Here is a 144179-nt window from a genome sequence, read left to right as displayed (position 1 = left end):
TTAATGTGTTTTCCATCTTTTGCGCAATTTTGACGGTTATTAGCGCGCTCATCACTGTATACATATTTATATTACACCGTAAATATACACATATTTTAACTTTCGTAATAAACCTGATCCTGAATTTTCTACTGTTTGACTCGTTTCAGGGTGATTTCAACTATAGATCCCGAATTTTAAATAATTAACTGGGTTTAGGTCGTTTCAGCCCTAGAGGGGCGCTTTATTAAGTTTTTCGTAAAAATAAAGTGCGACACATGCTTTTATGGTAAAACTAAATATAGATTCCAAATTTTCTATGATTGGCTGGCTTCGGGTGGTTTCAACATTATAGGGGTAATTCGTAAAATGTTCTTAAAAAATATATATGGGTTGTTAGTAAATTAGAATGACAAACTTTAAGGAGTAATTCTACATAAAAAATAATGGCATTTTGTTCTATAAACGTATGTCCGCCAATGCTTCGTTTTCGAAATACGGAGAGTTGAAATTACTCTTACAAACTGATGATTTAGTTAATAAATAATTAATTATTTATTGCTCTAAATCTGGTTGAGGTATACAAATAAAACTTGGTGGATTTTAAGACATAGTTATTGCGCATTTTTTACAGTGAGATTTAAATACCTCAGTGGAGTACCTACTATTTTTTTTAATTTCAGATATAAAATTCTTTATTTTATTTTAACATACGCGCAATAATTACGTCTAAATACCACCAAATTTCATTTGCATACCTCAACCAATTGTTTTTTTTTATTTTTTATATATTTTTTTATATTTGCTAAGTGCTACAATCTGGTCTTTGACCAATGAGTAACTTTTTATCTATCCTATCTTACTAACTACTTAATATCTAAGAGTCACCCTTTGATGTCTTCTTAGTTGTTTTTATTATTACTGAAGCGCTTTTTGCTTGCGCACTATAACACAAAGCGCTGCTTTTCACTTTATTACGCACTGACAACCAGTTTTAAAGCAATAAATAAATCATCAGTTTGTAAGAAAAATTTCAACGTATATGTTTATAGAGCAAACTTTCATTATTTTTCATGTAGAATTACCCCTTAAAGAGTGTCCTACTTATTTATTAACACCCCGTATATATCTACACATGTTTTTATATTAAAACTAAGTATAGATTCTGAATTTTATATTATTGGTTGGGGGTTGATTTATTCAGTTTTTTCAAAAAATAAAGTATGATAAATATTCTTATGGTGAAACTAAGTGTAGACTCCTAATTTTCTATACCCCTGGAAGCTATATTTAGATTTACAATAAAACATGTGTTGAACGTTATTTTTGGAAAAACTGAACAAATCAACCTGTGTAGGGTTAAAACCACCATTAAGCCAGTGAGGAATTAAAAATTCGCAATCTATATTTAGTTTTAGTATAAAAGAATGTGTCGCACAATATTTTTTGAAAAAACTGACCAAATCAACCCGAAAGGGTTGAAACCACCCGATCCGAACCAATGATGTAAAATTCAGAATCTATATTTGGTTTTACCATAAAATACTTATGGCACTGTATTTTTTGGAAAAACTAAATAAATCTACCCCTATAGGGTTGAAATGACCCCAAACCCAGCAAATACCGCCAATCCACCCTACTAATTAAAAATTCGGAATCTACATGATTTATTTTTAGTACAAAAACATGTTTCGCACTAGATTAAAAAAAACATAACAAATTAACCCCAAAGGGTTGAAACCACCCAGAACCGAATCGATGATATAAAATTCGTAATCTATACTTAGTTTTACCATAAAAATACGTATCGCACTTTATTTTTTGAAAAACTAAATAAATCTACCCCTGTAGGGTTGAAATCACGCCTCAATCATTGGTACCCCAAACCCAGGAAATACCGCCGAACCACCCCACTAATTTAAAATTCGGAATCTACATGATTTAGTTTTAGTATAAAAACATATTTCGCACTAGATTAAAAAAAAACAGAACAAATCAACCCCAAAGGGTTAAAAACCACCCCGAGCCCAAAAAATAATATAAAATTCTGAATCTATACTTACTTTTATTATAATAACATATGTGTCGTATGTACCATAATTTTTTAAAAAATTTACAAATCACTCCTATAGTGTTGAAACCACCCCGAAGCCAGCCAATGATAGAAAATTTAGAATATATATTTAGCTTTAGCATAAAAGCATGTGTTGCACTTTATTTTTAAGAAAAACTTAATAAATCGGCCCTCTAGGGTTGAAACGACCTAAACCTAGTCATTATTTAAAATTCGGGATCTATGTTGAAATCACCCTGAAACCAGTCTTCTTCTTCTTTCTCATAATCCTTAGTGCCCTTCTGGGCATCGGATGTCGGGTTCCGCTTTTATCCATTTCTTCCAAGTGCTCCTATTGGTGGCTATATAATAGAACTCCATAAGTTATGGGGTAGTTACCCTGAGGAGAGGGTTGATTTGGTAAAACACTATTTATTCATACTATATTTACTGATCACTTCTAATTATCTGTAACGAGTTGGTGGGCTTGAGGTATAACTATCTAATCATGTATCTGAATCACGAATGATAATTGATAAAAGAATAATAAAAGAATGATCCGCGATGTCTTGCTGTAACTATACATAAACTAGAAAAGTGTTGATGTTTTTAATGCTGACACGAGCTGGCCGTGAATTAAGAATAATTAAGACACAGCATTATTGAAAACTAGGTACACTTGTGTTGAGTAATCGGTTTCACCTAATTATTTACCAACAAACGTGATGTTTGTTTTGTAAGACATTTAAAAATTAAATGAATATGTTTTGCTCTTATTTTGGATGCTGATAATCCTGTACATCCTCACCCTTACGGGAAAAATTTTCTGACTATCGACAAAGAAGAACATTTTTCTAGACAACGCCACCAACTGATTACTTTTAAAGATTTATACAAATTTATACAAATACAAAATACCATATAACAATACACAATATAAATACAAAATATACAAATATAAAATATACAAATATACAACTTATCACCCTAAAAAAATAGTCATCAAATATCGTATATTCTTACTTATTCCTTTTCTTAATCTCGCGAAAATCTATACTCAGAAATTGTAATCTATTTTACCTTTTCCAGATTTTAAAAAAATTTATAACTTTAATTCTTACATTTGAACTTAATTTTTAATTATATTTCTTTCACTTTTAAAACAATTATTTGATTTTCTGTCCTCATTCATATTCTTCTATTAAAAATTTCTCCTTTTTCTTCCTCTTCTTCTTGTCCGGTACTTTACTAATGCATATTTTCATTTTCTTTATACTTAGTACTTTCTTCATAGTGTACTATGGTCACAGAATAACTAACCATACAGAAGCGAAACTGACTGTCGTTTCCATTGATTGTGTGGGAACCGAAATATTTGACCTTGAGCCCTAGTTACAGAATGGAACTTGATGTTCTAAGGAATAGACCAATTCAAATGATGTGATATTTTGACAAGTAGTTATTAATTAATTTTGAAATATAAAATTTAACTATAAAATATAAATAAACTATAAAATAAAACATATATAAATATAAAATTTAACTAAAAACAACTCACTATCAGTCTAAAAGTGAGGTTATACCAGTTACATTGACACATGAGCATGAAAATTATGTTACCATTTTGGACCTGAGTTTCGCTTCTGTATGGTTAGTTATTCTGTGCTATGGTGTACATATTTTTCTTCTTTTTCATATTTCTTCATTATCATTTACTTCATATATCATAATATAATATCTTCCTTCATATATTCATGTAATTTTTCATAATTCTTCATTTATATATCATTTGCTTGATAAATTCTTCATTTTCTAACCCTAACCTACTCGGTGGGTAGTTTTTCGCAACTTTATATCCTTGAATTTGCTTCCGGTCCTTTTGCACGCCCTTAGTCGTGAGAAGGTTTGTTCCAAAAAGACAAAATGGATAGTTGTGCGTCTCTAAAATCTTCTTCTACTTCTCGCATCCCTAAATTCCTGTCTGATCCGAACTGCTTAATCTCGATGAGAGTCGGTTAGTTTTAAAACACGAAATGAGCCCAACAACTGCCCGGAGCAGTTGAGCTATAAAAATCATAACAATGGAGATATTCAACCTGACAATGGAGCAGAGGAACAAAAAACAAAAGGGAGAAAAGCGAGTGAAAGATCCCCAGGAAAAGAAATACAGCATATACCAAAAGCAATAAGAACAGCAGAAGGAGGAGCATATAATTCAAAAAACTGATAACACAGGCACCAAAAACTACAAAGCTACTTGTAAAAAAGACAACGCAAATGGAAAAGGACAACGAAAATAATGGAAAGGAAACAATATTAATAGGTACTTGGAATATTACAAGTCTGTATGGTAAAGAATTCGAATTGACAGAGGAAATAAAAACATATGGCATTGACATTCTAGGCCTGAGTGAAACGAAGAAAAAGGGAAGAGGAAATATGAGATGTGGTGATGGTTTGCAAGATCTTCTACTCAGGTGTACAAGAAATGGAAAGAGTAAAAGAGGGAGTCGCTTTTATAATCAAAGATGATTTGAGTAAAAGAGTTGTAAAATACCAAGCAATAAACTCTAGAATATTTACTGTAAGTATAAAACTAGACGAGTTAGTTAGCATAATACAAAAATATGCACCAGTCGAGGGCACAGAAGAACAAAAAATGTCTCAATTATATAGCGAACTCTAAGCAGCATTAGACGAAGTGAGAGAAGAGAGTGAGAACATACTTATTATGGGGGACTGGGATGCAAGAGTTGGAAATGACAATTTTGTGTAAATAATTACTTAAAAATTGGAAATACATTCTGGTATCAGAATATGGAGGATATATACACTTTTGAAGCACAGGAAAGAAATGCTAAAAGTCTAATAGATTACATCGTGATTCCTACAAAAATGGATATTATCAAAAATATAAAACCAGAAAAATTTGCAGAACTAAGCACTCAACACAAGCTACTCGTAGCCGAAATGACTACAAATAAAAAGAAATATATAGTCGATAAGTCATACACTAAGATAAATATTAAGAAGCCGAAAAAAAGAGAAAGAGAAAAATGACTATAAACAAAAAATATATGAGGAATTGCAAAGAATAGAGCTGGAAAGGGCTGAGGATATTGTTTTAATCACAGAAACAGTAGAGAAAATGCAGAAACTGATAGATATTTGGCAAAAAGAGATACAGAATTTAAAAATGGAAATAAATCTCAACAAAACAAAACTTATGATAATAAATGAAGATGAGAAAAAAGTAAGGAATACTAATATAATAGTAAGCGGACAAGTAATAGAACACGTATCTACTTTTGAATATTTGGGAAATATAATAACATATGATGGGAAAACGGACTTGGCAAGTAATAAACTGAAGAAGGCAACTAACGTGTATTACTCTTTAAATAATACAATTTTTGGAAGGTCAGAAATAAACAACAAAACTAAACTCAGAGTATATAACAGCATAGTAAATCCGATAATGACATATGGGGCGGAAACATGGATTGTGCAAAAGAAACAAGAATTAATGATAAACACGACCGAGATGAAATACATGAGAAGAATAGCTGGAGTTACGAAGTTTGATAGATTCAGAAATGAAGATATAAGAAGAGAGCTGAAACAAGAACCGATAATGAGGAAGATCAAAAACAAACAATTAAGCTGGTTTGGACACATACAACGAATGGAACAAAAGAGACTTACAAACAAGGTACATGAAGCCAAAATGGGAAACAAAATAAAATGTGAAGGCCGAGGAAGACATGGATGAACCAGATCCAGGATATAGGTGAAAGGAGACACATGAGTATGAGGGATATCAAGAACCTGGCTGTACAGGATTATCAGCGTCCAAAATAAGAGCAAAACATATTTATTTAATTTTTAAATGTCCTACAAAACAAACATCACGTTTGTTGTTAAATAATTAGGTGACACCGATTACTTAACACAAGTGAACCTAGTTTTCAATAACGCTGTGTCAGCTATTCAATATTATTCTTAATTCACGGCCAGCCCGTGTCAGCATTAAAAACATCAAAACTTTTCTAGTTTATTTATAGCTACAGCAAAGCATCGCGGATCATTCTTTTATTATTCTTTTATCAGTCATCATTCGTGATTCAGATACATGATTAGATAGTTATACCTCAAGCTCACCAACTCGTTACAGATATTAAGAAGTGATCAATAACTATAGTATGAATAAATAGTGTTTTACCAAATCAACCCTCTCCTCAGGGTAACTACCCCGTAACTTATGGAGTTCTATTATATGGCGACCTGAAAGACGAACTGGACTTCTGAGGCAGGGAACAGGAAAGATGGCGAGGTTCTATAATTGGAAGAGAAGAAAGAAAATTGGTAGATGAAGTATGAGATGGATTTGGAAAGACCTAGCCACAGGGTAGAATGGTAGACGTCGGCAGGAACGTTTGGAGTCATGGGACCACGCCCAGCTTCAAGAGGACACATGAAGGAAATGGACAATAGTGGACAAAAAGTGTAATCGTGAGTAACTTTTTAGCTATTTTTTAAATTGCATATACAGTCTCACATACACGAGTAATTTTTATTAATATAATATAAATAATATATAGTCATTTTAGAGGAACTTAATTTTTACTTAAATATGATTAAATTAGGTAAAATTTTTTCGTATATTATTAAGTTTTAGAAGTATTTCACCATATTCAATAATTTAGAAGATTGTTTTTTGGGAATTACATGTCATATATAGATAATGGTAATTGATAGTTTTATTTTAATAGAAATATAGCAATTCTTATATTATATCGTAAGAAATGTATATTAAAAGAATCATTTTTAACCATACGAGTAAGTAAATAAGTTTATTTTGATTTGATGTATTTTTGCTTGACGAAAATGATATTTTTGCATAAGGAAGTTATTTTGTATATAACAGTACTATTTTTAAACTAGGTACTCCAAGTATAATATTTATTATGATGATATTACGTGTTTGACATTGAAACGAATGAACTAAAAGGAATTCGCTAAGGCGACAAATTTTTACGAAGAAAGTCTATTACTATAAATAAAATTAGCCCGAAAAATAAAATATAAGATATTAGTATTCGCAGGGCCGCCGAGACGGATGAGCTGGCTCCGGTAAAAAGTGAAGGTTGGGCCCCCGGCAAAAAGTGAAGTGAGGGCCCCCGGCAAAATGTGAAGAGCGAGAAAAATTGTTTAATTTTTATAGAAATAAAATTATTAATAATAATAAACATTTCCGATATAAATTTTATTAAATTGTGATTATATTATTATAATAGTGAAAATATTTATAATAGGTACAGGTGCTTTTCGAATTTTCGGATTGGCAAAAAGTCTCTAATTTTCGAAAAATCGCATGATTTTGCCAAATCATTCTCAATTCACAAACTTGATAGGCATCTAACCGATCCTGTTTCATTGTAGCTATCATTACCTCACCATTTTTTATGCGAAAAAGAAAACTAAAGGATCTTTCTGCTTCTGCTACTGTCACCGGTAATGTGCAAAATATTCTTAACGCAATAACGATTCAAATTTGAGATGTTTAATTTTATTAAGCAAATCTATTGGACAAAGTTGAGATTCACCAATATTATCCTTGTATATCGCTCTCAATTTCATCTATCAATTCTTCACTGAAGTCTTCTTTATAAAACTCGCGCAATACATAATATCAATTTTTTCTTAATATTTTCGTCAACTTTATCTCGGAATATCCATAAAATATTAATTAGCGAATGAATTTTATTTTCCGCATTAAATCTTCTGGTTACGTTGCTTATTATATGACAACATTAAAAAATATTTTCCAGCGAAATTTTGAATTTTCAGTCTCATCACTACTAGGCCCAGGCAAATCATCAAAAAATCTCCCAGGCTTTTTGCGCCATTTTTCTTTATTTGATGTAAATTCTGGATTTATTCCATAATTTCTGGCAACTAATTTAGATTCTTCAGCATAGATTCTTCTGATTTTTTGTAAATATTCTAGAAGCCCTGATATATTTTTAATCTCCATATAGATACCATAGTTTTATCTGACTAATCCTAGTCTAGTAATAGTATTTGAATCCTGTGATTTATTGCTGTTAAAATGTTAAATCGATTAAAGGTCATGATATTAAATATAGCCGAGTATTGTCTAATTAAACGCATTATGGACATAAAGTGAAGAGCAAAAGAACTGGAAAAATTACGTCTTTGTCTGGTCGACGCCGGGCCCCTTACATCGCCGGGCCCCGGTAAAATGTACCGGCTGCACCGCCCTCTCGGCGGCTCTGAGTATTCGAAGAATAAAAGAAAGTATTTTAAGATGTTGGAAAGAAATTGGAAAATCCAGCATAAAGGACATATTGGAGACAGAAATGTCTCAATCAGTGGAAATTTTTGTTAAGAAATGCACGTAAATGCAAGGAAATGCAAAGATTTTTACTTATAAAAGAAAAAGAAAAAACTAAGTTTTCAATCTAATAGCACATAAAAAAACATCCAAAAATGTCATTCTACATCCTAACAGACTGAAAACAATGGGAACCTTCTCTGGTAACACCTCCGAGACTTCTACAATTTGCAAGCCATAACGGATGCTGAGACTAAGGAAGATGAGGGAATTTTACAATTTATAATTCACGTCCCATCTGCTCAGCGCGGTAAAGTTCCAACGAGAATGGTTCCCTTCATACTCCAATGGGACTAAACATAAATCAAAAATGAATAACCATTTTCAATTTCGTTGTAACACGAAACTACAGCCGCATCATTATTCCAGTTCAATCAGAGAGTGCAGCAAGCGCCTCTACCGGTTTCGAAACTTATTAGTCTCTCATCAGGAGGCACATATGCTGCTCTCTCTGACCCAACTAGGACAAACCCTGGCGTGCAGTTACGGATTGCAACGAACGAAATGGCAGGGATGCCCTAGCGGCAACTTCTATCAAAAGACTAAGTTTTCAATCTAATAGCACATAAAACAACATCCAAAAATGTCATTCTACATCCTACCAGACTGAAAACAATGGGAACCTTTTCTGGTAACACCTCCGAGGCTTCTACAATTTGCAAGCCATAACGGATGCTGAGACTAAGGAAGATGAGGAAATTTTACAATTTATAATTCACGTCCCATCTGGTCAGCGCGGTAAAGTTCCAACGAGAATGGTTCCCTTCATACTCCAATGGGAGTAAACATAAATCAAAAATGAATAACCATTTTCAATTTCGTTGCAACACGAAACTACAGCCGCATATCATTATTCCAGTTCAATCAGAGAGTGCAGCAAGCACCTCTACCAGTTTCGAAACTTATTAATCTCTCATCAGGAGGCACATATGCTGCTCTCTCTGACCCAACTAGGACAAACCCCGGCGTGCAGTTACGGATTGCAACGAACGAAATGGCAGGGATGCCTTAGCGGCAACTGCTATCAAAAAACTAAATTTTCAATCTAATAGCACATAAAACAACATCCAAAAATGTCATTCTACATCCCACCAGAATGAAAACAATGGGAACCTTCTCTGGTAACACCTCCGAGACTTCTACAATTTGCAAGCCATAACGGATGCTGAGACTAAGGAAGATGAGGGAATTTTACAATTTATAATTCACGTCCCATCTGCTCAGCGCGGTAAAGTTCCAACGAGAATGGTTCCCTTCATACTCCAATGGGACTAAACATAAATCAAAAATGAATAACCATTTTCAATTTCGTTGTAACACGAAACTACAGCCGCATCATTATTCCAGTTCAATCAGAGAGTGCAGCAAGCGCCTCTACCGGTTTCGAAACTTATTAGTCTCTCATCAGGAGGCACATATGCTGCTCTCTCTGACCCAACTAGGACAAACCCTGGCGTGCAGTTACGGATTGCAACGAACGAAATGGCAGGGATGCCCTAGCGGCAACTTCTATCAAAAGACTAAGTTTTCAATCTAATAGCACATAAAACAACATCCAAAAATGTCATTCTACATCCTACCAGACTGAAAACAATGGGAACCTTTTCTGGTAACACCTCCGAGGCTTCTACAATTTGCAAGCCATAACGGATGCTGAGACTAAGGAAGATGAGGAAATTTTACAATTTATAATTCACGTCCCATCTGGTCAGCGCGGTAAAGTTCCAACGAGAATGGTTCCCTTCATACTCCAATGGGAGTAAACATAAATCAAAAATGAATAACCATTTTCAATTTCGTTGCAACACGAAACTACAGCCGCATATCATTATTCCAGTTCAATCAGAGAGTGCAGCAAGCACCTCTACCAGTTTCGAAACTTATTAATCTCTCATCAGGAGGCACATATGCTGCTCTCTCTGACCCAACTAGGACAAACTCCGTCGTGCAGTTACGGATTGCAACGAACGAAATGGCAGGGATGCCTTAGCGGCAACTGCTATCAAAAAACTAAATTTTCAATCTAATAGCACATAAAACAACATCCAAAAATGTCATTTTACATCCTACCAGACTGAAAACAATGGGAACCTTCTCTGGTAACACCTCCGAGGCTTCTACAATTTGCAAATCATAACGGATTCTGAGACTAAGGATGAGAGACTAATAAGTTTCGAAACCGGTAGAGGTGCTTGCTGCACTCTCTGATTGAACTGGAATAATGATGCGGCTGTAGTTTCGTGTTGCAAATTAAATTGAAAATGGTTATTCATTTTTGATTTTTACTTATGTATAATATGACAAGACAAAGAAAAGAATCCTAAAATGGAAAAATTAAAAATATGACTATGGAAAAGAAAATAAAATTATTTATATACAAGGATATACAAGAATTTTTTATACAATGATTTTGTGAAGAAAAGAAAGTAATGATGGAAGAAGAAAAATAAAGACAAAACAGGTTATAACGACGTAGTGAAGTTTTATATATAGGACAAGAAAATCCCATTTGAGGGAAAAGACAAAAAATATTGAATATTAAGACTTAAAAAATTACCCTAGAGAAAGAGAAGGTATTAAGGAAGGATAATTTGAAGAAGATTGAACGTCAAAGATATGGAAAAATAGAATGATTGAAGAGAATTTTGGTACCCTAGTACAAAAAGTTACAGTACCTACAGTAAAAAGGTACTATTTAAGAAGAATACTTTGTATTGCTTCAAGTAACATAATTATTAGTGCAATATATAAAATAACTTTAAATTTCTATAATATTTATTTAATTCGAATGAGTCATGTAAGACTTCTATTTCAGTTAGAGAAATAGAGATTATTTTGGAGACGTAAAAGTGACTATTCGCGTAAAGAAACTGAACTTCGATTTAACTAGTTAACTATTTAAACCGAATTTATTTTCTTTATTTTTTACCCACTTCTGATTACCACTGTTACAAAACTGACTTTACCATGATCTTTTAGGCACTAATGTTTAGTTTTAGTTGACTATTTATTTTTAATACACTTACTTCTAAACAAATGAAAAACACTGAATTTATATCTTTTATTTTAAAAACTACGATATCTAATTGATTTATTACACTAAATCTAATACTTTATCTACATAATTACAAATTCAAAAATATACCGCGCCCGATACATATCAAAGTACACCGACGTATTCAAATTCACAACTAAATTCAAAAGTGTCTATTTATATAGTTATGTACAATTAGTCTACTGATTTACAGAAACATCGAAAGATAAATATTATTTACAGAGCAATAAAAAAAGGTTTATCCATGGCTTTCTAGATACGCCGATTGTAAACAAGTTTCTCTCGCCCACAGAAAGGGTCTCAGGCTGTCCGCCGCCAGAAGCTTCCGGAGTTGACAGGGCCGGCCTGGGACCGTGACAATATGAACATCAATAAAGGTAGATTCCGTAGTAGACCAGGGTGCATCTGTAAAAATATTAGTACATTTGGACATTGAGAGGTGACTCATATTTTTTTGCAGAAATTGCTTGAAAATAACTCATATAGTAATATTTGAGTTATCCTCCCACTCAAAAAGGTCCGGAACATTGTTTAAATAATCAAAATGTCAAAAAATTAAGGAAAAATTCGATTTTTTTCGAAAGAAAAAGTTGCACCGACATAAAAATTGCGTAATTAAATTTCCTACAATATAGGATTGGTTAAAATTTTTAAAAATTTTCACCCTTGTTGCAAAATAGTAATAATTGCGAAAAAACCATAAAAAAACAAGTATTCGCATTTTACATTTTTCAACCATTTATGTTACACTTAGGACATTTATATTTCACCCAAAAAAACTTTATGATTTAGTAAAACAATACTGTAAATTTCATTAAGATCGGTTCCATAGATTTTTCAAAATAAGTTTTACAATCCAGCTTTCGCAAAAAAATGGATTTTTTCAACATATTGCAGGATTGAAAATAAAGCAGACAGCAAGTTGAGTTTTTTTACATATAGAAGAATACTGTACCTTTCATTTGCAATTTACAAAATTAAAATAGGTTGACTACCACGGCGTCAGGAATTTTTTTAAATAAACATTAATTTTTGGTGCTACGCGTAGGACAGCGGATACGTTTGCTCTGATTGGGCATTCCAATGACCTTTGATAACGATTCATAACTAACGATTCATTTTAATTTTTAGTAGATTTCGACATAAATAAATAAATTTGTTTATTGCAAAATAAAACACATACTCTGTCCTTTGAAATAATATTTTTTAGCAAAAAAAATTTTTAATATTTTTTTATTATGCAATTGTTTAACCTTCGGATGACCAAACGGGGGAAATTGTGACCCCAGCGTATGTTTTTCTTTAATAAATTCAAAACTATTTTCAATTTTTAACTCATTAATTTTTTAATTGACTTTAATATCATCCTAGATATCCTCATATTTTGAAATAAAAAAAAATCCCTATATTTTACGAATAAAAAATATATTCTGAAGTTGATGTTCAGTAAAATACCGTCTATTATGTGTAATTACAAGTATGTAGTTTTACGCTAATGACGTCGACTTTGCAAAGTAACAAGACACTTAGTCAACATACACACTACATATGACACTAATACTCATGTTGTGACTGGCTGAATGACATAAAGTCCATGTCATAAAAATAAAAAAAAACTTCATTTTTTTGTTAATTGTTATTTTTGACATTTTTGACCTGGGATCATTTTTCCCCGCTCTTGATCATTTGTGTAACAAAAAAAAGGTTGGTCATCGGAAGGTTAAACAATATTTCACAAACAATAATCAAATTAGTTTGATTTTTGTGGAATTAAAATATTAAAATGCAAGAAAATATAGAGTTAGCAAATAATATATTAGATAAAGATATTAGAAATTTTAGAAATTTTTGTGGAAATCAACTTGTGTGAGTCGAACATTTTACATTTTCCAAATAGAATATATAATTTTTCATTATAATGCTGGTTTGCTTGATTTTTGTGGAATTAAAATACAACAAAATATAGAGTAAGCGAATAATATATTACATAAAGGTTGGTAAAAATTTTGGTGGAAATGAACTTGTGTGAATCGAACATTTTACAGTTTCCAAATAGAATATATAATTTTTCATTAGAATGCTAAAATATTTACATGTTAGTACCTGCTGTTTTTAAAAACTATTTAAAAAGTCACTACAGGTATCAACTTACTTTTGCTCTGTTCTCAAAAAAATAAAAACTAAAACACCAACTTAACAATTATTAACAATAACACATTTGTTTGTCCACAGCCGCAGTATTCGATAATTTTTGACAGGTCATTGGAATTCCCAATCAGAGCAAACGTATCCGCTGACCTGCGCGTAGCACCAAAAATTAATGTTTATTAATTTTTAAAAATTCCTGACGCCGTGGTAGTCAACCTATTTTAATTTTGCAAATTGCAAATGAAAGATACAATATTCTTCTATATGTAAAAAAACTCAACTTGCTGTCTGCTTTGTTTTCAGTCCTGCAATATTTTGAAAAAAATGCAATTTTTTGCGAATGCTGGATTGCAAAATTTATTTTGCAAAATCTGTTAAACCGATCTTAATAAAATGTACAGTGTTGTTTTATTGTAGGTATCATAAAGTTTTTCTGAGTGAAATATGAAGGTCCTAAGTTTAGCATAAATGGTTGAAAAACGTAAAATGCGAATACTTGTTTTTTTATGGTTTTTTTCGCAAATATTGCTGTTTTGCATCAAGGGTGACAATTTTTAAAATTTTCAACCAATTCTATATTGTAGGAAAAATTACGCAACTTTTATGTCAGTGCAACTTTTTTCGGAAATGAACACTTTTAAAGTTATAATAAAAAAAAACGAAGAAAAAAATCGAATATTTCTTTAATTTTTTTTGACATTTTGATTATTTAAACAATGTTCCGGACCTTTTTGAGCGGAAGGATAATTCAATTATTATTATAGGAGCAAGTTCCAAGCAGTTTCTGCAAAAAAATATGAGTCACCTCTCAACGTCCATCTCAAAACAGATACGCCATGAACTATAGCTATATTTAAGGTAGGTACACAAATTTTTTATAACTGAATCGCTTATTTCAGAAACAACCTAAGTCACATTTTGTCAATTTTGAGTTTATTATACCAACATGTATTTCTGTGGGTTACCCACAATTTATTTCAGAATACACCTAAGTCCCGTAAGCATAGTTGATTTTATAACGATTTAAAATATTCATATGATTTCTGAAACCACCTTAGTCCCACAGAAATGCATGTTAGTGTAATAAACTCAAAATCGCCAAAATGTGACTTAGGTTGTTTCTGAAATAAGCAATTCAATTATATAATCATAAAGAGACTTACGAACCTATATCTAACCAGGAATATATAGGAACTAACCAGGAACCTATATCTAAGACAATATGCAAAAGGAAATGGAGTTGCCTCCTCGGTTCAGGAGGGGCAGCCTCAGTCGTTTCGGCGCCTACTCTGCAGAGTTCTTAAAAAACTATTTGATAGACGTCTTCCTGCTATGGCACCAGGGGTATCTCTGTCTCAGTAGCCGTCTCTGACTGCTGAGTGTCCCAGGCCCTGGTTTCGAGAAGGTGCACACCACTTTGTTAAAACTGACTTTTAGAATCAATGAGGTGAACGCGTAGCTTAGCCTCATTGTTCTTTTCCTAGAGACGGCCATGTCCGCATCTCCGATCCCAAAGACGAACAGGTATTTTTTAGGATGGCTTTTTACCTCATGGTAGAAGGTGAACCATCTCGCAACTGCCATGTCTGGATTTTGCGCCATTACCCACAGCAGCACTATGTCCAGATCGTCGGAGGTGGTAACATCCCCCAAGATCTATAGGTAGGCTTTGGTAAGCTTCCTGAGCTTATCCTGACTGACAACTGTTTGAGGTCGGCTGGGACCTTTTCCAGTTCGTCCATTCCTAGTCTCTATACTATCTAGGAGAAATTCTCAGATATTCCAGAGAGCTAAGTGGTGACAGGAATTATTCTAGCGAGGCCGCTCTAACCGCAGCATCGATATAAGGGAAAATTTCAATCTGGAGTCTCGCCCAAGTAAGAACAAATGCTCTTTGGTATATATCAAAGAAACCATAACTAAACACATCAATATGACAACAGTAAATGTAGAAGTCGTCAAGTTTACCAACGATATGAATAGAAATGAACAGACCGCCCTATAATTTAGCCCAAAACCTTAGGAAACAACTAGCTAAACAAATTCTGCCGTGAAAAACCCAAGCCGACCTGTTAAATAGAATCTAGGAGAATCGTCTAATACCAAACGGCAAAACAAAATTGAAAAGTACTAAGTGCAAATACAAGAACAAAAAGGAAAATATGATCGATTAAAATAATTAAATAGTTTTTTGTTTCTACCGATGTCGTACTCTTTATTTTAATTTTGGTTTTTCATCGGTTAGTAACTAAACAAAGATAATTAGGCCAACTAAAGGAGTAAAGTCAAGTAAAAAATGAAACATACGTACAAAAGAACATTTACAGAAAATATAATAATCCTGGAGATATAACAAAATTGTTTTTTTTTATATTTCTTCTAAAATATGGGGGCAAATGTTGTAGTAAAAACCAATGCAAAATTTCTATTGTCTTGTATTATTAAAGGTTTCCTGTACTATGTCTACATCTCTCGCTACCACCGCTCTCTGATGATCTCTTCACTTAAGCGCATCTGATATGTATACTAGAAAAAAAAATTGGGAAAACTGAGGAAAGGAAGGGGCTACAATGTCGCTGGTTCAATGTAGATCAGCAGGTTAACAGAAATGATTAAATGATGCTAAGTTTCGTTTAAATATTAAGTAAAAGTATTAGATCTACAAGGATAATTGTGCCAATTTTGTCGGTAAACATACATAAAGTAGTAGCATAAATGGTTAAACTTATAAAGTCTACAGTATTTTGTTTTTCTCTTCCCATATTTGAGTATTCTAATTCGAATTTTAATAAATGTATTTTAAAGGATCTGGTTGTAGTAATATAGTGCAGTCACCGAAGGTTTTCACCTTCCATTTTGTTGAACCTCCATCGATTTTTATGAAAATTGGTGAGTAATTACAAATAGAAGATACCTCAAGAAATAAAAAGTAACATGGGACCAACTTGCGTTTTTACCCTGTGTGTGGATCCAAATTATTTAAAAAAAAATGAATAACCATTTTCAATTTCGTTGCAAAACGAAAATACAGCCGAACCATATTCTAGTCCAATCAGAGAGTGCTGCAAGCACCTCTACCGGTTTCGAAACTTATTAGTCTCTCATCAGGAGGCACATATGCTGCTCTCCCCGATCCAACCAAAACAAGCCCCAGCGTGCAGTCCCGGATTGCAACGAACGAAATGGCATGGATGCCCTAGCGGCAACTGCTAGCAAAAAGACTAAGTTTTCATTCTAATGGCATATAAAACAACATAATGCTATTCTACATCCCACCAGAATGAAAACAATGGGAACCTTCTCTGGTTACACCTCCGAGGCTTCTACAATTTGCAAGCCATACGGATGCTGAGACTAAGGAAGATGAGGGAATTCTACAATTTGCAATTCACGTCACATCTGCTCAGCGCGGTAAAGTTCCAACGAGAATGGTTCCCTTCATACTCCACACAGAGTAAATGTAAATGAAAAATGAATAACCATTTTCAATTTCGTTGCAAAACGAAAATACAGCCGAACCATATTCTAGTCCAATCAGAGAGTGCTGCAAGCACCTCTACCGGTTTCGAAACTTATTAGTCTCTCATCAGGAGGCACATATGCTGCTCTCCCCGATCCAACCAAAACAAGCCCCAGCGTGCAGTCCCGGATTGCAACGAACGAAATGGCATGGATGCCCTAGCGGCAACTGCTAGCAAAAAGACTAAGTTTTCATTCTAATGGCATATAAAACAACATAATGCTATTCTACATCCCACCAGAATGAAAACAATGGGAACCTTCTCTGGTTACACCTCCGAGGCTTCTACAATTTGCAAGCCATACGGATGCTGAGACTAAGGAAGATGAGGGAATTCTACAATTTGCAATTCACGTCACATCTGCTCAGCGCGGTAAAGTTCCAACGAGAATGGTTCCCTTCATACTCCACACAGAGTAAATGTAAATGAAAAAGCAGCACTCTCTGATTGGACTAGAATATGGTTCGGCTGTATTTTCGTTTTGCAACGAAATTGAAAATGGTTATTCATTTTTAATTTACATTTACTCTGTGTGGAGTATGAAGGGAACCATTCTCGTTGGAACTTTACCGCGCTGAGCAGATGTGACGTGAATTGCAAATTGTAGAATTCCCTCATCTTCCTTAGTCTCAGCATCCGTATGGCTTGCAAATTGTAGAAGCCTCGGAGGTGTAACCAGAGAAGGTTCCCATTGTTTTCATTCTGGTGGGATGTAGAATAGCATTATGTTGTTTTATATGCCATTAGAATGAAAACTTAGTCTTTTTTTTCCAAATTATTTTATTTAAAATAACCCCCTATAAATCGACAGAGGGATAAATTCTACGCAAAATTTGTTGTATTCTTTTTCTCATGATCATCTTTCAGTGCGTCACAGTTTTTCGATTTCTCTCTAACGCATTAAATTGTATGTGACAGAAAAAAAGGCACGTCTGGGAATACTTCGGTAATTATTCTAGTTCGGTGATTATTCTAGTTGTCGATAGATGGCGCCATAATCAAAAAAGAATTATTTATTAAATAAAATAATAATATTATCAATATAATCTGTACAATTTATAAGACTATACAAATGAAAGAAAATACCATTTTATAAATGCAATAGACACAATTGATTTGGTTTTATTCCAAATTGAAAATAAAATTTGACAACTGTCAGATTTAACTAAAATGTCACGTTAGAATAAATGTCATAAATGTGTATTATCACGGACTTACCTTTTTTTCTATAATTTGTGACGCACTGAAAAATGTTCATGAAAAGGAGAATATCAAGTTATTAAAATAAATTAATAATTTTGAGGTAAAGGCAGTTAAGATTTAATGACGATTAAGAGATACTACCATCTGTCTATGGCCATTTCAACCTCTTGATACCTTCAGCACAGCCTGTAGTGGTGCTCTGATAATCAAATCTCTTCGCCGTGTATGCCAATTACAATAAAATAATTAACAAAAAGACGCAATAGCGACATCTAATAAAAGATAAGCGAAACCCAAAAGGCTCTATTTTCAAACAAATACATATTTAAAAATAAAATCTTTTAAATTTCTTAAGTCGGAAACAAATTGTCACTTATATTAATACCTTATCCTTCTAAAATTTGCAAGGAACAAGGTGAAAAAATGCATAGACGTGAGGAATGTACAATATGCATTTCACAACAGATCAATTTTTTTTTTGTTTTTTGGCATTGGAAAAAACCCGTTTTACCACGAAAATTTATAACGTTTGAAAATCTATACATATAACATAACAGTATAACATAACCTAACATAATATAGTATAACAAAGCATAGTAACATAGTGTAGTATAATATAGTAACATAGTATAACAATACAGTAATTGAATACAATTTGGATTGGTTGATACATACCTAAAAGTTGAGGAAATTATAAGCTTCTCCTCATACGGCCCAAGAGTAAAAAATTTTATATAAACAAAATTTTATATCTATAAAACATAATATATAGTTGGTTCGCTAAACTCAGACGCAAATGGATAATGATTTTAGTACGTAACTTTTTTGTTTTTTACCAATTTTGACAAAATTTCCAAAATTACTAAATATTTAGTAATTATTAACTATTTAGTAATGATTTTTTTGGCAATTTTATCAAATTGGCAAAATTACTAGCTTAAATCACTAGCCAGTTGAGTCTGAGTTTAGCGAACGGACTATAGTATAACAAAGCATAATAACATAGTATAGTATATAGTAACATATAACATAGTATAACATAATACAGTAATTGAATACAATTTGGATTGGTTGATACAGACCTAAAAGTTGAAGAAATTATAAGCGTCTCCTCGTACGGCCCAAGAGTAAAAAATAGCTTTTACTTCGGGATTATAAAATGCACTCTAGCATAATGGAAAAACAATTTTGGGGAAACGGAATTTTTAATTTAGTTAGTTCCGTAATGAGGTAGCATTAATATAATAATAGAGGTGGTATTAGAATTATGACTTCATTAAAAAATCCAGTGATTAAAGTTGTCAAAATTGTCACTGCAGTCACAGAGGGGGATGTGGCCAATTTCATCTTATAAAGCTTGGAGTCGATCGCTTCGTTCCCGAAATGGCACCTGCTGTATTTGGTGATAATTTTTCTATTTGGATGACTTCTTTTAGCAAATTTTGTAGAAGGAAGTGTTGAAAAGAGAGTGCAGTACTGAAATGCAATGTTAGATCTAATTATTGTCCATTTGTCTGCCAAAATATCAACTAAACTAGCCAAACACATAAAAAAGAAAATAATAGCACCAGCCTTCAGGATAAACAACAACTTTAGCAAATATATTAAGAACAACAGCCAAAAGAAAAAGCACCTACATAGTAAGCACAGTGGTGTATATGTTACGGTCAATGTGATAAGTCTGGTCTGTATTAATAATTACCAGTAAATATTAATAGTAACCGTAGCAGTTAGTCAATGTGATTAATAATGCCTTTATGATTAGATCTACCGGCTATTATTAATACTTTCCTAACAATTCTGGTTAATGTAATAAAAACGCATTTTGGGCTTTGCTATTGTTTATTCATGAAATTTTTTAATAAAGTTAAACGCTTAAACAGAATTTATCAATCAAAAAATCTAACTAGACATGTAATAAGTAAAAACAGACTCGTATTCTCGCATTGACATCTGTTCAGTTGCCATCCAACATTCCTCATGTAGAGACAAATCCACCTGTTTAGCAACCCACGTGATGGGGGAGCCATGCAGTGTCTAAAGACCTTATATTTATAATGTTTATCCATCGTTTAAAACTATATTATTGTAACAAATTTTTATACCATTTAAAGGGTCTATACTCTGGTGTAAATGATGTAAGTGCTGAAGAGGACAGGGATGTACGGAAGAGATCTAAAAATAATAGCTAACCTGTATTGGAATCAATCAGCGGTGCTCCGAATAGATAAAGAATATACAGATCTGGTCAAAATCTTGGTGAGACAGGGGTGCATAATTTCATCGCTGATATTTAATCTGTCCTCAGAGCACATTTTTGAAGAGGCTCTAAAAGATATTGATGAATGAATCTCAATAAATGGAGTCAAGCTCAGTAACCTGCGGTATGGAGATGATACAATAGTGTTTTTCAATATCATAGAAGGGCTGCAAACCTTAATGAACAAAATAACGGAAAAAGGTAGAACATATGGACTGGATATAAACACCAGCAAAACCAAGCTAATGATCTTCCGCGAGCAAAACATAACTGGAGCAAATCTGTATGTGAACCAAATGGGAATTTAAAGAGTCTCACAATACAACAACTTGAAAACTATAATCAATGAGTCGTGGGACAATACCCAAGAGATTATATGTTGCATCGGAAAGGCAAAAAGTACATTCTTGACTATGAGCTCTGTGTTTAAGAGCCATGATCTCACCCTAGAAACAAAAATAAGGCTCCTTAAATATTACGTGTACTCAGTACTTCTACACGGAGTAGAAACGTGGACATTGAAGGCGGAACTCTATATAAACTTCAGGCTTTTGAGCTATGGTTGTACAGAAGGATCCTGAAGATAGCATTGACAGACAAAGTCACCAATGAAGAAGTGCTACGGAGGACGAACACAACCGCAGATTTGGTCAACTTTGTGAAGGTCCATAAGTTGCAGTATTTGGGACATATCATGAGAAATCAAAGAAGATTCGAGCTACTCCAATGCATTTTGCAAGGTAAAATTGAAGTAAAAGGGCAAAGGACAAGAAGAATATCCTGGCTTGCTAACCTGAGAGCATGGTATAGAAAAACTTCAACACAACTATTCCGTATAGCAACCTACAAAATCATCATAGCCAGAATGATCGACAACGTTCGAACCGGACAGGCACTCTGATACTCTGGTATTTTCTGGTGTCTCAGAAAGTGATCAACCGGTTTTAACCACTGATGATGATATTTTATATATCGAAAACGTTCTGTGATTGATGTAGCCCTTAAATGGATTTTAATAAATGTTATACCTTTTATAAAGGATTTTTCAATTAATTTTATTTGTGATTGATGTTATAGGTATAGCCAGCTACACGAAAATTATTTCCTTATAGATTTTTTTAATACACCTCTCTCCACTCCACAAGCTTCTACGCACTTAACGGTATTACAATTTATTACATTTACCATTTTAATACGGGATTTATTAATAATTATCGGTCGATTTGACTAATTCTGATATATTTATTACTTTAAGGGCCGATTGTTCGAACGCTAATCAACAATGATCACTATCAAATATTTAATTACTGTCACCAAAACTGTCAATGTCAACGTTTACTGGGTTGCTGAAAACATAATTTATTAAAATTATGAGATTAGTTAATCAATTAACATAACAATTATTAACATAATTGACTAAGTAATTTCATATTATGTTTTCAGCAACCCAAACAAAGTTGACATTGACAGTTGGTGACAGTAATTAAATGTTTGATAATGATCATTGTTGATTAGCTTTCGAACAACCGGCCCTTACCTAGCTATTCGGGTTGTATTAATAGGCTATTTTTTATGTATTACAGAAAGGAACTACAACGTTAACGGAGTTTTATTGTTTAATATATTCAATGGACCTCTAAATATGAAAAAACCGCGGAGTGCTACTATTTAAAGGAGTGCGTTTTTGAGAAAGGGGTGAATTAGTCCCTGGGCACAGGTCGAATTAGGGTGAGTTCTATGCACTTTTGGTACAAACACATCTACATGAAAATTGTTCCAGGTTAAATTTGCTATTGAAATATCACATTTCAAAGTAAAATATTTTTTTTTCAAAAATAGATTCAAAAGAAAAACAAGAAAACAACACGAAAGATAGCAATTTTGTTTTTTGCCCCATAATTTTTTTCCCATGGGGATATAGGTATAGGTATTGCTTCACAGAAAAAAAAATTCCATCCTTCCTCTTTAAAATGGTGTTTGGTAGAAGTCTCTATAGTTTGTGGTTTCCAATATATGATTTTTCAAATTTCGCTACTCACAGCGATTTTGACCCATTCTCCTTGTTACTTCGCAAACATTGTTGTGTAAAAATTTTCTACGCAGCTTTAGGTATATGTGAACAATTTCCCTTCGTTGGCTCAGTGTAGATGGTCTTTAAGTTGTGATGGAAACACCAAATAATAGTAGCAGAGTTTATTGATGAGACTTACACTATGGATGTTGACCCGGGGTACTTTGAGTAGAGACTTAAATGATGAGCGTTGAAGACAATCACTCGCGTTAATGAATTAATAATAATTGAATTTCTAGACAAGAGATCTTAGTTTTATATAAGTTTAAATTGGGTCAATGTAAACACGGGCCCCGCGTGATTTTGTGTATCTAATTAAGGTAAATTGTTTATCTTATGTCAGCAACTTTTGGCTGATGTCCAAATTATATTATTGTTAATTGACCAAATGTGTATGTAATTTAATTAATTACGTGTGTGTGTTTAATAACAAATAAATGCATTCGATCTACTGGGTGATAAAATGATACTGTCCAATTTCGGATATGAATACTGAATATTTGATATTGGACATACTGCGGACTCGGGCAGAAACTGGCCCAAGTGTCAATACTCAAAGTTTACATATAAGTATTACATAAAATAGTCAAATTCAAACATGTTAATAAATAAATAGTTTAAGAATAATCAACCATCTTCCAACCGTACTCTAGCTATCAATGTCCGACTCTATCTCTAGATTAAAATTAGGGCAATTGGATGAAAATGTGGAGAGTGGGATGTCGGCCTTTGAAGTCGACGGTACATTGTTATGCCGATTACTACTTAATACAGGTACTTCCTGTTCGTTAGTCTGAGTATGTGGATTCCCTGAACGACATAGTCGTACCACAGGACGGTATTTCCATAACGTGAGTATCCCAATAATTACCATTATAGTGATGGTCCCGGTGGCTACAAAATAATGCCAATTAGATTCTGGAATCGATTGCCACTGCGTATGCGTCATTTCTTGTTCTAGACTTTCCTCCTCAAGTAACGCGTGACGTAGCTCTCCTCCTGGTATGTCCAGGTAGGTGTTTAGAGGCATGTTAAACCTGCGGGGTGTCCTCGCCACCAATTGGGCCACGGGAGTGATTGGCGCCTTCAGGTAGCTTGTTACCGCTCTCTCCATCCCACTGCTAGTGGGGAGTAATGTAATATTTGTCGTTTGGGCGATACATTTGGGTGAAAGTTTCAGGAATGTGACTCGTTCCAGTACTCTTCCGCTCCGATTTCCATCGCAAATAATGGATATGTATATCGTGACTGGCGTGATAACGAGCCAGAGGTTGGGGGTACCCATCTTACTCCATTGAGCTGTCTGTATTGTCCTGGTTACCACTGGACATGTGCTATTCTTAGATCGCTCATAAATTTCTTCAAGTATGCAGTTTGGTTGGGTATCCATGTTCCTTATAGCCGTTGGTGAGCACGCTATCTGCGTCTTTGTCAACAGTAAACATCTTTCCCTATCTTCTGCGGTCAATTCGAAGTAGTGCAGTGTGTTATAATCTACGACCAGTAGATTCCTTGGGGCGACAAATGTGCGCAACACCGACCCCTCAACGTTAAGTGGTATGGCCGTGACTTTCAGCATGCTGTACTTAATTTTCCCTGTCACTATGAAATAGCCGATGACTGTTATATATCTACTAGGAAGAATTTCCTGTAGCTGGCTGTATACCATTAATTACAAGTAAAATTTAATAAAAAATTTTGGTCTTGGTAAAAGGTATATTATTTTAAAAAGCCCTATAGGGCTACAAACATCGAACAGAACGTTTTCGCTCTAAAAAGAGCATCATCAGTGTTGCCTAAAATAAGTATAACCATATTAATTATCAAAATGTTGAACTTAAAGTGATGACCAAGGTAGAATCAAAGTTTGGTTATACTTACAAGAACATGGTGAGCCAACCAAAAAATACGAAGGTCAAAGCCTTTCAAAAATGGACTAAAAGTCACATCAAAATGCTAACATAGCAAATTCCAAAGGATGGATATAATCCCTAAGGATATGGCCCTAGGATAACATATGACTCCCACACGTTGTAAGTGGGTCAAAGGTAACAAATTAGGTCATTATGTTACAAGAGCTGACAGGCAACTAAGATGTGAGATATCAAAAGCGAATCTGTCTGATGTCAAGACAACAATTGTCAATGGAACTTGAAGTATCATGAAAAATTGGTTACACAGCTACTAAATTTATAGTTGTTTATAGTACAAGCAATGATAACAGCTAACATCAGTGTGTTGGAATTATAAAAATAAAGAGTTAGTGAGAATAGATTATCTAGATGTAAAATAGAAGGGGGGAATTTGAGTACCCACAATCATCAATGAAGTGTACGTAAATTGATGAAGAAAGGTAGGCAAAACAACATACAGATAATGTAATGTATGGTTTATGTTTTGAAATTAGATAATTTATATTTGTGAACCAACACAAATGATGGCTGAGAGACTGGCTGAAAAACTAGAGACAAAATAGGGGTCGTGATATCAAATGCTGAAAAAGTTGTAAATGCAAAATCTTATTTATAAATTAATAAAATATAGATGGGTTCATCAACACAAATTTACAAGACTGAAAAAGTTGTATTACAAGCTTAGTCCAAATTTCTTTATTATGTCCTTTTATGTTAAATAACATCTAGGGCAAAGAAAAATTAATAACTTGGATAAAAGTGTCTAAGCTACAACTAAAGTGGGGTCAGATGAAGATAAGTGTTGAGTAAGATTATTGAGTATATGAGAAAATTAAAAATTGTGTTTATTTGAGATAGATGAGTTTGTGGTATATAAAGTAAATTTGACATCACTATTGAGACTAATGAACATTATTGAGAGACTGGGGACTCCAGAGACCAGGCAACCAAACAAATCAAATGATGAATGAAAGGTTGGCTGAATGGAATAACTACTAGATGTGTGAAACTTGAAAGATATATTGTACAGTATTATTGGTTGATTTAGTTTAGAATGAAATAGTTATGATTGGACACTAAACGAAAAACGGTTTGAAAAGATGATGTGGAGAGAATGGGATATATATTGAATAGATATAGTTGTGTACAAGTTGTGACAAATGGATGTTGCGGATATAGTTGAAATTGCTTTGTTTGGGAGAAGAAAAATTTTTTTGAAGAAAGGATTAGATGATTATCGAAAATTGAGTGAACATGTGGATGTGTGTGAATAAGAAGAGAAAAGAAAGAAATAGAACAATATTGGTAGATGCGAATAATTAGGAGAAATAAAGTAATATAAGAAACAGATTTATAATGTAATTTATGAGAAAAGTTGACGATGTAACGGTTGAAAGTCACGATTGAAAGACACATGGCGATTAACACAATTTGGACTTCTCTGTTTCTCTTTGACTATTTCAAGATCCTCGTATAGGTCCAATCTCAGAAAGTTTTTATCGGGAATGTTATGTATTAGGGATACGTTATCAGGGATATTGAGAGTATGGTTGTTTTGTTTAAGATGTTGAGAGAAGGTTGATGTATTCTCTCTTTTAGTATGTTCAAGTGAACGAGAGGCAAGTGACCTACAAGTTCTCCCTATATATGTGGCACCACAATCAGAGCATTGGAATTTATAGACACCGCTACGATTCATGTAGTTAATAGGGTCTTTGGAGTTGGAAAGGCACTGTCCTAAATTACTTGATACCTTAAATGAAATTTAAATGTTATCAACTGATCTTTTAATAATATCTCTAATATCTCCAGACAAACGTTCATGATGATATGGTAAGGAAGTGTAAATGGGTTTGGTGGTCGAATCTCTGGGGAACGCAGCCTCTCTCAAGACTCTCAGTTGTCTCTTATGGATAAACTTGTCTATGATGTTAGGTTCGTAACCATTATTGAAGGCTATTTGTTTGAGAATGTTCAATTCTTTGTTGTAATTGGATTGTGATAGAGGGGTAGTTTCTAAACGGTGTATGAAACTGTGAAATGCTGAATATTTGTGTGAAATGGGGTGATTAGATGATAGGGGTATGACATGGTCCGTCTGTGTTGGTTTCCTATAGATACTGAAATCGAAATGGTCATTTAATCTGGTGATAGTGAGGTCAAGAAAGTTAATGGATTGGGATGATTCTAGTTCCATGGTGAACTTAATATTAGGATGGATTTGGTTGATTTTAGAAAGAAGTGAATCAGCTAAATTAGAATTCCCGGCTATGAATAACAAACAGTCATCCACATAACGAAACCAGTGTAGAATCAATCTCCGGATTTTTCATGATCTGTGTGGATTCTAGATGATCCATGAAAATATCAGCTAAGAGAGGGGATAGGCAACTACCCATGGCTAAGCCATCAGGTTGTCTGTAAAATTTGTTATTGAAAACAAAAAAGTCTTGAGCTAGACAAAATTGTAATAATTGGATGATGGAATCTGTAGTAGACATGGTGATTGAACTGGCTCTAAGAAGAGATTGTACCAGATTAATAGTTTCTTGTTTAGGGACAGAAGTGAAAAGATTGCTAACATCAAATGAAAGCATAGTAATGTTAGGACGAAGATTTATTTGTTGGAGTTTATTGACTAGATGACTAGTGTTTTTGACTGAAAAACGAGGGGTGAAGTTCGTCAAAGTATTAATGAGGTTCAATATAAATTTGGAAAGAATAGAAACAGGAGTGTTAATGAAGCTCACAACTGGACGAATAGGAATGCCCTCTTTATGTATCTTAGGTAATCCATACAGTCTAGGTGTCAACGGGTTACTTGGTATTTTATAATAAGGAGCAAACTGTTCTGAAAAAAATTCTGTAAAAGGCTTCAAGTTGCCTTTAAGTTTATTGATGAACTTTTTAGTGGGATCTTCAGACAGCAGTGTGAAGTTGTTGTTAGAGAGGAAGGTAATGACTTTGTCATTATAGAGTGTGTGGTCCATAATGACCAAGCAGTTTCCTTTATCTGCCTTGCTGATGATCAGATTGTTGGATTTAATTTTGTTTTTAATGGATTTGAGTGTGTTAAGATGATCAGAACGTTTCTTGTCTGAAAAATTAGGGAAAGAAATTGTAGATGATGTATTTTGAGAAGAAGATGGGAGATTAATAGAAGATATATTGTTAGATAGATTTAGTGAAAATTGGGAATTGGAAAGGTTAATTGAAGAAGATGATGAGTTGTGTTTATTTTTGAATTTATTAATGGTATTAAAACATGAATTTCTGATAGAAGTTTTTTGATTCAGAGGGACAGAATGGTTTTGTATTATGATATCTAGCTCAATGGAGAGACTCTGAAGGTCCTTTACAGAAACCTTCTTAGGGATGGAGTATTTGAGGCCTAGATTTAAGAGATCAATTTCTTTCTTGTTAAATACAACTGAAGATAGGTTTTTTAGTCTAGGGTGAAAAACAAAGTTAGAAAAAGTGGTGTTACTGTTATTATTGTGTAAAATGACTTTGTTTCTGATGAGATTATTAAGTTTTGATTTGAGTCTGTTAAATTTAATAGAAGTTACATTGTCCAATTTGTCCTGAACATCATTCAAAAAGCTACTTAAATTGTCAAAACCAATAGTATCTAATAATGAGTCATATATTACCTTGAGCTTACAGTTTATGTAGTTGATCTTACTATAATGGTTACAAATCTCCTTCTTTAGAATTTTCAGCTGAAATGTATTCTTAAGGTTAATTCGAACATTTCCTGGAGTTTTCACCTTACAAAATTTAGGAAAAACCTTGTTGTCAATGCATCGGGAGATGAACCATATATCTAATTTAAGGATGCATCTTTTGGTGGCTAATCGCATGTACTGGGGAGCCAAGTTGACCATACCGTCAATATAAAAATCCACTAGGAAGAATTTCCTGTAGCTGGCTGTATACCATTAATTACAAGTAAAATTTAATAAAAAATTTTGGTCTTGGTAAAAGGTATATTATTTTAAAAAGCCCTATAGGGCTACAAACATCGAACAGAACGTTTTCGCTCTAAAAAGAGCATCATCAGTGTTGCCTAAAATAAGTATAACCATATTAATTATCAAAATGTTGAACTTAAAGTGATGACCAAGGTAGAATCAAAGTTTGGTTATACTTACAAGAACATGGTGAGCCAACCAAAAAATACGAAGGTCAAAGCCTTTCAAAAATGGACTAAAAGTCACATCAAAATGCTAACATAGCAAATTCCAAAGGATGGATATAATCCCTAAGGATATGGCCCTAGGATAACATATGACTCCCACACGTTGTAAGTGGGTCAAAGGTAACAAATTAGGTCATTATGTTACAAGAGCTGACAGGCAACTAAGATGTGAGATATCAAAAGCGAATCTGTCTGATGTCAAGACAACAATTGTCAATGGAACTTGAAGTATCATGAAAAATTGGTTACACAGCTACTAAATTTATAGTTGTTTATAGTACAAGCAATGATAACAGCTAACATCAGTGTGTTGGAATTATAAAAATAAAGAGTTAGTGAGAATAGATTATCTAGATGTAAAATAGAAGGGGGGAATTTGAGTACCCACAATCATCAATGAAGTGTACGTAAATTGATGAAGAAAGGTAGGCAAAACAACATACAGATAATGTAATGTATGGTTTATGTTTTGAAATTAGATAATTTATATTTGTGAACCAACAAAAATGATGGCTGAGAGACTGGCTGAAAAACTAGAGACAAAATAGGGGTCGTGATATCAAATGCTGAAAAAGTTGTAAATGCAAAATCTTATTTATAAATTAATAAAATATAGATGGGTTCATCAACACAAATTTACAAGACTGAAAAGGTTGTATTACAAGCTTAGTCCAAATTTCTTTATTATGTCCTTTTATGTTAAATAACATCTAGGGCAAAGAAAAATTAATAACTTGGATAAAAGTGTCTAAGCTACAACTAAAGTGGGGTCAGATGAAGATAAGTGTTGAGTAAGATTATTGAGTATATGAGAAAATTAAAAATTGTGTTTATTTGAGATAGATGAGTTTGTGGTATATAAAGTAAATTTGACATCACTATTGAGACTAATGAACATTATTGAGAGACTGGGGACTCCAGAGACCAGGCAACCAAACAAACCAAATGATGAATGAAAGGTTGGCTGAATGGAATAACTACTAGATGTGTGAAACTTGAAAGATATATTGTACAGTATTATTGGTTGATTTAGTTTAGAATGAAATAGTTATGATTGGACACTAAACGAAAAACGGTTTGAAAAGATGATGTGGAGAGAATGGGATATATATTGAATAGATATAGTTGTGTACAAGTTGTGACAAATGGATGTTGCGGATATAGTTGAACTATAGTTCAAGTATATCCGCAACATCCATTTGTCACAACTTGTACACAACTATATCTATTCAATATATATCCCATTCTCTCCACATCATCTTTTCAAACCGTTTTTCGTTTAGTGTCCAATCATAACTATTTCATGCTAAACTAAATCAACCAATAATACTGTACAATATATCTTTCAAGTTTCACACATCTAGTAGTTATTCCATTCAGCCAACCTTTCATTCATCATTTGGTTTGTTTGGTTGCCTGGTCTCTGGAGTCCCCAGTCTCTCAATAATGTTCATTAGTCTCAATAGTGATGTCAAATTTACTTTATATACCACAAACTCATCTATCTCAAATAAACACAATTTTTAATTTTCTCATATACTCAATAATCTTACTCAACACTTATCTTCATCTGACCCCACTTTAGTTGTAGCTTAGACACTTTTATCCAAGTTATTAATTTTTCTTTGCCCTAGATGTTATTTAACATAAAAGGACATAATAAAGAAATTTGGACTAAGCTTGTAATACAACCTTTTCAGTCTTGTAAATTTGTGTTGATGAACCCATCTATATTTTATTAATTTATAAATAAGATTTTGCATTTACAACTTTTTCAGCATTTGATATCACGACCCCTATTTTGTCTCTAGTTTTTCAGCCAGTCTCTCAGCCATCATTTGTGTTGGTTCACAAATATAAATTATCTAATTTCAAAACATAAACCATACATTACATTATCTGTATGTTGTTTTGCCTACCTTTCTTCATCAATTTACGTACACTTCATTGATGATTGTGGGTACTCAAATTCCCCCCTTCTATTTTACATCTAGATAATCTATTCTCACTAACTCTTTATTTTTATAATTCCAACACACTGATGTTAGCTGTTATCATTGCTTGTACTATAAACAACTCTAAATTTAGTAGCTGTGTAACCAATTTTTCATGATACTTCAAGTTCCATTGACAATTGTTGTCTTGACATCAGACAGATTCGCTTTTGATATCTCACATCTTAGTTGCCTGTCAGCTGTTGTAACATAATGACCTAATTTGTTACCTTTGACCCACTTACAACGTGTGGGAGTCATATGTTATCCTAGGGCCATATCCTTAGGGATTATATCCATCCTTTGGAATTTGCTATGTTAGCATTTTGATGTGACTTTTAGTCAATTTTTGAAAGGCTTTGACCTTCGTATTTTTTGGTTGGCTCACCATGTTCTTGTAAGTATAACCAAACTTTGATTCTACCTTGGTCATCACTTTAAGTTCAACATTTTGATAATTAATATGGTTATACTTATTTTAGGCAACACTGATGATGCTCTTTTTAGAGCGAAAACGTTCTGTTCGATGTTTGTAGCCCTATAGGGCTTTTTAAAATAATATACCTTTTACCAAGACCAAAATTTTTTATTAAATTTTACTTGTTATATATCTGTCGTCATGACTGACTTCTGTTTCTATAATGGGCTGTCGTCGTATTTCGACCCCTTGTGGCAGTATCTGCCCTGCTTTCTCTATCAATTTGGTTATCTCACCCGGTGTCACTATATCAATGAAGTGTCCGTGGTGATAGTGAAGGTTTAATATTCCCTCGTAAAATTGAGTATATTCGTTTATGAATTCCATAACTTGCAACGCTATCGTTTGTATTCGCAACGTGCTATATTCGGTTTTTAGTCTCTGTGCTTTGTCTTCTACTTCGTTAAGTCCTTTAGATATTTCTTGTAGGCCTGTGATTAGTGCTTTGTTAAACTTGTTCATTTGCTCGTTTATCCTGTTCTCTGTGTGATTGATTGATGTTATTGTTTCTAACATTATCTTCGCTTGATGCTGTGATCCCTTTATTAGCTCCTTTTGATTATTGTCTAATGCTTCAATGTTACTGTAGGCTTCGTCATTGACTCCAAATACTGAGGTTAATATTGTTCCTAATATTCCTCTTCTTTCCCTTGCTTTTGTTTCTACTGTCAACCCCTCGCTTACTGATTCCGCCTTTCTTTGTCCTTCCTCTAACTTCCCTATTATATCCTTACAATTCACGATTTTTATATCCTGACATAGTTCTCGTACTCCTTGTATCATATTTCCTATTAGTTGGTGCTCTGTTCGAATTCTTCCCTTTTCTAGTAACACCTTTATTCGAAATGTTCCCCGGTCTATAACGACCTCTCCAAGATCTTCTGTGAAAAATCCTGGTTCCGGATTATATATTTTATATGGTTCTGCCTTTATGGGTTTTAACATCGTTAAAAACATTATAGCTATTAGTATTTTCTTCCATCTTAGTGCTGCTGCCTTCTTCGGCTTTTCCTGTTTCTCTTCTTCCAGTCGTATTAGTTTATGTATGGGTCTTTTTGTCAGTTTCCCGTTCGCCTTTCTCACTGTTACGACTCTGGTTAGTCCCTCCGCTCCAGGGTGTGTTTCTGTTACCCTCGCTAATGGCCATCTGCCTGGAGGTGTATCTTCTTCTTTTATTATAACTATTTCTTCTTCTTTTATGTTAGAGTGCGCCTTATGCCATCTATTTCTCTGTTGTAATTGGTGCAGGTATTCCTGTTTCCAAATTTTCCAGAAGTCTCTTTTTATTTTCTCCAATAATCTCCACCTCGTCGGCATCTTCAAATAAGTCGTAAGCTCTTCTTCCCGATTTGGTGATATAATTTCTCTCCCTATAAGGAAGTGAGCTGGTGTCAGGGCTATTTTCCCTTCAGGGTCTTCTGATGACCCACATAATGGTCTCGAGTTCATACATGCTTCTATTTGTGTCAGCACCGTACTCAATTCTTCATATGTTAGAACTGTTTCCCCGATGATTCTTTTCAAGTGATATTTCATTATCCGCACTGCGCTCTCCCATAGTCCTCCGAAATGTGGTGCATATGCAGGTATGACATGCCATTGGGTACCTAGTGCCAGTAATCCTTGTTTTATCTCGTCATCTAATTTTTGATTTTCTTTTTTCAACAAATTTGCTGTTCCTACGAATGTGGTTCCGTTATCGCTGTATACGTTGTTGCACTGTCCTCTGCGTGCCGTAAATCTCTTGAACGCCGCGATGAATGCATCCGTAGACATATCGCTTACTACTTCGAGGTGTACTGCCTTCGTTGACAGACACACAAATACTGAGATGTAGCCCTTATAGCTCCTCTGTCCTCTGCCTCTCGTGGTACTTATTTTTATTGGCCCGGCATAATCTATCCCTGTGTTAGTAAAGGGATGACTCGGGTTCACTCTGTCTTTCGGTAGATCTCCCATTAATTGTTGTGCTGCTTGGCTTTTATACCTCCTGCACCTTAAGCATTTTGCTAGATGATCTTTCACGGTTCTTCTGCCGTTGTTTATCCAGTATTTCCTTTTTATATACTGTAGTGTTTGTTGTAATCCGCTATGTAGATTTTTTGCGTGACTATCTGCTATAAGTAACTTTGTTAATGCACTATCCTTTGGCAAAATTATCGGATGTTTTTCTCCGTACTTTAGATTCGTGTGTCTCAGTCTTCCGGTGACTCTTAGAATTCCTTGTCTATCCAGGAATGGTACCAATGACGCTAATTTATTTTTCTTGTCTAACTGCTGTTTCTTCTCCAGCTTCTTTATTTCTTGTTTGAAGTAGGCGTGCTGTGAGTGCTTTATCACCTTTAATAGCGTTTCCTCTAATTCTTGGACTGTCAGCTGACTTTGTCCACTGTCCTTCTTTTTTCTGCATTTGTCTGCAAATCTCCTACAGTATGCAAGTACTCTTCTCATTCTTTCTAAATTTGAGAATCTCTCGCATATGTCCTCCTTTATCGTTGTCGTGTGCACCGTTATTTTCGTTTTGACTTCCTCCTCATTTGTCTCTGGTATTTCTTCTGATTCCTGCGTTAAAGTTTTGTTACTAGTCAGCCAAGTTGGTCCCTTCCACCATAGCTCTGCTTCTAATAATTCTGATGCTGTACTTCCACGTGAGAGGATGTCCGCTGGGTTTTCCTTCGTATCTACCTTATGCCAATTTTTCGGTCCTATAACGCCTCTTATTTCCTCTACTCTGTTGGCGACGAACATTTTCCACCTTTTTGATGATCCCCTTATCCAAGCCAGGGTTATCATTGAGTCTGACCATGCATATACCTCAATGTTTTCCCTATTCAATGCTTCGCTTGTAGGGTTTCAATGGTGCGACTTTCGATTTTGCTATCATTAGATTCGTTTTGATTTCTGGGCCTAACACCCTTGAGTAGATTACCGCTCCATATCCTTTCATAGATGCATCTGCAAATCCATGTAGTTCTACTCTGTTTGTCTTGCTTAAGTTGTTCCACCTGGGCAATGTTATTTTCTCCAGCTTTACTAATTGCGCCTGGTATGTATTCCACCTGCTTTGTTGGTTGCTAGTTAATTCTTTATCCCAACTGGTTTTTTGCTCCCATAATTCCTGTATGAACATTTTCGCCTGAATTATTACAGGTGCTATCCACCCTAGTGGGTCGTATAGTTTTGCTACTTCTGACAGTACGTGTCTTTTCGTTATTTTCTTTGCTGTCGTTATCCCTATTTTGAATGTGATTATATCTTCTTTAGGGGACCAGTGTATTCCTAACGTTTTCCGTACTTCTTCTTGTTTGAATGCCTTGGAGTCTACGTTCCTCATTTCCTCCGGTACGTTCTCCATTATTTTTTCTTCGTTGCTCAACCATTTTCTGAGAATGAAACCTCCTTTTCTGAACAGTTGTATTAATTCCTTTTGGGCTATTTCTGCTTGCTGCACTGTCTCCGCTCCTCCTAGTATATCGTCTACATACATGTTTTCTTTTACAATTTTCGATGTCAACGGGAACCTCGCTCCTTCGTGTTCTTGTAATTGCTGTATTGTTCTCAACGCTAAAAATGGTGCTGCTGCCGTGCCGTATGTCACCGTCGTTAAGTTATATTCTTGTATTGGGTCCTTTGTGTCCTTTCTCCACAAAATTTTTTGATATTTTTGGTCTTCTTCTGCCATTCCGATTTGTCTAAACATTTTTTCCAAATCCGCTGAGTATGCTATCTTATTGGATCTCTATCGTAATAGTATATTTGTCAAATCTTGTTGTAATTTCGGCCCTGTGTGCATAATATCATTCAGGCTTACTGCCGATGAGCTTTTACTTGATGCATCAAACACGGCTCTTATTTTCGTTGTAGTACTGTCCTCTTTTCTCACTGGATGATGAGGTAAGTAGTACCCATCTCCCTGGTTTTCTGCTATTACCATATGACCTTGGTTTTCGTAATCTTCCATGAATTGTCTGTAATTCGCTTCTAACTGTTTGTCTTTTGCAAACTTTCTTTCTAGTTGCATCAATCTGGCGAATGCCTGCTGCTTAGATTCTCCTAGCTTTGTTACGTCTTCCTTAAACGGAATTCTCACTTCGTATCTCCCGTCTTCATCTCTTTTTACTGTCTGTCGATACATTTCTTCACATTCTTGTTCTTCTACTGACAAACTTGTTTCCTGATTTACTTCTTCTAATTCCCAGAATTTCTTTATTTGTATGTCCATCTCTTGTCTGGATATCATACAGCATACTTCTGCTTTTGTAGTCTCCTTCTCTCGTGCTATCCCCGAAACTATCCATCCTAGTTTGGTGTTTTGACTCAGGAGTCCATTACTTATTCTGTGCATCCCTTCTGTCAATATGTAACTGTATTCTTTTACTCCTAGTAGTAAGTCTATTTTCCCTACCTTGTAATATCTTGGATCTGCCAGTATTGCATTTTTCTCGTTATAGTCCGGTAGAATTATATCCTGTTCCGGTAAATTCCTTGTTATCTTCGGTAATACTAGTGCTTCTATTTCCATCTCGAAGTCACTTTCGTAATGAGTTTCGATTAAAAGTTTCATACTCCAATTGGCTGTTTTTTCTCCTGACGAGCCTATCCCGGATATGGTCGCCTGTATAGGCTTCCTTGTTGTTCCTAGCGTCGTCGCAGCTTGTTCCGTTATAAATGCGCATTGTGACCCTTGGTCGATTAATGCTCTCATTATGTGTGAATCTCCTTTCGCATCTCTTATGCGTACAACAGCTGTCGCTAGTAATGCTTCACCTTCCTTATGGCTTGCACAGTTTACTGAATTCTGCCCTCTTTGGTGGTCGTTGATATTCCTATGCCCATTGGTATCTTGTGTATTTTCTCGCCTTCCGTTATTTTGTTCTCTGGCGTTGTATGGATTATTATTTCCTCCTCTGTACCTATTAGCTTGATACCCGTTTCTTCTATTATTCGAATCTCTTCCATTTCTTTCTTGTGTTTGTTCTCCTTTCGTTTCATTGGAGTTTCTTTTGTTGCCTGTGGTTCCTTTCTCATAATGCAACATATGGTGATGGTCTCCGCCACAGTGTCTGCACCTATATTGTACAAAACATTGTTTTTCTTTTTTATGTGCTAGGCAGTTTGCACACAATCCTTTTTCTTTTATCATCCTGTTTCGGTCTCTTGCATTGAGTTCCTGAAATTCTCTGCAGTTCGGTACTCCGTGATCTCCGTTGCATATCACGCAACGTGTTCTTGGTTTCCTCCCAGATCCTCCTTGCTTCTCTTGTCTTTTTTCTGACTCCAGCAGTTCCAGTGTCTGGAATCTTCGCTGTAAGAATGTTTGTGTCGATTTGTACGTCGGTATCTCTCTACTGTCTCCAACGTGGTTTTCGTACAGCCTCCTCGTTTCATTGTCCCATTTCGTTATGATAATTCGGGCTACCAATGGGCTCCACGCTTCCGTGTCTGTTCCTAACCCTCCTATGGCTTCCAGACTTTCGTGGAAGGTGTCATGTAGTGATTTCAATGCTCTAGCAGAAGATTCCTTTACTTCCTGTGCTAGTAGCATCCTGTCTATCAATTTAAACAATATCATCCTGGGATTCTCATATCTATCTTTTAGCATGTTCCAGGCCACTTCGTAGTTGGCCTCGGATATGTTTAAGTGTTGTATCATTCTGTTGGCTTCCCCTCTTAGTTGAGTTTTTAGGTACTGCATTTTTTCTGCGTTTGATAACTGGTCGTTTTCATGTATTACTTTAGTAAACAGATCGTGGAAAGTTCTCCACGTTTCATACCTGCCTTCATACACAGGGATTTTTACCTGCGGTAATGTCACACCGTCCCTCCTCTGTGTGCTTTCTGGCCGTTGCATTCCTGGCCTTATTTTCTTCAAGGTTTCCCTGACTCTCCTCTTTAGTTGATTTATTCTCTCTACTTCTCCATTATCTATAGCGTCTAGTTCCTCATTTACTGCTGCTTCAATTATTAGTGTATTCACCTTTTCCATGTATTCTCTTAACTCTGACTGCAGCTCTTCATCCTCCTGCAACTCTTGTTCATTTTCTGGCCGTAATAATTCCTCGATTCTTTGCTTCCTTATCTGTATCTCCTTTACTTTCGGTGCTTTTCCTCTTTTCAGCACCCTTCCATATTCTTCCAACATGGTTTTCCCCTCAATATATGTCTTAAATACCTGATCATGGTATTTTGTTTCAAAATATTTTTCTTTCGTTATACCTCCTTCTAGCAGCTTTTCGTGGTTATTCAGAAATTTTTCCCAATATTCTTCTAATTTTTCCTGCCTATCCCGGATGTATTGTTGAGTCCTCCGAGATTGAGAATCCTTTTTAGTATTAGAAACTAGTTTCGCTAATTCTGCTCCTATCTCCGCTTGCTTAACGTATACACTTTCCATGGTTATTTTTATAAAATTTTAAATTCAGCGGTAAATATATTAAACAATATGAACTGTATTTTATTTATTACGCAATGTACTTAAATATGCCTATAATGTCTGGCTAATTGGCTAGTCCAAGGCCATCAAATTCACACAAAAAAAATATCTGCTTATTAACAATTATATTAATTTTCTATACCTGTACTATCACGCTCTCTCGTAAGCCAGAATGTATATAAATAAAAATGTAATTGTATGCCCTTGTCAAGTTTGCAAATTTTTCAACGTTACCGTAGGTCGCTTGCCTGACTAAGTGATTTCTGTTTGTAAATAAACTGAATAGTATTACGATTTCACTAACGCTAAAATTGAAATTCTTTGGTTGGATAATGTAATAAACCTTTGTATTTATAAAAGATCTGTAAATGATATATTTAATATTAATACTGGAATCTTATTCAAATTTGGCAATTAGATATCTATGTGATTAATTTTTACAGAAGTAGGTAAAATATTTTCATTTTCTAAAATAGTGAAAATTTAACTGAAATTATTATATAGAGTGGACTTTTATCGTTCTATAAATTACGTAGTATTTTAATTTTTTCGAAATAAAGTATTTAATTGAAATTAAAGCAAGCTATATGTTTATGAACGTTTCTTTTTTTTTTTTTTTCTCAAATTATTTTTCAAATATATTTTTGTCTCTTTATAATTTATGTGGTATACATTCTAAAGTACATTATTTTACTATTGATAGAGTGTAGATTGTTGTTCTAGATTGTTGAATTATAATAAAAATACAAACTTGTTAAATTGTACGATTGTAACAGTTGGAAGATTTTGTAATTATTCAAAAACTTACGGTTTTTTTTTTGTTTTCTTAGACGTCTAGGGTCCCTCGCTTCTGGTAGGCTCTGCAATCGGCCCTCGGCTATGGTACTGCTCTTAGCTCTGCTATCGGCTCTCGGCTTTGGTACTGCTCTTAGCTCTGCAATCGGCTCTCGGCTATGGTACTGCTCTTAGCTCTGCAATCGGCTCTCGGCTATGGTACTGCTCTTAGCTCTGCTATCGGCTCTCGGCTTTGGTACTGCTCTTAGCTCTGCAATCGGCTCTCGGCTTTGGTACTGCTCTTAGCTCTGCAATCGGCTCTCGGCTATGGTACTGCTCTTAGCTCTGCAATCGGCTCTCGGCTATGGTACTGCTCTTTGCTCTGCAATCGGCTCTCGGCTTTGGTACTGCTCTTAGCTCTGCAATCGGCTCTCGGCTATGGTACTGCTCTTAGCTCTGCAATCGGCTCTCGGCTTTGGTACTGATCTTAGCTCTGCAATCGGCTTTGGTACTGCTCTTAGCTCTGCAATCGGCTCTCGGCTTTGGTACTGCTCTTAGCTCTGCAATCGGCTCTCGGCTTTGGTACTGCTCTTAGCTCTGCAATCGGCTCTCGGCTATGGTACTGCTCTTAGCTCTGCAATCGGCTCTCGTTCTCCCGGGTCTAGTGGTCTCTCTCTGCTACTGAGGGTGTTGCTGGTGTGGACTGTATAGGCTTTCTCAAACTTCCTTGAAGTATTCTTTTTCTCGATAGGACCATGAACAATATCCCCTTCGTTGGCTCAGTGTAGATGGTCTTTAAGTTGTGATGGAAACACCAAATAATAGTAGCAGAGTTTATTGATGAGACTTACACTATGGATGTTGACCCGGGGTACTTTGAGTAGAGACTTAAATGATGAGCGTTGAAGACAATCACTCGCGTTAATGAATTAATAATAATTGAATTTCTAGACAAGAGATCTTAGTTTTATATAAGTTTAAATTGGGTCAATGTAAACACGGGCCCCGCGTGATTTTGTGTATCTAATTAAGGTAAATTGTTTATCTTATGTCAGCAACTTTTGGCTGATGTCCAAATTATATTATTGTTAATTGACCAAATGTGTATGTAATTTAATTAATTACGTGTGTGTGTTTAATAACAAATAAATGCATTCGATCTACTGGGTGATAAAATGATACTGTCCAATTTCGGATATGAATACTGAATATTTGATATTGGACAATATGCACTGGTACATTTTGTACGAAGAAAAGTCAATTACCTTTAAAATGGTCTATTGTAGAAGGCTGTATGACTATATTTAAGCAAGATATGGTTTTTGAAAATTGTATACTTTTAATGATTTTTGATTTATTTTTCGATTATTTTTAAATTTCTCATTATAACATTTTGTTATTGTATATTTAGGTGTATACATTGTGCAACAAAAGAAAGCATGTTTTCTTTACTTTAAAATGGTGTATTGTAAAAAATTCTAGGACTATTTTTAAACAAGATATGCGTTCTCAAAATGTGACATATACACAAGCCACAGGTCCCACTAAGCTGGAACCATATTATGGAAACTTTTTTATTATTAACTTTATGCAAAAATTATTCTTCATAATCTAAAACCTGAGATGCAATCATCAGATATAAAATTTTATCAATAGTGTACGAGGTATGTTAAAAAATATGAATTTCGCTCAAGAGTGAAGTACCTTTATATTTCACAATATCGAAAAGTGTTATTAAAAAAAGTTATTTGGAATTAAAAATTATGTTATAATTTGCAACTATATTCCTCTAATTGAAAAAAAAAATAAAAAAGTTACGGATACCCTTGGATATCCTACGGATATCTTGTTTAAAAATAGTCCTAAAATGTTTTGCTATACACCATTTTAAAGTAAAGAAAATAATTTTTTTTTATTGCACAATGTATATACCTAAATGTACAAGAAAAAAAGTCATAATAAAAAATTTAAACAATAATCATAAAAAATATAAAAAATGATTAAAAGAATAAAATCTTGAAAAAGCATAACTTGCTTAAAAATAGTCGCACAACCTTATACAATAGACCATTTTAAAGTAATTGACTTCTATTTTTACTAAATGCACCATTACATATACCTAGAAATGCGTAGAAAAAAGTTACAGAACAATGTTTGCGAAATAATGGGGAAAATGGTTCTAAAACTGCTGTGAGCGACGAATTTTGAAAAATCCTATTTCGGAAAATATAAATCCTAGTGACTTCTACTAAACGTCATTTTAAAGAGAAAGAACTAAAGTTATTTTTCGCTGAAGCAATACTCATACCTATATCCCTAAGAAAAAAAGTTAAGGGACAAAAAACAAAATTGCTTTCTTTGGTGTTTTTTTCTTGCTCTTCTTTTGAATATATTTTTGTAAAAAAAAATATTTTTGACACTAAAATGTGATATTTCGATAGTAAATTTAAGCTGGAACAATTTTCCTGTAGACGTGTTTGTACCAAAAGTGCATAGAACTCACCCTAATTCACCCTGGGCCTAGGGACTAATTCACCCCTTTCTCAAAAACGCACCCATTTAAATGGTAGCACTCCGCGGTTTTTTTAAATATAGAGCTTCGTTGACGATATGAGATAATAAAATCTCATTAACGTTGTAGTTCCTTTTAGCTCTCTTATGTTGAACATAATCAATAGCCTATAATAGTAGCCGGTAATTATTAATAATTTCCATTAAATCATACTTACTGTAACATATATACAGTGCACTGGAATAAGTGTTAACCCCCTAACATCAATGTTTCGAACTTTACGCGATCCCTCTTCAGGTGACAGGCATAATTTTGATTTTTTTAAATAGGAAAGTACATCATGTGACACCTCGTTTAAAAGCTTTTAAAATACTGATTACAAAAATGTATAATACTTAAATCGTTTTTGAGAGCATAGGCGCAAAATTTCGGCAGATTTTTTTTTAAATGCATTTATTTTTTTCAAATCCTGAGAGAACTAATAAAGATTTTTTTAAAATTTAAACGCGGAATGAAAGATTACAGTATTATCGAGGGTTAAAAGTCCCTGCGAACTTCTATAATGTTTATTTTATTATGTCACAGGAGCGAAAAAAAAGAGAAAATTTAGTGTGATTTTTAATTTCAAATAAGTAAGTGCGCCAAATATTGCCATGCTCCTAATATTGTCACTCCCCATAAATTTATTAATTTGTCCCTTGAGTCACAGATGGCCATGTAAGCTCAAATATCGAATTAAAACAACCACTCTAAAAACGTTATAGGTGGAACCATGATACTATAAATAAAGAGATAGTATTTTCCCGTAGCGCAAATACGTCCGAGCTCGCGCATTGATGATGTAACTGGAGACCGGAAGTTGCATTTGAATTCTTGTTAAAGTTAACTGGGATTTGTATGCATTTTGTGATGAAATTATTCAATTAGCAAAATAAAATTAAACTTCAATGTATTCGAAAAAAATTTAGTGTCGAGATTCCAGTCAAAATAACTGTCAAAGATAAAATATAAAATACAACCGCGAACAATTCAAAGTAATCGGACATTACGAATGATTACGAACCATTACGAACTTGCCGGTCTCCAGTTACGTCACGACTTCCGGATGTGCAATATATTATCTTGTTATTTATAGTATCATGGGTGGAACCAGTCAGTATTGGTGTTCACGGCAAAGCAGCGTGTATTTCGTGCGATTTGTTTATAAAAACGTGGTAAAACTGTAATGATTGTTATAAGCTTGCTAATACCGATTATAGAAGGGTGAGAACGTTATCAGGTAGGTACATTCAAGTACTTTATTAATCCATATTGTGTTTAATTAATATAAAAGAGAATAAAACATAAATCGCCATTTTTGTTCCGCAGTAGTAATGATCCTAATATTGCCACATGAGATAGTTCCTAATATTGCCATGGCAATATTTGGAACCTAACATGAAAATTTACTTTTTATTAATAAAAACTTTCTTTTCAACAGAATGCCGAATAGAAAGAGAGTCATGTGGTCTGAGGCGAATCTCGTTGCAGCGTTAGAAGCAATAAGAGCTGGAAGCTGTATAAGCCAAGCCTTATTACGATATGAAATACCTCGAACAACACTTTCGGTTAAACGACTTGGAAGGAAAAGTGTTTTAAGTTTTGAACAAGAAAGTGATCTAGTTCGCAGAATTCATAAACTAGCAGAGGTGGGCATGTCAATAACCAGTAAAATAATACGAAGAAGTGTATTTTCGTATGCGATGATAATGAACGTTCCTTATCCTTTTTCTGATACATCTACATTAGCAGGAAGGAAATGGCTGAAATTATTCTTTGCAAGACATTCCGATGTGGCTAAAAGGAAGGCTCAGCAAATGAATCCAGCAAGAGCACAGAAAATGAATCCATTTATTGTAAAGGATTATTTTAAGAAATTGGAGGAAGTATTCATTAAATTGGAATTATTTGATAAACTTGGAAACGTTTACAATATGGACGAGAAAGGTTGCCGTCTAACGATCCATAAACAGCAAACCGTATTGGCCAAGAAAGGTGCTAAACGTATCCACTTGACAGCGCCTGAACACGGTGAAAATGTTAGTATTGTGGGTTGTGGAAATGCCCTGGTGCAAGCCATCCCACCGTTCATTATTTTCAAAGGGAAGAGATTGAAGCCTAAATGGAATGATCATCTACCACCAGGATCAACTGTAATGATGACACAGAAAGGGAGCATGACACATGAGGCGTTTATTTCATGGCTAGCACATTTTGCAAAGCATAAGAATACAGGACCCACACTCCTGATATTCGATGGTGCAAAATCGCATCTGGACATAAGTATTGTTGAAGCTGCAGAAAATTATGGTGTTACTTTATTTTGTCTTCCAAGTAACACCACGCATGAACTGCAGCCTATGGATAAAGCAGTCTTCAAAAGTTATGAGTCTTTTTGGGATCAGGAGGTTTTAAATTTTTTGATAACTCAACCTGTGAAAAATTTAACCAAAATGCGATTTGGTGAAATATTTAATAAAGTTTGGTTAAAAGCGATGACACCAGCTAACATCATCTCTGGGTTCAAAGGAACTGGAATATTTCCTTTTAACCCAGACATCATACCTGAATCAGCATTTGCACCCAGTCTTATAACGCATATTAAAGAAAATGTGTTAGAACCACTAGACGTCTACAATAACAACGTAACTAAGCCATCAACTTCTACACTTGATGAAAACGGTCCCTGCACAAATGTAATAAGTAATAAAAAAAATCAACAAAACATCTTCGTTTATATAGCGAGTCGTCTCATGCTGAATTAGATTTCAGTGTTCGTGATGGTACATCTGATGATATAAACAGCGAAGATGAAAATATGGTACCATTCACTCCCGAAAAAGTTCCAGAACCAGACACTTCTTTTAAAGGTATGGGCGTATGGGCTTACTAATTTCGCCCCTAATCAAGTTAACTGCTACAAAGCGAAAACCAGCAATTAATAGCAAAGCTCAAGAAGTTACGATGGATTTATTTTCCACAGCGATAGAAAAACCACCCAAAGGTAAAAGTAACAAAGAACCTTCCAAACAACAAGAAAAATCAAAAGACAAAAACAAAGAACAGGAAGAAAAGAAAATAAACAAACATCAAAAAGAACAAGACAATCTGAACAAAGAAAATAAAGAAAAGAAAATAAACAAGAATTTAAAAAGTAGTGAATCATGGTTCCGTCATGTATGTAATGAAGACCGCCAGGCTGATATGAGATTATATCTTGCATGATGCCAATACGTGCATGAAGAGTGTGTGGATCTTACTAAACATGATAAGGATAAATTCATATGCCCAATTGTTCTCAAAAATAGTCAATGTCTCACATTAGTTTTTTAAATGTTAAGGTTCAATATTATTACTTATTTTTATTAACAAAATACCTGTTCCTTTTATTGCCAGTACTGTGGCAATATTAAGGGTATAGGTTCCAAATATTGCCAGTTGGCAATCGTTTAAAACGAAGAAGAATATATATTTTTTTGATTGTTTTATTTTTATAATTGTTTAGAAATTAGACTATAAACATGTTTGTTACTTGTTTAATAAATTTACAGGTTATTTCAAATAAATTTGTATTTAATAAAAAATAATAAGTCTTAGCATGGCAATATTTAGCTCACTTACCTATATCATTTAAAATAAACTTTTTGTTTTTTCTAAGGAACCTTCAGCGCTCGATAATAATGTAAACATTCATCCTGCGTTTAAAATTTTCAAAAATACTTATTAGTTTTCTCAGGATTCGAACAAAATGAATGCATTTAAAAAGAATTCGACCGAAATTTTGCGTCCACGCTCTTAAAAAGGATTAAAATATTATACATTTTTGTAATCAGTATTTCAAAGTCTTTTAAATAAGGTGTCACATTGATACGATAATATATACTACCTATGATTATTTTAAAAATCGACCTGTCCGAGCGTTTTGCTTATGTACTAGAAATAAATAAATTAATGGGGGGTAACACTTATTCCAGCGCACTATATGCTTACATGTGGTGATTCCCCAAAAACTTACATCGGTCAAACTGGTGGAACCTTAAACATATAGCAAAACACAAATAGCTTTCAATAATATATAAACATATTCTGCGTACTTACGCACTTTACCTTATACGAGTAGATCATAATCATTCTGTTAATGACCAATTTCAAGTTATCCGTATTCAAAATAAAGGCCTTAAGCTATCCTTATTAGAATCTGTGGAAATTAATAAATTAAAAAATACAGGCATAATTCTGTATGACCAACCTTAGACAAACAGCTCACCACTTCTCAACTTATTCAGTTAAAACTGTAAAGTGTAGGAACCTAGTAAAATCACCTCACTTGAGAAAGGCACTCTGCCGAAACACCTGTAGTAACATTAATTTGTAATAAATTTTGTGGAAGTATTGAAAACAAAATTTTTCAGTGTTTTATTATTAGATAAAATAAACTTTCCTCAGGTAACGGTCGAATCCATCATCCATTCTTACATTAATTTGATGGTATGCGCAGATAGATTCAAGGCAAAGTAGATCAGCTGGAAATATCTTCAGAAACGGTTAGAGCAATTTATGGAGGAAGTGAGGAAGATGTACAAATCAAGAAATAGAAAGTTTAATAATAATATGTAAACAAAACAAGATTTATAAAGGGGCAAAAAGTAGATTGGTTAAGATGTACAGAAATTCTTGAAAATGAAATAATAGCAAAATTACGGCCAATGTCACTAGAAAAGGGAAGAAAAGAGAGACAGCGAAAAAATTACTAACTGATGCTTCTAAAATGATGATAATCATTTTAAAAATTATAAAGACAGAAATTGAAAGTAATGTTGGGGAGAACCTTAAAATAGAATATCTTGTAATTTTTTAGAAAACCTTATCATCTAAAGTGGACGCAACCGGTAGTATGAATTCTGCCGATACAATCAAAATATTATAGCAATGTAAAAATAAATGACAAGGATTTACTATTTTTATTGAGAATAAACCATAATTTTATTTTAGAATAAGTTTATTTTGACGTTTCGATTTCAGATTCGGAACGATGACACCACACTAGAAATCTTTAACAGGAACTCTCATTTTTTATTGCAGATTCTGATTCTAAAAAAAAAAAATTCTTAAAAAACTGTATTCAGTGTACCTACCATAAAAATTAGTTTGAAAACTTCTTATCTGTACCTATATATTTTTCTGTGAGATCACAGCGTCTGATCAGTTCGGATAAAACTGATTAACTTTTTCACTTACTTTTTATTTTTTGACTTACTTTTTTATTTCCTATTCTGCAAAAAAAATGGGGATTCCTATGAAATATTTTAAAGTTCCCCCATCCCACACTTACGGGGTAGGGTGGGGGTCATGTTTGATATCATTGAAGAGATTTTTGAATAATATTGAACACATGATTTTCATTTTTTTTTTATTTCGAAATGTATTTGTCGAGAGATTACACCGTTTCCATAACTTTGCTAGGGTATCAGGGCAAATCGTTTTTTCCAATTATCGCGGAAAATGTTACTAATTTTTGTATAAGGAATCCAAATCTACAATAAAAAATAAGGGTTATTATTTAAGATTTTAAAGTTGCTTCACACCTTACCTCCAGGTGTTGGACTGGGGAGTCGTGTTTGGTCGTATTGAACACGTGTGTTTCAGTTGATGACAAAAAATAAAATACCAAACAATAACTGAAATTATCGGTTTTTTAAACTGTTCTTATGAGATTTAACTGTTTGTAGTTTAATTAATACAACAAACATCTTTTTTTTTTTCAATATTTAAAAATGTGTAGGTACAGTATGCGGCAAAATAAAGAGTGGCGGAATGAATATTGAATTGTTTATGATTATTTATATATCTAGTATACATGATATACATTTGATGTTAAAGATTCCCTCTGGCCAGTGGTGGATCTACAGGGAGGGAAAATGAGAAAATTTCCCCCTCCTAACAAGGTTCAAAATTAAAGATAAAAATTGTTCAAACATAAAAATATATTAGCTGACATGAAACCGAAACCACAGAAAGACAAATTCAACCCAATAAACACGCTAGTTAGAAAAATTAAAGGAACTTAATGCCTATACGTTAATATTTATGTCTTTTATGTAATCTGAATCTGAGTTTATCTTTTTTTATGTCTTTTGGTTAGTTTTTCATTGGAAAGGCCAATTTCCCATCCCAAGGCAAATTTCTAGATCCGTCACTTCCTCTGGCACGAAAAAATCTTTAATTCTAGGCCGCAACTCGGAAATGGCAGACGATGGATCTGTCTGACTCCTTCAGCATTCCCCATATGTACGCATCTGGTGGCGTTAGTTCTGCTGAGTGGCAACTCCCAAAATGTTCGCGCAGTATTCGAAGAGACTCCCTGGCAGTGTAACAGGTTGTCCCGTCCCACTGAAACCATTGTTGATTTTAAGGTTGGACCGTTTTCGTTAACTTTCTGTATGACCGAATATAGTACTCCTCCATAAAAAAATTTTCTGCAAAACTGGGAACCATTCTGAAGCACACATTATCACGTTATAACGACGTTTGGAAACCCCTCAGTACGTTTCGGCGCTTGACACATACAAATTTGACGGAATGGGACGTTTCGGCGTCGCCGTTTCGGCGTGGCCATTTCGGCGTGGCCGTTTGGGCGTAGAGCCGTTTCGGCGTAGGCCGTTTCGGCGTAGGCCGTTTCGGCGTCGGCCATTTCGGCGTCAGAAATTTTATTTTAGTTGACTAAATACCTACATTGAGGTTTATTGGTCAGGCAATTTTTTGGAAAAAAATCTTTTAATATAGTTATTTAAATACATTGGAGTTCATTGGTCACACAATTTTAACATTAATGGTCAAGTAGAAAAATAAACTAAATATATTTCTTTTATAAACATTTTGTTATATTTTATTCTGCAAATACCTATATTGGATTTTTTATTAATGCATATTAATAATAATTGCTGTTCTCTTAATTGTCCCAGAGCTAATTAGATGATAACTGACATTTTTCAACTTTAATTAGACATACATTATATGGTATATAGACGGAGAATTTTAATATTGTTAAAATATCTTTTTTAAGCAAAAATATTTGCAGAATGTATATTTTTATAACCCTACATGGGGATGGCCCGTTTCGGCGCCGGCGATTCGGCGCCAGCGATTCGGCGTCGGCGTTTCGGCGCCTGCCGGTTCGGCGCCCGCCGATTCGGCGCCCGCCGATTCGGCGCCGGCTGATTCGGCGACAGATACTTTGGCAAAGTGAGAGAGAAAAAAAATAGTTGTTAATGTATGATAGTCTGAAATTTTCTTTAACAAAAAATGTAGAGTCAGGAGAACAATTTTCGACATTTTAATTTTAGAAGATGTAAAATAATACCCGAAAGTTAGGTTTGGACCGAAGGGTTAGGTCTTCCTCCTTTGAAAATTGTACTGTATAATATATAATATATATAATATATTAATTTTTTAATTAATTATGTGCAATTAAATAGCTTACATTTACAAAAGTTGGAAAAAATAACATTTAATATATTTTTTTAGTGTGGTATAGATATAAATCAAGAGCCTCTTAAATTTCTAAAAAAGTAACGTAGGTATAATCTAATGTCTTACTAATAGACTCCAATGTAGGTATTTAGTCAACTAAAATAAAATCTCTGACGCCGAAATGGCCGACGCCGAAACGGCCTACGCCGAAACGGCTCTACGCCTAAACGGCCACGCCGAAATGGCCACGCCGAAACGGCGACGCCGAAATGTCCTAGACCCCAAATTTGAGGCATACGAATTTCAGTACTGCTTATTTTGCCGCATACCGTACTTTTCTTATCAGACGCTTGATGTAGCTATACCCCACTAGTAGTACTTTTTCCCATTATGTCTTCTTTAAATATCAACTTAATTACTAATTAACACTTATTTTTAACTGCCGTTAAATCGATATATAATAACAATCGATTCGATCGGCTAGTGGCTAGTGTACCGTTGTAGTATATAGCTGGATTCGCCAATAAATATACCTAACTGTTGACAGTTAATTTCGCGCTAAAACACACAAGGCGTGGTGCATGGTTTGCGGATTCCAACAATAGGTAAGTTGATGAGAACTTTTCATCGGAGATAGTTTTATTGTAAATAATTATAATTATTCCTTCACAAGTTAATATTAAAATATAAACTATAGTTTGTGGATGGTAGCCATATATATAATATTTGAATAGGAAAAGGCTGATGAAGGAGTGAGACACTTGTGAAGATGCTTTTATGTGCCAATTTGCAATTTTATTACACATTATATTCAACACTATAGAGTAGATTTTTTCAATTATAAGTAGCGAGTCAGTAGCAAGTTCTGAACGACTACGACAAATTTTGAAGGTTTATTATTTGTGATTTCATCTCGATGTAGCAATCGACTGAGAGTACTTGCCAAAAACCATCCTTTGTATATTAGTGATGTTTGTAATGGTCTTAAGGCTCAACAGAAAAAAGAAAGGATGAAAAGTTTTATAAACATTATGCCACAACAATTCTTCATGAGGGTTATATGCGCTGCGCTCCACATGACCCTTCCATCTAAGTCTTCCAAATTTATTTAGCTTTACTACATTAGATTCTCTGTAAACTTGATACAACCATATAAAATATATGTCAAAGCACCTTCCTATCAAATATTTCCAGTTCCGATTCGTCCGATTTTGTCAGTATCCAGTTTTAGAAAAAAATATGTAAACACTGATCTGATCAAGCTTTTATAGACCAGACATTTAGTTTCGCTTTTAAATTTATCTAATTTCAGATGTATCAAAAATCCATTGTATGCCAGATATATTTATTTGTATTTGCCAGATATATTCTGAGCGTAATTTCCGTCTTTTTGTTATTGTCTCTATCTAGTAGACGCTAATCTATATACAGTCGAACCCGCTTATTAGAATACCTCTTTAAGGAATATCCCGGTATAAGGAATATAAATTTGACGTCCCGAAACATTTATAGTAGCAGCCAATGATCGGTTATTCGAATATCCCGGTTATAGGAATACTTTTGCATGGCACAAAGGCTATTTCAATAAGCGGGTTCGACTGTATTTTGATTGGTGCTGATAACTTGTGGGATCTGATCATGGTAGGACAATTAAAACTTGGTAAACATCTGCCTATATTGTAAAAAAATTCAATTTCGTTGGATTGTGTTAGACACCTATTATTGTGGATTGTGTTGGATTGTGTTAGACATTCACCTTAATTCATACAACCTTTTAACACTTCTATCTAATGCAATCTAAGCACTTGTGATCCGTCTATTCACTCACAAATAGCCAAATTATAGGAAATTTGGACAGAAATCAATGTTCCTAAATCCCCATCTTTAGATGACGTTTTCTGCAAAGAACTCTTTAACGCGGCAGTGGTCGCTATATGAGATTTTCTCTCACGGTTTCAGAAAATTGCGCACAACTTTTTTTCTGGGAAATTATACGCGCTGTAGTTCCTTCAAGTCTTCTAACTATCCTCCCTCGACAATCTAATAGACTCGTCCGCTCAGATAGTGGCTCAGATGACTTAGTATCACCTACAATCCGACAAGCGACAGCTGACAGGTGACTTTCTCGTATTGTGTATTTCTCGTTGTGTATTTTCGCGCAAGGTCACCCGCCAGCTCTCGCTTGTCGGATTGTACCAATCACCATATTGTTGAGTCAGAGCGCTTCATGTGAGATATTCTCTCATCGCGCGACCACCAGCGCCACCAACTGTGTATAAAAATTAATTTTATTTTTCCACTTAAAACCTGAAATAATATCCTTTTATAATGTAATAAAAAGCGCCGTGGATGTGGTCAATGAAATGAAAACCCTATATTCTGTTTCACGGGTTAGTTGTAGATGGTCACTTACCATATATTTTTCAATGTTAAATATTGGCGGCATCAACACTCACATTGTATATAAGGATAATAATAATAAAACAGAAGAACGTCGTGTCTTGGCTTTATCGTTGATGAAACCTCATCATATAAATCGTTCGACAATTCCAAACTTAGCTTTAAGCCTTCGGAATTATATTACAAGAATTGCCAAAATGACATTACTGAACTCATCACAACCCGAACCATCGGATATTCAGCTTTGTTCATTTTGACCTCGCTGCAAAAATAGAAAAGTAAAAAAAATTGTAATTCTTCTCATCAGTAACTTTGTCCAGAGCATTCTTGTTATAATTGTGTAAAGAGCGATTCCGTAAATTATGAAGATTGATTAATATTGGTTTAATTCCGATCATTATTTGTTTTGTCTCTTATCATATTATCAAGGAAATTATGTAATATTATTATGTTCTTATTATTATTAGTTAATAAAAAAAACTTTAAAATCTGTTTCAAAATTTTATTTTGTAAAAAAGGCAAAAGTTGGATATGTGAGAGAAAATCTCACGCGCGACCACTCGCGTACAAACCTTCCTAGCTACCAATGCCGGGTTAAAAATACCGCTATATAAAAAACTGATTGGGTCAATTTATCGCCCAATTAACATTTCCAAAACCTGCTTGCTCTCTTGGCGATTCAAAGGAAGCAGCGACAAAATATTTATTCAATTTAGAGAAACGATTGCAAAGAAATCCTGAACTAAATATACAGATTTCTTAAACGAATATGAAGACTTTGATCACATGACCAAAATAAATAACTGAATTATCAGACAAAACTTGCTTTTATTTACCTCAACACGATGTATATCTAGTATAGTACAGTACTGTACTAAAGTAATCGAGTTCCATCAACAAGAGTGGTTTTAAATGGATCAGCTACAACAACGAGTGGCTTATCACTTAATCACTAGCAGATCTTGTTGATTTTTGGTACAAATGGCGACTGACATAATTTAATTCTACATGTTTTAATTCAAAGTGTAGTCAGGTTATCAGTTACACACGCGTGCTCACGTGGTTATAGTTTCTTACATATTTTTCATAATTTTAATAACAATTAAGTGTTTTGTTAACAAACTCAGGCACTTTATTTTTAAATTTCGACTCAATTCAAGCTTTCTGCTTAACCCAGGTATAAACATACCAAAAGGCACCGCCAGGAAAACATTCCACTTTGAGGTTATTTTGTTAATGCCATACTCTGCATAGAGTACAAAGACTCGTTTCATATGGGCTCTCTGAACCTCAAAGTGGAATGTTTTCCTGGCGGTGCCTTTTGGTATGTTTATACCTGGGTTAAGCAGAAAGCTTGAATTGAGTCGAAATTCATTTCGCTTATTCCCCGTTAGAGGGCGTTCTATCCATACTGCGATATAAAGTATTTTAATTTATATCGACAATCTACGGTCGGAATGATAAAAATCTGTCTTCCTTAGAGCCTCCTTGACAACAGGTAGACCTAGAAATAGTACTATCGGGGGATGGAGGAAGACAGATTTTAATCAAAACGAAACCGTAGATTTTCTTACTTTATTTTTAACCATACATTAATGACCTACTTACACTTAAAATATCAACCTTTTCACAAACCACCATAAGAGCTGTGGCTGATGACACAGCAATATTTGAAACTGAAGAGGATCCAACAGCTGCAGTATTAAAACTTCAAGAACACTTAGACCAAATCGGACAGTGGTTAAAAAAATAGAAGATACAAGCTAATGCAACTAAGTCAACATATAACACTTTCACACTGAGAAAAGACCAATGACCAAATATTAGCCTTAATTAAGTCAACATATAACAACAAGGCAAAAAATAAAAATACAGAAAAAAAATGGGAATATCTAAAAACCAGCATAATCAAAGTAGCTGAGGAAACTTGCGGGAAAGCAAAAATAGCAAATACTAACATGAGGAGAACGGAATGGTGGACGGAAGAAATACGAGAGATAATAAAGAACAAAAAAGACAAATGGAAGAGATACCTAAGCACAAAACACCCGGAAGATTACGAAGCATATAAAGAAAAAATGAAAGAGGTTAAAATAGCGGTGAAAGCAGGAAAGGAAAGGTCATGGGAGAGATTTGGACAAAAAATGACAAAAAATTATAGGGAAAACCAAAAACTCTTTTACGGCGCATTAAAACAACTCAGACAAAAGAAAGAGCACACGATGCCGAATATAAAAGACAAGAATGGAAACGGACTAACAGAAGAAAAACAAATAATGGAAAGATGGAGACAACATTTCAAAGAGCTAACTCATGCAGACACGGACAACATATGGGAGAAACAAGAAAGGAATGAAGAACAACAAGTGGAATCCATAACAAGAGAGGAAAGCAATAGAAAGAGTAAAATTGGGCAAAGCACCAGGCAAGGATCATATCACCCCGGAAATGATAAAATTCATGGGGACAGAGGGAATGGAAGCATGAAAGAACTAATGAATGATATCATAAATAGAGCAGAGTTACCAAAGGACTGGAAGAAAGACATTATATTACCAATACACAAAAAGGGAGACAAAAGAAACTGTAATAATTACCGAGGTATCACCATATCAAGTATTCCTGGGAAGGCATTCGCAAGAATAATAGAGACAAGAATAAAAGCCCAAATAGAAACAACTATGGAAGACACACAGTGTGGATTCAGGAAGGACAGAAGCACGCAAGACCTAATATTCACATTAAGACAAGTAAGTGAGAAGGTAATCAAGAATAATAGAGAGATACATATGTGCTTCATTGACCTGGAAAAGGCGTTTGACAGACTCCATAGAAAGGACGTATGGAAGACACTAAAAGAAAGGGGAGTCGACAGACACATAATAGAAGTAATAAAGGATATGTACAAAAATAATACAAATACAGTAAGAACCAATAACGAGGAATCCAGAGAATTTACTACAAGTCAAGGCGTCAAACAGGGATGCGTGCTGAGTCCACTGCTATTCTCAGTGGTACTGGATGGAGCGATAAGGAAATCCAAAAGAAGAATGAGAAAACTAACATTAGGATACTGGCAAATGAAACGGACTCAACTATCGGAGCTACTATTTGCAGACGACATGGTATTGATAGCAGAAAACAGAGAAGACTCACAAAACAATCTTGAAATCCTAGAAGAAGATCTATCAAACATAAATATGAAAATTAATACAGAGAAAAAAAACAATGATAATTTCAAATACGAGGAAGACACACGCAATAGAATTAGACGGGAAACAACTAAAGCAACTGGAATATTTTAAATACCTAGGAGTAATAATCAAATCAAATGGTAAACAAGATATGGACATAAACGAGAGAATGGGACGAACAGGAAGCTTATTTAACGCTATGAAAACAACATTTTTGGGGAAAAAAGAGATACCGGAGAAAGTAAAAAACGGCAGTCGTTAAATCAGTAGTTAGACCAAAAATCATGTAAGCAGCGAGACATGGACAATGACAGGGAGACAAAAATATAGAGTCCATGCTATGAAAATGAGTTTCCTGAGGAAAATAGCAAACAGAAAGAGGACAGACAAAATACGAAACGAAACAATTAGACAAAATCTAAAACTAGTACCAATCAATGAAAAAATAGTGGAGGGAGAACTTAGATGGTTCGGGCACGTGTGTAGAATGTCGAAAGAGAGGCTTACAAAACGAGTGTTCGAAACGAGAGTTCAGGGGAAAAACAAAAGAGGAAGACCAAGAGTTATGTGGGTAGATGAAATCAGGAAAGAAGTCGAGAAAAAGGGATTGACATTGAAAAGTGCAAGAAACCTAACGTAAGATCGGAAAGCATGGAGACTACAATGCCAAACTCAACTCCACCAGCAGGACTAAGTAAGTAAGTAAGTAAGTAAGTAGGTCAACATACCACAACAGAATATTGTCAAATACCTGGGACTCTACCTTGATTCTAAATTAAACTTGAAACAACACATTTTAAAGAAGAAGAAACAAATTGAGTTGAAAGTAATAGAAATTAGTTGCCATCTAGATCGAAAATCTTGACTAGAGGAGAAGGAATATCGAATCCAGGAGTCCAGGACCAGAGATATAGTGCCGGTAGTTTTTGAACGGTGTAAACAAATTGATTTGTGAGAAAGAGTTTAAATTAAAGTGGTAACAATTGGTGGTCCATGAATGTTAACTGGGGGACTTTGCAATATCTAGGTGTGCAGTATTTGTAAGTACAAACAAATTATTATTCATCGTGAGGTTCATAGAAAAGGAGAATTTTGACAGCCAAAAAGAGATAGGAACGTTTGTAAGGACGTTTTGACCGACAGCCCGTTTGAAAGCAGAACAAGGAAAGGAGTTTCGAAATAAGTCGAAATAAATTTATAACATTTTCTTGGGTTAATTTTCTGTTATTTGTAATTAATTTAGGGCTGCGCAGTTTCATTTTTTTAAATAGGGAAAAATTGATTTCTAAGTGCTTTGTTTATAGGCGGAAACATTTTCTAAGGTATTGCAAAAGTTGGCATTTTTTTAATTACTCCCTTCTATTTATGTTGTTATCAAACACTATGAAAAACAAATAGACCAGGTAAAAATTCTGTAAAAATCTGTAAAAATATTAGTACATTTTGACGTTGAGAGGTGACTCAAATTTTTTTGCAGAAATTGCATGAAAATAACTCAAATAATAATATTTGAGTTATTCTCCCTCTCAAAAAGGTCCGGAACATTGTTTAAATAATCAAAATATCAAAAAATGAAGGAAAAATTCGATTTTTTCTTCGTTTTTTGATTATAACTTTAAAAGTATTCATTTTCGAGAAAAGTTGTACTGACATAAAAGTTGCGTAATTAAATTTCCTACAATATAGAATTGGTTAAAAATTTAAAAAAATAGTCACCCTTGTTGCAAAATAGCAATAATTGCGAAAAAAAAAACATATAAAACAAGTATTCGCATTTTACGTTTTTCAGCCATTTATGCTACACTTAGGACCTTCATGTTTCACCCAAAAAAACTTTATGATACAGTTAAACAATACTGTGAATTTCATTAAGATCGGTTTAACAGATTTTGCAAAATAAATTTTGCAGTCCAGCTTTCGCAAAAAAAAATTCATTTTTTCAAAATGTTACAGGACTGAAAATAAAGTAGATAGCTAGTTGAATTTTTTTTTTGTGTATAGAAGTGTACTGTACATTTTATTTGCAATTCGCAAAATTAAAATCGATTAACTACCACGGCGTCAGGAATTTTTTTAAATAAGTATTAATTATTGGTGCTACGCGCAGGACAGCGGATAGTTTGCTCTGATTGGGCATTCCAATGACCTTTGATAATGATTGATACATTTTAATTTTTATTACATTTCGATATAAATAAATTTGTTTATTGCAAAATAAAAACACATACTCTATCCTTTGAAATAACACTTTTTTTTAGCAAAAACTTTCTTTGTTCATATATTTTAACTTAGAGAATAAAAGTTTATTATTTTTAAACATATGCAATTGTTTAAACAATATTTCACAAACAATAATTTTTTTTAACATCCAACGTTTATTGCAATCTGTTTGATTACAAACAATAAGCAATACATATAATTATTGAAAAATAGCACAGATGGAAGCCGCCCAGTGGCGAGCACCCAGTAAGACATATAACATTATAATTTTAAAATAAGACATAACAATTACTTGGAACATAATACATAGATAAAATTTAGTATAGTGGACAGTTCAGACAATAAAAATATGATTATTAAAAGTCTAAGGAACATGAATAAAAATACGAAAGAAAGTTTAAAAAATCACTAAAACTAAAACATGATTATTTCACTGCACTATGACACTGCACTCTGTTGTTGCTCTGATGTCCAGATGTACTAGAGGTCCAAAGGGTCAGGTCTTTTTAATCGTCTTTCATGAGAAATGTTGAGCAGGTCCGTGGTGAGTGGATTTGGATGGCAGGATAGTCTGGTCTTGTATCTAGATTTTACAGCAGATATTGCTTCGCTAATTGTTGGAAGCTGTAGGTCGTGGTGCAATCTCTGGTTCGTAACATACCAAGGGGCATTGCAGATCTGGCGCAATACTTTTGATTGGAACCGTTGAAGTTTTTGAATGTTGGTATTACTTGCTGTTCCCCATATTTGTGCTGCATATAGCCACACAGGTTTTAAAATACATTTATAAATCATAATTTTGTTCTCCAGGCTAAAATTTTATTTCCTACTTATGTACAAATACATTTTCCTGTAGATTAGGCCGAGTTGAAGACGTTTCTTCCAGATGTGGGTGCCCCAATTAAGTTTACTATCTAAACGAATTCCCAGGTATTTTACGGCGGTATTGACTGGTAGTGGAGTGTTATTTATAGAAACCGGAGGCGCGACACCTTTTTTTTAAGTAAATGTTATTTGTGTGGATTTTAAACTGTTGACTTGTACTCGCCACAATTTAAGCCAGCTCTCTAGTTTAGTCAGATGATTTTGCAATACCTCGGATGCTTCTGTTGCTATAGGATTTGAAGCCATTATAACTGTGTCATCCGCATATGTAGCAATTATTGTATTAATGGTGGTTGGAAGATCAGATGTGTATATTAATTAGAGTGTTGGTCCTAATATGCTTCCTTGTGGAACTCCAGAACATATTGGAAACGGGCTAGTAATTTCCCCTCCTCTTTTGACTTGAAAAAATCTATCTGTCAGATAGGATCTTAATAGTGAGCTTACGGGATAAGGAAATATGGATTTAATCTTGGAGATAAGACCTACATGCCAAACTTTGTCGAATGCCTGTGAGACATCTAGGAATGCAGCTGTACAGTAATTTTTGTGTTCGAGCGAATTTCTGATAGTTTTTACTACCCTATGAATTTGCTCGATGGTACCATGTTGTTTCCTAAAGCCAAACTGATAATTAGGTAAAACATTCTTCTTCTTCTTTGAGTGCCTCTCCTATCGGAGATTGGATATCATTAGGGCGATTCTAATTTTATTTACTGCTGTTTTGAACAATTCGTTAGTGGTACAGCCAAACCACTCTCTCAAATTTCTCATCCAGGACATTCTTCTACGGCCTGGATTTCTTCGTCCTTGGATTTTTCCTTGCATTATGTTTTGTAGGAATGTGTACTTTTAAAAGAAAGGTAAAACATTGTTGCTGTCTAATGTAGGCTCTAGTCTTCTCAGGAAAAGCCGCTCGAACACTTTGGATATAATAGGCAACAAGCTTATTGGACGATATGAAGATACTTCCGCGTGATCCTTATTAGGTTTTGAGATTAAAACAATTTGAGCTACTTTCCATTGGAGTGGAAAGTAACCTCTTTTTAATATTGAATTAAATATATAAGTAATTAAGCTTACACCTTCGTTGGGTAGATTTTTTAGTACCAAACTAGATATTATATCATACCCAGGTGACTTCTTATTCTCCAGATTATCAATTACTTCTTCAACTTCAGATTTCTTGAAAATTTTAATAGGCGGAGCCATTTAATATGGTGCGTTTATGACTTCATGAATATCTTCTTCTTCTTCAGCTGAGACTTCCCTCTGATGCGGTTGAAATACCTCGCATAAATGATTTGCGAAAGTATAAGCTTTATCTTTGTCAGTTTTAGCCCATGTGCAATTCGGTTTACTGATTGGCATATTCATTTGTTCGTTGTCTTTAAGTTTTTTTGTTAGTTTCCACAGAGAATTATTTGTATCATCTGAAGGTGAGAGGTTCTTTAAATAATTGTTGATTCCATTGTCTTTATGTTGGATCAAGTTTCTTTTGAGTAATCTGCAAGCTCTATTAAAATTTGTTTTATCTTCTGGGTGCCTAGTGAGATGCCACCTCTTTCTTAGTTTTCTTTTTTCCAGTATAAGTGTATTTATGTGCGCAGGATACGACTCGGAGTTGTGTGTGTAGGTAATTTCTGGGATGGACGACCAAGCAGCTTGCTAAATAACTGTAGTTAAGTGAGTGACTGCATTTTCTATGTCCCTGTCACTTTTAAGAGGCAAGTTTAGGTTAATGGAGGATTTTATTTCGTCTCTATACCTATCCCAGTTTGTTCTTTTATTACACAGTGTTAGAAGTTTAGGACAATTGTGAATTTGGCTTAGTAGGTCTATGAAGAAAGGGGAATGATCCGATGATAGGTCAAAAGAAGGAGAAATTTGGATATGGGTGTGTGTTATTCCTTTTAATATAGCGAAATCAATAAGATCAGGAATTTTTTGTCTATCAGTGGGCCAATAAGTAGGCTGTCCAGTAGAGAGAGGAGTTAAATGATTCTCATTAATACTTTTTAATAATTCTCGACCTCGTGAGGTTATGATTCTGGAGCTCCATTTGTGATGTTTGGCATTGTAATCTCCAGCAGCAATGAAACGAGTATCTCAAAGTATTCAGTAAAATGATCAGCTTTAATTATTTTATTCGGTGGACAGTAAACAGCAGATAAAATAATCGAGCCTTGTGAATCTTCTACCGACACTGATGTGGCTTGAATGTTAACTCTGCTAATTTTGCTTATTTCATGATGCTTAATATTATTTCTTATAATAATTGCCGTACCTCCATGGGCCTTTCCTAATGGATGTTGAGTTACATAGGTGGAATATTTGGGAATATTAAAATAACTCTTAATAGTCATGTGTGCTTCGGAAATAAACATAACATCTAGATTATGAGAATAAATAAAAGTTTTTACTTCGTGAAAATGATTAGTTAAGCCATTGGCATTCCAACAGCACATCCTAAGTTTAGTGTTAAAGGTTAAGCTTAGATATCAGAGACATTATTAGATCAAACATCTTATCCATTCTTTCCATTAGTTTATGTACCACAAGTTCTAAATGGTTTTGTATATGTTGGGGAGTTGCTGTTTCTATTTCATGAGTAGTCTCATTTGTGTTAGTTGTATTTTTATTATCTTTTCCTGCAGCAATGTTCGCATAACTGATATTTGGTTGAGTGATTGACGAATGTGCAACACAAGGAGGTTGACTTGCGTTTTTTTCTCGAAGCGATGGAAATTTTTTCTTTTGCAGTTCTTTGTGTACAGAACATCCCTTGTAGCTTGCAGGATGATTTTCTCGACAATTTACACATTGGACATATTTTATATTCATTTCTTTTGGACATTTAGACGATAGGTGATCTCCTACGCATTTTACGCATCGCGGACTCCTGTGGCAATAATTTTGTGTGTGGCCAAAATGTTGACATCTTTGACATTGGGGTAGTTCCCTCTTCGGATGCGGTGCCTCAACTGTGACAATAGTGTTGAGTAATTTCGTGATCTCATACATATCTTTATTATTGCTGTGAATAGCCAGTTCTATATTAAATAGTGGCAGATATTTCTTTGTGCCTCTTTGCTTAATATTAGAGATGTTCAGTGCAGTATGCCCGTGCTCCAGCAATGCTTTTTTAATGTCTTCTGGATCTGTTGAAGGATGGATATGACGTATAACAACTCGAAATCCTCGGTTTTGTTTTAGTTGGTATGTATGGTACTGAGTATTTTTTCTGATAGAGATTTTACGATTATTGAGTAGGTTTTTGATGAATCAGCTTGAACTTTAATTTGATTGTTAGCAAGACATTTTAAAGTATATTTACCTGGAGTTTTCTGCTGTAGTAAATCCTGTAGTGGTTTGATACGCTCAACATTTTGTATAAATATGGGTGGTGGCTGTTCCTCTCTTCGGTCTTCCAACATTACAACTTCTTCACGAAATGCATCATCTTCAAGTAACTCGTATCTGTTAGATGTATGAATAGTTTTACTCAGCCAAAAATCATTGAGTGTAGCTTATTTGGTTTTTTTCAAATCGGGACTGTCGTCTTTGCGTTGACGTTTATTGTGGTGGACTGCTGCCCATTCACTATCACTTTTTGCTGCATCTGCATCTGGGAGATGTTCTTGCGGTTTATCTATTTGAAAATTTGATAAATGTGATTGTAGATCGTTGTTGCATGTTTTGACTATTTTCTGCTGTTCATCTAGTGGATTGGAACTGTCTTTTTGAGTTCTTACAGGTGGAGGAGTTCGTGCTAAGCTGTTTCTTCTAATTGATGGATTTATGTCCTCACTGCATGGAAAACTAGTAGATTGTTCCTGGTTATCGTGTTGGTAACTCATAGTTTTCCACTAGTTATAGCTAGGAATTTTTAAAACATTCCGACATATTTTGATAATATACTGACCTATTTTCTTTATATTTAGGTATATTTATGTTGATAAACTTAGTAATTAAATTTGTAGAAATTACTTACTGGATAATTATTTTAGCATTAAACACTAACAATTTTTTTGGCTATTGTTTTTCGGTTTCTTGATAACGATGGATTTATACTAATTACAATATGATAAGATAATAATTAGACAAATTCCTTCTTAATTACATGTGTTCAGCTCGAAAGTTCTGAACAAAATCACAAACAATAATAAAATTAGTTTAATTTTTGTGGAATTAAAATATTGAAATAAAACAAAATATAGAGTAAGGAAATAATATATTAGATAAAGATTGGAAGAAATTTTGGTGGAAATCAACTTGTGTGAATCGAACACCGCTGTCCTGCGCGTAGAACCAAAAATTAATGTTTATTTAAAAAATTTCCTGACGCCGTGGTAACTAATCGATTGTAATTTTGCAAATTGCAAATGAAAGGTATAGTACACTTCTATAAGTAAAAAAAATCAACTTGCTATCTGCTTTATTTTCAGTCCTGCAACATTAAAAAAAATGATTTTTTTTGCGAAAGCTGGATTGCAAAATTTATTTTGCAAAATGTAATGAATCAATTTTAATGAAATTTACAGTGTTGTTTTACTGTATCATAAAGTGTTTCTGTGTAAAATATGAAGGTCTTAAGTGTAGCATAAATGGTTGAAAAACGTAGAATGCGAATACTGGTTTTTGTATGTTTTTTTTTCGCAATTATTGCTATTTTGCAACAAGGGTGACTATTTTTTAAATTTTTAACCAATTCTATATGGTAGAAAATTTAATTACGCAACTTTTATGTCAGTCCAAACTTTTCTCAGAAATGAATAGTTTTAAAGTTATAATAAAAAAACCAATAAAAAAATCGAATTTTTCCTTCAAATTTTGACATTTTGATTATTTAAACAATGTTCCGTACCATTTTGAGTGGGACGATAACTCAAATGTTATTATTTGAGTTATTTTCAAGCAATTTCTGCAAAAAAATTTGAGTCACCTCTCAACGTCCATCTCAAAACAGATACGCCCTGGACTAAAAGGTATTTCTAAATTCAAATAAGAACCCTGGAATACAAAATAAACATAATATAATATGTATAGTCGAAGCAATAAAGCACTGAACCTACGAAAAAAAAAGACGACAAGACGGATCTTAATAATTGTTTTTGCATTCGATTCGTAAATGCGCCAGGAAACTTTGTGACCCCTAGCCATGAGATAATATTGACAAACTGCATACAAAAAATGCATTCTTAAAGTACATCTCAAACAGACAATACAAAAAATTCAAAACTCGTCAATTATCGGCAGAAACGAGTTCAATTTTGTTACTCGGGGGTTTTTGGGGTTGCTGAAAACGAATATGACGTCCTAAGTGATCTCCGGAATACCTGGTGCTCCGGGTACCTACTGTTTACCTCGCTTAGTTGAGTTTTCGGCAAATTCATTTAAAAATTAGTCAAAAATTATTACTTATGAGTTTTTGGGGTCGCTGAAGACGACTATGATATCGGAAGTGATATTCGGAATACCTGGTGCCTAGTGTAAGTGTACCTACTGTTCACCTCGTCTTGTGGAGTTTTCGGCAAATTCATTAAAAAATTAAACAAAAATTATTACTCGTGGTGGTTTTTGTGGTCGCTCACGACGAATCTAACATCGGAAGTGATCTCCGGAATACCTGGTACCCAGGGTATCTACTTTTTACGGCATCTTCTGAAGTTTTCAGGAAATTCGTTAAAAAATTTGTCAAAATTCATTACTCGGGGGGTTTTTGGGGTCTCGACGAATATGAAATGGGAAGTGATCCCCGGAGTACCTGGTGCCCATGGTACCTACTGTTTACCTTGTCTTCTGAAGTTTCAAAAAATTCATTAAAAAATTAGTCAAAAATCATTACTCGGGGATTTTTGGGGTCACTGGCTTTGAATATGACATCGGAAGTGATATCCGGAGTACCTGGTGTCCAGGGTACTTACTGTTTATGTCGTGACTAATAATTTTTGACTAATTCTTTAATGAATTTGCCGAAAACTCCAGAAGGTGAGATAAACAGTAGGTACCCTAGGCCCCAGGTACTCCTGAGATCACTTCCGATATCATATTCGTCTTCAGCGACCCCAAAAATTCCCAAGTAATGATTTTTGGCTAATTTTTTAATGAATTTGCCGAAAACTCAACTAGTCGAGGTAAACAGTAGGTACTTCCCCGGGGCACCAGGTACTCCGGAGATAACTTACGACGAATCTGATTTTTTTTGTATTGTCTGTTTGAGATGCACTTTAAGAATGCATTTTTTATATGCAGTTTTTCAATATTATCTCATGGCTAGGGGTCACAAAGTTTCCTGGCGCATTCACGAATCGAATGCAAAAAGAATTATTAAGATCCGTCTTGTCGTTTTTTTTTCGGAGGTAAGGCCGATTTTAGTGCTTTATTGCTTCGCCTAATAAGGTGTACAAAGCTCTCTAATTTTATTGGTCATTCAAGTCGTATAAACTCGTTAAATATACCGCTGTGCCGCTTTTTCAAATATCTTATCTTGTTTATAACTATTAAATTTATTAAATAAATTTGACAACGCAGACCTAACGCAGACAAAATAATTTTCTTTATTTAGCCTGTTTTTACTTGTGGTCAATAAATTTTCAAGTCTTGACGTCCAACTTTATTTTATAAAAAAACCCCTTTAAGGTGCGGCACATGCTACTTCTATTTATAATAAAGAATTGAAGCGTTGAAGCGCGTATCTCCAATCTTTCAGATAGTCTCTTCAGGAGGCCACTACCCACTTCGTGTAACGAAGAACTATCATTTGCCGTTGCTGCTCTTTAATTCATACCTTATTGTGTAGCAAACACTAGATTAATTGTAACACTAGCCAAAAACGTGAACGGTGATTTTTATATACTGAAAATTCCGTTATGGAATTAACTTTCTGGAGAGTAAAATACTTCTTTGTGATATATTGATGATATTGGTACGCATCCTTTTGTAATAATGTCAGTCTTTGATCATTCATAAGTGCTGTCATTATTTTTAAAGTCTGTGTCAAAAATACTGATAGATTACGTAAATAAATTCAGAACAGGGATATCTACAATGGATACAATACAAATGGAGCATACATACCATACATTCAAAATAGTATATTAAGTATGGAGAACGGTAAGGGTTTTATACCGATCGAAGACACTTGTTTGGAGGAGGAGCGGAGCGACGACTCCAATTATTGTCTGAGATCGGTTACCCTTAACGTTCGACATGCTTATAACGTTTTTTGCACGATTGATACCATTATAAATTATAAAATTAAATATTTTCGTCATATTGACTAGTTTCATTCATTTTATCAAGATAGATACTTTGGTTGTTAGGTAGTAACTAGGGTGCATAACAACAATGGAGAATTGAGTTTTTATTTAGTTGTCAATAATTTTAAGTACAATTTTGATTATTATAAATTAAAATATGAGCGAAAGTGAATTTGAAGAAATTGAACGGGCTTGGGAAGAAGGGTGTTCCGCAATTATTCCCGAAAAATCCAAAATCCGTTATCAAAATACCTACCAAAGTTTTAAAAAATGGTGCGAAGGCAAGAATTTAAGAATCGAAGACAAGACTCTATTGGCATATTTCGTTCAAAGACATATGCAGTTGAAAGCTCCTGGAAGCCTCTGGGCAGAATATTCAATGATTAAATCCACCGTTTTTCTTTATGATGGCATTGATATTTCCAAGTTTTCAACTTTGATCGCGTATTTGAAGAGAAAAACTGTTGGCTATAGGCCTAAGAAGTTTCAATATTAATAAATAATTCGTTAGTTTTCTTTATTCTTTCAAAAAATAAATTAAAATTAAGAGATTTTTTAACTCGACGGTAAGTGAATTACTTACCGTCGAGTTGGAGTACTTACCGTCGAGTTGGATTACTTACCGTCGAGTTGCTAGTAAATGTCACCTACTGACGTAAAATCTGTCACGGTAAACAGTCAAAAATGATCAATCGTGCAAAAAAATATAATAAACATCTGGAAATAATTTTTATTTGTGTAAAAAGTGATTTGATTCTGTTAATACACAAAATTATTAGAGAACTGCAGACACCAGTAATTGCAAAAATCTTATCGATATATTAGATATTAGTATGGTATTGAAGGGACGATCACCAACTAAATGGTATGACCAAATTAAGAATTCAAAAGAGAGAGAGAGATGGTATTAAAAGATTCTAAAGCCAACAAGTACGATTACCAAGTACTACGACAGAAGAATTTTGTTCAAGCAAAAAAATAAAACAATTAGATTATATCCCAAAGCGATTTAAATGAAAAACAAAGCCGAAAATAGTAAACTCATAGCAAACCAAATTTAGCAGGCTACGAAGACAATATATCAATAGTTGTTCGTTAACCAATTGTCAACCAAGAAACAAAATATATAGGCCTAAAGATAAATTAATATAAAAAATCAAAGGACAGTAGATAAAGAAAGAGAAAAACGGGACAATTACCTAAGAGTATAAAATTACAAATTTGAAACAAAAACTTTCATCTATTAATTTGCAATGACAAATGGAATACGAATGACGATTTCACAAACGTGTTAAGAACAAATAAGAAAAATAAATAGTCATATAAGAAAATCAGGCCTAAGGCCAGAACAAGACATTACTGAAAGTAAAGACGGAAAACTCCGCAAGAAAACAAAACTTAATACCAAAAATGAAAATAACCCTTTTCAATTTCGTTGCAACACGAAACTACAGAAGCATCATCATTTCAGCTCGATCAGAGAGTGCAGCAAGCACCTCTACCGGTTTCGAAATTTATTAGATTAGTCTCTCATCAGGACGCACATATGCTGCTCTCTCTGACCCAACTAGGACAAACCCCAGCGTGCAGTCACGGATTGCAACGAACGAAATGGCAGGGATGCCCTAGCGGCAACTGCTAGCAAAAAACTACGTTTTCAATCTAATAGCACATAAAACAACATCCAAAAATGTTATTCTACATACTACCAGACTGAAAACAATGGGAACCTTCTCTGGTAACACCTCCGAGGCTTCTACAATTTGCAAGCCATAACGGATGCTGAGACTAAGGAAGGTGAGGGAATATTATAATTTATAATTCACGTCCCATCTGCTCAGCGCCGTTAAGTTCCAACGAGAATGGTTCCCTTGGTACTCCAATCAGAGTAAATATATAAATCAAAAAGGAATAACCATTTTCAATTTCGTTGCAACACGAAATTACAGCCGCATCATCAATCCAGTTCAATCAGAGAGTGCAGCAAGCAACTCTACCGGTTCCGAAACTTATTAGTCTCTCATCATGAGGCACATATGCTGCTCTCTCTGACCCAACTAGGACAAACCCCGGCGTGCAATCACGGATTGCAACGAACGAAATGGTAGGGTTGCCCTAGCGGCAACTGCTAGCAAAAAACTAAGTTTTCAATCTAATAGCACATAAAACAACATCCAAAAATGTTATTCTACATCCTACCAGACTGAAAATAATGGAAACCTTCTCTGGTAACACCTCCGAGGCTTCTACAATTTGCAATCCATAACGGATGCTGAGACTAAGGAAGATTAGGGAATTTTACAATTTATAATTCACGTCCCCAGGATAAGGTTCCCATTGTTTTCAGTCTGATAGGATGTAGAATAACATTTTTGGATGTTGTTTTATGTGCTATTAGATTGAAAACTTAGGTTTTTGCTAGCAGTTGCCGCTAGGGCATCCCTGCCGTTTCGTTCGTTGTAATCCGTGCCTGCGCGCCGGGGTTTGTCCTAGTTGGGTCAGAGAGTCCTAGTTGCCTCCTGATGAGAGATTAATAAGTTTCGAAACCGGTAAAGGTGCTTGATGCACTCTCTGATTGAACTGAAATGATGATGCGGCTGTAGTTTCGTGTTGCAACGAAATTGAAAATGGTTATTAATTTTTTATTTACATGTTTACTCTGATTGGAGTACGGAGGGAACCACTCTCGTTGGAACTTTACCGCGCTGAGCAGATGGGACGTGAATTACAAATTGTAAAATTCCCTCATCTTTCTTAGTCTCAGCATCCGTTATGGCTTGCAAATTGTAGAAGCCTCGGAGGTGTAACCAGAGACGGTTCCCATTGTTTTCAGTCTAGTAGGATGTAGAGTAACATTTTTGGATGTTGTTTTATGTGCTATTAGATTGAAAATTTAGTTTTTAGTTTTTTTTAAACTTAATATCTAAATATACCCTAAAAATAAAATGCATATAAAATCTATATATACCTACCCTAATAATACAATAATATGGGACGTGGAAATAATTACAACGAACAAGAAAAAGGAAAAGGGGAAAAGACTTCTTCTTTCAGTACCCTGTCCGAATATCGAACGTTGGCGATCATATTGGCAATAATAATTTTGTTTACGGCAGCTAATAAAAAAAATAAAAATACTAATATATAATAACCATACTCGAACCGAACATAAAACTAGAGACGGTGAAAAATAGTCGCGAAAGTAAATATATAAATATTATGTTTAAAGTAATCAATGAGAATTTAATATATGAGAAAATTGACAATATAAATAATTTTGAAAAAATTATAAAAATAATAAAAATAGGACAAAAAGGCAGAACAAGATCGAGGAGATCGAGAGACGATGTAGAGGAAGGTATAACATTAAAGGGAATATCCAATTCACCTCCTAATATGGATTTCAAAAAGGAGTAACTCACCTCCTAAAATGGATAAAAATATACAGCTATAGAGCTTATTTTATAATCGTAATATTAGATATATATTAGTATTAAATATTAAAATATAATAATATTAAAATCTGAATTCCAACATGCTATAAACAACTCAAAATCTGGCAAAGCCCCTGGGCCAGATGAAGTTCATATCGAGCTGATTAAACTTATAGTTAAAGAAAATTTAAGCGCAATAACTATCCACTTTAATAAAATATACAAATCTGGTGAGATGCCTATAGATGGGCTACTAATGAATGACCTTTGTTCCGCTGTCAAAGACCAAGAACCCCAAATACTGTGGTGACTATAGATTGATTAGCTTAATGTCATATTTATTGGAAACATTTTGCAATATTCTTTTGTATTATACTTGCAAGAATATTCAGAAAGTGTGAGTGTGAAGCGGATATGAGTAATAAACAGTTTGGCTTTCGTAATGGCTTCGGGATAGTAGAAGCTCTGTATAGTTTCACAATTCTTGCCCAAAAATGTCGAGACCAACAAAAAGACCTTTTTGTCGCATTTATAGACTATGAGAAAGCTTTCGGCAAAGTTAAACATAACATTCTCATGGACTGTCTAAAGTGAAAAAACTTGACACAGATGATATTAACATAATGAGAAATCTTTACTGGAACCAACAGGCTGTTGTAACATTAGTTGAAAATAGCACGGATGCGCAACAGATAAGTAGAGAAGTGAGAAAGGGCTGTGTACTTTCACAATTACTATTTAATATATACTCCGAAGAGTTATTTACACAAGCACTTGAAAACAGCACAGAAGGGATCAAGATAAATGGTGAAAATATAAATAATATTCGTTATGCCGACGATACCGACATTATCGCTGAAAGTAAGAAAGACCTGCAGACGCTTCTATACATACCCGATACACACACTAATACTTAATGAAGTCCGAGCCAAGGCCTAATTGCCAAACCTGCTTTAGTGTTTTAAGCGTGAAACGCATTCTTATCGAGTGTCGTAAGTACTATGCTAAGCAAAGAAATCAACATAAACTTCTCCAAATATTAAAGACATTTTAAACACGTCCGATCTAGGCGAGCGGCAGAAACCCCTAAAATTACGTTATACCGACCACGAAAATCAACTTTAGGGTTAATTACCAATTTTGGTAATTTTTTGTGTTTTCGAGGTCGCTGAATCTAAATATGAAGTTTATTTTTATCTAGAGTTGGTGGATTATGTTCAAAAACCAATTTTATGCAAAAATGCAAAAATCCATTTTGATAATTTTTTAAATCTACCTCGCTGTATCTTTGGTCGCTGTAAATATTTCCTTTTTAAAATTTTACTCTGTGATCTTTGAAGTATTTAGATAACGACGAGCTTTACCCAAAATGTTTAAACAAATTAAAAGAGGAGTTGTTAATTTTTAAACAATTTGTCGTCAGATTTCGTTAGTTTCATGTTTACTTAAAAAAGTTGAGTGTCAAACTTTTTAGTTTATAATTTTAACCAACACAGCAATAAAAAAATTCATCAAGAAGTTTTCTGGAAAATTTAAAGTCAAAATATGCAGCAGGAAAAAAGTTATGTGATTTCTAGACGAGCGGCACACCCCAAAAAATTCTTATTTCTCGAGATACTGTCTGGTGTGATGGCAACGGTGTGGAGAATGGCTAATTTTTGTCATACTGTATGTTTTTGATGGTACTGAATACGAAAATTAGGTTTATTTTGAATTTTACGTAGGGGAGGAACATTGGCAAAATCGGAATTTTACCCTAAAAATAAAAAAAATGATATCACATTTTTCTGCTTTTAACTCGCTACAACTGTTCCAATATAATATTTTTTTCTGAAATTTTTATAGTATATATTTCTTACGTTTCTCAAGACAATGGTACTTGTTTTAATATTTCTGTCAAGATTCCTGAATTGCAACAGTTAAGTGACAAAATTTAAAATTTAGCTTTTTTATCAAGCTTATGTTAAAATATAGGTACAAGTACAAGTACAAAGAGAATAAAATGTTTTGTAGAAAAAAAATGCTGCAACTTTTAATTTTAAGAAAAACGTGATTTCATTTTTTTTATTTTTTAGGTAAAATTGCGATTTTAACAATGTTTCTCCATCTAAAATTCAAAATAAACCTCAATTTCGTTTTCAGCACCATCAAAAACATAAAAAAAGACCAAAGTAGCCATACACAATTAAAATACTAAAGGATAAAGGAGTTGATAGTCAAGATGTACGAATCATAGAAAAATTATACTGGCGTCAAACAGCGACAGCTTGCATAAATGGAAAATCAACAGAAATATGCAAAATACAAAGAGGCGTCAGACAGGGTTGTATACTGTCCCCACTGTTGTTCAATTTGTATTCAGATAGAATATTTAAGGAAGCGCTGCATAATTTGGAATGGGGTGTGAAGGTTAATGGAATTCTGATAAATACAATCAGATATGCAGACGATACAGTTATTTTAAGTGATGATATGAATGGATTACAACACCTTTTAAATGCCATTGACAGAGTGGGAAGAGAGTTTGGCCTAAATATAAACTGTTCAAAAACAAAGTACATGGTATTTAGCCGTTTGGCCCATCAAGATTCACGGTTATATGTTGATGGTCATATGATTCAAAGAGTACCCAGTTTTAAATATCTTGGTTGCCATATTACTGAACAACTAGATCCAGATAAAGAGATAAAATGTAGAATCGAGATAGCCCGCACGACATTTTTAAAAATGAGGTCATTCTTCTGTAATGATACCTTGCAACTTCAACTTCGAAAGCGCATGATTAAATGCTACATTTGGTCAGTCCTCTTGTATGGTGTCGAAGCATGGACATTAAAAATATCCACCATTAACCGTTTGGAGGCCTTTGAAATGTGGCTGCACAGACGTATTCTAAAAATACCATGGACGGCTATGCTGACAAATGTGGCAGTCCTTAAGAGAGCAAATGCTACCCGTGAGCTGCTTGATAACATCAAATATAGAAAGATGGCCTATTTTGGACACGTAGTAAGGGGAGACCGGTATAATATTCTTCAACTTATTATGATGGGTAAAATCGAAGGACGCAGAGGAATTGGTAGAAAGCAGGCCTCTTGGTTGAAGAATATCCGGGAGTGGACAGGAATAAAGAAAGCAGAACACCTATTTAGAATAGCTCGAGACAGAGACAGTTTCGCCATGTTAATCGCCAACGTCAAGGGGACTTGATAGGGCACGTTAAGAAGAAGAAGCCATACACCACACCGTGGTCAGTATCTCGAGAAATAAGCGTTTTTTTTGCGAGTGCCACTCGTATATAAAGTCACATAACTTTTTTCCTATTGCATATTTTAACTTGACATTTTCCATAAATCTTACTTACTTTTTCGCACTGTTTTTGACATACTTTCATATAATCAAATACCATTAACTTTCGCGTTGTCATGATGATGACATAATGAGCAATAAACTACGACAAAAGTTTTGACACTTTTCTGGTTTGAAAGAAGTTAGAATTTTTAAATGTCAAAGTTCTAAAAATTGTAGAATAGAAATAAATTCCAGTGACGAAGAGTTACAGTTTTTTTATTTGTTTATCATAGATAAAATATTGTATAGAACTGTGCGTGAAGTACTTTTTGCGAACTTACGCGATGTATAGCACTCGCTCCGTTGTCGCTCGTGCTCTAAACATCGCGTGCGTTCGCAAAAAGCATACTTCACGAACTGTTTTATAAATAACTATTTTGAAACAATTTAAAGTTTTATTTATTTAAAAAAACTTGAAGTTATTTAACAGAATGTGATATTTTGCCTTTATAATCTTTAAGTACCTGTCATTTAAAACTCAGTGATTAGTAATTGTAATAATTAGTTGTAAGTATTATATATCTAGCTAGAGTAATGAGCAATGATGTATATCTAATGTTATTATAATTTTTATGTAGTATTTAAGATTTAGAAATTAAGTGTAATAAAAATTAATTTTGTTGTAAAGTTATAAGTCTTCATTGTAATTAATTAATTTATGTTATCCAATATTGTTCGTGTCAATGGCCATTGCCTTTTCCCTAATTTAATGTCACTGCCGAAGCCAAAAGGCTAGTCATGTTTCTTTATAATTTTATCAACCAAGGCTTACATTATAATACATGGTAAAAGAAATACAATAATTTTTATTTAGTTCTATTCATTTCATTATATCATTTGGTAGAAAAAAGGGGATTACCTGGAAAGTTTTCCGGAAGTTTTGAAAGTTGGTTATTCTATGGATTTTGGTAGATATGATCTTTTTGAATTTCAACTTTGCTACCTCGTATCTCCGCCGCACGCGCCGCTATATTGAAAAAATGGCGCATAATAACAGTTTTTTGGGAATATCTCCTTTCCTAGACAATTTCCGTAAAAACATTTATGTACAAAATTAAACGAGAAAAAATTTCCTACAATTTATGTATTTGTAATTGTTTCTGTAAAATCAAGAGTATTCGCCTACTAGCGTTAGAAATTATTATTCATTTATACCAGCACGTGTTTTTCGTATATTTTTTGAAGTGAAAACTTCTTTAGGGACGTTGCGCACTTTTCGAATGGGGAAAAAAGTATTGAATGAGCGACCGTCATCGCTTATTCTATATATTAATTATGTGTATATATATATATAAATTGTGTAGAGGAATTTAAATTTAAAATAAATGTAAAACATATTTTAAGATGGGGAAAAAGGATTTATTTCGCGACCGTCATCCCTTCGGCTAAATAAATTTTGTACCTGTATACATTATGTGGATGTATATATAAATTGTATAGAAGTATCTAAATTTAAAATAAATGTAAAACCGGTTTTTGGATGGGGAAAAAGGATTTATTTGGCGACCGTCATCAAGACCGTCATCTCTTTGGCGAAATAAATTTTGTACGTATGTATATTATGTGTATGTATATAAAAATTGTGTATATAAGTATTTAAATTTATAATAAGTATTTAAATTTAAAATAAATGTAAAACCTATTTTAAGATGGGGAAAAAGAATTTATTTGACGATTGTCATCGCGACCGTCATACCTTCTGCGTAATAAATTTTGTACGTATATTTATTATGTGTATGTATTAAATTGTGTAGAAGTATTTAAATTTAAAATAAATGTAAAGTCTATTTTAGGATGCGGTGAAAGGATTCATTTCGCGACTGTCATCGCGTCCGTCATCGCTTCGACGAAATAAATTTTGTACGTATATTATTATAACGTACCTATAATAATAGTAATATTATTGAAGTAAAACTTCTTTAAGGACGTTGTGTACTTTTTAGATGGGAAAAAAGCATTGAATTTGCGACCGACATTGCGACCGTCATCGCTTCGGCGAAATAAATGAAATAAATTTTGTACGTATATATATATTATAATTTGTATGTATATATAAATAGTGTAGAAGGCACGCAACGCGTATATAATATTGTTATAACACTTATTTTTGGATGGGGATAAAGAATTGATTTCGCGACCGCCATCGTTTAATCGAAATAAATTTTGTATGTACATATATATTATCTTCTTCTTTAGCCTGTTTGCTTCCACTCCTGGACAAAGGCCTCCCCATGAGATCTCCATTATTCTCTGTTTTATGCTATTTGGTGCCAGTTTCTCCCTATTTTTGTTTGATGTCGTCTAGCCATCGTTTTCGTGGTCTTCCTCTACTACGACTGTGCTCGCGTGGTCTCCAATGTACAATGTTTCTCGTCCACGTTTCGATGTTTTGTCGTGCCACGTGTCCTACCCATTTCATTTGCATTTCAATTCTTCCAATTACATATTCCACTTTCATCCTGCTTCGCACGTCCTCATTTTGTATATGTTCCCTCAGAATTACCCCTAACAAAGCTCGTTTGATCGCCCTCTGTGTTGTTCTCAATCTATTGGCTGATACCTCTGTAAGTGTCATCGTCTCCATTCTATAGGTCATAATTGGTAGAATACGACTGTTGAATACCCTTTTCTTTAGATTTACTGTTATCTTTTTGTTTTTTAACACATCACTGAGTCTTGCTACTGCTGCCTAAGTCATTCGGATTCTTCTAGTTATTTCTGCCGTTTGATTCTGTTTGCCTAGTTTGATCGTGTGACCTAGGTATATATACTTTTCGACACTTTCAATATCACTTCCAATCTAAGTCGATTGTGATATACTGATTTGTCATCACTTTTGTTTTATTTGTTTTTGTCATCTGTCTAACTTCTCTCTTCGTTCTTATTTTGCTTGTTGTTAGACCTTCTGATGCATTTATTTGCATAGTTTCATTGTCGTATATGTTTTTGCGGAGTATTCTATATCTAAAGTCAATCCTGGCGTTATTCATTCCTTCTAATATGGCCCAGAGTTCTATGGAATCGAATGCCATATTGTAATCCACAAATGCCAAATAAAGAGGTTCATTGTAACTTTTCGATAAGTGTCGTTATTGTCTGTAGGTGTTCTATGGTACTATGTCAACAGGCTGGTAACTATCGAATTTATTTGATAGCCTGTTAGTTATTATTTTGGTAAGCATTTTGTACGGATGTGGCAACAGGCTTATTGATTTGAAATTTTCGCGTTTGTGGTACCTACAAATTAGATATATGTATATATAGTATAGGACGCACGCAATGCGTGTATAATATAGGTATAAAACTTCTTTTTGGATTGAGAAAAAGCATTGAATTCGCAACCGTCATCGCTACGGCGCGATATTAGTAATTTGTATACTATAGCTTGAACTGCGTATGTATAAGTTCGAACGAAGTTATAATGGTTGAAGAAGGGATAGAGTGTGTACCCGAAGGAGCTTGCGATGCAAGCGCATAAGGGGCCACACGGTCCCTACTCTAATTATTATAAGTGATTAGTGTTTAAAGTATTTTTGAAGTGAAAACTTCTGTAGCGATTTTGTGCACTTTCTGGATGGCAGATATTAGTAATTTATATACTATAGGTTGAATTGCGTATAAATTCGACCGAAATTATAATAGTTGGAGGAGGGATAGAGTGTGTACCGAAGGGGCTTGCCTCGTAAGAAGTTTTCACTTCTGTCGGCACTCCCACGAGTGCCCTAATTTTTTCTAAATATTCTACATACCTACTATTGCCGCCGGTATTAATCCTTTCCAGTTAGATGATCTCTAGTTTCCGATGTGGTACTCTTTTGATAGAGTACGACATCACAAACTCGTAGAACGTTTAAAAGAAAAGAATGTGGACAGCCGAGATATACTGGTTAGTGTCAATGTGGATATACTGGAATCAAAAAAGGGTAGAATCGAAAATGTCGAAACAAAGACTATGTATAGAAATCAAAAGATTATGATTTCCACATCATGCCAACAAGGAACGCCTCATTAGAATATTAAAGACAAAATTTGAAGCGGAGCATTTCATCATCTCACAAACCACGGAATATGCGGATACAATAATCATCAATACTGCAATAAATGTTTTACCAGCATTTGATACCGTAATAGTGGTCGGTGAAGATATAGATCTTCTGATTCTATTCGCAGCTCTATGTATGCGATCAAACGTGTACTTTCTCAAACCAGGAAAAGGAAAACAAATATATTCCACTAAAAGTATCATAGATAAAACAACTGCAGATCATATTTTATTTTTACATGCCTTCAGTGGCTGTGATACAACATGTGCACTCTTTAACCAAGGAAAAATGACATTCATTAATGTACTTACTTAGAAAAAATCCTGATTTAAACAAGGGTATTGAGGTATTTAAAATTACAAACGTTGATCCAGAGATTATTGCTAAAGCAAAACAGCGTTTCCTTCTTCAATTATACGGTTACAGTGATGTGAAGAGTAAGAAAAACCAGCGGCGGCCGGCCAGGTGAAGTAGGTGAAGGTGATCTTCACCAAAAAATATAATCAAATTGAGACAAAAAAAAATAAAAAAATATAAGTAGCATTATTATATCTAAATACTGAAATTAATTACAAACCTATTTTTTTAATTAATCCAAAAATTAAAAATGAATTTTAATATGTAATCCAAAAATTCAAAAAGAATTTCAATATGTAATCCAAAAATTAAAACTGTAGGTCCTTGACGGTCAGATACTGACCTGTGTCATTTGACTTCTATGACTCCAGCAGAGTTAGATGAAGGCGTAGATGAAATTTCGGTTCCCGGCTGCACAAGCGTCAACGGTTGTCATGGCAACGTGACGTCATCATATCGGCACTGGTAGTACCCAGTAGTAGCAAGTGCAGATGAATTTAAAAATAACTCCGCCGTATTCACCAAGTAAAATTTTAGTTGGATCCGTGGCTATGATGGGCAGTATTCGTTTTTTTTTTTCGGAATATGGAAGACACCGCAAATCAGTTCAGCGTCGTTTACACACAACGATAAGTCACAGCAACTAGTTGTGATGACAAGTTGAAACACTGTTTAGACGCTGCGATTCAATGCGATACCACCTTCAACCCAACTCCAACTTTGATAAGTTGTGCGATGCACCGTTTACACACAATGATAAGTTGCAACAACTCGATTGACCTTGATAAGTTGTTTGATTTATCGCTGTGTTTAAACGACCCTTAAGGCTTTTTATGAGATTTAAATGATTTTGAGTTTACATTTTTAGCAGTTTTTATCGACATTTTTATATTATAACAGATATTTTATATGACGTTCTTAAAAAAAACGTCCCTAGATATTCATTTTTGTTTAAGCTAGATAAAAAGGACTCGTCAATTAATACGTGATAAAAGAAGCGAATAATTTTTGAATTCTGTTTTTGACAAAGCAAGCACAATGACCGTTATTAATACTTTGAAAAGATCTATAGGTGTGATGATGGTATGAGCACGAATGCAAATTCTACCCAATTTTTTTTATTTAATATATATATTTTAATGGAAATGGATGTACATTTTCAGGATTGTGATGAATTAAAATTCTTTGTGAATTGTGATTGTGATGAATAAGCTTAGCAGGTACAACAAAGTTTGGGTCATACAGTTTGATCACTCCTTCCGACGCTTTTCAAAATTTATTTTGAGTTTTTGGCAAATATTTACTAAAATTCAAAGACTTAAAAAAGAGCTCTGCCTTTTTTATGCTGACGGAAATTTAAAAAATGGTAATTTGCAAGAAATGGTTATAAAATTACAACCAATTAAAGACATTGTTACAGAAGCCTATAATTTGTTTTGTTTAATTCTGACAATTCCATCGAATACCGTATCTGTAGAAAGAGAAGTTTTTCATGCTTAAAAAGGCTAAAAACTTTTAGTTTGACTGTTATCGCACTCATAGAGAACTATTATATAAACTTATGCACAAGCATCCTTTCTACGAAGATATCATTGATAGATTTGTTTCCATAAACGATCAAAGACTCGACTTGATTTATAAAAATTAATTAAGTCAGTTTTATTAATCCATCTAATACATACTGCTTTTTTGTTCAAGTATCTCTTCATCCTCGTCTCTAATATAAGTGCCATAAAAAAGTTTTCAAGTTGTTAGGGCCCTAAACTCTAAACATTTTTTAAAGAATTTTTAATGAGATTTGGGCGCGTCATAGGTAAAAGTATACCGAAATTTCTTTTGGGTCCGGCAGACTTTCCTCATCTTCACCACTTTTTTAGGCCACGAGCCGCCGCTGAGAAAAACATGTCTTTAACCGAATATAGATATGTATACTTCACAAAATCAGCATAATATAAAAGTAAATCTACCACCAACAGAAGCAGTAGCACGACAATATTCATTCCGAACTTATCACCAGTACTACGAGAATGAAAAAAAAAATTAGGGCACTCGTGGGATTGCCGACAGAAGTGAAAACTTCTTACGAAGCAAGCCACTTCGGGTACACACTCTATCCCTCCTCCAACCATTATAATTTCGGTCGAACTTGTACGAAATTCAACCTATAGTATATAAATTACTAATATCTGCCGTGCCGATAACGATCGCGAGTTCAATGCTTTTTCCCCATCTAAAGAGAAGTTATATACCTACATTATATACCCATTGGGTGCATCCTATTTAATAATATTTATAAAAAAAAAGACTAAGTTTTCACTCTAATGGCATATAAAACAACATAATGCTATTCTGCATCCCACCAGAATGAAAACAATGGGAACCTTCTCTGGTTACACCTCCGAGGCTTCTACAATTTGCAAGCCATACGGATGCTGACACTAAGGAAGATGAGGGAATTCTACAATTTACAATTCACGTCCCATCTGCTCAGCGCGGTAAAGTTCCAACGAGAATGGTTCCCTTTGTACTCCAATCAGAGTAAACATGTTAATCAAAAATGAATAACCATTTTCAATTTCGTTGCAAAACGAAAATACACCCGCATCATATTCTAGTCCAATCAGAGAGTGCAGCAAGCACCTCTACCGGTTTCGAAACTTATTAATCTCTCATCAGGAGGCACATATGCTGCTCTCCCCGATCCAACCAAAACAAACCCCAGCGTGCAGTCCCGGATTGCAACGAACGAAATGGCATAGATGCCCTAGCGGCAACTGCTACCAAAAAGACTAAGTTTTCACTCTAATGGCATATAAAACAACATAATGCTATTCTACATCCCACCAGAATGAAAACAATGGGAACCTTCTCTGGTTACACCTCCGAGGCTTCTACAATTTGCAAGCCATACGGATGCTGAGACTAAGGAAGATGAGGGAATTCTACAATTTACAATTCACGTCCCATCTGCTCAGCGCGGTAAAGTTCCAACGAGAATGGTTCCCTTCATACTCCACACAGAGTAAATGTAAATCAAAAATGAATAACCATTTTGAATTTCGTTGCAAAACGAAAATACAGCCGAACCATATTCTAGTCCAATGGGAACTTTACCGCGCTGAGCAGATGGGACGTGAATTGTAAATTGTAGAATTCCCTCATCTTCCTTAGTCTCAGCATCCGTATGGCTTGCAAATTGTAGAAGCCTCGGAGGTGTAACCAGAGAAGGTTCCCATTGTTTTCATTCTGGTGGGATGTAGAATAGCATTATGTTGTTTTATATGCCATTAGAGTGAAAACTTAGTCTTTTTGGTAGCAGCTGCCGCTAGGGCATCTGTGCCATTTCGTTCGTTGCAATCGGGGACTGCACGCTGGGGTTTGTTTTGGTTGGATCGGGGAGAGCAGCATATGTGCCTCCTGATGAGAGACTAATAAGTTTCGAAACCGGTAGAGGTGCTTGCAGCACTCTCTGATTGGACTAGAATATGGTTCGGCTGTATTTTCGTTTTGCAACGAAATTGAAAATGGTTATTCATTTTTTAATAATATTTATATATACATAAACGTACAGAATTTATTTCGGCGAAGCGATAACAGTCACGAATTCAATGTTTTTCCCCATCCAGAAAGTGCACAAAATCGCTACAGAAGTTTTCACTTCAAAAATACTTTAAACACTAATCACTTATAATGATTGGAGTAGGGACCGTGTCGCCCCTTACGCGCTTGCTTCGCAAGCTCCTTCGGGTACACACTTTATCCCTCCTCCAACCATTACAACTTTGTTCGAACTTATACATACTCAATTCAACCTATAGTATATAAATTACTAATATCTCGCCGTAGCGATGACGGTTGCGATTTCAATGCCTTTTCTCAATCCAAAAAGAAGTTCTATACCTATATTATACACGCGTTGTGTGCGTCCTATACTGTTTATGTATACATACACCTAATATGTAGGTACCACAAACGCAAAAATTTCAAACCAATAAGCCTGTTGCCACATCCGTACAGAATGCTTACCAAAATAATTACTAACAGGTTATCAAATAAATTCGATAGTCACCAGCCTGTTGACATAGAACACCTACAGACAATAACGACACTTATCGAAAAGTGCAACGATACAATGAACCTCTTCATTTGGCATTTGTGGATTACAATAAGGCATTCGATTCCATAGAACTCTGGGCCGTATTAGAAGGAATGAATAACGCAAGGATTGATTCTAGATATAAAATACTCCTCAAATACATATACGACAATGCAACTATGCAAATAAATGTATCAGAAGGTCTAACAACAAGCAAAATATGAACGAAGAAAGAAGTTAGACAGACGACAAAAACAAATAAAACAAAAGTGATGACAAATCAATATATCACAATCGACTTAGATGGAAGTGATATCGAAAGTGTCGAAAAGTATATATACCTAGGTCACACGATCAAACTAGGCAAACAGAATCAAACGGCAGAAATAACTAGAAGAATCCCAATGACTTGGGCAGCAGTAGCAAGACTCAGTAATGTGTTGAAGAACGAAAATATTCCAATAAATCTAAAGAAAAGGGTATCCAACAGTTGTATTCTACCAATTATGACCCACAGAATGGAGACGATGACACTTGCAGAGGGATCATCCAATAGATTGAGAACGACACAGAGGGCGATCAAACGAGTTATGTTAGAGGTATCTCTGAGGGATCATATACAAAATGAGGACGTGCGAAGCAGGACGAAAGTGGAATATGTAATTGGAAGAATTGAGATGCAAATGAGACGGACCTGGGTACTGGCACAAAATAGCACAAACAGAGAATAATGGAGAGCTCATGGGGAGGCCTTTGTCCAGGAGTGGATGTAAACAGGCTGAAGAAGAAGACAATATATATACATACACAATTTATTTCGACTAAACGATGACGTTCGCAAAATCAATTCTTTATCCCCATCCAAAAATAGCTGTTATACCAATATTATATACGCGTTGCGTGCCTTCTACACTATTTATATATACATACACATAATAATATACATACACGTACAAAATTTATTTCGCCGAAGCGATGACGGTCGCAAATTCAATGCTTTTTTCCCATCTGTAAAGTGCACAACGTCTTGAAAGAAGTTTTCACTTCAACAATATTACTATTATTATACGTACATTATAATAATATACCTACAAAATTTATTTCGTCGAAGCGATGACGGTCGCGATGTCAGTCGCGAAATCAATTCTTTCTCCCAATCCTAAAATAGATTTTACATTTATTTTAAATTTAAATACTTCTACACAAAATATATATACACATACACATAATATACGTACAAAATTTATTTCGCCGAAGAAATGACGGTCGCGATGATGGTCGCCAAATAAATCCTTTTTCCTCATCCAAAAATAGGTTTTACATTTATTTTAAATTTAAATACTTCTATACAATTTATATTATATACATACACATAATGTATATACCTACAAACCTTTATTTAGACGAAGAGATGACGGGCGCGATGACGGTCGCGAAATAAATCCTTTTTCCCCATCTTAAAATATATTTTACATTTATTTTAAATTTAAATACCTCTACACAATTTATATATACATACACATAATATATAGCATAAGCGATGACGGTCGCAATGACGGTCGCGATGACGGTCGCGATGACGGTCGCGAATTCAATTCTTTTCCCCTATCCAAAAACTGCACAACGTCCCTAAAGAAGTTTTCACTTCAAAAATGCAAAACAGTGGGGATGGAAAAGAAACAAAAATGGACTAATTCCTGTTACGATGCTCCAAAACTCCCCTCCCCCTTCCGGGATCGTTATTTGAAACTTATTTTTTGTAAATGTAAAAAAGGATGTCAGAAAGCCCGTGCATGCAGAAAAACCGGATTCAAATACTCTGTTATATGCACAAATTGTAGTGGTAGGTACTTGTAATAATTCGCAAATTCCATCATATAATTACGATTAAGATGAAGAAACGGAGACTATTTTTGAAAAAGCTTTCGATGAAATCGAAAGTCTTGTGATGAGTCTGATAGTCACATAGCGGAGGATGCGGACGAAATTTCGGTCTGCGGTGTCTCGATCGATGCTCAGGACGAAGTCGTAATACCTGGTCCTTTAGGAACAGCAAAACGAAGGAAATTGCGCTAAATTTATGGTAGGGGAGCAAAGTATGCTAAATGTGCAGTCACTCGAGCGCTTTGGGGACCTATTGGGTTGTGAAGAGTAGGTCCTAAAACCAAAAAAAGTTAAGTAAAGTTTTCCATTTTAGTGGGCGTTTGCCATTTTTTAATTTAATTTTCCATTTCCAACAATCGTTTTTTCCGATTATAACGCGATCTATCCATAATTCGAAAAAATGTTTCGAATCAAAGTTACTTATTTTTACGTAAGGAATCCAAACCTGCAATAAAAAATGAGGGCTCCTATTTAAGATTTTAAAGTAACCCCCCACCCCACATCCATGGGGATCGTGTTTGGTACCATTCGATAGATTTTTCAAAAATACTGAATAAGTGTATTTTACAGTTTCTCGATCTGATGTTCATTTCGCGAAATATCGCGGGATTCGTATTTAAAATATTAAATTTACCCCCCACCCCTCTCCGTGGGAAGTCGTGTTTGGTATCATTCGATAGATTTTAAAAAATATTGGGCACATATTTTTTAGTTTTTCGATCTGTCATTCATTTCGCGAAATATTCGCTTTTTTCTTGTGAAACTTTGGGACTCACCCATTTCCTTACGCCCGGCTCAAATCGTCAGATTTTTGAAATATACACTCTTTTGCATGTACATTTTAGTTTTTCGATCTAATGTTCATTTCGCGAATTAATCGCTTTTTTTTGTGAAACTTTTTAACTCGCCCATTTCAATACGCTCAAATCGTCAGATTTTTGAAATATACACTGTTTTGCATGTCCTTAACTTACCTTATCTTAATCTGACAATTTCGAGTTTTTTTAAGGATAGATTTTTTTTTCGGGCCCCCCTTAACGAACTCCCCTGTGTTAAGAGCCAATATATGGTAGAGGTACATCTGCAGGGTACCAGGTTTCTCCCATATGCTAATCTGACGCGCTCGAGTAACTGCAAAAATCCCCGCTTGGGCTCCCCTACCATAATAAATGCATCATCGTGTTGAGGATTAGGGCTACATGGAAAACCACAATAAAAAACGCGCCGCTTACTCTACCTCCACGTGGTGTGGAAAGTGGAAATGAATTTGGTGTGTTTTTCAACACGTCTATTGAAATATACTTTGCGGGACTCGTGCACCAAAAACGATTGATTTTATGAAAAAAAAATATATAAATAGGTATATAAATTGTAAGAAATTTTTTCTAGTTTAATTTTATACATAAATGTTTTTTTTCGTAAAATGCGTCGGAAAAGAGATATTCCCAAAAAAATTTCATTAGGCGCCATTTTTTCAATATGGCGGCGCGAGCGGCGGAGATACGAGGTAGCAAAATTTAAATTCCAAAAAAGCATACCGAAATCCACAAAATTGCCAATTTTTAAAGCTCCCGGAAAACTTTCCAGGTAAAACTACCAAATGATTGGACTATTAGCCGAGACAAGAAAAATTAAATAACTAAAATAGTCTATATTTCACGAATATACGACCCTCTTGGATTATCGCGACAACGAATATTTTACTGTGCAAAATATGAAAAACGAAAGTAAATTGCAAATTATATTGTTGTTTATTGGAGTAATTATTAGAGCAAAATACTTTCGTACTTCTTATGTTACACACTAAAATATTCGTTGGCTCGATAATCCAAAACAGTCGTATATTCGTGGAATACACCATACCTTGTATCTTTTATTAAAATTTTTGTAATATTTATACGAAACGAAACTATAACTAACTTTTCTTTGAGAAAAATAATAAAGTTTCATAAATCATGTAAAACATCATCATTTTCACTTATACATTTCTAACCAACTTTTCTCTGCATCGTTGAGACAATTTAACAATCACACGATCTCGCAGAAATCAGATTTTGAGAGACAAGAAACAAAATAATTAGTGTCATGTTTATGGTTGTCATGTATCATATTTTTTTAACATTGATATTTCGTCTCGCATTTCAACCAACCTGTTTCACGTAATTATAATTATTATATCCACAACAATTATGCTGTACATGTACAAAATGAAATAGAACTCAACGTTAATTTATTTGTGCATCTACTTCAGAATGATATTGAAATAAACTAAGCAGTGGTACAAGAGTACCAGAAAAATATGATCCATAGAGGATGCAATGCTTCCTTAGCTATAAAGTCCATAAATGTGAATGTGATAATGTTGGAAGAAGAATAAACAATTTTAGTCAAACAAAAACAAATCGATGAAATTGTGTGCCTGTGCGTGTGAGTGTGCGTCTGCGTAAGCGTGTGAGTGTGCGTGTGCGTGTGCATGTGCGTCTGTACATGTGTCCGTTATGCTGTGTGTGTCCGTTGCTTGTACGCAGGTCCGTGAGCCACAGATTGTTATTTGTTTTTACCTTAATCTATTATATTTGTTATATTTATACCTATTTCATTTAAATGTATATATTTGTTTCTTTCAAGTAGTTAATGAGTTTTTTAAATATTTCAATTTCATGACAACTTAATAGATACTCTATACTAATTGGAAAATCTACTTGTGTTTGTCTTAGATTATAATATAAAAGGTCTATGTACCTCTCGTTAGTTTTGCATTCAAAGAAAATATGATTCAAATTTCTAACGGAAACATTATCTATTAGTGCGGCAGATTCGTGTAAATATTATAAGAATTGTGCATTTAATGATAGAAGGATATAATTTGGACCACATATACTACACATATAAAGGTTCAAATTTAGATAGGAGGCCATCTCAGATTTTCCCTTTTACAAAAATGGGCATTCAAAATGGCGACGATACATATGTGACTAATAGCACGATAACTTTTAAACGAAAAGTCCGACTTCAACCACATTTGGTATATGGGTTTTTTTTTATGTATAAGATCGAGTTCCTGAACCGAAAGAATCGGTTAACCAGAAGTTGTGTTATTCCTGATTTTTTATGTAAAAATATGTTGTTTTTTTTTCAATTCTTTCGTTTCAAAAAGGTGATACCGGCATTGAAAAGATCGAACAAATATTTTTTAGGAAATATTTTGAACATTTTAGTTATGTTAATTACCATGTAATAAATGCATAACTTATCTTCACATGTACCTATATATGTGCGGCAGATTGGTGCAAATATTTTAATAATTATTATTGTGCATTTAATGGTAGAAGCATATAATTTGGACAACATATACTACACATACAAAGGTTCAAATTTAGATATGACTGATATGAGGCCACCTCAGATTTTGCCTTTTAGAAAAAAGGCGGCATTCAAAATGGCGACTATACATATGTGACTAATAGCACGATAACTTTTTAACGCAGAGTCCGATTTCAACCAAACTTGGTATATAGGTTATTTTTTGGATGTATAAGATCGAGCTCTTAAACCAGAAGAATCGCTTTACCAGAAGTTGTGTTTTTCCTGATTTTTTTTTGTAAAAATATGTTGTTTGTTTTTTCAATTCTTTCACCCTGTATATATTAATTTTTCAAAAAGGTAATACCGGCATTGAAAAGAGCGTAAAATTATTTTTTAGGAAATGTTTTGAACTCTTTAGTTATATTAATTATCATTTAACACGTTGACGGACAGAACGTCTATAGACGTCTAATTTCTATTAATGCAATATGACACAACGTCTATAGACGTTACATTTTTCCCTATTATATTTTGCAAAATACATATAGTGTCACAACACTTGCTTATACATTTGACGCACTGTCCGTCAACGTGTTAATAAATGCATAACATATCTTCACATGTAGGTACCTCTGTGCGGCAGATTCGTGCAAATAATAATATAAGAATTATTATGCATTTAATGGTAGAAGCATATAATTTGGACCACACATACTACACCTACAAAGATTCAAATTTAGATATGGGGCCATCTCAGATTTTGTCTTTTACAAAAATGGCGGGCATTCAAAATGAATCTGAAGCCCATAGGTACATGCGAACATACGTTATGCATTTATTAAATGCTAAATAACATAACTAAAAAGTTCGAAATATTTCCTAAAAAACATTTTTACACTCTTTTCAATGGCGGTAATACTTTTTTGAAAAATTTATATATACATGGTGAAAGTATTGAGAAAAGAACAACATATTTTTACATAAAAAAACAGTAAAAACACAACTTTTGGTAAACCAATTCTTCCGGTTCAGGACCTCGATCTTACTCATCAAATAAAGAACCTATATACCAAATTTGATTGAAATCTGACATCTCGTTCAAAAGTTATCGTGCTATTAGCCACATATCTATAGTCTCCATTTTGAATGCCCTCCATTTTTGTAAAACGAACAAAAACTAACATGGCCTCATATCTAAATTTGAACCCTTATATGTGTAGTATATGTGGTCCAAATTATATGCTTCTACCATTCATCATCATCATGGCTTATTCACTCCTGGCGGAGTGTTTGCCGCCCTTTTGGGCTCTCTGATTCATTTGTTGCGGAGAATCAGTCCGCTGTTGTCTTTTATTATTATAGCATATATTATAACTTGGCTTTGTATACAAATGTCCTCCATTCTTTCCGGTCCTTACAACGCTCCTTCCAATTGTAGATTCTCAGCTTCTTTATGTCTCCTAAGACTTGATCTCTCCATCTTGTTTTGGGTCTTCCCTTTGGTCTCTTTGTTTTTGGTCTCCAGCCAGTTATTCGCTTTAGCGTAGAGTCTGGGTTAGCTCTTTCTGTGTGTCCCAGCCACCTGAGCCTCTGCGCCTTCACGAACTTGATTACGTCTTCACCCTGGATGACTTCTTTAATTTCTTCATTTGTTAATCTCCTAAATTCGCCTACACTTATCCTCACCGGTCCCATTATTCGTCGAATTATCTTTCTCTCTAAGATTTCTAATCTCATTTCATCTTTTTGTGTTAGGCACATCGTCTCTGCACCATAGGTGATCACTGGCCTGATTGCAGTCTTGTAAATTTTTAATTTGGTTGTCTTACTAATGTGTTTTTCTTTCAAGAATTTTTGGTAGTTCCAATAGGTTTTATTACCCAGTAGGATGCGTTCATTTATTTCATCCGTTCTATCATTTCTGCCATTCACCATCACTCCCAAATATTTGAAACGGTGTACTCTTTCAAATGTATATGCTCCAAGCTTAATTTCTTTCTCGATGTTCTTATTCTCTCTTGAGCACTTGAGGTATTTCGTTTTGCTTTGGTTTATTACTAGCCCTCTCTTCTTTGCTTCTTTATCTAGTATTAATATTATATTCTGCATGGTTTTTAAATCTCTAGTAACCAATGCAATATCGTCTGCATACGCTATTAGTTGGGCTGAAGATTCGATAATTGCTCCCCTAATTTTGGCTGCTCTTACTGCACCCTCTATGGCAATGTTAAATAATGTTGTTGATAGGGAGTCTCCCTGTCTGACACCTACCTCCATTTGTACTTCGTCTGACAACCCTTCCCTTGTTAAGATTCGTGCTTTGGATTCCTTCATCGTCATTTTCGTGAGACTTACTAGTTTTTCTTGAATGCCTAGTTGCTTCATATCATTAATTAGCTCCTCCCTTATTACACTGTCTTTGTGAAGACAGAGAAATCAACTCAACCACCCACATGCGTGTGGTATAGTCATATGGTGCCTTGAGGTATACCCTTTAAATTTCACCCATCGCCAGAGTTTAATAAATAATATGCCAATGTAAGACCTTTGGTCGGCAGTTTAAGAGTTTTAACCCATATATTTTTGATGGTTTAGCATGTAGAACTTGCTTAGAACACTGATGATGCTCTCTTTAGAGCGAAAACGTTCTGTATTTTAATGTAGCCCTTTATTGGGGTTTTCAAACTAATATACCTTTTACACAGAAGATCTTTTTTTCAATTTTTGTAATTAATGGTATACAGCCAGCTACAGGAAAATTTTTCCTTATGGATATTCCTAATTTATGCAGATGTGCCCCATATTATCCGTGTCGATGTTTTAATCTGACGATATTAGAAATTTCGCCCTTTGGCAGGATATACTTAAATAATCAGGTTGCGAAAGAAGTTCTTGATGTAAAAAAAAATATAAATTTTTTGACGTGCTTGAAATATTGTTCCATTTGTTTTTCCATATTTTATTTATTCTAGTTTTGACGTCATTTATTGCATCTGTGAAAAATAATCTCGATTAGTAAATCGATGAAATCAATGAATACTGTAACAGATATTTGAATTTATTTCTGGTCTTAACATCCGCAGATCTGCTGTAAACATGCGATCAGAGACGTTGCAAGGGCTCCTTTGCATTTTTCTCCTCTTTAAAGTACCTCCTGGAACCTTATCAGGACTGGAACTGAATGCTCCTATCCGCCACTAGACATTCTTTTACAACTCGCCAGTAGCATATAAAAATAGCAAATGGCGATTTTCGTTCCGCACCGGTAACAATTCGGATTAAAACCGACTAGTACCTGGACTTCAATGTATTTAAAGATTTTCTCAATTATATCTTGGAAAATTCTCCAACTCCAATACAATTGACGGCATGGCTAACTTTTGCACGTTGGACTAAAGAACGTGCTCCTTCAATTGAGTAGGTAGCTTTATTGTAGGCGGGTGTCCCAATAAGAATGGCTCTCGGCCATATCTCAGGAACAGTTTATAGTACAGCTTTGGGGAAAAAAATTATTACAAAAGTTGCCTCGGGAAAAGCCTGGAAATTATTTTCATAATTGTAAGTCCACCGCTAGAGGGCGTAATTGAATATCAAAAATTAAAAAAGACAAAATTTTACAAAATTTGCCTAATGAAAGGGCACTGGAAATCCGATCATCGTATTCTTCGTAAAATTCTGCGCTTCTTTGATTTCACAAGTTTAAGTCTACCTTTGCAAATAAGAGGTGGGGGTGAGTGGGAACCTTGTTATGAAAAAAATGGCTGTAAGTCCGGTTCTGCTAAATCAAATTTTGCTAACTTGGTCTTGTTGAAAACAGCTCTTTTTCGTCAATGTAAGAGTTATAATTTCGAACCAGCTTTCTAAGTACAGTGGAACCCCGTTAACTCGGATTAATTGGGACCGCGGCCGATCCGGGTTATCGAAAATCCGGGTTAGCCGGAGAAAATGGTAAAAATTAATAAAATATGGTATGCTTACAGATAAACTCCGTTATAATTGTCACACAGACACTGGTAAACCACGTTCGCATTCCACACAAAACCACACATACAAAGCGTCGTCAAAAGTCTCATTCTTAGCTTTATTAGCTTTGCACCGATTAAACTGTCTTTTGTTATCATTTTGAAAAAAAAAATTCTTCGATTTTAGTTCTATTTTTCTTCCAATCCGATACTGTAGATGTACCGACACCATAATATAATGCTGCAAGATTCACCTTTATTAATTCTACTTAATGCTTCTAGTTTCTTTTCCATTGTCACTACAACATTTTTACGTTTTGTTGCCCTTATAGACAAAAGACACGCAAACACAAAATCTGAATAAATTTACGAACGATTACAAAACGGAAGCGAACAATAATACGACTTTACTACACACAATACCGTCTCTGATGTTATGTTATTTAATAAAAGTGATGACTAAGACCATTGTTAAAAAAAGAATTTTAATAGTCTTTTCTAAACAATGCTAACACAGACAGTTTCAAAAAAATAAAGGATAATACAGGTGCATGTTGTTTTCGACAATGAATGTGGTGTACCATGAGTCATTTTTACTATGTTATATGTAGTTCAATCCGGTTCCATTATCTCTCAAATATTATATTACATAGAGTTGGTACAAAACCTCGTGAACCTTGAAAATGCGTATGTATAACCGAAATAAAATGAAGCCAAAAACATACGACTATTTTATTTGCTGCGAATTGCGCGACATCAGGGTCCCATCTGCACCCTGATATTTTCAGTAATATCGGATTCATCAATCGTTTCGTTCGTATATTGACGTCACCAAATGAATGAATTAGGTTCACGAGATTTTGTAACAGCAATACATTTTTATTGTTGAAATGTTTGTCTGATAAAAATCGGTCCGGGTTAGCCGGAGTTCCGGGTTATCGGGGGCCGACTTATCGGGGTTCCACTGTAATATGCCAGCTAGGAGGCGGTATTTAATTTTTTCCAGAAATCTAGTTTTCTTTAAAAATTATTAAATAAAAGTATGCATTTTTAATGCTATATTACAAAATTAGACCAAATTAGCAACAGAATACCGAAAACCGCACGTCGATACCTTTTTTTGTATCGAGATATCTTACGAAACGTGTAAATTTAAAAACATAACTGTTACTGTCGCCGGTAAACGAAGTTAAGGAAAAGTAGTGTGCTATGGAAAAAACAAAGAAACATTTTCCAGATGTCAACGTATATAATAGGGCTTTTCAACGCTTTTCATTTGTTTCGAGCCTCTGTCATATGTTGTATATTAATATTATACAAGAATTATACGACTGACATATGACAGGCTCAAAACAAATGAGAAGCGTTGAAAAGCCCTATTAATTAAAACAACAATAAGACAACCAACACTATAAAATATAATAAAGATATAAAAACAATTCTTTAGTGACGACCTAAATATTCAAATTGTTGCCCATCATTTTCGATGCAAGCATTTACTCTTTCAAGAGTAGATTGAACAGCAGTCTCAATTTCTGCTCTCGAAATGCTTTGAATGGCGTTTTGTATTCTCTGGATCATGTTTTCGCGAGTAGTGTAAAAGTAGTGTAGTATTTAAATGCTTTTGCATCGAAAATGATGGGCAACAATTTAAACATTTAGGTCGTCACTAAACTAAGTTGATGTTTTTATTTCTTAATTATATGTATTTTATAGTGTTGTGTGTCTTATTGTTGTTTTAATTAATTATATTTATATACGTTGACATCTGGAAAATGTTTCTTTGTTTTTTCCATAGCACACTACATTTCCTTAACTTAGTTTACGGGTGACAGTAACAGTTACGTTTAAAATTTACACGTTTTTAAGATATTTTGAGATATAAAAAAGTTATCGACATGCGGTTTTCGTCATTCCATTGCTACTTTAATCTAATTTTATAATACAGGATTAAAAATGCATACTTGTTTTTAATATTTTTCAAAGAATACTAGATTTCTGAAAAAAATTAAATAACGCCTCCTAGCTGGCATATTACTTACTAGGCTGGTTCGAAATTATAACTTTGACGAAGAAGATCTGTTTTCAACAAGACCAAGTTTGCAAAATTCGATTTAGCAGAACCGGACTTACAGCCATTTTTTCAGATCAAGGATCCCACTCACCCCACCTCTTATTTGCAAAGGTAGACTTTAAACTTACGAAATCAAATACGCGCAGAATTTTATGAAGAATACGATGATCGACTTTTCATCGGCTTTCCAGTGCCCTTTTATTAGGTAAATTTTGTAAAATTTTGATTTTTTAATTTTTGATATTCAGTTATGCCCTCTAGCGGTGGACTCACAATTATGAAAATAATTTGCAGTCTTTTCCCGAGGCAACATTTTTCCCAAAGCTGTACTATAAACGGTACCTGAGATATGGCTGAGAGCCATTCTTATTGGGACACCCGGTACATAGTAAATTTTAAAATGTAATTGCACAGGATCTATGTTCACAATATACAGTATGGTGCAAATGAAAGGAATAAATTCGTTATTTCGTAAACTGGCGACGATAAGGAACAATCCCAAAACAGGTCGATTTTTATTTTTAGATTATGATATTTTGGCATATATGTTATACTAGTGACGTCATCCATCTAGGCGTGATGACGTAATCGATGATTTTTTTAAATAGGAATAGGGGTCGTGTGCTGGCTCATTTGAAAGGTTAGTTAATTCTCTATTCAGTAATATAAACATTTACATAATTATTTATAGTGGGTATCAAAAACAAAGTTATTAAATTATTTGACAAAAAAAAGAAGAAATTATGTAATTTCTTTTTGAAATTTGAACATTCAATTTAAGTGAAAAGGAATATTTATTTGTGAAACAAACATTTTTTTCTGATTTATGACAACAATAAAATGTATTTAAAATTAAATAAATTCCATACATTCTTCTTTTTTTTATTGTCAAATAATTTAATTTAAAAAAAAAATGGACACCGTGTATAAATAATTGTAAATGGTTATATTACTCGATAGAGAATTAAATAATCTTTCAAATGAGATAGCACACGACCCCTATTGTCATTTAAAAAAATCATCGATTACGTCATCACACCCCGATGGATGACGTCACTAGAATGACATATATGCCAAAATGTCATAATTTAAAAATAAAAATCGACCGGTTTCGGGATTTTTCCTTGAAGTCGATATCTTCCGAAATAACGAATTTATTCCTTTCATTTGCACCATACTGTTTATAAAATATTACCAGAGAACGGCAGTTCTCGCCAGTGGCTCACACCTACACCCCCTACAAGCGACACTATATATACACGAAATTTTCGATTTTCTAAATCTCACTGAATTGAAAATTGGGCCAACTCCCATCTTAAACTTCAGGAAAAGACTCACCCATTCATATATCCACCATCCATTTTGGTCCACGGGTGTGGATTTTACGGCCCTTCCTATTTAGGGTCTGTTTTTCGTTCTCGTCCCCAAAACTCCCAAAATCTTCCGAAATTTAACTCCGACCTTTGCGGCTTCTGATAGTACTGATCATTACCTTTCTAACGCATGTCTAATTTTGAAAATCGGTTATACCATTCAAAAGTTACCGAGCTCAGAAATATGGCTCAATTTTTATTTAAAAAAGGAAAAATGTTTGTCGATATGTATGCATGTGGAAAGGTTAAACCGATCTGAATTTTTTTTTCTGTGTTTGAAGAGGACATCAGGGCCGATTCAGAACCGGTGTAGTTTGTGACTTTTGACCACCCATAAGACAGCTATAGGACTTGGTAGGTACAAAACGGCACATTTTTTGGGGGTATATATCTTCGGTTCAAGACGGGACAGGAGAACCGCAAATACACCAAATTAATAATGTTAAGTTAAGCTTTAAAATGGTATTTAAGCCGCCAGGATCAGACATACACACGGCTCATTATAGCCGAAAAACTGAAAAACTCAACTTTGAAAATTTTGGTTTTTCGACAATTACTCAAAATTTCAACCTACGAATTGGGCCAATAACTAAGCGTTTGTAGAAGGACTCTAGGCGAATCTAACGGTGTATACCTTATATCCGGCAAAATTCGAATTTTTAAGTTATAGGCTTTATAAGTATGATCAAATCTATTTCTTATGGGAAAACGGTTTTTCTAGCTCAATAATTCCTATAATAGCTTCAGTAATCATACTTGACCTTAGATTGATCAGATACTACTTGTCAATACGTTTCAAACTCATGTTTAGTGATCAAGCCGGTTAAGCCGTTTAGAAGTTATTAAGCTACAAAAGTATAATAAAATTAACGATTATTCCGGAAATAGTTTGTGTAGTTGTAGTGGTTACGACGCTAACTTTTATCTGGCAACGGGCAATCCGAGTTCATTTACCGGCCTTCCCAATATTTTTTTTCAATCTATTTCGAATAGAAAAAAATCTAGTGTACATTCGATGGACACTAGATCATTTGGGAGATAATGCGATAAAGGCGACGATTAATAAAGCTTATCGTGTAATCGAGAAACATTGCATTTAACTTCATACATTTCATTTATAAATAACTTGAAAAACTCCTGATACAAGAATAAAAAACCGCTAAACGCCGTAAAAATGAGTGGCACATACAATATTCCAGCTACAAAAGATCTGATAAGAATATTAAGTGGCGCGAAAATGTATTTTCATTTTAATACAAAACAAAATTCTAGTTTTATTTTAAAATATTTTTCCATAATATTTGCTAAATTTGAAGTAAAACGCACCACAAAAGAGTAATTTTGATACAGTTTAAATTTTGAAACTCTTTTGTGGCGCGTTTACTTCAAATTTAGCAAACATTATGGAAAAATCGTTTAAAATAAAACTTGAATTTTGTTTTGCATCAAAATGAAAATACATTTTCGCGCCACCTAATATTCATATCAGATCTTTTGTAGCTGGAATATTGTATGCGCCACTCATTTTTACGGCGTTTAGCGGTTTTTTTTTCTTGTATATAATACATTTAAATTTTTTTTAAATATTGTTAAAAATATATTGGTTTTAAGACTACATATCCTATAAATTTAGTCTATTTAGATCTTATAGTAAAAAATTCTAGTATAAAAACTTTAACTTCATTTTTCTCAATAACTTGCAAATGTCACATAGACCTTCATGTGTCTTCAATTATCCCAGCTTCAGATGGTCGTAGAAAATTTTTATTTTATTTTATTTTAAATCTTTGTTTTGTCTCCAGCAAAAATAATCAGCAAATGAGAAACTCGTAGGATGTATAGGCTTCAGGTCTAAATGTTTATAACGAAATTTTTTCCCTTATTTTCAAACCCGAAATAAAGAGGTTAAAGATGTTACGCATCTATTTACATCAGAACATGAAAGTCTTTAGGAGAGTTGATCTATAATTAACTCTACGATTTTTTTTTCAATAAGTTATAGCATTCTCGTTATTGACCTCTCGGGATAAACAATTTATAATATCTAAAGCCACGTTTACACGATGACAATTGGCGAGAAAATTGTCATTGGACAATTGTCATCACGTGCTTGCGGATTGTCGGAGGCCAGTCCAGTTGAACGAAAAGATGTTTATACGGGGCCAACTATTGCCATGGCAGTAGACGTAACACAAATAACACAAACCACGTGTATGTTTTGACTGACACAAGAGAACTAGAGGAAACTGGCAAAAAACACGACAGCACTACTGGCCTACACCGTTCACATGGCGTCAATTGTCGCGACAATTGGGATTTCGAGTGGTGGGGGGCTCACTGGGCTCAGCTCGTTGTCCTCAGATGACGCCAATTGTCAGAAGACAACTAACTGGTATGAAATTATTGTCTTCGTCTAAACACTTCAGGCCAATTTCCTTGCCAACTGCCCTCACAATTGGCCCAAAATTCAGTTGTCTCCGACAGTAGACTGAGGACAATGAGCTGCGCCCAGTGAGCACCCCATCACTCGAAATCTCAATTGTCGCGACAATCGACGCCGTGTGAACGGTGTAGGCCAGTTAGTAGTGCTACTGCTGTCGTGTTTTTTGCCAGTTCCCTCTAGTTCTCTTGTGTCAGTCAAAACATACACGTGGTTTGTGTTATTTGTGTTACGTCTACTGCCATGGCAATAGTTGGCCCCGTATAAACATCTTCTCGTTCAACTGGACTGTTGGGAAAACTTCTTTAGGGACGTTGTGCGATTTTTGGTTAGGGAAAAAGCATTGAATTCGCGACCGTCATCGCTTATGCTATACAGGGTGTTTGGTAAAGAATGGGCCATAGGCCTTAGGTAAAGAATGGGCCTCAGGTTTCTGAGGTTAAAATAGGCCGATTTAAGCTAACTTACCTTAGTACAAAGTTTATAATAACCGAGTCAAAGTTAAACTTTTTTTTATTTATAATTGAATATTTCCTGACAGGTATGAGATAACAACATGAAATTTGGTATGTGGGGGTTTTTTGGGTCGAGAAAACTAAATTCTCTATCAAACATTATGTATTGCCCAGAGGGCGCCACATACGCCTTTCAGCACTCATTTATTACGTTCAATTTTTTTTCTCCCTCACTCTGTATAATTTTAATATTAAAATGTTTATCCTCCTATTAGTTTTACTTAAAAAATTATACAGCGAGATATTACTAATAATTTATATACTATAGGTTGAACTGCGTATAAAATCAAACGAAATCTGAGTGAAACGATAGACTGTGTACCCGAAGAATCTCGCGAAGCAAGCGCATGAGGGACCACACTATCTCTATTCCAATTATCATAACTGATTAGTGTTTAAAGTACCTTTGAAGTGAAAACTTCTTTAGCGACGTTGTGCACTTTTTGGATGACGAAAAAGCATAGAATTCGCGACTGTCATCACTACATCGACATAGTAGTTACTTATATATTATAGGTTGAAATGTATATAAGTTCGACCGAGTGTGTAATGCTTGGAGGAGGAAAAGAGTGTGTAACCGAAGAAGCTTGCGAAGAAAGCGCATGAGGGTCTGCACTATTCCTTCTCCAACCATTATAACTGATTAGTGTTTAAAGTATTTTTGAAGTGAAAACTTCTTTAGCGACATTGTGCACTTTTTCGATGGGGAAAAAGCAATAATTTCGCGACCAACATCGCTACGGCCAGATGTTAGTAATTTATATACCATTTATACTAAGTTCAAATGAAGTTATAATGGTTGGAGGAGGGATAGAGTGTGTACCTTTGGAGTTTGCGAAGCAACCGCATGAGAGGCTACACTGTCCCTACTTCAATCATTATAAGTGATTAGTATTTAAACTGTTTTTGAAGTGAAAAGTTCTTTAGCAATGTTGTGCACTTTCTGGATGGGGAAAAAGCATTGAAATCGCGACCGTCATTACCTCGCCCAATTACATTATGAACGTTTATGTATTATGTGTATATAAATAGTGTAGGACGCACCCAACGCGTGTATAATATAGATATAGCACTTCTCTTTGGATGGGGAAAAAGCATTGATTTCGCGAACGTTATTGACACGGCGAGATATTAGTAATTTATAAAATATACTATAGTTAGAATTTCGTTTAAGTTCGACCGCAGTTATAATGGTTGGAGAGTGATAGAGTGTTTATCCGAAGGCGCTTGCCTAAGTTTTCAATTTTGTCGGCACTCCCACGAATGCCTTATATTTTTTATGTCTGGAATTGAAAGATCTTCATTTTAAAGCCTTAACGAATAAAAAAATATATTTTTACAATAAATAATTCAATTGCAAAAGCGACCATTTTGGACTTTTCGCAGGCTGTTTTGCAATAACAAATTCACAAAATTAAACATGCCACAGCTCAGGTTGTAGGTTTTTTAATTCACTACAACTTTCTATTTAAACGGTTTTCTCTAAAATTAATATCCTAATAGTAGGGGAAAAAGTATGCTAAATTTGCAGTTACTCGAGCGTTATGGGGACCTATTGGGTTGTGAAGATTAGGTCCAAAAACTAAAAAAAGTTTAATAAAGTTTTACATTTAAGTGTGGACTTTCCATTTTTTAATTTAATTTTCCATTTGCAACAATCGGTTTTTCCGATTATAGCGCCATCTATCCACAACTCGAAAAAATGTCTCGAATAAAAGTTACTTATTTTTACACAAGGAATCCAAATCTACTTTAAAAAAATGGTGGCTTCTATTTAAGGTTGATCTGAACCCCCCCAAAAATAAACTACACATTCAAAAAATTTGAAAAAAATTGAGAAGGTATATGTGATCACTAGAAGTATTTTGACAAATTTTGAGCAAACTTCATGTTTTCGTTTTCGAAAAAACTCAAAAAAACTCCTTTTTTTCAAGTATAAAGCGGGAAAACTAAACATACAATTTTGTTAATTTTCTTACAGCATAAAGATATAATCCTAGGAAATATTTATGAATTTTTTTAAAATTTTTGAATTTACAGTTTTGCCACAGTAGGAAAAAATAATATGTTTCGGCTTATAATAAAGCTGCCGGTAAGAAATTGGATAAAATTTCAATAACAACATATATAAAACTGTAACAATGGAAAATATTTCCAATAAAATGTTGAATATTTTTTCTTAAACATATGAAAAATCTCGTTAAACAAGAATTATATCTTGAATTGCCGCTAAGAATTTGTGCCGCCATGACATTGCGCCATCTACACCATCGGTAATATTTTTATGTTCGATAGATAGCAGTGCCTTCCGCTTCAATCGCGTCACACAGAACTTTATCCTAACAGCGTTGCCATATCAATTACTTTGTACAACAAAATGTTTTAATGTTAGTAGGTAATATAAGCCTACTACTTAACGTCTATTTATAACGCATCAACGTGACCTTCTGAAATTAATTTAACTACTTTTGTTGAAATATTTTCAGTCCCCTTGGCCGTATTAGATTTTGATATATTTAGGGCCGGTACTTTCTGTTTCGATTAAACCCTAGTTGGCAATTGGCATTTTAATGTTTTTAAGTACCATAAAGTTGTCTTTTTTTATTTGTATTTTTTCATGTATCTCTGAAGCTTTGTATTTGACTATATTTTGAATTGGAATTGGAGCATAGTCTTCATTTGTCTATTGGCATTTTAATGTTTTTAAGTACCATAAAGTTGTCTTTTTTTATTTGTATTTTTTCATGTATCTCTGAAGCTTTGTATTTGACTATATTTTGAATTGGAATTGGAGCATAGTCTTCATTTGTCAAATAGTGTTTCTAATAACTACCATCCATGATATTTCTCTTTTGTCGCACTTTTATGTTTATTAAAGATTTTAATTGAAATTATTACTTTATCTTTAAAATTTTCATTGTCCATTACTTTTTGCATTTGTGGTGAGCTAAATTTAAGGGAAAACAATTGGACGATATGTAAATAGATATGGAGTAAGAGCAGTAAATGACCACTTCTAAAATTAATTGAGGAGAGGTTAAAAATATTTTCACCTTCATATTAAAAATAAAAAAGGATCAATATACAAGGAATAATAGGTAACAATCAATTTTAAAAATCTTACATCTATATTGATTTCTTCTCTGTACAAAAACAACAGAAATAAATAAGACAAAAGAAAAAATGTGTTGTCACTTAATAATAGGTATGTTAAATAATAGGTATTGATTAGTCTGATGGAAGTAGAACTTAAAACTGTTATATGGAGCTAATCTGGATCGGTATAAATTAAATGAGAAAGAAAAAAATCTAATAAACAGTTTCTTTAAGAGCAGGAAGAGAAAGATTATGGAATATTAGAAAATGAAAACGGCGCGGCAGAATAATCATCGATAAAGAAGTAAAAAGAGGAAACGCGATAACGATATCTGGAACAATTGTTTTATCTGATAAGAAACGAAGAACAGCCAGAAATTCCTATCAAAATAAAAAAATATAGTAAAGCAGTGTGCATTGTTTCTGTGTTTGAAAAAGGTTATGGGTTTTATAAGGATTTTATAAGGTATTTATTAAGGACAATAATATTGTGGAAGTTAGTGACTGTATTCATCCCGAGAATATACATCTCTAGAGGCAGCCGAATCCATAAAAACATGTAGCTTGTTAAGTGAATGTCCCTAAAGAAAACAATAACTTCTTCTTTAGCCTGGTTGCATCCACTCCTGGACAAAGGCCTCCCATTAGTTCTCCACTCTTCTCTGTTTTGTGCTATTTGGTACCAGTTTCTCCCCACTTTTGCTTTGAAGTCATCTAGCCATCGTTTTTGTGGTCTTCCTCTGCTACGACTATGCTCGCGTGGTCTCCAATGTAAAATGTTTCTCGTCCACCTTTCGTTGTTTTGCCGTGGCACGTGTACTGTCCTATCCAGCTCCATTTCATTTGCGCAATTCTTCCGATAACATATTCCACCTTCGTCCTGTTTCGTATGTCCCATTTCGAACATGTTCTCTTAGAGATACTCCTAAGATAGCTCGTTCGATGGCCCTCTGTGTTGTTCTTAATATATTGGCTGATAACCCTGTAAGTGTCACGGTCTCCACTCCATAAGTCTTATCTGGTAGAATACAACTGTTGAGTACCCTTTTTTCTAGATTTATTGGTATCTTTTTGTTTTTCAACACATCACTGAGTCTTGCAACTGCTGCCCAAGTAATTCAGATTCTTATAGCTATCTCGTCCGTTTGATTCTGTTTGCCTAGTTTGATCGTGTGACTCTTCGACCCTTTCGATCTCACTTCCAACTAAGTCGATTCTGATATTTTGATTTGTCATTACTTTTGTTTTATTTAAATTCATTATTAAACCGCCTTTCTCAGATTCATGTTTAATCATCTTTAGTATGTAGATTGGTTCTTCTGTATTGTTGCTTATGAGCACTATGTCATTGGCAAATCTTAGATGACTTCCTTGCGTTATTAATTCCGTTTAATACGGTCCAGAGTTCTATGGAATCGAATGCCCCATTGTACAGCAAGAACAACAATACAAATGAAATATTAACGGTAGGCGGCCAGCAGTCTGAGAGAGTAAAAAATATATTTACTGGGAACGATAATCACAGAAAATAACGATTATACTCCAGAAATAAGAGAGAGAATTGAAAAAGCACGTGCCAACTTCGTGAAAATGAAAAAGATTTTATGCAGCAAAGATCTGATATTGGCCCTCAGAATAAGGCTAATTATATGTTATGTACACAGTGTGCTTTACTAAGGAGCGGAATCATGGACATTAAATCGAAATGCAATAAATCGACGAGCAAGACAGAGAAGAACTAGTTTTGATGTTAGTGAAACAGTTTTGAGTATTTTTTTCTGTTAACAATCATTTTTAATATCTTTATTATAACCTTTTTGGACCTTATTCTGCGGTATCTCATGAAACTGATTACGCAAAAAGATCTCATGGGAATATTTTTCTCAAGAAACACGATGTTTTCGCCTTGCTTAAACATATTTTGCCGAATTTAAAATCAAAATCCTATTCTTTTCTTCTATTCTTTTTCTATCATACATTGACTTTATTCTCTCAGATATTTTTAGTTCTTAACACGTTGATGAACAGAACGTCTATAGACGACATTTTTAAAATAACTAGTTATGACAAAAAATCGGTAGATTTTTTGTCACATTACATCTACAGATGCATATGAAATATAATACGACATCCATGATGGTCGTCGTTCACATGTTTACAAAAAACATATTGTTTCCATAAAACAAATTTAGCAATTTGGCTATTACACTGGCGGACAAAAAATTTAGGTCACTAGATGAATTATTTGATGCCTTGGATTTCCTAAACCTGTTGTCTGATTTGAATGATTTTTTTAGTATGTTATAGCTTTATTATTTAAGAATCTTAATGTGTTAATATTGTTGCTAGACAGGTAAATGTCATTTTATACCGGGTGTAACAATCATACTGTGTTTTTCCTTAAAGTTCGGAACACTCTGTGGCATATTATAGTACCTATAGATAAAATATTGAGATTAGAACTCAATTGTAGCCTTAGGCTTTCTTAACATTTTCTTTTCTGATTCATTTGCTTATAATGGATAATAAAAAAGTTAGGTACTTTAATAACTAGCCATGTTCTTCATCAATACAGGGTGTTTCTAAATAAGGGTGACAAACTTTAAGGGGTAATTCTACATGAAAAACAATGACAATTTGCTTTATAAGCATATGTCCACAAATGCTTAATTTCCGTGATACAGGATGTTGAATTTTTTCTTACCAACTGACGGTTTATTTCTTGCTCTAAAACCGATTGAGATGTGCAACTGAAATTTGGTAGGTTTTAAGAGGTAGTTATTGCGCATTGTTTGACATACCATTAAGAATTTTATATTCACCATTGGCGTGCATACGGGTATAAATATTTTAGATACATCCCGTATGCACGCCAATGGCGAATATAAAATTCTTAATTGTATGCCAAACAATGCGCAATAACTACCTCTTAAAACCTACCAAATTTCAGTTGCATATCTCAATCGGTTTTAGAGCAACAAATAAACCGTCAGTTGGTAAGAAAAAATTCAAAATCCCGTATCACGGAAATTAAGCATTTGTGGACAATGTTTATAAAGAAAACGGTCATTATTTTTTCATGTAGAATTACCACTTAAAGTTTGTCGCCCTTATTTAGAAACACCCTGTATTGATGAAGAACATGGCTAGTTGTTAAAGTACCTAACTTTCTTATTATCCAACATAAGCAAATGAATAAAAAAGAAAGTGTTAAGAAAGCCTAAGGCTACAATTGAGTTCTAATTTCAATATTTGAGGCGTCCAGAGCAACAGTGGCCTAACCCACATCCCACAATTTTACCAAAATGCTTTTAATACATTAAAGTTATGCATTACTTCAGTGTTTTCAGATGCAGGGTGGCTGAAGCAACCATTGCTTGAACTAGTCTGCATCTGAAAACACTTAAATAAAGAATAACTTTAATGTAATAATATCGTTTTGGTAAAATTGTGGGATGTTTGTTAGGCCACTGCTGCTCTGAGCGCCTCATTTTATCTATGCTATAATATTCCACAGCGTGTTCCGAACTTTAAGGAAAAACACAGTATGATTGTTACACCCGGTATAAAATGACATTTACCTGTCTAGCAAACAATATTAACACATTAAGATTCTTAAATAATAAAGCTATAACATACTAAAAAAATCATTCAAATCGGACAACAGGTTTAGGAAATCCGAGGCATCAAATAATTCATCTAGTGACCTAAATTTTTTGCGCACCAGTGTATATTCTACTTTGCAAAATTCATATAGTGTCAAAACACTTGCATTTGACGCACTGTCCGTCAACGTGTTAAAAAGTTTATGTATAAACAAAATTTGTGCTAATACACTTTTACAAGATTGCAAGCGGTCATAAAATTTTATTACCATTTTTCAGTGTGAGATAAGAGATGACTAACAACTGGAATATTTAGTTACCGAGAAACATAATATGCAATTAGTCTATGATGTGAGGCCGCTCTCGTCTGAAAAAAATTCTGATTTGGTTTCTTTGCGGATTCCTATTCAAAAATGTCCCCTTTAAATAAATCAGAAGGGTGCCGGCGAAATTTTTGGGCAGAAATTGTCTAAACAATGTTTCTAAAAAAATTCACAAGATTGGTAATTGGTATTTAGTGTAACTCAATCTGAATCTTTCTGAATCTATTTCGATTATGACTGGTCGATGTTGGCTGAGGGGGGGGGGGGGGAACTATGGAGTACGGTTCGGAAGCTTAAGAGTAGTTGCAACTGTGAGTTACTCGAAACCCAGCATAGATCGAGGTTGCGCCTTTGCGCCATCTCCTATAAAAGAAAGTAGTTTTATCTTTTAGACTATGAATAAGGTGAATATTGATTTCTTCGGCCAACTCCAGGAGTTTCCCCCATTTACATATGGTGACTGCTTAAGTCCTGTAAACTGTAGGTTGGTTGTTGGTTTTCCACAGTTTTGTCGTGCGATATGATTGGCGTATGTAATTGGTACATTGTAAATAATTAAATAAATAAATAAATTGTTTAAAAAACTATGGTAATATACAAAATTTAAAGAGAAGTAGTCCCGGTTGTGTGGTAGCTCTCGCATGAAAAATGCTTCCCATTCAGTTTCTCTGGAATTCCTGCTCAAAAATGTCTCCTTTAAACATTATGAGAAGGGTGCCGGACGGCATTTTTGGGCAGAAATTGTTTAAATAACTTTTTTCTACAACCGTGTTAAAAAATGCAATCTTTAGCACTCCATACGAGCATTAAAAATGCTACTTTAAGGCACTAGTGCTTTAAAATTTTTGAGGCACTGCAGTTAAAAGTGAATTGTCAAATTGTGAAACGTCAAAATATTTATATTTCATATTTCATTTATTAACATTAATATTAATAGTACAACTTGCTCAATTTGAAAAAGGTAGTTTAAAACGTTTTGTAAAATTTAATTTGAACTGTATTATTGCATTTTTAACACGTTTGTAGAAAAAACTATTAAAATTTGTTAGAATATACTTACAACAATAAAAGTAGATGTTATTCTATAGTTGTTATGTTATGATTTACGTATTGACAATATAGACGGTTTTGATGTAATGTCAAGAAAAATATAAAAATGGGATGTCAGTCAAGTTCAAGTAAAAGTTTTTGTAGGTATTGTCATTGTCCTGTAAGTGAGAATGAATAAATTATAATTGTTGATATATAAGACGTTTGTAGAAAAAATATTGTATGATATACGTGTTAAAAAGTACATTTTTAAGGCACTGATGAATTGCAGAATTCGCTTCGCTGATTCTGCAAACTTTCACATGCCTGCCTTAAACGTGTACTTTTAAACTTTTAACACTTATATCATAAATAACTATTAAATTTTATTTTTAACGCCCATAATTAACAAGTAAAAAACAACGATTTATTTTTGAAATAAGCCCCGGTTACCCAGCAAAATCTTAAAATTAAATGTTTAAGCTTCGATTTTAGGCACTTATCAACTACAAAAATAATAATAATTATCAGTTTTCAAGCCTCTAACTCGAATATGCGTATGTTCGCATTTTTCAGATTTTAAATCGCTTATAACTAGTGATGTGAGTTGTAAAATTACATAACTTACGTTACATAAATTACACGTAACTTACGGTAATATTACATGATACCCGTAACTTAATGTAATTTATGTAATTTTTGGAATTTACGTAATTTATGAAATTTAACGTAACTTATGATAAATTTACATAAATTACCGTAATTTATGTAATTACTGGTAAAATTACATATATTATGGCAACTTATGCGCGCGCAATTGTCGTAAGTGCGGTGCGCCGGTGCCGGCGCGCGCGAACCAGTGGGTGCTATTACGCTCGTCGCTCGTTAGTCGTTCCTTAGTCTGAGTCAGGCAGGTTATGTTTACATTTCTGTTATTGTATGTGTAATGTGTATGTATAAGTTAGTTTTCGACTGTTCTTTCTCTATTCATTCACGCAGCGTTGGTTACTTTACATTTATTTATAAGGAAGCACAGAAACTATAAGGTAAGAAATATATTATTTCTACAAACAGCAAAACACGTGCCGGTGATGTCCATAGCAACCTTAGATTGGGAAACACAGGGGCGGGCCTATCGCATATCGACTGTACGTTAAATCTAACGCGCGTCATTTTATATGTGGCTACAGTACTTAATTCTGAATTCGGTTTACCAAGTTTTATTCGATTTTTTAGATTAGTTTACTGTACAATAACTATAAGAATGATAGGAGCAACGGGGTACTTGTGCATGTAGCATGTGTAATTGAATTACACTGACATAACTTACTAAATAAAAAATTTTGATAACGTTGAGGGCAAAATAATGTAGTTGTCCGATCCAGTATTCTGCTTATTCGAATTTCATTAAATTGTTACACAGATTCAATTTTAATCTTTCTTCTATTTAAGGATGCCTAACAATTTTTTATGCCCTCGTGCCCATCAAATACTTTGAAAAATAATGTTTTTTCCCTTCTTAATGTTTAAGTCTACCTGAATATTTTTTTTAGGTCATAAAACATGGTGAAACGTAAGACAGATATCTGGCTTTATTTTGAAGTGTTACCTGCGGGTTCTTCTAATCAAAAGACCATAAATGTGAGGTGTAAATTTTGCAAGAGTGTACATGCAAAAAATGCTACAAGAATGAAATCTCATCTTCAACAATGCACTTATGTGCCGCATATGATAAAACTTAAATTCAATATTTTAACTCCAAAGTCAAAGGGGAATCACTCTAAATTTCCATTTGAAACATCCATGAAAAAGATCACATCGGCAAAATTGGATAACGATAACACTGATGCTGCTTGTACATCATCAACGGTTTCCACAGCATCAACATCTGCTTCTGATAACATTCATGTGGAAACACCTGTTTGCACAAAAATCAACAGAATACAATCATTTTGTGATCGAATGACACACGAACAAAATAACGAATTGAATATTTTGCTTGCTAGAGCTATTTACACCAGTTCAGCACCACATTCAATTACCGAGAATGAAGATTGGAAATTGTTTTTTAAAAAAATTAGACCTTCATACACCTTACCATCGAGATATATGTTATCAAATCGTCTCCTGACCGAAGAGTACGAGCGAGTTGAAGTTCAAGTTAATGATAAAATTAAGCAAGCTGACAATTTATCATTGCAATGCGATGGTTGGTCCAACTTGCGAAATGAAAGTGTAATTAATTTCATTGTTACAACACCCGAACCGTTATTTGTCAAATCAGTACTAACAAAAGCAGAGAAGCATACCGCAGAATATATAACAAAATTAATGGTTGAAGTTCTGGAGGAGTATGGACCTAAAAAATTTTTCGCTATTGTGACTGATAACGCAAAGAATATGAGGAAGGCTGTGAGACAATGTGAAGAGATGTATCCCCATCTTGTATCATACGGCTGTTTAGCGCACACATTACATTTATTGTGCAGCGATATTTTGAAATTATCTTCAATAGAGACACATTTGTCACATATTATACATATCGTTAAAACTATTAACCAGTGTCAAGTACTGAGAGCTCAATTCACAGAAATAAGAAATGAGATGAAGTGTGGAGTGTCTCTTAGCCTACCTGTAAAAACAAGATGGGGTTCACATGTAAAATGTCTTCAAGATCTGACTAAATGCAAGTCCGTCCTACAACGTCTAGCAATATCTCCAGATAAAACAATTCAAGATAGAATACGCAGCGCAAAAGCAAATTTACTTGATGAAGGATTCTGGATAAATTCTAGCGCTCTTGTTGAATTGCTTAAGCCAATTACTGAAGCAATAACACGTCTTGAAGGAGATTCTTCGTCAATTCATTTGGTTTGTGAAACTTTCGCGAAAATCGGTAGTAACATATCTACTCATTTAGAATGCGTGAAACTAACGGATTGCGAAAAAACAGAAGCGATGGATAAATTTATATCAAGGAAGGAATACGCCCTTCAACCGATCCATTTTGCCGCAGACTTACTAAACCCTCGGTCTGTTGGTGCAAATTTATCATCAGCCGAAAGGATTGAAGCGATGAAATACATTACTACTATGTCAACCACGACCACGATAGAGATTGGTGATGAAGGAGTGTCAAAGATTACTGAGGATTTAGGAAACTATTTAGCTAAAACAGACTTTTTTGGCGAAACATTTTTATGGAACATACTCGATAATGTCTCTTTGGTTACATGGTGGAAAGGATTTTGTGGACATTCATGCCTCTCCAAAGTTGCAGTCAGGATATTGACAATGCCGTGCACTTCTGCGGCAACAGAGAGAAGCTTTAGCTCCCAGAGCAGCATTCATACGAAGAGAAGAAATCGCCTAACAACTCAAAGGGCAGCAAATTTAAATTATATACAATATAATTCAAAATTGCTGAAACGTTCACGACAACATCACATACAAAGTCAATATCCTATAGAAGAGACTGTACAGAACAACGTTTCGATAGAAGGTAGAAACTTACAGAAGGAGATAGAAGTAATTGAAAACCATATTTCCGAAGAGGAAGAATTAGACGAGGTAATTTTAAATTTAGGCATTTTTTAGATATGTGATATGTGCATGTGATATATGCAGTTTGCTTCTTTTCCGATTTTCCAATGCATTCCACCGTTTTCGAATAAAAAATTATAAATCTTATGTTTTCAGACAATATCATCATGGCATTCAAATACAACAGGAAATGGAAATTCCGACGATGATTTTAATTTTGCTGACTTTGCAATGACCGATGATGAAATTGATCAAAGAATGGAAACTAGGGAACAGAGACCAGCACGCATTTTGAGACAAAGCAAAGTGAACATTTTAGAAAACGTCTTAATGAAATCGGTAAATTAGTGTAAACACATACATATTTATTGTTTATATTCCAAAATTATCAATTTCAGGGTAAAGGCACAGAACAACCCCAAAAAAAAACGGAAGTCGAGAAGGATACTTCAGATGCCGAAAACAAGGTAGTTAGATCTGTATATATTATATTATAAACCCATTATTTTTACTCTCTATGTTTACACTTTCCTATTTAATTTCAGGATGCAGTTCTGGATTTGCCGGAGATAAAAAAAATTACACAAGGCTCATTGGAAGAGCAAACAATTGAAACTTCGACGTTTTATAACAAGAAGGTCTCCAGTTGTCTGCGAAAAAGGAAGTTGTGATTTATAAAAGCCGCTTAAAACAAAACTAAAGAACCTATGTTTTCATTTCTTTATTATTTGTATGTATTTCTTATCCACTTTTCTTTATTTCATAAGTATGTAGTTACTTTGTGTTTATTATATTCAATATGAATGCAAACAATTGATTTTTTAATACAATGAACATAAATTACATAAGTTACATAAATTACATCTGGTTTGTAATTTTTGGGTAATTTTACACGTGTAACTTACAATTTCTGAAATTACACGTAATTTCACATCGCTACTTATAACTCAAAAACTGTGAACTTGTCAGAAAAATGTAAACAAACTTTTTTATTTAGTATTACCCTAAAAACCTGAAAAAATATTTTCCCGTGTAAAATAGAAGATTGTTGAAATAGAACCTGCCGCATCGGCATTAAAATTGGATGGACGCATAATAACATCAACAAATTGAACGAATATAATATAGCTCATAGAGAAAGCTTTTATATGAAGCAGATGGTCACGTTTATAAGGAGGCTTGTTGACGAGGGATGTTACGGCCGCAGAGCGGGCGGTGGTGAGATGACGGTGACTACGGACGTTGTCAGATATATGCACCTCCATAGCACCTACTCAGTTGGAACGCAAAATCCTATGCTAAAACGTTACAGGGCTGTAAACTTCTACTCACTATATATTCTTTGATACATTTTAAAAAGAACGGTCTAAATTTAAGACAGAACCGACTACTCTTCATAATTTTGAAAAAAAAAAAAATGTTTAAACTTTAATACAAGCACTTGGCTATTTCAGATATATTAATATACATAAATCTAAGTTTTTAAACTTCGAAAATGCGTATTATCGCATTTTTCAGATTTTAAATCGCCCTTAACTCGAAATCTATCAACTTTTGAGAAAAATGACAACATACCTTTCTTGTTAGAATGGATCAAAAACCTAAAAAAATATTTTCCGGAGCAAAAAGGGTGATCTTTTAAATTTCTTAAAAAAAAATTTTTAAACAATTTCTGGCCAAAAATTTCGCCCTGCGTTCATATTTCCTTAAAGAGAACATTTCTGAATAGGAATCCGCAGAGAAACCGAACCATAATTTTTTTTAGACGGGAGCGGCATCACGTCATAGACTAAATGTTTCTTGCTAACATTACATTTTGTTATTAGGCCTTGATAAAATTACTGTCTAAACAATTTGGCAACAGGGCCAATTGAGCCAATGGGTGTAAGGACAGAATAGTGTTCAGGTTTCTACATTATTACAGAGTCATCATGTAGAAATCTACAATTAAGTTGAAAATGTTACCACAGTAACATGCTACAGTACAGCCATCTCTAGGATCAGAAACAAATTAATTAAGGGTTCATATCAACCTTCCACCCCAACTCCGTGGGGGGTTGTGATTGGTGTCATTCGATAAATTTTTCAAAGATATTGAATACGTGTATTATGCAGTTTTTCGATCTGATGTTTATTTCGCGAAAGATCGGCGGGTTCCTATTTTAAAATTTTTAATTTACCCCCACACCACTTCGTGGGGGTCGTGTTTGGTATCATTCGATAGATTTTAAAAAAATATTGAACACGTATTTTTAGTTTTTCGATCTGACGTTTATTTCTCGAAATATTCGCTTTTTTCTTGTGAAACGTTGTGATTCACCCATTTCCTTACGCCCCCAAACCGTCAGATTTTTGAAATATACACTGTTCTGCATGTACTTAACTTACCTTATCTTAATTTGACGATTTCGAGTTTTTCTAAGGATAGATTTTTTTTCGGGCCCTCCTTAACAAACTCCACTTGTATTAAGTTCCAATATGTGGTAGAGGTACATTTACAGGATACAAGGTTTCTCCCCATGTCATAATCTGACGCGCTCGAGTAACTGCAAAAATCCCCGCTTGGGCTCCCCTACCATAAGCTGCAAAATTAAAAATCTTTAAAAGTTGCAAATTTAACAAATAAAAAACGTCATAAATAAAAAACTCCCAAAATTTTTGGTTACATTTTAGTAGAAGTTATTCCTGGCATCGTCCTTCACAACACTTGATAGGTTTCAAAAATTCCTGAATTATAACACGTTTTTTCACCCACATCCTGGGGTACATTCCAACCTCCGTCTCGAATCACATGATCTACCACAATAATAGATGTGCGTACTTGTATATACCTACTTAAAACTTTTCACTGCGACTAAAGTTTTTAAATACTGTTATATTTCTATTTGATATGAAAATTAAATTTTGATAATTATAAACAGAATTCAATTTAATATAAAATATTTTCAATTTTCTCAACCACGGGCATATAAATTTAGAACAACCTGTATACAACAAATTATTATATGTAATTTTAAGAAGTGATTAGAAGAAGCTTACGAAACTCGGGACAATGCGCCGAGAATAAACAAAGTGAATGGCGCGTACCATTATCGTTGTTCGCGGAAGGTTCGATCATTAGCCTATGCTAAATAAGACTCAGTTGAAATATATAATAGGTCATTATCGTTGTTCGCGGAAGGTTCGATCATTAGCCTATGCTAAATAAGACTCAGTTGAAGTAGATAATAGGTCATTAAAATTTGTAAATAGTAGAAAGTAATTTTAGAATGGGAATTAACTATTTTTTTTGAAATCCATTAAGCATATTTAGAAAGATTAAAAATTGGTTTTGAGGAATACTGCGAATGAGAGTTGGTGGTGGAAGGTTGATTTGTGAATCTGGAAGGGATATTTAGAAAGTAGGGGAATGAATGAAAAATAGAGAGCAGAATGTTTTGAGCTGTCGAGAAGTGAAGTCCAGTAGTAGACGGTAGTGTACGGAGAGTGAGAAAGCCGGTGTAGTTCCGTGAGTGTAGAGATCTATCGTGGAACGAGAGGTAGGCCAGGTTGAGAGTAAAGAACCTCCTTGAGCCAAGAGTGTTCCGGTAGCTGATTGCAGTTTCGAAAAAGGTAGAACACAGCATCACGACAGAAGCAGGAACGAGAGCTATACGAGCTAATCTTCAAAGGAGAACATTACTGAAAGCCAGGACGAGGTTTTGATCGCAGCCAAGGATAGCAGGAAACGGGTCTTGTGTGAAGACATTCTCAGTTCACCAGAAAAAGGTCAGTCTCATTTGTTTGGACATGAATGTATGGGTTTTTCGTATTAAATACCACATTTAAAATTAAAGAACATAATCAATAATATCAGAAAAGCTTCATCAAACTTAAATAGAATTGTTGCTAATAAATCATAATAGTTAAATGTTAATAAAAACTTTCAATTGGAAACCAAAAGGAAATAAGATTCCCATGTGTAAATGTTATTTTTAAGAATAATAAGATATAGCAAATATTAAGCAGTGATTGCCATTTAAATAAAATAAACAATATTTTGATTATAATTGTAACCCATATGTGTGTATTATTTTACTCTTTTCTTTCCTATCCCGATTAGGAACCATTGAGAAATACTTAGAAGCCACGTAAGTAAGTAATTAATTTTATAAAAAGCCCTGAGATTGAAAACATATTGATATGTGATCTGGTAAATTAATTAGATTATTATTAATGCATTGATTAAATTAAATGACATATAAGAATATTATCTCATATCAATAATCAAGATCACATCGACTGTCGTTCAACGTGGAAAGCATTGAAAAGTATTTCTAGTGGCAAATTTGAAGGATAGAAAGAGTAAAGCCGGTATTTGAAAATTTATATGCCTGTGGTAAAAAGTGAGATACTTACATTTGATAACATAAAATTTTAGATCTCTTTAGGTACAAATTTTACATAACTGATTTAATATTTTATTTTTAGACAAGGCGGAAACGGCGGGTTCGTTGGGAAAAATATTCCCATGAGCTATTTTTGCATAATCACATTCGTGAGACATCCCAGAATAAGGATCAAGAAGTCGCCCACATGAAAAGTGGGCCAATTTTTTTTAACAATTTTTTTTATTCAAATTGCAAAAATCAATGTTTTTCGCTCAGACTATTTTTTTTTAGGTTTTTTGGACCATTCTGGACAAAAAAGCTCTCTTATAATTTTTCTCTAAAGTTGATCTTTTTCGAGTTATAAGCAATTTAAAATTTGAAAAACGCGAAAATGTCCATTTTTAATACTTAATAACTCGGTTAAAAATTATTATTATGAAAGTCAGAAAGTGACTAAATTAAAGTTTAAAGTCGCCGCTACATGATCCTGAAGAAATCTGTGTCATTAATTTACTACTAAGCTGTTATTTTTAATTAATAAAAAAGAGCGGTTAGATCACATTGACGCCGCTGTAAATGTGAGTGCGAGTAAGATGCACAATTGGACTGCTGGAATGGCTTCTCTCTCGCACTCAGAATTTACAGCGGCCGCACACGTGCATGTCGCTTATTATAATTACTTAAAAATAACAGCTTAGTAATAAAATAATGACAAAAATTTCTTCAGGATCTTGTAGAGGGGGCTTTAAACTTTGGTTTAGTCATATATTGACTTTCATAATAATAACTTTTAACCGAGTTATTAAGCCTTGAAAATCGCCATTTTTCGTTTTATTCAATTTTAAATTGCTTATAAGTCGAAAACGATCAACTTTAGAGAAAAATTATAAGAGACATTTTTTGTCCAGAATGGTCCAAAAAATTAAAGAAAAAATTGTTCGGGCCAAAAATATTGATTCTTGCAATTTGATTAAAAAAAATTGTTTAAAAAAAATTGGCCCACTTTTCACGTGGGCGACTTCTTGAACCTTATTCTGGGATATCTCACGAATGTGATTATGCAAAAAAATCTCATGGGAATATTTTTCCCTTCGAACCCGCCGTTTTCGCCTTGTCTATTTTACGATATTTACATTTGATATATTTATTGACAATTTATAATATTTGGGTGAGAAAAAGTCGTCTTGGTAACATACTAGTAAAATTTCATATTTGGCGGGGACAGTACTTCTTGAAAACAAATGTCTGTGACAAGAAGCCAAAGCAAAGACAATAAAAAACAAAAAGAACATTCAAATCAAGAGGAAAATTCAGACCAAGAAGATATTTTAGACACAACAATCATGGAAACAGGAAAAAAAGAATTGTCAGAATTAGAAAAGATATTACAACTTATGCAACTCCAGTCACAAAAAATGGATGACAATCAAAGAGAAACAAAACAAGCAATAGATGAATCACAACGAAAAGTGGATCGAAAAATGGATGAAACACAACAAAAAATGGATGAAACACAACAAAAATTGGATCAAAAAATGGATGAAACACAACAGAAAATGGATGAAACACAACAAAAAATGGATGAAACACAACAAAAATTGGATCAAAAAATGGATGAAACACAACAAAAAATGAAACAAGCAATAGAAGAGAACAACAAGAAAATGGAGGAACGCATAGGAAAGTATGAAAAGGAAGTAAAAGGAAGTTTGACAACAATGAAAAACGAGATGAAAGAACAAGAAATGAAAATTCAAAATAAAATAAAGGAGATAACGAATTGCCAGAAAAAAGAAATGGAAAGTTTGGAAAACAAGTTGCAAAACGCTATTAAAGCAGACATAGAAGAAGTGGAAAGAAAGATTGCGGAAATCAATACGCAACAGAATGTCGGAGAAAGAAGAGAAATGGTTATACATTGCACAGATGACGTGAAGATAAGGTTTGGCGGTGATGTAAGAAGATTACACCCAGTGCCGTTCATAAATAGCCTGAAAAAGAAAATACAGCACATCGGAAATTTCGAAACAGCAAAAGAAACTATCAGAAACCATCTAAAATATGAAGCAAGCCTATGGTTCGATAGCAAAGAAGAAGAATTCGGCAATTGGCAACAATTTGAACAAAAATTTTTGAATTATTTCTGGGGAAAGGTCCAACAATTGGAAATTAACAAGGAATTGCAAAATGGGAAATACAATGATAGGATGGGTGTTTCAGAAAGGACATATGCTTTGCAAATTTACAATAATGCAAAACATTTACAATATAATTACTCATCGGAACAATTAGTCGAACTGATTGCAAGACATTTCGAGGAAACGCTGGAAGACCATATCACATTGCAAAATTACAAAGACATAGATATTTTATGCCAATTCCTACAAATAAGAGAATCACGTCTAAGAGAAAGAAAATCAAGAAGGTCGCGAGAAGATTACAGGCCCCGAGAAACACAAGATTACAGAGATAGAAATCAAAATAGGAGGGACTATACAAGACGAGATTTTAATCCCAGAAGGGAAAACGAAAATAGAGACAACGGAAGAGGAAATTATGAACAAAGAAATAGGCAATGGAATGAGGACAGAAATCGAGAATACCAGAATAGAAACACCACACGCTCAAATCAAGAAAACAGAAATAATGGTAGACAAAATGAACAGGGATATCGAGAAAACCGAAACAGATCCGACAGACCAAGAGAAAATAGAAGAGAAGTAAATAATACCCAGACAGATGAATATGACGGAGAGAGACATTATGACGAAAATATAAACAACGATGAGCAACCGGCGTCTTTTCACGACGGCGCTCACTAAAAACCAAAAATCAAACAGGAATCTTTTGTCACCCCAAGGAGTTTATTAAATTGGCAGGAAACAACGAAAAGAAAAATGGAGTTAATTTAAAATTTGTGGATGGATTTATCAACGAGAAACCAATTAAAATTATGATAGACACTGGATCTGAAATGACATTGGTCAACAGAAAACTAATAGAAGAAGTTAACTTAACCAATTTAATTTACAAAATACCTAGGGTAAATTTAATGGGCGCAAACAAACGGACATTGGCAACTATAAATGAAGGCATACGAGTAATGGTACGACTGGGTAAGAATATGTATGCACTACAATGTGTAATAATGCCAAACATGTCACATGACATGATAGTAGGAGTTGACGAATTGGCAGAAAAACATGTAGTGATAGATTTTAAAAATAATACGATGAAACTAACAGAAGAAAAAGAAAAAGAACAGGACAAGGAACATGAGAAACAAAATACGGACGAATCAGGTAAAGAACAAACAGTGGAAATGAATTTGGCAGCGAAGCAAGGACAAAGAAAAAAAAGGAGAAAAGGTCAGAAAAAGATAAAAGAAAATGAAACCTGTGGCTCCTCAAAAGAAGAGTTGAGCCCAGAAGAAGAAAATTTGAGAGTATCAGAAACAAAGGAAACCTGGGATTCCTCAAAAGAAGAGACGAGCTCAGGAGAAGAAGAAATAAAGCAAAAAAATGAAAGTGAAAAGAATATGATTGAAACAGTGGTATTTGAAGAGGAGGTATATGCAAACGAGGATGCCGAATGCACGGTAAACATGTGTGAAGAATCTGAGAAAGAAGACAGAAAATTAATATGTGGAGAAGGGAAAGAAAAAGAATTGCGGTTGATGTTAAGAAACTACGAAAATTTGATCAATGAGGAAAACAGAGTGGCTAAAAAGTACGAACATTCATTTGAGGTGAAAAACTTGGGAAATTTTCGATCAAAGACTTACCCGATTCCATACAAGTGTCGACAAGAGGTGAAAGAAGAAATAAATAAAATGTTGGAAGATCAAATCATCGAAAGATGTGATTCACCGTATGTTAACCCGATTGTGATAGTAAAGAAAAGCAATGGAGGATTGAGATTATGTTTAGATGCCAGGAATATCAACCAGCACACTGTATCACAATATGAATCACCTCTAAACATCGAGGCCATTTTTGGAAGAATCACCGGGTCACACATATTTTCTAAAATTGACTTAAAACACAGTTTTTGGTTGATACCGTTAGCTGAAAAGTGTAGAAACTACACCGCTTTTTCTATTGATGGTATTGTCTACCGGTTTAAGGTAGTGCCATTTGGATTGCAGAGTGCTTGTGCTGCACTCGTCCGAGCTCTACATACCATTTTGAATCGCCATGAAGATTTCATAGTTCATTATATCGATGATTTATTAATTTTTTCACAAGATACTCAGAGTCATCTGGAACACATAGAAATAATTCTGAAAGAATTGGACACAGCGGGATTGAAATTAAACATTGAAAAATGTCAATTTTTTCAAAAAGAAGTCATTTATTTGGGTTTTCAATTGGACACCAAAACAGTAAGATTAGCCGAAGACAGAGTCAAGCTCATAGATGAATACCCAAGACCAACGAATTTGAAAACATTGAGAGGTTTTCTTGGCACGATAAATTATTTTAAAAAGCTGATTCCCGATTTGAGCCAAAAGGAAATCCCTCTGATAAAATTGCTTAAAAAAGGAATAAAATGGAATTGGAAAGAAGAACAGGAGGAAGCTTTCGAAACATTAAAACGAGAATTCGCAAAAGGAACGAAAATATACCACCCCATTTACAATTTACCTTTTATACTCCGAACTGATGCGTCCATACAAAAATTTGCAGGAGTTCTGTCTCAAATACAAAACGACCAAGAAGTGCCGATATGTTTTATATCTCGAGTGACTAAAACACATGAGAGAAAATATAGTGTTACAGAATTGGAGTTTGCCGGTATACTATATTGCGTAAACAAATTGAGGTTTTACTTATTGGGAGCAAAATTCACAATCGAAACAGACCATGCAGCTTTAGTACATATCATGAAGAATAGATTAGTAAATAATAGAATACATAGAGGCATTCTATTATTACAGGAGTATGATTTTGATTTCCGATATATAAAAGGGAAAGACAACATAATAGCCGACGCTCTAACACGGGATGAGGACACCGGAAAAAAGGAAACAATTACTCTACAGGTGGGACTAAATAGATTAATACAAGAAGAAGGGATATATTCGTTAAATGAGATAAGGACAAACCAGGAAGACCTAGAGGAAAGAGAAAAAAGAAGAGCGGAAGTAGAAAATAACATATATTTTAAGAGAATAGACGGAAAGGAACTATATTTAGTGACACAGACATTGGCCGAAAAGATAATAAAGAAATTACATGAGGACAATGGGCATATCGGTAGCAGAAAAGTTTGGCTCGTTTTTAGGGAAAATTACATCAGCCGACAGGATTACCGCATTGCAAAGGAAATTACCCAGAAGTGCGATGTATGTCAAAAATATAAGAGTCGGAATTTCAAAAACGAAAATGTTGCCAAAAATATTGAAGCCCGAAACAAACTAGACATTGTAGCAATAGATATGTTAAGCGATCTAATTATGACCACTAAAAGGAACAAACATATTCTGGTAATGGTGGATGTGTTTTCAAAATACGTAAAATTATATAGTTGCCGCACCACAAAGGGGGAAGAAATATTAAGAAAAATCGACAATTTTATAGCCATAGTAGGAACACCAAAAAAGATTCTACTGGACAATGCAACGTATTTCCGAAATGATCGTTTCAAGGGACAACTTCGAGAACGAGGAATAGAGACAAATTTTGTCAGCATCAGGCATCCACAGAGTAATCCTTCGGAACGATTCATACAGGAAGTGACGAAATTTCTTCGCATTGCAACAGATGGTCAACATCGCCACTGGGACAGGAAAATGGCGGAAATAGAAAGGTATCTAAATACAATTCCGAGCACAGTAACAAAAGAGACCCCAGAATACATCATGAAGGGTGTACTGCCGATAAGGCCATGGGAAGACCAAGAGCCAAAAGAATATCAACAGGTGATTGAAACCGTACAGAGAAGATTACGGCGAAGCAACGAAAAATATATCCAAAGACAGGAACAAAATAGAAAAAGAAGACCAGTGACTTTCCAAAAGGGTGAAAAAGTACTCGTGAGGGCATTACGAGTATCAAATCTTCCTGGGGGCATTTGCGCAAAGTTGATGCCTGTTTTCGAAGGCCCGTGAATAATGAAAATGGGATAAATAGTTATGAGTTGAGGCACAGGAACTCGGAAAAGATCCGAGGAATTTATAATATTCACGATGTATACAAATATCACGAATAAAAGACAGAATTACATGAAGTAGATAGTAAGTTAGGGTATAAGACGTAGATTAAAGTAAGGAAATATACAGGGAGTTGGTTTTGCCTCGAGAAAATTTATTTAAAAATGCAGATAAATTTTATCGAATACAAGGCGGGGATTTGTTATATTTCTATTTGATATGAAAATTAAATTTTGATAATTATAAACAGAATTCAATTTAATATAAAATATTTTCAATTTTCTCAACCACGGGCATATAAATTTAGAACAACCTGTATACAACAAATTGTTATATGTAATTTTAAGAAGTGATTAGAAGAAGCTTACGAAACTCTGGACAATGCGCCGAGAATAAACAAAGTGAATGGCGCGTACCATTATCGTTGTTCGCGGAAGGTTCGATCATTAGCCTATGCTAAATAAGACTCAGTTGAAATATATAATAGGTCATTATCGTTGTTCGCGGAAGGTTCGATCATTAGCCTATGCTAAATAAGACTCAGTTGAAGTAGATAATAGGTCATTAAAATTTGTAAATAGTAGAAAGTAATTTTAGAATGGGAATTAACTATTTTTTTTGAAATCCATTAAGCATATTTAGAAAGATTAAAAATTGGTTTTGAGGAATACTGCGAATGAGAGTTGGTGGTGGAAGGTTGATTTGTGAATCTGGAAGGGATATTTAGAAAGTATGGGAATGAATGAAAAATAGAGAGCAGAATGTTTTGAGCTGTCGAGAAGTGAAGTCCAGTAGTAGACGGTAGTGTACGGAGAGTGAGAAAGCCGGTGTAGTTCCGTGAGTGTGGAGATCTATCGTGGAACGAGAGGTAGGCCAGGTTGAGAGTAAAGAACCTCCTTGAGCCAAGAGTGTTCCGGTAGCTGATTGCAGTTTCGACAAAGGTAGAACACAGCATCACGACAGAAGCAGGAACGAGAGCTATACGAGCTAATCTTCAAAGGAGAACATTACTGAAAGCCAGGACGAGGTTTTGATCGCAGCCAAGGATAGCAGGAAACGGGTCTTGTGTGAAGACATTCTCAGTTCACCAGAAAAAGGTCAGTCTCATTTGTTTGGACATGAATGTATGGGTTTTTCGTATTAAATACCACATTTAAAATTGAAGAACATAATCAATAATATCAGAAAAGCTTCATCAAACTTAAATAGAATTGTTGCTAATAAATCATAATAGTTAAATGTTAATAAAAACTTTCAATTGGAAACCAAAAGGAAATAAGATTCCCATGTGTAAATGTTATTTTTAAGAATAATAAGATATAGCAAATATTAAGCAGTGATTGCCATTTAAATAAAATAAACAATATTTTGATTATAATTGTAACCCATATGTGTGTATTATTTTACTCTTTTCTTTCCTATCCCGATTAGGAACCATTGAGAAATACTTAGAAGCCACGTAAGTAAGTAATTAATTTTATAAAAAGCCCCGAGATTGAAAACATATTGATATGTGATCTGGTAAATTAATTAGATTATTATTAATGCATTGATTAAATTAAATGATATATAAGAATATTATCTCATATCAATAATCAAGATCACAACAATACATTATATATTTTTCAATGGCACATCAATGCATGTTACGTCACGTTGTATTTTCTCTCTAAGGAAGTGAGACTCTCTTTGATATCTAGGACATTCCAATAAAATATGGGCCAAAGTATCTATATTACCGTGTCAGCACCTATCTACATATATTAATTACTTTCTCAATGTAAGTATTTGGAATACTACTACTACAATGTTCACTTGGTTCACTACTCACTTGTGTAAATATATCTCTCTCTAATTTAGGAACCTATCCCTAAAATGGGTACCTATAATTAATTACCTCTTTTACTTGGTCTATTTGTTGGAACCAAGTATTCCGACTAATGCATAGGCTTTCCGTATATTTTATTTGAAAGTCTTTAAAGAAAGCCTTTGATTCCTCTCTTAGGTATAGGTAACTTACTTCCAACATTATTATTTTTTTTTAAAGACTAAGCTTTCACTCTAATGGCATATAAAACAACATAATGCTATTCTACATCCCACCAGAATGAAAACAATGGGAACCTTCTCTGGTTACACCTCCGAGGCTTCTACAATTTGCAAGCCATACGGATGCTGAGACTAAGGAAGATGAGGGTATAAAAAGTTCCAACGAGAATGGTTCCCTTCATACTCCACACAGAGTAAATGTAAATCAAAAATGAATAACCATTTTCAATTTCGTTGCAAAACGAAAACACAGCCAAACCATATTCTAGTCCAATCAGAGAGTGCTGCAAGCACCCCTACCGGTTTCGAAACTTATTAGTCTCTCATCAGGAGGCACATATGCTGCTCTCCTCGATCCAACCAAAACAAACCCCAGCGTGCAGTCCCGGATTGCAACGAACGAAATGGCATAGATGCCCTAGCGGCAACTGCTAGCAAAAAGACTAAGTTTTCACTCTAATGGCATATAAAACAACATAATGCTATTCTACATCCCACCAGAATGAAAACAATGGGAACCTTCTCTGGTTACACCTCCGAGGCTTCTACAATTTGCAAGCCATACGAATGCTGAGACTAAGGAAGATGAGGGAATTCTACAATTTACAATTCACGTCCCATCTGCTCAGCACGGTAATGGTTATTGAAAATGGTTATTCATTTTTTTTTATTATTTTTTTTATTAACAAAAATCGCTTCAGCCAAATTGGCTATTAGCGAACAAGAATAGCGAACAATAATGTGTGTTACATTTATATGATTAGATAGCGTTTAAAATGTTAATTGAAATTAGGAATCTTTTTAGATTTGACATATTGCACTGTAGACCTACTTCCAACATTATTATTCCATACTATATTCTAGAAAACAAGAATATTCTGATGCAATTTCTAGTTTCATCATTTTCTCGGGGGTGAGATTTGCTGTAGGGGATGATAGGATAGTTTTTGGGGATTGTTCAATTGTCTAATGTTACGCAGCCAGGGCAGTTATTTTCTTCCAACCCAGCGTTTTCCTTCGATTTTGCCCCGAATGATCAACCGGAGTAAGCGATATTTAGGTCCTCTCATTATAATATGACCGAAGTATTGAACCTTTCTCATTTTTGTGACGTTGATCAATGCTCGCTCTTTGTGCATGGTCTCGAGCACACGTTCGTTGGATATATGTGCTGTCCACGAGATTCTGAACATGCGACATTAACACCACAACTCGAACGCTTCTAATTAGGGATGGACTCGAGCCAAGCCGAGCCGAGCTTTTGACAAGCTTGAGCTCGACTCTAAATTTCGAGCCCAGCTCGAGATAGAAACTTCGAGCTTCGGGTTGAGCTCGTGGCTCGTGTGTGGTCTGGACTGGAAAGGAAAGGTCAGCCCGTTTGGAATTCAGCTCGGCTCGTCAAACAAACCGAGCCGAGCTAAAGTCGAGCTTATGACCATCCCTACTGCTAATTTGTTCAGATTCTTTATTTTTGTTGTCCAAGTTTCACATTTATAGAACAAAACGGACCATACGTAGCACTTGAATACTCTTAGACGTGTGATCAATGACAGACTTCTACTGTACAATACAGAACGCTAGCTAATAAAGCTTTTTCGTGCAAGTTCTATTCTGGTCGAAATTTCACAGTAAGTATACCCAAATGAAAAACGGAAAGCATACCCAAGTGAAAAATGTAGCTGCGAAACAACTTTTTAAATATATCTCTCTCTCTCGTTCCATCCCTCCTTGTGGAGTATTGGTCGCTTATGCGTTTCTTGGCCAAAAGTGTAAGATTGCTGTCTGGCCGGGACAGCACATCTTCTTTTGTTTTTATTCTCTGGATAAATTGTGAACTAATTCCCTCCACTCTCTTCTATCTTTTGCTCTCTTTTTGACTTCGCCCCAATCTTAGTCCAATTTTTTCTAGTTCTCTCGTTGTTGTACTTTTCCAGCTGTTGTCTGGTCTGCCCATCTTTCTTTTCCCCTCTGGTTGGTATTCAAGTGCTTGTCTTGCTATGCTGCTTTGGTCTTTCCTCAAAGTGTGGCCGATCCATTTCCATTTTTTTCCTTGACTGTAGTAGATATGTTAGTTTGCTTTGTCCTTTCCCATAGTTCTGTATTAGTTATTTTGTTTGGCCAGTATATTTTCAAGATTTTTCTTAGAGATTTGTTTACAAATGTTTGTAGTTTTTTAGTTGTATTTTCGTCCTGTTTCCATGTTTCTGCTCCATAGACCAGTATACTTTTAATGCAACTATTAAAGATTTTAATTTCTGTTGTTTCCGATATTTCGTTTGTTTGCCAAATTCTATTTAAAGCGTTGAATGCGTGTTGCGCCTTTGTTATTCTCGTCTGTATATCCTTTTTGCACCCCCCGCTCCTTTCCATGACAGATCCCAGATATATGAACTTGTCTACCTCATCTACTTCTTTACCGTTTATCATTATTTTATTATTTGGATGGTTATTATTTTTTAGAAGTTTAGTTTTTTCTGTGTTTATTCGAAGTCCGATCGTGTCGGAGTTTTGTGTCAATTTGTCAATTTTTACTTGCATATGATTTCGGTGTTCAGTTATCAGGCAGATGTCATCTGCAAATTCGAGATCTTCTAACTGTTTGAAAAGGTTCCACCTGATGCCTGTTCGATCGTCGATTACTTTTCTCATTACCCAATCTATCATAATAAGGAATAGGGTAGGGGATAGTACACAACCCTGTTTGACTCCACTTTCTATGGATATTTCTTCTGTTACTTCACCTGAATGTTCTAGTTTGGCTTTGTATCCTTCGTAGAAGAGTTTCATAAAGTTTATGATTGTTACTGGTATCCCATATAATCTAAGAATTTTCCACATCTATGCCCTATTTACACGGTCAAAGGCCTTTTCGAATTCGATAAAACCCACATCTATATCTTTATTCCATTCATTTGTTTGTTCCAAGATAATTCTAAGGGTGCAGATGTGATCAATAGTGGAATTGTTGGAACGGAAGCCTGCTTGGTTGTTTCTCAGTTTTTTGTCTAGTTCCGGCTTCAATCTTTCCAATATGATTTTGGTCAGCACTTTGGATGTGGCACTTAGTAGTGTTATTGCACGCCAATTGTTGCATTTGCTCAGGTCTCCTTTTTTTGGGTATTTTTATAATCAATCCCTCTTTCCACTCCATTGGCAATTCTTCGTCCGTCCATATTTTATTCAAAAGTGTATGTAGCATCTCTACTGACTGCTCGGTGTCTGCTTTTATTATGTTAATTGGTATATTGTCGATTCCTGCGGCTTTGCCATTTTTTAGTAGTTTTAGGTTGTTTCCAATTTCATCCCTTGTAATTACTCCAGTATTCACTTCTAGCTCTGGTGATTCTACTTCATCTTCTATGATTTGAGTTATTTCATGCTTAGCATATATCTCTTCGAAGTATTCCTTCCATCTTTGTATTATTTCTTTCTCATTTTTTATTCTATTTCCTTGTTTATCTTTTACTTCTCGTATATTTCGTTGTGCTTTTCCTATTAAGTTTCGTATGATTGTATATTGTGTTCGTAAGTCGTTTTCTTTCGCTGCTTCTTCTGATATATTTAGCATCTCATTTATATAGTTTCTTTTATCTTTTCTGGCTTGTTTTTTAACTTCTGTGTTTTTTGCCTTGTATTTCCTTTCAAGTGCCCTCTCTTCTTCCGATCCTTCCTTTTGTAGAATTTCTTCTTTGATTTTTATCTTTCTTCTATCAGTAGTAGAGCATCTTTGGTAATCCATTTTTTATTTTGTCTTCTTTTTAATCCGATTGTTTCTTTTGCTGTATTAATCATCACTTCTTTAAAATATTTCCATGTTTCTTCGACTGACTCTCCAGTTTGTTGTGATGCTGTTCGGTTAATTGCCAGTTTCTCACTGAATTTATTTCTTATACATTCTTGTTTTAGGGCATCAACGTTGTACCTGTTCCTTCTGCTGATTTTTTGGTTTTTATCTCTGGCTAATTTCATTTTTAGTCTCGCTTTGATTAGCATGTGGTCTGATCACACATCAGCGCCTCTTAAGCTCCTGACATCTTGCAGCCAGCTTCGCCATTTATATTCAATTATTATGTGGTCTATTTGGTTCTTGTATCTCCCTCCTGGTGATTTCCATGTTTATTTATGTATCCGCTTATGTTTAAAGATACTTCCGCCTATGAAAAGCTCATTTTGCTCACAAAATTCGATTAATCGATTTCCATTGTCGTTTCTCCCTTCGATTCCCTCCTTTCCCATCACATGTTCATGTCCTTTTATTATCATTGCCCATTTTTGCATTAAAGTCTCCTATTACTATTTTTATATCTCTTCAATATTTATTATTAATCCTATTAAACGTTGTTTGTAGTCGCTCGTAAAATTCTTCCTTCTCATTTTAGTCATTTTTATTTGTGGGAGCATATACATTTATTACTATTATGTTATAGTATCTTGCCTTCAGTCTCGCCCAAATAATCCTTTCTGACACTGGTTCCCACTCCACTAGAGCCTTTCTCCCCTTTTGGGCTAGCAGTATTGCCACTCCCTTTTCGTGTTTGTCATTTACATCCGTGTTCCCAGAATATATCATTAGTTGTTGGTCACCTACTCGGGTTGATCCACTACCATTCCATCTTGTTTCGCTTAGTCCGACAATGTCTAATTTGTACTTATCAATTTCTTGGCTTACCTGCTCCAATTTGCCGGTTTCGTGTAGGGTTCTTACATTCCATGCACCTATAAATATGTTCTCTCTTATGTCTATTTCATGTTTATCTTTCGTTTTTGCTCTATTTCTATTTTCGTCCTTGCTCAATTCCTTTTTCTGTGCCTTGTCTGTCTTGATTTGTGCTTTTGTTTGTGTATTTTCATCTTCTGTTGGTTTTTTGGGTTTCCCTGGTCTTCTTCTAGTTGGTTGCTATATTGATTCCATTTGTGTGTTTTTCCATCTATTATTAATTTATTATATTTTATTGTAACACTTTTACCCTTACTAATTTCTTCATTTGCGACTTGTCTTATACTTTTCTGTGTTTGTAGTTCTTCTTTTGTTATGTCATTATTTATATACACTTTATAGTCTTTTATGTGTTTTAGTTTAGCTTTATTTTGCATGATCTTTTCTTTTTCAAACTTGTTCTGTAGTTTGACCAAACATGTTTTTTCTCCCAGTTTGATAGCTTCTTCGATTTGAACATTGATATTCATTTCTTTTTCCATGAAGTTTCCTACAGCTTGTTTCAGTGCGTTTCTATCGATTGTATCTATTGTCAAGCCTTGTATTACAACATTATTTACTTTCCTTTCCTTTTCTAGTCTTTGTACACGTATTTTCATATCGTTTAGCTCTTTTTTCATTTCTTCCTTCTCCTTGTGTTTAGTTTGGTTTTCTTGTTTAACTTTCTCCAATTCTGTTTTCAGGTCGTTTAATTCCTCCCAGTACTTTCTCTGTTCATTCTTTATCTCTTTTACTTCCGTTGTTAAATTTTTTGTTTCTTTGGTTAAGTCATGCATCATTTTAATAATTTGATCGAGCTTGTTATCTTCGTTAGGGGTTTTGTTAGGCGATCTAAACACTTTTTTACTTTTTCGGAACAATTCTTCCAAATTCGAAGCCATTTTTTGTGGCGCAGCGTGCATGTATTATTCACTCCCGTTACTTAATAGTCAAATCGTTATTTTGTACTTAACTGTTATTCACACTACATATTTGTAGTGTGAATTACTTATTCTCAAACAAAAGTACCAGTTGTAGCAGAAATAAATGAATTAGAAGCAGTATTAACTATTAGCTGAAATATTGACAAGCTCGTTAAGGAAAGCTCAGCTCGTTTTGAATTCAGCTCGGCTCGGCAGGAAACAAATCGGCTTGAGCTCGGCTCGTCAAACGAGCCGAGCCTCGAGCCGAGCCGAGCTAAAGTCGAGCTTATGACTATCCCTACTGCTAATTTCTTCAGATTCTTTATTTTTGTTGTCCAAGTTTCACATTTATAGAACAAAACGGACCAGACGTAGCACTTGAATATTCTTAGACGTGTGGTCAATGACAGACTTCTACTGTACAATACAGAACGCTAGCTAATAAAGCTTTTTCGTGCAAGTTCTATTCTGGTCGAAATTTCGCAGTAAGTATACCCAAGTGAAAAACGAAAAGCATACCCAAGTGAAAAAAAAATGTAGCTGCGAAACAACTTCTTAAATACATAAGCAATAACTATTATGCTCAATATTAACTCGCCTGGAAATTGTCCGTGGATTATAGGTCTGGATCCCGCGTATGAAAAAAAAGTTGATTAATAGCAAGCTGAAAATTTGTTAATAGCTTAAGGGTGTCTAGTCGGATAAACTTTGATATATGGGAACACTGGAACAGGGGCAGTTTTAATTGTGGAAGAGGTTAAAAATTTGGAACGGTCACACCCCGAAAACGGCACATTTATTTTGTCCGACAGAACAGACAGAACTCTCCGAACAGAGATTAAACTCTCATGCAAAAATCAGACTGCTATTTATCACTTGTCATAATTCCTGTAGGGGTGTAAAGTTGTGTTATAGAGGTAGCACCTTTTATCGGAACGACCACATCGAGCGTCATAGACGGGAGATGGTTCTTGATAACAGGTCCTCATAAGACAACTAACTCTCACTTATGGCTCCACGTGCCACACCCCGGGCAACTGCATTGGTCTGCAGGCTAAACTAAGTGAGGGTAGTCAGATATGGCGAAAACTCCACCGAGCGATTGCCGGTATAAGCAATCCCACACTTACTGACCAACGGCTTCGGGCGGATGAGTTGGTAAGTGGAAGGGCACTCTTTTGTCCTGGCGCTAAGAAATTGGCACCAAAGGCGAATGAATCAAGTAAATGATCAACGGCATAAGGATACAGAAGGCAAGGAGAAACCACTGTATTAAAGATCCAATTGGATATCTCTAGTACAATCATCATGGCTGTACAACGTACAATAAATTCTGGTACTGATCATGGACATCGGAAAACAAGATCCGGCAGGAGAGGTAATTCTCATGACAACAGGGCCTCTCAGGTCGTAACCCGGCGAAATCCCTGTTTTAAAGATGCAATAAATATTGGTACGTGGAACGTCAGAAGTATGTATGAACCTGGAAAAATGAACAATATTATACAAGAGATGCAAAGGTTAAATATCGATATTTTAGGTATCAGCGATACAAGGTGGTCGAGTTCAGGCAGCTTCGCGACAAACAACGGAATGATATATTTTTCAGGAAATAATGACCCACACCACAGATATGGAGTAGCAATTGTTGTATCAAAAAAATGATGCAGTCTGTTATTAACTTTACACCAGTGTCTGATAGAGTAATATTTCTTCAACTTCATACAAAAACTGTAAATCTTAATATCATACAGGTCTATGCTCCTACTGCAGAAAAATCAGATGAAGAGGTTGAGGAATTCTATGAACAAATTAACCATGTTCTAAAATCTATAAAGCCAAGAGACGTCACAATTATCCTTGGTGATTTTAATTCCAAAATTGGGGAAGGGAAAAGCGGCAAATATGTAGGAAATTATGGTCTCGGGTTAAGGAACGAGAGAGGAGACCGAATGTTACAGTTCTGCCAAGAAAACGATATGATTATTTCAAACACATTTTCTAAACTCCCCAAAAGAAGGCTTTATACGTGGACATCACCTCAACATAACGCACAGAAAATAGTTAGGAATCAAATAGACTTTGTGTTGATAAATGAAAGATACAAAAACGGCATAAAATCGGTTAAGGCGTACCCAGGCGCAGATGTTTCCTCGGACCACAATCCCTTGATAGCGCGTGTAAGCATTAAACTTAAGAAACCTTCACAAAGGGTAAAACTAGATTACATAGATACCAGCCGCTTACAGAACTCAAAAATCAAAGAAGAATTAAAGCAACAGATAAATGGTAACTTAAGAAAGTTGTCTACAAAGGAACCAAACACGCACGTGGAAAACAAGTGGCAAGACTTAAAAGAAGCCCTAATAAAACCCGCTCAGAATATCCTTAGCAGAGGAAATACGACAAAAAGACAAGAATGGATGACAGAGAAAATTTTAAGTCTCATGGAGGAACGAAGACAGTTTAAGAGAAAATGCAAACAAAAATACAACGAGATACACAAGCAAATTAGAGATGAAATAAGGTCAGCGAAAGAAAACTTTTACAAAAGAAAATGTGAAGAAATTGAAGAACTGCAATTAAAACATGATACGTTTAACCTACATAAAAAGGTAAAAGAATTGGCAGGTATACAAAAAAGGAAGCATCCCAATGTGCTATACAACGCAAATGGACAAATAATAACTGACCTACAAGAAAAGCTTACGACCTGGAAGAATTATATAGAAGAACTCTTTGCCGATGAAAGAGAGGATCATGATATTGGTAACATACAAGGTGAGGAAGGACCAAAAATCTCTAAAGAAGAAATACTATATGCTATAAAAACAATGAAAAATGGCAAATCACCGGGTCCAGATGGACTTCCATCGGAACTTCTTAAGCTTATGGAAGATGAAACAGTAAATGTTTTGGTTGACCTCTTTAACTGCATTTATAAAACGGGAGAAATACCTAAGGAATGGCTTCTGTCAACTTTTGTGACTATTCCAAAGAAAACAAACGCAAAACTGTGCACCGACCATCGCACAATAAGCTTAATGGGACACACACTAAAAGTATTTCTTAAAGTGATACATACAAGAATTCACAAAAAACTAGACGCTGACATCAGTGATACTCAGTTCGGGTTTCGAAACGGGCTTGGAACAAGGGAAGCACTATTTGCACTTAATATCATAAGCCAAAGATGCCTGGATGTTAACCAGGATATATATATATATATATATATATATATATATATATATATATATATATATATATATATATATATATATATATACAGGGTGATCAACTTCTGTGACAAAGTCCAATATATCTGTTATTATAAAACATATTAAAAAAAGTTGTTAATGAAAGTTATAGATACCTTTAATGTACACATTTTAAAATTAGTAAGAAATATACAGGGTCCTCCATAACACGGTGCCAAACTAAAGTTATGTTTTTTTAAATGGAACACCCTGTATTTTATTCAAAATATGGTTTCTCTACATTTTTCTGATTAAAAAGATATAGCACTTGTCTAGGGTTATACTGAGTGTTTGAAAGTTATGAGCACTTTTATCAAAAAATCATACTGATTTGATCGCCCTGTATGACTCTAACAGTATAATATAAACTTATTTTTTTGCTGCTGTTGACTGTCCATATTAAAGTAGTTTTGCAACAACGTGCAATTTTTTTATCACTACACAAATTGTATACATGGTAAGTCAAAATGCAAATAAAAGATTTTCTTCATATTTTTAAATGGAACACCCTGTATTTTATATTACCATCGAAAAGTTCTTTCATTATACTTGCATATCTTTTAAATATTCCCTATACCTAAAGTTATTAGTTTTCGAGATATTTTAGTTTTATTGTCGATAACTCATAGATACGTTTATTACAGTAAATTAATTACCCATAATATGAGAAACCTCCAATGACTTTGGTAATGATAATTAAAATTAGACTGCATTTCATTTTTTCTCCAATTTTATGGTAAATTATATACAATAACGACAATTTTATATTTACTAACAAAATGATATTAATTTTCCGCGAAGAAATGGAAACTATAAATTGCTGGAAGTTTTTGTTTAAGGTGGCTTTGAAATAATTGACACAAGAACTGTCAGATGTAAGATTTTAAATATCTGTACGTTTTTACTTTTGTTATTGATTATAATTGTTTGCCATATTGTTATAATTGTTACCCAACAATGAATTTTAGTCGTGAAGAAATGACAGACATGATAGGGTTTTTAGGAGTGTTTCAAAAACTCATTAGTTGCCACAAGAATTTATAAGGAATGGTGTCCATAGCGTCAGCAACCAAATAAGATAGCATTTGACAACTTATTAGACAGGTTTAATCGTACTGGCTCTGTTTATGAAGCAAAGAAAAAAACAAAATTCATTATTGCGAATGAAAATTAATTAAATGTTTTACTGCCTGTTACAGAAAATCCTCATACAAGTATTCAAAATATTACAAGAGAGCAAGATATAAGTTATGGATCTATCCAGAACATAGTCAAGAAAAACAACTTGCACCCATATCATATACAAAAGAGTACAATTTTGTCAATGGTCACAAAAACAAATAGTTATACTGAGATTTTTTTGAGTTTGTCCTTTTTTTTGGGGGGACGAGGCAACATTCCACAAAAATGGTAGTGTAAACAGACACAATTTTCATTATTATTCCACAACCAATCCGTACTGTGCTCAGACACATAGTCAAACAAGATGGTCCTTAAATGTTTGGGGTGGAATCAGAGGCAATTACGTTATAGGTTCTTCTCTCTATGAGGAATCGGTAAATGGTGAGGTTTATTTAAATTTTCTAGTGAATCATTTACCTATTCTACTTGAAAATGTACCATTAAACATCCGCCAACATATGAGCCCCTACTCACCACAACGCACTTCTCAACGATGATCTATTTCCTGAAAGATGGATAGGAAGAGATGGGCCAGTTCACTGGCCACCCAGATCACCAGAATTAAACGAAGGTGACTTCTTTTTTTGGGGTTATATTAAAGACGTAGTCTATAGGGCACCTCCAACAATAGTTGATGATATTAGAGTAAGGATTCAAAACGCCTTTCAAAGTGTCACACAACAAATGCTTACAAACATCTGTAGGTCTTTTTAAACTCGTCTCCAGGCTTGTGTAGACGTTATGGGAGGTCATTTTGAACTCATTTTATAACATAAGAGGTACGATGAACATTTTTTTTTTATTTAATTTAGTTTTTTTAATAAATTTTGATAAATTAAAGTATTGTTATTAATAACTAAGTAATACATGTTGCTATCAACAATAAAACTAAAATATCTCAAAAACTAATAACTTTAGGTATAGGGAATATTCAAAAGATATGTAAGTATAGTGATAGAACTTTTCGATGATAATATAAAATACAGGGTGTTCCATTTAAAATTATGAAGAAAATCTTGTATTTAAATTTTGACTTACCCTGTATACAATTTGTGTAGTTATAAAAAAATTGTACATTGTTGCAAAACTACTTTAATATTGACAGTCAAAAGCATTAAAAAAATAAGTTTATATTACACCGTTAGAAACATACAGGGCGATCAAATCAGTATGATTTTTTAATAAAAGTGCTCGTAACTTTAAAACACTCAGTATAATCCTAGACAAGTGCTATATTTCTAGAATTAGAAAAATGTAAAGAAACCAGATTTTGAATAAAATACAGGGTGTTTCATTTAAAAAAACATAACTTTGGTTTGCCACCGTGTTATGGAGGACCCTGTATATTTTTCACTAATTTTAAAATGTGTACATTAAAGGTGTCTATAACTTTTATTAACAACGTTTTTTCATATATTGTATAATAACAGATATATTGGACTTTGTCACAGAAGTTGATCACCCTGTATATACAGGGTGGTTCATCTTATTCGCCTCGGTCTCTGTACGGAAAACCACTTGATATTTTAAAAAAATTTCTTCACAGAAATATACAGGGCCTTTAATACTACAACCTAAAAATAATGTGAATTATACAGGGTGTTCCAAAAAAGAGTGGTATATCAAAGTTATATTTTTTCTTATGGAATGCCCTATATCTGATGACATTATTGAATTGACCTTGAAAAATAAGCTATACTTTCATAAGGGTTCCCTATACCTAAATACAGGGTGTTTTGATTTATTTCGATTTTTATAAAAATGTAAGGTTTTAGAAAAAAATTAATATCTACGAATCTAAGAAGCAGTAACAAATTCTTTCCTGGATCTTAATAATAGACTATTTAGCATACTTAAACAGATGCTTATTGCAACAAAATTTCTTACAGGGTGGTCAAAATATGAGATTGTTCTATTAACAAATTCAAGCTGTAATACCTTACTTATTTTAAATGGAACACCCTGTATCTTACTAGTCTATCGCGTAGAAAATTTGCTTAGCTTTCAATTGGTATAAGGGTTTCTATACCTATCTTTTTACAGGGTGGTCAAAATATTAGATTGTTCTATTAACAAATTCAAGCTGTAATAACTTACTTATTTTACATGGAACACCCTGTAGCTTACTAGTCTATCGAGTAGAAAATTTACTTAGCTTTCAATTCTTGTTAGGGTTTCCTATACCTATCTCCCTTCGTTTTTTAAATATTTAAAGATTTCCTAATTTGTAAGCTTTAAAAATTAGAATTAAGTACCTATGTCGTGGTTATGTACAACACATCACCAACACCGGCAATATACTTAGACAAGATACTGTCATTAATAATAAAATTTTCATTGTTATCATGTAATCACACAGAGTGTTGTATTAGTTTAGTTCATTTTGGCCTACATGTGAAATTGAATAATATGTTTATTTTAAACTGCATACCCTATATTAGATGCCGTATTCTGGAAGATATTTAAATTATATTTCATTCCGTATAAGTATTTTCCATATCATAACCCAACGGTTATTAAGTAAATTTAAGAACGCCACTTTTTGTTTGAATCTTTAAATCGCAATTACAAACAATTAAATGCAATGGCTACTTTGACGAAAACCTAGCCTATTGTACAAAAATATGTAAAAATGGGTATTTACAGAATAACATGGGAATTTATATTTACAGAATAACATGTGTATTGAGAATGTTTACATGGAATTGAAGAGATTTTAAATATCTTCCATTATAAAGAATAGAATATCGAGTATGTCATTTAAAATAAGAACACTCTGTGTGATTAAATGATAAAAATGTGAATTTTATTAATGAAACTATCTTGACTAAGATATTTAAGTATATTGCCGGTGTTGGTGATGTGTTGTACATAACCACGACATAGGTACTTAATTCTAATTTTTAAAGCTTACAAATTAGGAAATCTTTAAATATTTAAAAAATGAAGCTAGATAGGTATAGGGAACCCTAATAAGAATTAAAAACAAAGCAAATTTTCTACTCGATAGACTAGTAATATACAGGGTGTTCCATTTAAAATTAGTAAGTTATTACAGCTTGAATTTGTTAATAGAACAATCTAATATTTTGACCACCCTGTAAAAAGATAGGTATAGGAAACCCTAATACAAATTGAAAGCTAAGTAAATTTTCTACGCGATAGACTAGTAAGATACAGGGTATTCCATTTAAAATAAGTAAGTTATTACAGCTTGAATTTGTTAATAGAACAATCTCATATTTTGACCACAGGAAGAAATTTTGTTGCAATAAGCATCTGTTTAAGTATGCTAAATAGTCTATTATTAAGATCCAAGAAAGAATTTGTTACTGCTTCTTAGATTCGTAGATATTTATTTTTTTCTAAAACCTTACATTTTTATAAAAATCGAAATAAATCAAAACACCCTTTATTTAGGTATAGGGAACCCTTATGAAAGTATAGCTTATTTTTTAAGGTCAATTTAATAATGCCATCAGATATAGGGCATTACATAAGAAAAAATATAACTTTGATATACCACTCTTTTTTGGAACACCCTGTATAATTCACATTATTTTTAGGTTGTAGTATTAAAGGCCCTGTATATTTCTGTGAAGAAATTTTTTTAAAATATCAAGTGGTTTTCCGTACAGAGACCGAGGCGAATAAGATGAACCACCCTGTATATATATAATAAAGTATTTGATTTATTATCGACCGTATATTATTTAAACAAAATTTTGGTATTTTTCGGGTTCTGTCGGTCAGGAATTAAAACAATTCTATTTTTTTGTCACTTAATATTTCGCCAACTGATTGTTGACTTCATCAGAAGTGCACTACAAATTTACAAGAAACATAGGTATAAGCAACATAAGAAAAATTACATAAAACACTACTTACAATGTGGAATTGTTGACAAATGAACAAAACAAACATTGGTCACACACTCTTACAATTAGACTAACATTTTTGAAATGAAACAAATTAAATATAGATAAAATGATAAAAAATGTACACTAATGACTAGTTTATGTGTATAGATAAAATAAGTATAATTGGTAAATGTTGTATCAATAATCTAATTAAATAGATTGCAGAATATTGCAGTATATATTGCTGAGTTGGTTGGTGTCAGCCTTATAATTAATTACATTGTCAACAATCAGTTGGCGAAATATTAAGTGACAAAAAAATAGAATTGTTTTAATTCCTGACCGACAGAACCCGAAAAATACCAAAAGTTTGTATATATATATATATATATATATATATATATATATATATATATATTGCTTTATTGACTACAACAAGGCGTTCGATAAAGTTCGCCACGAACACCTGATGAGACTGTTGGTAGAGAAAAACTTGGATAAAAGGGACCTCAGAATTATTTTCAATATTTACTATAACCAGAAGGCGAATATTAGAGTAGAACGGGAAACAACCGAGGAACTCGAGATCAAAAAAGGCGTAAGGCAGGGATGCATACTTTCACCAACCTTGTTTAACTTATATTCAGAAGATATTATAAACAGAGCCCTTGCTGACCAAGATATAGGAGTTAAAATAAATGGCACTTTAATAAACAATTTGAGATACGCTGATGACACAGTATTAATAGCAGAAACCCCGGAAGATCTCCAAACACTGATAAACAGAATAGTAGAGTGCAGCGAAAAGTTCGGTTTATCACTTAACATCAAAAAAACAAAAATAATGATGGTGTCGAAATCTCCACAAAATTTTTCTGACATAACCGTACATGATCAAAGAATTGAGCGTGTTAGAAAATATAATTACCTGGGAACTGTGATTAATGAAAACAACGACAACTCTGAAGAAATCAAGATCAGAATAGAAAAAGCTAGAGCTACTTTTACCAAAATGAAAACAGTTTTATGCGGAAGAGAGCTAAGTTTAAATCTTAAAATTCGCCTGATGAGATGTTACGTGCTGTCAGTTCTTTTCTATGAAATGGAAGCTTGGACACTGAAAAAGATCGATACAAGGAAAATAGAAGCATTCGAGATGTGGATGTACCGCAGGATACTGAGAATATCGTGGACAGATAGAGTGACAAACATGGAAGTGTTGCGAAGGATACAGAAAGAAAAAGAACTTGCGCTTACTATTAAAAAACTCAAACTGCAATACTTGGGACATATAATGAGGGGACAAAAGTACCAGCTACTACAATTAATTATTCAGGGAAAAATAATAGGTAAAAGATCCATTGGCAGAAGAAAACATTCATGGTTGAAGAATTTAAGAGATTGGTACAAGTGCAGCAGCTGCCAATTATTTAGATCTACGGTATCAAAAATACGCATAGCCTTGATGATAGCCAAACTTCGGAACGAGGACGGCACTTGAAGAAGAAGATAATTCCTGTCATTTGACATATTCTACATGTTCCACTCATTAAAACGCCCATTTGGTGATAAATAGCAGTCTGATTTTTGCATGAGAGTTTAATCTCTGTTCGAAAGGTTTAAGTCTGTTCTGTCGGACAAAATAATTGTGCCGTTTTCGTGGTGTGACCGTTCCAAATTTTTAACCTGTTCCACAATTAAAACTGCCCCTGTTCCAGTGTTGCCATATATCAAAGTTCATCCGACTAGACACCCTTAAGCTATTAACAAATTTTCAGCTTGCTATTAATAAACTTTTTTTTCATACGCGGGATCCAGACCTATTAGGTCTAATGGGGATACCACGTAAAAGACACGCTTCCGGACTCTACCTCATAGGTGGTCGTGAAAATAACATCTACATTAATAATCACATAGAAATGATAAGTTACTTATATGAATAATAAAATAGTGGTTGGTTTTTATGGTATTTAACCTTAACTCTCATTTTTTTACTTACCTGGGTTACACTTACCCCTCCAACACAAAAAAATAAAATTGCTTCCTAGTCCTATATTCTTGAAATTATTAAATTTTAAAAGTAGTAGGTACCTAATTTTATAAAGCCTATTAGTTTAGGAAGTTAAATTAATAGGTATACGTATAACCAGTTTAAATCCAAAAAGTACATCGTCTAGTAGTAGTACCTACCAACAATAATTATTCTTATACGTTTGTAACGACGTAATAAAAATGCTCTGGCTGTAATTTTTATGATCTTTTTACTTCTAATTTTACAAATCTGAATCATTCCCATGCTAATTAAACTCCGTGACTGACTCACCATCATCTCCTGGTGACCATTAAAACTCTCAGGTAGGTGTCAATGCCATACATAAATTTTAGTTAATTAGAACCGTATCATTTTCTAATTGTTTGGAGTCACAACAATTTTTATGAAAACTGTGCCTTACCTTGGCTGTTGTCTATTATAATGATTCATTTGTGAGAAACTGGAGAATATCAGATGAATTCCTTAAAAAATATCTTGTGTACTATTATAACCTTTTACGTGCGCTTAATAGGTTGGAGATACTGTGGGAGCCAAGTAAATCTGTAATTTGAACTTAGTAAAAGGGATTAACATTGTTGAGAAGAATAATAAAAATTGGTGAAATATGTTGCTCATGTTTCTTACCAAAATATAATTTTGTGTCAATTTTTCGTTAAACCGTGTGTTTCTTTCACTGGGTTTTTTAGTACAATATTTTTTATTCTTCTTCAATTTTTCTTTTTTTAGTCTATTAACTTATGCTTATCATCAGGACGTTCCAACCCGGGGGTGCAAGGGTTGCGGGGCACCCAGGCAGGAAGTCAAATTCGGAAAAACTAATTATAAAAATGTAAATATAAATATGTGATTATAGTAGTATTAGTAACAGAAAGATTGGATACAAGAAAGAAATTGTAATTGTATGCCTATTTAAATTTCAATTTTTAATAGGTAGATCCCAAAAACTTTAGATCACAACCAGTTGAAAAATTTATAATCTTATATTTTGGTGTTTTAATACTGGTTTTCTAAAAAAAAGATGTTGAATTAAACCCTAGAATCTTTTACGTGCTTTTTGCAACCTATAACTTAAATTTAGCAATAGGGAACTTGCATAAAATTTTAAATTCGAAAAAAATGTTATAAATCATAACAGAACATAATTTAAAACATGTATCAAAGATTAAAAAGTTTTGTTTGGCTTTCGTTTGGCCCCTAAAGATGATTAAAAATTCAAATTAAAACAGGTGGCTCAAAACGCGTCGTGACGTCATTCGTTTAAATTATGTTTACATTCTTCCAAAAAAGTAAACAGAATTTAAAATTAGTCATTATAAACGTCAGTAGAAAATACAGTTATGTAACCTCACAAGTGTTTTTGATCGTTTGAACTATTTTAAATTGACTGAAGGTTCTCTAAACCAAGGCCAGAAAACAAAAAATATATATATATATATATAGATTTTAAATTTGTACTTGTTATTATGAGGTTTTAAGGCGTGAAATTTTGGAAATCTTATTTTTAAAGGAAACTGAATATTATTATGCATTAAAAAAATGTGCAAGTTCCCTATTAGGTTTGGCATTCGTTTTGACACTGACACTATTAAATGACATTTAAAATAGTTCAAACGATCAAAAACACTTGTGAGGTTACATAACTGTATTTTCTACTGACGTTTATAATGTCTAATTTTAAATTCTGTTTACTTTTTTGGAAGAATGTAAACATAATTTAAACGAATGACGTCACGACGCGTTTTGGGCCACCTGTTTTAATTTGAATTTTTAATCATCTTTAGGGGCCAAACGAAAGCCAAACAAAACTTTTTAATATTTGATATATGTTTTAAATTATGTTCTGTTGTGATTTATAACATTTTTTTTTCGAATTTAAAATTTTATGCAAGTTCCCTATTAAGGACGCTGCAAAAGAGTCTTTATAAATTACCAGTTTTTTGCTATTGTGCAGGAACTTGACGACGTTTTTTGTTTTGACATGACACATAGTAGCAAAATGGCATGGAATCTTTTAAAAAAACTTAGCGGTAATCCAAAAGAACATAAACCACCAACCACCTTACAAGGTTACAGCAAACCAAGTTGCTACTCAACTTCTTATGAATGGAAGAACTAAGAACGGATATAAAGACCCATATACTAGAAAAAGATTGAATCGGGAGACAGCCCACCTCTAGGAACTACTTTTACACTAAAAGAACTCCACGATGGTATGAACAGGTTAAAAAACGGTAAAGCTGCAGGTGTGGATGATATATGTAGTGAAAAAATAAAGCATCTAGGACAAGGAGCAAAAAATTGGATCTTGCAACTTTATAACACGTGCTACAAAGACTGCAAAATTCCAAAATCATGGATAAAGTCTAAAGTAATAGCCTTGTCAAAACCAGGAAAGGACCCAGAAAATCCCAGTAGCTATAGACCTATTTCGCTGTTGTGTCACTTTTTCAAATTATACGAGACACCCATCCTCGCCAGAATAGAAAAAAATGTCGACAAGCACCTCATCCCACAACAAGCAGGATTCAGACCCGGCAAATCTTGCACCGGTCATGTCCTCGAACTAACAGAACGCATTGAAGAGGACTTTAAAGAAAAACTTATAACAGGGGCTGCTTTCATTGATTTGTCAGCAGTCTATGACAGATAGGCAAAAAACATTGCTCCGCAAATTATACTACACTCTCATTGACCACCATCTGGGTAAGGTCGTCTATTCCTTACTGCAAAACAGACGTTTTTTCGTTATGCTGGAGGGCAAATTAAGTAAGGGAAGAGTTCAAAAGAACGGCCTCCCACTGGAAGTGTTTTAGCACCAATTTAGCACCAAACGACCAACCTTCGTCGACTGAAGCCAAGTTTTTCCTCTATGCTGACGATCTCGCAATATATGCTCAAGGAAATAGCTTTGAAGAAGTGGAGGAAAAACTCCAAACTGCCTTAAGAACAATGACAGAGTACTATTTGCAGAATTCCCTGAGACCCAATCCCTCTAAAAGCCAACTCTGCGCCTTCCACCTTCGCGCAAAGGAAGTCAAGCGAAAACTCCAAATCCGTTGAATTATAACACATTCACTAGAGCACACAGACCTACCTATATAATATCTTGAAGTAACTCTGGATCGGTCCCTGGCCTACAGACAGCATCGCATAAAAACGAGATGGAAAGTAACAACTATGAACAGCATACTCAGAAAGCTAACGGGGAGAAAATGGGGTGCATGGTGTATGTCCTGGCGTCTTAAGAACAACGGCACAGGCATTGTGTTTCTCAACTGCTGAATATGCGCGCCCCGTTTGGGGCAGACCTGCCCACGCCAAACAAGTTGATGTTGATGTTGATGACTGCGCTAAATGAGACATGCAGGATAGTAATGGGGAGTATGAAACCAACGCCACTCTCAAATCTATATAAAGCAGCGGGTTTTGCAGAACCCTCAATACGCAAGAAGTGTTGCAAAGCAAATAGAGAAAATTAAACATATTGCGGACGAGCGGCGTGGCATGCCCTATACAAAGCTCGAACACCACAAAAGCGACTAAAATCCAGGAAAAGCTTCCTTGGAACAATGAAGGATAAACCGCCTGAGTATTTTCCTCTTCCTCAGGTTCAATGGACCGGCCAGTCTCTAGACTTTAAAACGTGGATAACTATGAATAGGATAAGAACGGGGGTCGCTCCAGTAAAATCAAACATGGTAAAATGGGGGAAAATAGACCAAGATGATGTGAACTGTGACTGTGATGAAACACAGAATATGGTACATCTTCTTACATGCAGAAACTGTCCTCATCGGTGTACCCTCGAAGATTGGTGGCTCGCCAACAAAGATGGAACCGCGACGTAGCACAATAATGGGCTGAAATTTTATGAATGACATGTCTGGACACGATAAAGTAAGGTAAGTCTTTACAACAATTATTACTCTAGTTTCGAACATATATAAAATTTAATGATGTTACTACTAGAGCAAGTGACTGCAGAGGAACTGGATATGCAGCCCAGTTATCAACCAGCTACACAGTTACGGCTTCGGAAAAAAGCTAACAGTTCGATTACGAACATAAAAACGAATCGATTTTGGATCCTAAAATGTCATACAGAATTAATTTCTTTCATTGTGTTCTCGGTTCTCGGGCAAGCATTAATTTCAGTAATGAAAGATTTTCATATTGGAAAATCATGTTAATTCTTTCAATTTTTTATATAATTTGAACGACAGTACAGAAAACTCACAACTAAAACTTTTGTGTAAAAATTTGGAAGAAAATTGAGATTTAATATCATCTATATTATTTTCTGCAATTAAACATATCAAAGACAAAGATCATGATAGTGGATAGACTACATAACAATCATCCACATATAACCACAATTGATCGGTTTGAGGTTGTGAGCTCATACTTATATTTGGGATCATTAATCACAAACACAGGGTCACTACAGGAAGAAATAAAACGTAGATGTGATCTAGCAAAAGTCGCCACAGCAAAAATGATCACAATATGGAAGGACTGTCAAATTTCAAGAGCATTAAAGATGAGGTTGATCAACTGCTTAATATTCCCAATACTGACTTACGGATGTGAATCTTGGACCCTGAGAAATTCGGAAAGAAGAAAGATAGACGCCACTGAAATGTTCTGTTGGAGACGAATGCTACGAATTCCTTGGAATGACCATAGAACAAATAATTCGATTTTAAGAGAGCTAAAAGTTAGCCAACGGCTCTCCAGTAAAGTCCATCTCCAACAATTAAAATACTTTGGACATGTTATGAAAGCCAACACAGGAAACATGGAAAGACTCATTATACAAGGAAAGGTGGAAGGCCGAAGATCACGAGGAAGATCCCCAACAAGATGGATCGATCAAATTACAGGAATATGTAAAAGACCTATGCATAAGTTAAAAGAAATGACCAGAGACAGAGATCTTTGGAGACGGACAATACACGACATCACGTCGACCACTACACTCCCTCCGGGGGGTCAGGATTGAAGAGAGAGAGATATTATATTATAGAGGGAGACGATTTGTTTAAAGAATTATATGAATTATACAGCTTCAGCCTTTGTTAAAAGAATTAATGATGATGTTTGTAATGAATAAGAATTATATGAATTAATGATGTTTGTAAAATTTTAAAATACATATATATTTTTAAAGGAATTAAGTGTTTCTTCTTCTTGATGTGCCTATCCGTGACGAATGTTGGCGATCATCATGGCAATCTTTATCTTAGCTATATCCGCGCTATGCAGAGCGAAAAAGCTGCACAGATGTTGTGTTGAACCAGGTTCTTTAACCAGGATGTTTTTTTTGCTGGACCTCGCTTTCCAAATATTTTTCCTTGCACGATGGCTTGTAATGGGGCATATCTGGATTAATTTCGCATAATGTGTACAAAGTTTTGTAGCTTCGAAATTTGATGGTGGTCAGTAGGTACCTCTCGGTTCTTCTTCATTTTTCTGAGGACCTTCTCACTTGTGACCCGGTCAGTCCACGGGATTTTAAGAATTCTACGATATAGCCACATCTCAAAGTTTCCAATTTTTTGCACATATTATCTTCGTTCAAGGTACATCGCAGCATTCTTACTTTTATACCAAGAGAGAGGTTGTGACTCTTGAAGAAGGCCCTCATACGGTTGAAAGGGGATTTAGCTTTTCCAATGCGCGCTCTTATTTCTTGGTTGTTAGTCCACTGTTAATTTATTATGGTGCCGAGGTATTTGTGTACGTGACTCTTTACGGTTTGGTTGATTTACAGTTACGCTTCTGCTATCTATTTCTTGCTAATGATCATAAGCGTTGTCTTCGTTACGTTTATATTGATCCATATTATTGGCTGCAATATGTGATTTTGTTCATAAGGACTTGTAGGTCTTCCAGGTTGCCCGCAAATATTATGGTGTCATCTGCATACCTGATGTTATTTAGCAGGTACCCGTTTAGTAGAATTCCTTTTTCAGTTTCGTTCAAAGCTTCGATAAATATTATTTCAGAGTAGAGATTGAAAATCAGAGTGTACAAAATACAGCCTTGCCTCACTTCACGCATGATGTTCACGTATGCTGTGTGTTCACCTTCAACTCTGAGGTTTGCAGTCTGATTCCAGTAAATGTTGGAAGGCGCGAAAAGTGATTTTTTTCTGAAATAGATATTTATTTTCAAGTTTACCTGCCTCTTTAGTTATTTATATTGTTACGCCAAAGATTAGTTGATTTTCCTGTTGCATATATGAGAATTTTTAGTTATTTTTGCTTGGTTACAATAAATAATTGTTCATTTTCACATTATTTAATTTACCTAGACGATTTAAAAAAAATGCGTATTTTTGGGCGCCATTATTTATTTCATTTCTAATTATGTGTCCCAGGTATGCCGTTTTTCTCTGTTTAATTGTGCACATCAGTTGTCGTTCTGTAGACCAGGGGTCGACAACCTTTTGAGTCGGAAGAGCCAAAAATTACAATTTACAAAATTTCAAAATATTTAAAGAGCCACAATTTTTTTGTCAACAATAAATAGTACTCGCATAAATAAAGTTCTTTGATAAAAAAGTTAATCTATTTATTCATAATATATATATATATATATATATATATAGTGTTTTTCACATATGTATGTATATACATATTTTCTTACATTTCATTTATTCAAGTAAAAAATTAAAACAAATATTCACTTACAACACTAACTTGTACTTCAATGACAAACAATTGAGCAAATAATCTCAATGGAAGTGTTGGCTTTGCATGGTTTTAGAAAGTTTGGATAAATCTATCTATCTATAAGAGAGGTTCCTACAGCCTCTGCCGCTTCTCGCATTTCGACCGCCATCGTTTTCTGTCCATCCATTCGTCTTCTTTGATGGCTCTATCTTTCATGATGTGCCGTACATTTTCTTCCCAGGCAACTGAAGGTCTTCTTCCCCTTCTTCTTCTTTGGTGTGGTATGTAATTCAAAGCATTCTTTGGCCATCTATCTTTATTCATTCGTTTCACGTGACCATACCACATTAGTTGTCTAATTTCAATTCTATCTACACTGGAATATACAGTATGTGTCCTCCTTCTAATATCTTCATTCCTGATGTGATCTTTTTTAGATATACCACACGCTCTCCTTAGATAATCCATTTCTACTACTTCTATTCTTTTTCTATCTTTTTTTGTCATCTGCCAAACTTCTGCCCCATAAGTCATAATAGGCTCTACCAAGGTACGTTGTCAATTTCGTTTTTTGTCTTATATCTTTAGACCACAGTAGAGAGCTTAGAATGTTTACCGCTTTTTTGCCCTGCTGCGTTCTCTTTTCGATGTCTCTTTTGGTAGTGCCTTCTTTAGATATTATAGATCCGAGATATTTATATTCATTACACCTTTTTGTGGTTCTAATTTCTAACTCTGGATCTTCTTCATAATCCCCTATTTTAAGATACTCTGTCTTTGACATATTCATATTGAGGCCCCATTTTTCATATTCTTTCTTTAGTTTTCTAAACATGTAGTCCATGTCTTCCTCATGGAAGTCCTGGATAAATCTGGCTCATAACTTGTTGTTTTAAGTGTCAAACACGACTCTAAATTTTCATTTGTTAGTTGGCTTTTTAGTTTATTTTTAATTATATTCATGCAAGAGAACGCTTTCTCGCAAGAATATGTCGATCCAAAGATAGTTAGCACTCCAAATGTCAACTTCTTTACCTCACTGTAGCCCTAGCAATCTGGAAGGCTATTCCATGCGTAGAATATAAGTCCCTCAATTCGCGGCATTTCTTTCAAAGCTGTCCACTTTTGTTGCGTTACGTACATACATTTCTGGACCTCCAACTCTTCCAACTTGCTTTTCAATTCTGTAAATTTTCCACTCCACAAAGCTTTACTTTTTTAATCGATCAATTGCATTTCTAAAGATCCAGTATCAATTATTCCAAATGGCTCAACTTGGATTTCGTTACTATTTGTGTTGAGAGGATTTACTATGAATGCTAGAGTGGTTTTGTTGGTTTTGAATTGTTCAAATCTGCCAGCAAATTCATCTTTAATTTTTTTTGTAACTGTGCTGAAGTAAACCGTGTCAACAGTTGCACTGGTTTTATCGCGATATTTTGGTATTTATTTATTTTGGTAAAATAAAGAGTATTTGCGTGTGGAACTAAAGAGCCGCAGCTTCATATCCAAAGAGCCGCATGTGGCTCGCGAGCCGCAGGTTGCCGACCCCTGACCTAAATGATTTAAAAACAATGCGTATTTTTGGGCGCCATTAAATGTTTTGCACACAGGCGTTAACACGTGCCGGCGCGGCAATGAACACTGGATAATAATTTGTTAGCTAAGGGTTTACATACTGTTCTCGCGGATATTTTTAAAAGTACTTAAATTTATGGCTTTAAACACTAAATTTAAAATTATGCAATGGAACGCTAGATCAGCTGTTGCAAATAAAAACAGCCTACTCAATTTTCTTACTAAAAAGGTGTTGATATTGTTCTTTTAAGTGAAACTTAGTTCAAAAATAATGTATATCATTTTAAAGGTTATATTATATTATATTGTTCGTCAAGATCGTAAAGACGGTTTTGCCCATGTTGCTGTTTTGGTAAAAACGGGTATCCGTTTTGATATCTGAAAATTAAATAAAAACTTCAATAAAGAGCTGCTTGCATGTGGTATTAAAATTAATTACGATAATACTCACTTGAGTTTTCTCTCT

At 34.2% G+C, this 144179-nt stretch overlaps 1 protein-coding gene across 1 annotated transcript; it reads right to left on the bottom strand.

Annotated features, from left to right (window-relative positions):
• Positions 1 to 46560: 46560 nt before the first annotated feature.
• LOC114333306 (uncharacterized) lies at positions 46561 to 125085 on the bottom strand. Its single transcript, XM_028283166.2, has 2 exons — positions 124455 to 125085; positions 46561 to 46586 (listed from the first exon to the last, which is right to left on the bottom strand). Exons 1-2 carry the CDS (start codon positions 125083 to 125085, stop codon positions 46561 to 46563), a joined length of 657 nt encoding a protein of 218 aa, XP_028138967.2.
• Between the last annotated feature and the right edge of the window lie 19094 nt (positions 125086 to 144179).

This window comes from Diabrotica virgifera, chromosome 8 (assembly GCF_917563875.1).
Source record: "Diabrotica virgifera virgifera chromosome 8, PGI_DIABVI_V3a".
Classification (NCBI taxonomy): domain Eukaryota; kingdom Metazoa; phylum Arthropoda; class Insecta; order Coleoptera; family Chrysomelidae; genus Diabrotica; species Diabrotica virgifera.
This window is presented reverse-complemented; position numbering and strand designations above follow the sequence as displayed.

What these genes read in the sequence shown, in the direction of transcription:
- LOC114333306 (XM_028283166.2), bottom strand. Translation starts at nt 125,085, where the DNA reads ATGGCTTCGAATTTGGAAGAATTGTTCCGAAAAAGTAAAAAAGTGTTT. An exon ending in AAATGAAGAAATTAGTAAGG is followed by an intron (nt 46,587 to 124,454) that starts GTAAAAGTGTTA and finishes TTTTTATTGTAG; the next exon opens with ATTTGGATTCCTTATACAAA.